This window comes from Dreissena polymorpha, chromosome 2, assembly GCF_020536995.1.
Source record: "Dreissena polymorpha isolate Duluth1 chromosome 2, UMN_Dpol_1.0, whole genome shotgun sequence".
In the NCBI taxonomy this organism is placed as follows: domain Eukaryota; kingdom Metazoa; phylum Mollusca; class Bivalvia; order Myida; family Dreissenidae; genus Dreissena; species Dreissena polymorpha.
Genome location: NC_068356.1, coordinates 111,938,685 through 112,049,104, shown reverse-complemented (window position 1 = coordinate 112,049,104; position 110,420 = coordinate 111,938,685). Strand labels below are relative to the sequence as shown.

General features: G+C 35.6%; 2 protein-coding genes across 3 annotated transcripts; one reads left to right on the top strand and one right to left on the bottom strand.

Annotated features, from left to right (window-relative positions):
• The first annotated feature begins 24,315 nt into the window (after nucleotides 1–24,315).
• Nucleotides 24,316–83,951, top strand: LOC127868521 (ribonuclease Z, mitochondrial-like). Of its 2 annotated transcripts, XM_052410363.1 has the most exons (22): nucleotides 24,316–24,523; nucleotides 36,522–36,679; nucleotides 37,410–37,460; nucleotides 37,958–38,034; nucleotides 38,777–38,847; nucleotides 42,180–42,243; nucleotides 43,350–43,621; nucleotides 43,730–44,674; nucleotides 45,477–45,535; nucleotides 49,822–49,882; nucleotides 51,153–51,207; nucleotides 52,290–52,449; nucleotides 54,628–54,855; nucleotides 57,293–57,468; nucleotides 59,619–59,721; nucleotides 60,387–60,528; nucleotides 68,263–68,408; nucleotides 68,844–68,928; nucleotides 80,349–80,475; nucleotides 81,022–81,100; nucleotides 81,882–82,026; nucleotides 83,402–83,951. In XM_052410363.1, exons 1-22 carry the CDS (start codon nucleotides 24,389–24,391, stop codon nucleotides 83,684–83,686), a joined length of 3,624 nt encoding a protein of 1,207 aa, XP_052266323.1. In that variant the 5' UTR covers nucleotides 24,316–24,388; the 3' UTR covers nucleotides 83,687–83,951. The 2 variants fall into 2 exon arrangements, with proteins under 2 accessions (XP_052266323.1, XP_052266322.1); XM_052410362.1 differs by having other exon boundaries at nucleotides 43,350–44,674.
• Nucleotides 83,952–89,584: 5,633 nt separating this feature from the next.
• LOC127868531 (chymotrypsinogen A-like) lies at nucleotides 89,585–99,355 on the bottom strand. Its single transcript, XM_052410377.1, has 9 exons — nucleotides 99,243–99,355; nucleotides 98,910–98,964; nucleotides 96,704–96,795; nucleotides 95,979–96,070; nucleotides 94,085–94,270; nucleotides 93,222–93,319; nucleotides 92,283–92,422; nucleotides 90,101–90,158; nucleotides 89,585–89,831 (listed from the first exon to the last, which is right to left on the bottom strand). The coding sequence occupies exons 2-9, from the start codon at nucleotides 98,956–98,958 to the stop codon at nucleotides 89,704–89,706; spliced, it is 843 nt and encodes a 280-aa protein (XP_052266337.1). The 5' UTR covers nucleotides 98,959–98,964; nucleotides 99,243–99,355; the 3' UTR covers nucleotides 89,585–89,703.
• Nucleotides 99,356–110,420: the final 11,065 nt, after the last annotated feature.

Genomic DNA, 110,420 nt, shown 5'->3' with positions numbered 1-110,420 from the left:
CAAACTCACAGCATATCATGTCAAACACACAGCATATCATGACAGACACATAGCAGACTATGGCAAACACACAGCATATCATCACAAACACACAACATATCATCACAAACACACAGCATACTCTGGCAAGCACACATCATCTTATTATGAACACATATCATATTATTTAAACCCACATCATTTCAATGAAACCTCCGATATATCAATAGTCAACAGGAAACAGACGAGGGGTTCCATATGTTGTCGTAATTGCATTAGTGTGATAATCACTATAATATTTTGTCATATGTTGTGATTCAAGTAATATTTTACAGATTTATATGATATCATGTTAATGCGTCATTGCTTTTTAATGAACTTAATTCTACATTCCAAACCGTCATCAGCTGATAATAGTTTAACCTTAGAAGACAAGGAACAAAGGAAAAACACACACAATAAAGTTGTCTGTTTTCCGTACATTCGAAATAGACTTTTCGAGTATGCTTATGGTCCTCTTAAATGTTCTACTCATTATATGAGATGTTTTTTCGTAAAGGAAAGCTCTTTCAAATAGATTCAATTTTCCATAGGGTTGATTTTGATTGTTGTGCTATTGTTCACGTATATACAATAACAACTATGTTAAAATTAAAAAATCAAAAACTGTACGCTAAATATATTCTAAACTTGCCACTTTCTAAGCGTTAAACATGCTGGAATGTGTTCACCGATAAACACTATAATTGGCATACTTTCATCGTAAACACATTTACATCCTTAAAACGCATTAATAACCAATATTTCCGCGTTATAAAATTGACATTCTTTCGGATTAAAGTGCACACATTGGTATTCTTTCAGCTTTAAACACATTTTGATATCAATTTATCATTCAAAGCCCTTTATTGCTTACCTTTTAGCGTGTCTATACATTGCCATCAATTCAACGTTTAAAAGCATCGCTATCTTTTAAACGTTTTTCTGTAGCGGATCCGTGTTCTAGTGGTAACACACTGGCTTCACAATCCAGAAATCGCTGGTTCGATCCCCCGCTGCACCTAACCTACTAACTCGTCTTTCGCATGAGACGTTAGACCGAGGTGCAGTGTACTAGGTGCTATACACCGGGCACTAAAAAGACCCTGGGTCACCTCTGGAACGGGGTGTCTCCTGTATCTTGCACTATTTCCCGTAACCAACTAACACGTCTTTCTGGGGGCGATGGCCATATGGGAGACAATCCCGGTGCACTCGATAAAAAAAAAACAACAAACGTTTTTTTAATTGTCAGCCTTCAAGCGATCAATGTATTATTATCATTCAAGCGTAAAAAACATCGACATCCTTTCAGAGTTTACCACATTGCCAGCTCTTCAGCGTAAAGTAGATTGCAATTATTTCATCATAACAAACTTTGCAATCCTTTCTTTTAGTGTGAATGCGTTTGCATCCTTCCAGAATAAAACGCAGGTGTCGGATAGCGTTTTAAAATAACCATAATGATGTGTGCATTGTGTCCACGTACAATTTTGATAGAATTTAAAACATGTGCCTTCATGTAAAAAAATATATTTTATTTCACGATATAGAACAGTTTGTTGAAAATGCAAAAATAGTGTTTGATTTGAAAGCGTGGAAATCTGAATATAATGTTTTATCCTAATATCAATTATATAGCTTTTCAATGATCAATTTCCCCAATAAGTAACCTATACTATTTTGCATAACAGTTATGATAGATCTCTTTATTTTATGCTTTCCGGTGGCTTATAGATAAACATCTGTGAAATAAAACTGGTATTTCACTGTTTTAAACAGTGAAAAATAACAGTGAAAAATATCAATATTGTTCACTGTTTTACTGTGAAATGACGTCACTTTTTCGACGAAATGACGTAATAAATCCAGCGAAATTATCCAGTTAAACTCTTTTACAATGTAAATAAACGGTGAAAAAAGCATAAAATAAAAATAAAATTTGTTGGTTTCGATGGAATATCGATTTTAATTCACTCGTGATCATAAAAAATACATATTTTATATGATCACTCTTGGAATAAAATCGATATTCCATCGAATCCAACAAATATTCTCTTTGTATTAGGTGTGTATTATTAGTGTTTTACTCGTCGTTATTGATAGTTGTGTTTAGTGTTTAAATTAAACTTTCCACAAAATAAATAAATTCGACGATTCAATACTGCAGGTACTGTGGTGTTCAACGGATGTTATAATAACTAGAAATGTGGAAAAAAAATTGCGCTGACTTTACCGTCACCATAACCAACGAAATGTTCGTGCATAATAAAATCTCTATCATTTCGATCGCATGCTATACCATTATAAACATGAGGTTTCTTTATTTTTGTTCTACATATTTTACACGTAGTTTTTTCATGATTGTTTTCATCTGATTATCCATAAAGTCGTACGTTCAGTTAGGTTAAAGTCGCTTTTATTTTCTTGTCGATAAAACATTTCTATATAATTAACCGAATAATCTTTAATTATTTACTTATTTCCGGAACATTTGGTAGTTCGTAAAGTTGAAGCCAGCAGAAACGATTTTATTTCAATCAATCCATTTCTTAGGAAACAGTTTGTATGCTTAAAACTATGTCAATTTCACAGAGGTTAACAGTAGCAGTTATTTGCAAGTCTTGTGAAACGTTCGTTTTGAGCAAAAAAAGCACACACTAAATATCCCTTTCGATTTTCGTAAGCATTTATTTTATGGTGCACGATTCTTACCATCCACAAGCATCTTCTTAAATGCCTTTTGATGGTATAAAATTTGTATAAGACCATGTCTTTCGTTCAAATTCTTTTTCAAGCATTACTTGCTGTAAATTTTGCAAAATAGTCAACGTATGACAATATGTGTTTGTTTGAAGTAAATACAAGAGCCCTATGGATGTGCGTGCTAAATGAAGTAAAACTGGAAAAATCGCGCGTGAATTCTGGTGGGATGTATCAAACAAGAAGTTTCACAGCAGACACGGAGCTGCTTTAAATATCCAGGAATGATTTTTGTAATCACGTCTGATATCTCGTTGTTCGGAGTTTTAACGCTCACTAATAATGTAGAGGCAATTTTGCAAGTCAGTCTGCGTTAAGTACGGTAAGAACCGTAACCACTGCCTGTATGGATAACTGCAGTAAAATTAAGCAGACCACGAATGCAAGGAGCGTCTGCTCCAACCACCGCATCTGCCTGTTTATAGTTCCCACTGGTACACTACATAGTGTGTATGTATTCAAAAGTATTTAACAGCTTGTAAGACAACGTTGGCCAGTCTAGTGTTTATCATTGAAATCTGTACATATTGGCTGCTTTCAGGGAAAATGGGGCTTAATGCATGTCAAATAAGATTAGCATGTGCGCACTGATTAGCTGTATAAATGATTAAAAAAAACAACAACAAATCTCGACCTGTGCTTTAAGACTCACTCTTTTTAAATTTGAATGGGTTGTGGTCATTTCAAACTTGCGAGATATATAAAGCTATAACATAATTTTGAAAACTGTGTTGCGTCTAAGATTATACAACAGCGAACAAATTCAGTGCCTTCAGCGCTTTGATTTCGCATTGCAGCTATGGCCGAGAACATTGTGTGCATGTACTACGCTGCTTGCAATTTCATGAGAGTACTCGTTTCACGTGTGGCCGTTGCCATGACAGCAACATGACCACAACGGTTAATATCGTAAGTTGGCACACATTATCGTCTTGATCTGTTGGACTCTTAAATAGAACATGAAGTGCAAACTGCTCCAAAATTCTGCAATTGCTGATGTTTTTCTGTAGAAACAGTTATCATACAACATGCGTCGTTCATTTTTTGTACAACAGAAACACATAAAAAATAAAAGAAGACAAAATACAACGGAAATTCTTGTAAGCTTCATTTGTATTTTATTTATCTATATTTAAGGAATATAATCTAAATTTTGAACATTGGCCTCATCTGAAAAACGATAATTTTATAACTGCCTAAATTTGATTTTAAATTTTAAATTTGAAACTTATCACTTCATTTCAACGTTAACACTGGCTTCAACAATATTTGGTCAAAATTACCCAAATCACATTTGATTATTTTATACTATTTGTTAATACTTTACTAAGTTCGAAGATGCCAAATAACCATCCTTAAAGGCAAATATTGCAATGGTTAGGTTCATTTATCATCATACCGTGATAACTTATACAATGCAATCAAAGAAAAACATAAGACGTTCAAAACGTTTATATTTGATAACATGCTTGTTCATCTGACTACCTAACAGTTAACGTAAGGTTTTGTAAGATGAACCAGTATAGTCCTTGTACGGTGTGTCAATACATTCCTTGTAAGGTGTGTCAATATATTCATTGTAAGGTGTGTCAATATAGTCCTTGTAAGGTGTTCCAATACAGTTCTTGTACGGTGTGTCAATACATTCCTTGTACGGTGTGTCAATACATTCCTTGTAAGGTGTGTCAATATATTCATTGTAAGGTGTGTCAATATAGTCCCTGTAAGGTATACCAGTACAGTAATTGTACGGGGAGCCAATATATTCATTGTAAGGTGTGTCAATATAGTCCTTGAAAGGTATACCAATACAGTCATTGTAAGGGGAACCAATATATTCACTGTAAGGGTGTGTCAATATATCCCTTGTAAGGTGCGTCAATACAGTTCTTGTACGGGGAACCAATAAATTAATTGTAATGTGTCAATATATTCATTGTAAGGTGTGTAAACATGGTCCCTGTAAGGTATACCAACACAGTTATTGTACGGGGAACCAATATATTTATTGTAAGGTGTGTCAATATAGTCCTTGTAAGGTGCGCCAATACAGTCCTTGTACGGGGAACCGTGGTTAACTTATAAAATATAATAAATTAGCTTCTGTGGTGAGTCGGTAGTGCAAATAGAAAATCTATTCAATTTAGTAAAACATACTTCAGTTTGTAAGAAACTGTGGCATCTTATTATCTTCAGACAGGATCATGTTTGAAATACAAGTGAGGTCTACAGCATAAATACCAAGTACAAATATGAAAGAACAACGTCTATTCGTGAGCATCGATTATTGCAATAAACAAAAGGTTTAATCAATACCGATATTGCATAGAAAATAAAACAAGATCGCATATTAAGCCGTTTTTTTTCTTCCAATATCCCGACACAATTTTAATTAAAACATTACGGTAATAAATAAAATAATTTCCTTGAACATATAAAATATAGGATATTTGTTGGATCCGGTGGATTATTGATTTTAATTCACGAGTGATCATAGAAAATAATATTTTCACGAGTGGCGCAGCTACGAGTGAAAATATATATTTTCTATGATCACGAGTGAATTAAAATCGATAATCCACCGAATCCAAAAAAAATCTTTTTATTTAATGCATTTTTCACAGTTTATATACATTGTTTAAGAGTTTAACTAACGAATTTTGCTGGGATAATGACGTCATTTCGTCAAAAAAATGACGTCATTTCACAATAAACAATGAAAATTATCGATAATTCTCACTGATAATTTTCATTATTATACCTCACTTTTATTTACAATACTAAACTCCCATAGGCCATCGTGACATAGAAATACTGTCAGACCCAGCGGGAATAAATTTACTGTCCAAAATATACTGTATCCCGCTGCCATAGCAATCACGTGCCACCAGCGGGAAAAAATTTACTGACAAAAAAATACTGTATCCCGCTGCCTTAGCAAACACGTGCGGAATGTTCGAAGATTATACTGTCCCATTCGCGCATGCGCAGTACGCAGTTTTGCGTGTCCGTTGTATTTGGATAATTAATATAGCGATTGCAGCTGAAACTGTGCTGTAGAATAGATTAATGCCATTATTTAAGCTTTGACAGGAGTCAAAAAGGAAATCAATTTAGTATAAACGACACGCTTACCTCAAAGGCAACTTTAATCCAATGCTAATAACAATAAAGTTACAACGATATACACTTTCAGTGTCTGTTCTTAAGGTGTTATGCATGGCAAACACACAATCCGAAATACGTTTTGGATTCGTTCGATGCTTTAAACAAATATTTTACTGTTAAAAAAACCACCACGTCCATATTGTTGTCCCAAAATGTTTCGTCACCGAAATGGCGTCACACAAGTACGTCATAAATTGCGTAATCAAGTGATGAAATAGAGAATAATAGGTTAGTGTTGATTATAGATCAGGTTTATCATGCGAGGCTTAGAAAACAAAAAGCACGAGCCTTGGCGAGTGCTTTTTCGTTTTCGTGCCGAGCATGATAAACCTGATCTATAATCAACACTAACCTATTATTCTATTCATCCCACTTTTTATTCAGTAAACTTTTTTTTATTTAAACAAAATAAGTTTTCATGAGTGTTTGTCGTACTTTGATAATGACTGTAGTGTAACCAAGGTCAGTGTATTACTCCGCGTTCCAAAAATAACCGCTGATCAAATAATCATTTTTTTAAATCAGAATATCGTTCTGTAACAAAGTGTCGAGCGTTATTAATTACAATTTTAATCATATTGAATTGCAAATCTTTAAGTTTTATGATATCAATATGACATTAAGTTGTTATATACAAGGAACTACATTTGTTTACAACGTAGCCTAACACCACACACAATTCACTTTCGATATCAAACAATCGAGTCGATCACGAGGTGCACAATATTTGCTTCTTTGTTTGTGGTTATTTCGTGACGAAATAACAAAGATTACTTGGATTTAAGCTAATTATATACATTAACATTTTGAATGTTGAAAGTGGCACCAAAGAATTGTGAGGCAAAGTTGTTCGAACTAGAGAAAGACATTTGCTGGTGAAGTGACTGGGTGGGGCGAACATCAAGATCAACTTGTTCGACGGTAGACAGTGGTTGTCTAGGCTGCATTTCGGCCATAGTTTCGGTGCATGAAGGTGAACAAGAGGAATCTGTTGGATTGTAACATTTACTGGACTGAGCAAGAATGATCACTTTTGCTGCTGTTCAACAGATATGTTGGAATAATTGGTTATGGACTGGACATTTTTGTGCCCTGTTATGGCCATGGTTTCAGTGGGTGGAATGTTTGCATTTCGAAGTTTTTGGACCAGTAATTTGCGAACTGAGTGGTTCGTTATTCTCTTGTGCTTGAGAAAGCCGGCGTCTTTTGCCATGGCCTTCAGAATCTGACCTAACTTGTTGACACCCAATTGTTGACGCAAGAATCACCGGGATGCAGTGTCATTTGTGCGTATTGCCAGGTAGAAAAGATGCTTTGAAGAAAAACCAGATGGACGCATATCCGAGTACAGCTTGTAAATGAACACAGGATTTCTTGGTCCAGACGATTGTTTTCTTCGGTCAAAGGGCAGTAATTCGAACTGACTTCTTCAAAGGGGAGCAACAACAACAGAACCTATTTGCATAGTGTTAAATTTACCTAATACTAGGTTTTAATGACAATAAATGACAAAAAAACTCGTTTTTGCTACTTTCCTTTGTTTTAAGGTCATTAAGATTGACAAACATTTGAGATTGTTTTTATTATTGATGCACTTGGCAAATACAGGTGACGAGGTGCGTGGGAAAAAATAGTCCCGGTCGGCAGTTGATGACGTCATTTCGTGCCATTGATTATAGCCTTGCCGTTGATTATAGATGAAATTTAATCAACGGGGCTTTAATCAACCGATTTCGCTGTAAAAGTGGGATAAAATAAAATACGGAAAGCTGGTTCTGTAATAGATCTATATTTTTAAAGAAATAATTGACGACTAAGAATATTGATGGGATAAATTTATTACATTTTAAATGTTCAGTATGTTAAGTTAACTCGAAGAAAATTCAATATATTTACTCAATTAAATGCAAAGAAAGAATAAATTGAATTGGTCAGCTTTGATTATTTCAAGAAAACTTTGATTATACCCTTGACAAAGCTTTCTGCAAATATGAAAATATATTGGTCATTGGCGACCTCAATTTTAATATGCTTATAGATGAGAAATGTCAAACATTAAAAAACTCATGTGATATTTTTGACTTAGTAAATATTGTGTCGGAACCAACCTGTTTCTCAAATAAAGCCAACCCAACACTTCTTGATGTAGTATTAACCAATAATAATAATTTTTTGGGTAATATTTGTAATTTTGACTGCGGGTTGAGTGATTGCCACAATTTCATTGGTGTCCAATTTAAACAGGAAACTCAAAAGTCAAAAAATAGATTTAGCTTATACAGAAGTTTTAAAAGTTTTAATGTTGATGATTTTAATTCAGACCTAAATGACAACCTTTTAAACCTAAACACAAGTCATAATGATGTAAATAAAATGTACGAAGATTTTTATGAAATCTTTGTAGAAACTGCAAACAAACATGCCCCTATAAAAAAGAAAAGAATATTACAAAAACCAGTTCCTTTTATGAACAAAACACTTAAAAATGCAATTTATAAGAAAAGAATGCTCTTGAATAAATACAAGAAAAATAAAACGTCTAAAAACTGGGAAAACTTTAGAAAGCAAAGAAATTTGGTAACTAGTATTAGGAGGAAATCAATGGACAAGTATTTTATTGACCGCTGTGTTGGGGGATGCAAATCTGCTGATTTTTGGCCAACAGTGAAACCATTTTTGACAAATAAAGGTAATTCCACCAAAAAGGACACTGTACAATGTGAACATAATAAAATTATTACTGATCAACAGGAAGTATGTAACATATTCAATGATTTTTTTGTTAATGTGGCCCAAAATATTGGAAATAACTCAGTATCAGTAGATGAACACCATCCCAGCATAGTCTCAATTAAATCAACAAACACTATTGAATCTGAATTAAGTTTTCAACCCGTACAGGATTCTTTTGTCAAGAAACAAATTGATAATTTGAATTGTAAAAAAGCCACTGGTGCTGATGGTATATCACCAAAATTACTTAAACTCTCAAAAGATACTATATCAACAAGTATTACATCCCTAATTAATAAATCCTTTGAAAACTCAGTATTTCCAGATAAATTAAAAATAGCTCAAGTAACACCTTTACACAAGAAAAATAGTACACTTGAAAAAGGAAACTATCGCCCGGTCAGCATCCTTCCCACAATATCAAAAATCTGTGAAAGGACTATAAATACTCAACTAACTAAATTTTTTGACCAGCATTTCAATACTTATCTATCTGCATTAAGACCTGGATATGGCTGCCAGACAACTTTACTGAAAATAATCGAAGACTGGAAAAGGGCGTTAGATGAAAACAAATATGTTGCCTCAGTTTTAATGGACCTGTCCAAAGCGTTCGACTGTCTGCCTCATGATCTCCTCTCCCTAAAACTAAAGTATTATGGTGTATCTGAAAAATCTTTACAATTAATCAATAGTTACTTGAGTGAAAGAAAACAATGTATTAAAATAGGTTAATTTAAAAGTGACTTTCAAGAAATTTATAAAGGTGTACCCCAAGGCTCAATATTAGGTCCCGTCCTTTTTAATATATTCATCAATGACATTTTTCATTTTGTTCAAGAGAGTAATCTGTACAATTATGCTGATGATAATACCTTATCTTTTGCACATCATAATCTAGATATAGTTAAATCTACCTTAGAAAATGACAGTTTATCCTTAATAAAATGGTTCTCAGACAATAAAATGCAAGCTAATCCTGATAAATTTCAGGCAATCGCAATAGGGTCTAAAACTCACAAAGCTAATATCTCTTTTGACTTGTCAGGAAACAAAATAAACTGTGAGGATGAGGTTCTCTTACTAGGGGTTACATTAGATTTTAAACTAAATTTTGACAAACACATTTCCAACTTATGTAAAAAGGCATCCAGACAATTAAATGTTCTAAAGCGTATAGGTAGGAATCTTTGTAAACTTGGCAAACTTAATATATATTACTCATTCATTCTCTCAAACTTCAATTTCTGCCCATTAACATGGCATTTCTGTGGAGAAATAAAAACTCAAAAATAGAAAACATACAGAAAAGAGCTCTAAGGTTTATTTATAATGACTATAAGTCTGATTATGAAGGGTTGCTTAGCAAATCAAAACTGCCAAGCTTAAAAATAAGAAGACTAAGACAAATGGCTATTGAAACATACAAGATAATTAATAAACAGACACCAACATATCTTCATGATCTTATTAAAATTAAAAATAACTCTTACTCTTTTAGGTACACTAATACAGCTGAAATCCCACGGGTAAGAAGTACCAGTTATGGTCTTAAGTCTTTCCGTTCCGCAGCCCCCAGGCTCTGGAACTCGTTACCCCAGCACTTCAGGGATGTGACGGGACTTAACCAGTTCCGAAGTCTGATAGGCTCGTGGGACGGAGAGGATTGCAGATGTTCTTGCTGTTGTACCTAGTATGGCTTGTATTATATGTTCTTGTTATTTGCTTTTGCCAGTTTAACCCTCAGTTGCTATTTTCAGCAAGTTATATTATTTTGTGCATGAAATTTTTGTATGCTACATATTAATGGCAGTTGCCCAGTGTACTTTCTTTTCATCAGATTTTCAGTTGCTATTCTCAGCATGTTATATTATTTTGTGCATGAAATTTTTGTTTGTTACATATTAATGGCAGTTGCCCAGTGTACTTTCTTTTCATCAGATTTTGAATATAGCTTTATGTACCATTTGAAATAACTCATTATGCTTGTGTTTTTGTGAAGTAGCTGCTGAACATTTCTTTCAAATCTGATTTGGGGGATAATTGTTTTCTTTTTATCTGTCACACTTTAGTGTCCATATTCATTGTCAGACTTTTACCTTATTTATTTTTTATTTTTTTATTTTTTTTCTTATAGCTGCTCTTAGACCAAGGTCAAGATCAGCAACTACAGCACAATTTTTATTCTTATAAGTTATATTTAATTTATTTTTAATAATGCTATGATCTTAACTGTCTAAATATTATAATTGTATATCACATGCCATAGTTCTTTCGTTTTTAACATGTTAAAATAATCATGTTTATTGTATTCAGGTTAATTTATTTATTTATTTATTATAATTGATCTCAACTCAAGGACGATACTGTTTGTTTATATAATGTAAATTTCATGTAATGCTCAACTGTATATTTGTTAAATGTATGTTGTTATATTATGTCGGTCAATAGCGATACATCGCTAATGTTATACTTGTTATGTACAAACCGACTTGAAATAAAATTTGTATTTGTATTTGTCAGCCAGCCTATGATATAATATGTTGGCTGTTATAATTTATATCTTGTCTTTTTCATTAAAACATGCATGCTTATAAAAACGGTTAGGTACTTCAATTATGTTGATCAGTTTGCAGTTTATGTCGTCGAATAAGTTGTTAACCTACTCTCCATAATGTCTTTATATTTAAAGGTGGCGGATGCCTCAATACGCATGCAGGCAACGAAAAGGAAAGGCGATAGACTTTACAAAAACGGACGTAGTTTTAAATCATTGCTATGGAATAATAACGGGATTACCAAACATGTATTTACCGGCAGTAACACCTGAAGAATTATGTAAGGTTGTGATAGGGAGTCGTTTGGAGTCAGGCGCGAACATATGTCATCCGTTCAGGGACATTAGTGGCTATCGCGCAGTAATAACTATATTTTGATCTCGACGGCATTGTGCTGAATGACGACTTCATCAATGCACACAACTCTAAGGAAGTGGTTCTAACATGTCAACAAGGTTATACATTTAAATGCCCTTTATAAAATTATCTTGGTCGGCAAACCCAGTACGTAATTCTTCTAGTTGGTGTTGATCGTGTCGTGTATAAACATCATAATGCATCGGGAATTACTCAGTATGGAAAGTTTTCTTTTCCATGATTTTAGAAAACGGTCACACTAATTATATCCGCATTGTTCGCTGAATCACTTTAAATACCGCGAATTTAAGTTAATTTTACGTAAATTTAGGTAATTAAGGAAAACGTAAATTCGCGGACGCGTTGCTTACTGCAATCAGCGTTACACATAAACATGTTCTTTTCTGCGTAAATCCTATTACGTTGTGCCTCGGTTTTTAGTATAGGAATATCAATTATAAAATTCCATTCGCATGCAATTTGAAAACGTACATAGCGGCTAAACTCCCACTGAAACTGTATACCAAGTAAACATTTGAAAGAAGAAAGTCTATATATGTGCGTCGATTATTGCAATAAAATAGTTAATTCAGTACCGATATTGCATAGAAAATAAAACAAGATCATATATTTAGCCGTTATTTATTTCTTCCAATATCCCGAAACGATTAAAATGTCCCTTACACATAACGGTTAAAGTAAAAATGATGTCCTTCATCATAAATAAATGTTTCATCTACGGGTAAACGTGTTATATGTCTGCAAACAGTTAGCCTTTTATTGTTGTATGAATCAATATGTAATTACTTAAGCATAACCAATTACTTGGAAGGTGTTATCAAGTTGCTTCAATACAATAAATATTTGAACAAAATGCTACAAAAACTCACACAAAACGCAAGTGTAACACTACGTGACGTCATGCAGTACAACAAATATTAATTTAAATATTAATTTAATAGTAATGATTGTATTATGCATTGAAGACTGAAAATAAAACCGACAGATATTACAACAGTCTGAATATGTTTATATATTACAGGAATCCAATAACGGTGAAACATAAATGGTATGAATATTACAACAGTGTATTTGCTTTTCAAGAAATGGTTATCTGACATTTGACTTTCGGGGAAATTAAGTATCCTTATAATGCTGTCATCACAATTACAAAAAAAATTAAATGTTTCATGTTCGTAACTCGTGTACTGTTCAAGTTATTTATGTCTCGGACGCATATACTATATGAACAAATGAGTGGATGGACAAAACAAATGGTAAATCTACACTTAAATAAGTATGAAAGGTTTCATGATAATGTCTTTAGTACTTTTTTAGCTGTTTTAATATTAAGTTTTTTCTATCTTTAGCTACCCTGAAACAGCATTTTATATCTGGTAAAAAGGGTCGTGTATAACCGTCACATTTGCCTTGGTCAATTAACCGAGTTTTATCCAAGTCAACCTAAAGTCGCCTGTGGTAAAATATCCGTAGGGAGAAAACAAAGCTTAATCTAATTGAATCTTAAGTAATATATTAAATCATTTAAGTTAATCACATGACGCTTTAACAAACGCATACAGACAATGGAAAGGTGTTCCATCAAATAAGATGACATCAATAAACAAAGGTTTTCGTGAAATGTGCCCTTGGAAATAAGAATGTTATTGGGGAACTTTAGGTGGCGGGTCCAAAGGCATATGATGTTTTTGTTTAAAGTTACAGTGCACGAATTCGCAAACACACATGCACGGACCTCGTGACAATCTCGTTAGAAAGTTTTTCTATTTTGAGGCACTTTGTATGGCATCATGACGTCTTTTTTGGTGCAGACAAGGCCACGCAAGGCGGTACATCATGGATGACACTAGCGAACTCAGACTCGCGTTAAAATGCTCGGATAACAAAAACTCAATGGAATTGAATAAATCATGCAGGCGGTTAAAAACCGCATGGGAATTCGGTTTGAGATGCACGCGCTGGTTCTAATCAGACGCGATAATATTTCCATTACATAGGATCTCACAAATAAAGAAATGATTTGGACACGTGACATCTTATTAAAGAGTGTTAATAGTAGCAGACGTTCAAGCGTGCGTGTGTCATATACAGTGTTCTATTCGAAGAAAAATGTAATTCGGGGTGTTTTATATAAAGTTAGAGTCAACCTAAAATAATTAAGACATTACGGTTAAGAGATTAATCTTTATTCTTACACGAAGTATTAGAATTTGTTAAAGGATACCGAACCTTTGAAGAAGTGGTACTCACTTAGTTATGGGAAAGTTTGCGGATTCAATAAGGTATTGATTACGGCTTGCAGAGTTGCGAATATACGCACCGTACGTAATTTCATATTTATTACGTGTATATGAAAATGTATAAAATAAAATAGTGAGCTTTGTGTCTGTGTACAACTTTGTTTCATATAAAAAAAATCTCGCTATGAAAATAGATGTGACTTTTAAACATGACAAATACGCAAAAACAATATAATTTTGAACATAAGGATTAATGAATACCGATTTGAATGTTCTATAGGCTCGCCTTTTGTGACGGCAGCACACATAACAATGACAATACTATGAAAAGTGCAGATTCCTTAACATTTCTGCAATAAAAATAGCGTATTGCACTTTCCAAAAATAAAGAACATCATTTCCTTATCAATTTATTGACAATGGTAGATCTAGAGTATCAGTAATGTTTATGGTTATTATAACTATTTTATAACTGTATTTTATGTTAAGTTCTGACGACACCTATTGAAAACCATTTCCTGGTTTACAAACCAAGCATTGTTTTCTAAATGAAATCTTCCATTACATTCCATACATTGTGGTTAAACTTAACACCAACAGGACACAAAACAGAATCCGAAACAAGACGGGTTGGTGGCGCTCTACAAGGCTTTTACCGTAGCAAACAAGTTAAAAAATATCTGTGAATTAACTACAAATCCTTGTTGCAACGCTTTTAGCAAATGAATAACACTTTAAAGCCACATATCAAATTAATTCAATCGCATAAAAGCTTATGTAACTTTGCGCGGTCACCACAAAAGTTGAACGAGACGCTTTTGGGTTTCCTGCGCTATTTAAGAATATCATCAATTCCATTAGAACATTGGGAACTTTATGGATAGGATTCGTATCAATCGGTAGAGTTTTAAAAAGCAAAATTGCTTAAATTTAGATTTATTCTACAACTATGGAAAAATTTGGACCTTTATTCAAGAGAAAGGCTAACTATTATAACATATATATGCTCTTTAATCTTTATTTGATGCATGCGTTGGCATGTTTAAAAATCAAGAAGATCTGTACATGAATTAAACGCCTGTATTGTCCTTAAGACAAAATAATTGTTATCAGGATATCAGGATCGCGTATTCTGAGTTCAGGTATGTACGGAATACCGTAAGGCCATCGTGGTTACGCATTAAAATCCAGAGGGCGACGATGCGATAGTGCAAAAGTACGATGGCGACAATGCGATAGTACGATGGCGACAATGCGACAACGCGATAGTACGATGGCGACAATGCGATAGTACGGTGGCGACAGTGCGACAATACGAGGGCGACAGTGCGATAGTACGATGTCGACAATGCGATAGTGCGATAATACGGTGAAGACAGTGCGACAATACGATGGCAACAGTGCGATAGTACGATGGCGACAATGCGATAATACGATGGCGACAGTACGACAACGCAATAGTACGATGGCGACAATGCGATAGTACGATGGCGACAATGTGATGATATGATGGCGACATTACGATTGTACTATCGCGTTGTCGCATTGTCGCCTACGTACTATCGCATCGTCGCCATCGTACTATCGCGTTGTCGCATCGTACTTTCGCATTGTCGCCATCGTACTATCGCATTGTCGCCATCGCACTATCGCAATGTCGCCCTCTGGATTTTAATGTCTAACCATGATGGCCCTTACGGTATTCTGTAGGTATGATTACATGTAGAGGCAGTATTATGAATATGTCTGCATGACAATATAAGAATTACACTTCTTTACTATCTGAACGCCATAATTGAAGCCTACACAACCCGCCAACAACATTTAATTCAATCCTAAGCGGGGACATACTGCTATCACAGCTAGCAGTTCCCTGGCTTAGAGCATGTTACTACGGCCACATCGAATTACAATGATTAACACCTTATCACACTTTTATTTGCGACAATGTCTGCAAAAGCAATTATTGGGTTAGATTATGGTTCGTTACCTTTGCGCACTTATAGTCCAGTCGATTTGTGTGAAAATTGTTCACAAATTGATAAAAGCATGAAACTTTGCAGAAATGGAGTTAAGGTTATAACAATTAATTTCTGATATGGACCCATCTTAAAAAATCAAAATGGCGGACTTTGGCAGCCATTTTAAAATGGCGGTAATAATTTGTTCATAAAAAATATTCAACAAATCATTACAATTATATTTTTCATCTATTTCAATAAAATTTGGTATGCAAATCTCAAATAATATCACCAATCAATGAACTTCTTCAATAGGCAAAAATACGACGGCCATCTTAAAAAGCGGCCATTTTGAAAATTACATTTTTCGAAATTGCCAAAAAAATGCATTTTTGAAATTATTTTTTATTTATAGTAAGTAATATTTTTTCATTAAAATTACAAACGCTTACATATTACTTTAAATGTATATCATAACACATTATCTATGTCAATTATTTTTCAACTCCATACATGCACATGTCTATTCAGGATTCCAGACTAAAATGTTCTGCAGTAATCCACGCGACGCGCTTAGCAATTGTTTTCGCAGCCTCTGTCATGCCAGCACATGCTTGTCTATATAACTGGGAGACTTAAACAGAGCAATACTGGTCGATCTTAATGACGTTAGCCACGTCAAGAATTACAACACTACAAGCTTATAGACTTGCAAAAACTATATACCGAGCGACTTGAATAATTGGGCGTATTTGTTAAAGATCGTGTCAATGCAACACGTTTAAAAAATAGGATATTGGCTGCCTTACCAGATTTACAAGCCCTTAAGCAAGGGAGAGATGTTCTTTTAGTCTTTAAAGAAGATGTTGGCGAGGTCCTCAAGCAGGCAACATATTGTAATTACGATGATGAAGGTATAATCTTAGCAAACGCAGCAAAGATAGTGAGAAGAAATATGCTGAATACCAAGTATCGATTTACAGGAACATTCAATGAACGCTGCCAACAAGAATAAGTTGCACAAACTTTACTTTAATTGGTTAGAATTATCATAGGAGAACCCAGCATTGAGACTCATGCTAGTTATGTTGTCGAATCGCAATCGATACTAACCATTTCTCAGCTATAACAGTTCAACTGTGCAATACGTCGTCGAAATGATGCAGATGCAATTTACCATTCTTCAGATAGAGAGCCTCCATTGACAATATACTTAGGAATGGTTATCCACGCAGAAACAGGAACAAATGATCTTGTTGGTAAACTTTTCAGTTTAGGACTCAGCATATCATATGACAGGTTGATGAATATATCGACAGCTATGGGAAATTCTATTTGTGACAGATTTCAAAATGATGATATTGTGTGTCCAGCAAAACTTCGTGGCAATATTTTTACAACCGGAGCAGTTGATAATAATGATCACAATCCAAGCTACAGCTAAAGGATCATTGCATGGAACAGCGATTTCTCTATTCCAACACCCAGACATTGATATTCTAGGTATTGACTGAGAAGGGATCTTTATCAATGAAAACCTGAAAAGAGACAATATAAAACCATTACCAGAAATATACTCAATTGTACCACCTGTTATTCTCCCGAAGGAGCCAGCTGCTGTACCACTTTTGGAAGGACCATTGATGATCAATTCAGACCATTGCAGTGATGCACAATACTTAGAGTATAGGTAGATATTATGAGTAGAGCTTATAATTTATATAAAAGCATGTAGTATAAAAATAACACTAGCGCATATAACTTCACATATTTGCTTAATAGCCATTTCGCACAGAAATAAAAACATCATTTATATTGGGGATGGCAAACCTGAGCAAATCCGTAACCTTTTAACCTGTTTCGATATTCGAGTGTTTAACCGGTTAACCGACTGTCGATGTATCACATAAATGAAAAAAAATCCGAACAACGTAAACGTTTATAAATAATTACATGTATATGCAAATATACTCGTTCTTGTTGATTGTCTTGCAACCTAATTACTTTAACCATTTTATTAATTGAAAACTGTTTATTTCCAAATTGTGTTGGTCCTTTAAATTGGGAATTAACATTCTAAATTGAACAGTATGTATACATTTTGAATCTAATACTTAGTCATTTCCGAAAGTCATTTCAGACATTGTTTACGTGCCTGTCGGTGAACTGTGATATTTCTTTGAAAATGTTCCAGGCATCCGATTATAGAGGCATAATTATAGATTGTCGCTCTTTTAAATACCTGATATCTGAACAAGTTGGACCGACTTTATACTGGATATTCACGTTGAAATAATATTTATTAAAAAAGGACATGTGGCAGTCAAATGTGCTAATTGACAAGTCTCGGTTTATAATTTAAATTTATCAATATGTGAATAATTGAAACATAATAGAATGTAAAGTGCTTAACAAACACACTGCAGAGTAGATGCTAATTGCTCGTGTGCCTGCTCATCAATCCGCTGCACCCCGATGGTTTACAACTCTTAATTGCTTTTGATCCACATGGGGGGCATCACCAGGTGGTAATTGTCGATAATTGCGATAAGATAAGCGGATAAGCCAATACAGTGAAATGAAGTAAAACAAAACTAACGATTTGAGCATTTATTGCGTTCAACCAAAAATTGTGTTTTCTGCAAGAGTAACCGAATATTAATTTTGTAACCGGTTAACCACCTTACGAAACGGATAACCGGTTAGCCGAATAAGCGTTGCCATCCCTAATTTATATCTATGTAGCACTTACCATTGCTTTGTGCAATTCTGGATATAGCATCAAACATAATTTTATTTTTATCTGAACATATTCATGCTTATATGTATGCTTAATTTTTCTTAATTTTGCTAATTTACAAGTGACCGACCATGTACGCCAGGAGATCAAAAAAGTGGTGATAGAGACAAGGATACAATGACATGGTCTGTCTTCCATGCAAATTTATATCAGAGTCATTTGGTTAAGACCATTCCTTTGGACATAAGTTCCGTATTACCTTTGTTTCAGGAAGAGGCAAAGTCTGCTGCAATGATTCGGCAGTCAATGGCCATTATCAAAGAGTGTGTCAATTTTCTTAATCCAGGACAAATACCGATTATGGAATGTGTTCAGCCTCTAAATGCCCTTGCCAAAAACATTCGATGTATTTGGCCTGAGAGATACGGAGAGAATCTTATTGTAGTGATGTTTGGTGGTCTTCACATAGAGATTGCTGCTTTGAGAACGATCGGGGGATTGGCTACAGGATAGTGGCTGGGTGAATGCGTTAAGTCAGTCTAATGTTGCATCTGCCGGTACAGCAGACACATTCCTTAAGTCATCACATGTAACTTGAACCCGACATGCGCACCAGATAACTACTTGCTCATAACATATCTTGATGCATAAAGCCTATACTCAATTCGTAAACAGTGTCGATGATATAGGGGTCAATAGTGTCAGTTTTAAGGAGTGGAAAGAAAGAAGAGAAATGGAAAGCCCACTTTTCAAATTCTGGTCACTTACACTGAAGTTTCAACTGATAATTCTTATCTTTGTTAGGTCTCTACGAGAAAGAAATTATGAGCTGTATAAAGAATCTTTAACCATGTTAATTCCCTGGTTCTTCGCTTTGGACCATCCAAAGTACGCTCGTTGGCTCCATATTCATGAGAGAGATATGATAGCATCGGACAGCGTAGCACCAAGTATAGCGACAGAATTCAATAAGGGACATTTTGTTGTACAAAAAACTCACCACGCATTTTCTGAAATAGCTATCGACCATGCTTATGAGCAACACAAATAATTAGTGAAGGGAGAAGGAGGAGTTATCGGGCTTACAAAGAATGCATCTCAACTTCTACGATGGATGGCATGTGGTCCAGAAATGGCTGGTGTGGTCAATGAGTTTGAGATTTCACAAGAACGTATCAAGCAAGAACAAACTAAAGCGGGCCGGACATAAAACACCATGAGTAAGTAGAAAGTAAACTGAATTCATTTGTTAAACAAGTCCAAGCGATGACAAATACTCTTGAGGAAATGGGTAATCCATTCTTGGATGAATGTGAGGATATTTTAGTCCTAGGCACGCGTGACATTGCTGATCCGAAGGTTGCAAATACAATACGAAACATTGAACAGATTGGGAACAATCAATATCAATATACGGGACAGATTGGACAATCAAACAAAACTACTTTCTTATCCCATATAACAAAACAAATTACATCTATTCAGTCGTCAAGAATCCAAGGTTGTCCCAAAGGATAAACAGCAAATTAGTTCACTGAAACAAAATTGTTCGTTATTTTCTCAGTTGTATGTCCCTTGTCAGGTTTGTGACGGTAATCTTGACGAATTCTTTCGTCATGAGAATAAAGCGTATCCACCTTCTCTTTCACAATTCGGACAGTTGCGGTTCAAGGTCAGATTTGTTAGTGCCTCTAGAGAAGATCATCACATCACAAACTGCATGTCCTGAGATAGAAGCTTTAATCTTAGACGGAGCTGTAATTGTCAATATGTTGAAGCCCATATTCTGCAAGACGTTTGAAGATTATGACAAAAACGTGTTTTACCTTATATTGACAACCAATTGAAGACGTGTAGCAGAGTTGATGTTGTATAGGATGAATATCGCGAAAACAGTTTGAAAGCTTCAACTCGTGGAAAGCGTAGAAAAGGAATAAGAAGACGTGTTCAGGCAGATTCAGCTATTCCAGGAAACTGGGAATCCTTTCTTCGCATTGATGACAATAAGACGAATTTATTTACCAATCTAGCAGAACAGTTATCGACATTTAAAGCAACCGATGACAAGATAGTTGTTTCGACACTCAGAATGGAAGTTGTATGCAATTGCCCAAGCAAGGATACAAGTCAAATATCACCGTGTAACCATGAAGAGGCATACACGCGCATTATGTTACACGTTAAGGATGTAGTACAAACTGGTATGCGTCCAGTAATGATCAGAACCGTAGATACTGATGTTGTTGTCATTGCAAAATATCGATTGTGCATAAACTGAACATACTTACCTTGTGGATAGCATTTGGAGTCGGTACAAATCTAAGATACATACCAGTTCATGAAATCGCTGCCAATTTGGGACCTTCCAAGTCCAGTGCACTTCTTTTATTCCATGCCTTTAGCGGCTGTGACCAAGTGTCATCCTTTCCTAATCGTGGAAAGAAGACTGCATGGGAAATATGGTCTGTCTTGATGAAGTAACCAAAGATTTCGAAACATTGAGTGATAAGCCAGATATTGATACAATCAATGAATGTACTTCAAACATTGAACGTTTTGTTGTGGTGTTGTATGACAGGAGCAGTGAGTGCATAGCCGTAGATGAGGCAAGAAAAGATCTTTTTACTCGAAAAAGGCGTGCAATCGATAATTTCCCACCAAGCTCTGCCGCGTTACATCAACACATCAAGAGAGCGGCTTACCAGGCAGGATTTTGCTGGGGACAGTCACTTAACAAACAACAAGAGCCCCAACCACCTAGCTCCTGGGTTGGAATCGCAACAAAGATGGAATGTGGGAATCTTTCTGGACAACCTTACAGCAAGCTTCCGAGTCTTGTGCTGAACTCATCAGATGTGGATGCAAAAGTGAAAATGGCTGCCGAGGACATTGCAATCGTGTTAAAGCAGCTTTGAGCTGCACAGCCTTGCGTAAATGTGGAGGGCAATGTGATAGGGAATGAATACATTTACTTGTACTTTGGACTCAATGACAAGACAAGTTTATTTAATAACATGTTATCTGTGTTGTTTACGGATAGTGAACTCTTAATTAACATAAATTTGTTTCAAAAACTATTCAAATTAAACCAATCACTTGCTATAGTTATTATGTTTGCAGTGTATGTTTCAAATGGATCGTAAAAATGTTCAAGACAGTTTAATATAATATTTTTCATTGATTTTGACCAATTTTACTAAATTTTCATTTTTCAAGATGGCTGCATTAATTTGATCATATTGATTTTAAATTTGGCTTTTTGATACCATTAATAAGGTCATTTGCATGGTAAATACAAGAGTTCAGGTCAGTTAATACACTTATAAAATTTTGATGAATTTTTTAATGTATTTTTTGAAAATTTGACGGCCGCCATTTGAAAATGGCCGCCATACCCTTTTATGCAAATTTTTGAGAGTGGGTCCATATCTGATATTGTTAAGTATGCTCTTATGTAGTATTCCGCAAATGTTCATGCTTTTATCACAACTTGAACAATTCTGGTGAAAATCTGCACAAATCGACTGGACTATTAAGCAGTATCTCAACGACATGCAAGACACCAAGCCTCACAATGCAAGCCATAAACGCGATACAAACTATAGAGCGATGTAAAAACAAAACAACATAGCGTATAATGTCACATTGCACTGTATTGTATTGTTTTAATAATGAACAGCACGGAATATCAATGCGTGTGCATCTCTATGTGTTTTTTTTTACTAATATAATGAGCATAAGATGGATTGAACAGCATAATTACTGCGCGACATATAGTAAAAAAATGACATGAGTGACTTAAACAAAGGCTGATCTGTTAAGGTTTAAAAACCTAAAAATTATAAAGCGCTGCAATGCGAAACGATTGAATAATTTGGAGAGTTCTGTTGTTGTCGTTAAAATTTGTGAAACTACGAAGATTGCTTATATAACGTAGAAAATACGCGTCTTATGTTTGCTTGGCAGGATAGCTCAGTTGGCTAATGCGTTTTTACTTCAGGTTTCCCGGGGTCACTGGTTCGAGCCCTGCCGTGGCCTACTTTTTTTCCTTTTTTAAATTTTATATTTGATTTTTTACTGGAGCTTTTAAAATTTCATGTTTACATTATCCAATATAAAGTTTAATGGCATTGTCTATTGCATGAGAAGTCCACATCTAATTGCAAACCATACAGAAAGAGCTGCGTATTTATTGTCGTATTTCTTATTGCCCGCCCCACATACCAGCTTGTTTGTGTCGTGACACAGCTCATGTGGCTTCGTTTCCTATATGCGCATGCAAATGGCCTTTATTAAATCTTAAACTAAACCAATTGGTTCGGGACTTACTTTTCTTGTAACAGTGTTGGATCCTGCATACATTAAAAATGTATCATCAAATAATGAATTTTATTCTATCAACAACTTCATTATTATAAAGAAGTGAAACTCCAGCTGCTGGAGCAGTATTGCATTCTCATTATAAACAATTATAGTTGGTCCTTTATTCAAGGCAAGAGACCAATTGCCGGAACAGAAAGAAACAGCACAATACGAAACAACATACACACATATAAGAATCGAGTTGGAGTCAAACCGCCTTGGAACGGTCAATGCAAATCCTTTGGGGTTTAAACCGGTTTTAGAGCGCAAAACCTTACATCTAGACCAGCAATGTTCATGTTACATATAAGTGTAAATAAAATTTAACCGCATAGCATATTGCAACTCAAATTAAACAATAATAAAAGGAAATTAAAACGCATTCAATGTAATTACCATTTAATTACTCAAAGATAGGAAAGAGACCAGAGCAACAGAGTGAAAACATTTTGAGGAACAATGAAATGAAATTACGAAAATTGGCAACTATATCCCTTCGTTTTATAAAAAGATTTAAGAATAAAGCATCAGATAGTAAATATTTCAGATCATCATCGTGCAATACAGAAAGAAGCAGCAATAATTGGTGTAAAAGATCGATAACACATAACTTGGTTGTTTATGTGACTGCAAAAAAAAATCACAAATCAATCAAACATGAAACGTCCATCAGAGAGAAAATATTAATAAAGTTTAACGATGTTAACCCGATGACATATGCATGTCATGAAGAATCTCACTAATAATTTATTTTCGACGTCATTTCATTTCAATTATTGGTTGACATTTTTGCTGCTTGATTTTTCTACACTGAACGATACTTTTCCACCAGACTTCTCCTTTTTGGATATAGGAACTGTTAAAAATATAAACAAAGTTAAACTGCAAGAGAAGGAGAAACCCCTGATAATAGCATGTGTAGTTTAATTTATGACAAAGATTAAATAGTCTTAAAGTGAGACACGCGACACATGCTTACAATAGACACGGTAACAAGCAAACGCACAGGACTGCATTAATATGGTATCATCGCCGTGGCACTGTCATTGCAAAACATTAAAGAGGGGTGAAACCGTTTAAAGGACCCCCGAACCTCACAATTGGATCAGAGTTACTACTACTACTACTACTACTACTACTACTACTACTACTACTACTACTACTACTACTACTACTACTACTACTACTACTACTACTACTACTACTTTTACAATAATACTACAATAATAATACAATAATAATACACTTATATTAATATTACTACTACTAATAATAATAATAATAATGATAAGCAAACAGTCCTCATCACAAAGATTGGGTAAGCATTCAAATCTTCTCGGTCGTTTCAAAAAGACTATGTTGTATCCTTTACATTTAGTAGTAGATAACCCCACAATTGGATGGTTTCTATTATTGTTCTCAGCACTATTAAAATGAAAGGAACACGCATTGCGTTAAATACTTAACATGCGTCAATGTCTTGCTGTCTGTAGTATATTACTCAAATCAACTGTATTGATACCTGGTCGATTTAGAAGCAGATTACCTGAAAATGGCCACCTTAAAAAAGCAGGTGTAAATATAGGAAAGAGATCAGATCGTGTAAGTGCTTTTCGCGGTCACCTTTAGTTTAAAGCTTCACGCAATCACTGACGTAGAGTTTTACAATCTACTCAGTACTCGTACCCATGTCAACTCGTATACATTTGATTCAACTTGTACCATTGTCAACTCGAATCGTTAGGGGTGAGATTTCCTCTCTTTTTTGCTGATTTTCTCTCGATATCAAATTATTTTACAAATAGTTATTAACTATGAACACTACAGAAGCCAAGTTGACCTCATTTTGCTTGACTTCTCAAAGGCGTTCGATATGGTTAATCATGAAAAACTACTTTATAAGCTGCACTACTATGGAATTAGAGGCCATACTCTGAAGTGGATAAAAAGTTTCCTGGACAATAGGTCACAATCTGTAGTTGTCAATAGATATTTAATCCTTGTCAATGGCTACACCTCCAGTACCATCCCTGTCTCCTCCGGTGTACCCCAGGGCTCGGTCCTCGGACCTCTCCTATTCCTTATCTACATAAATGACCTTCCTGAATATGTCCGCTCCTCTAAAGTAAGACTTTGCTGATGATACTGCCATCTATATCTCCCTCACTGTTGCATCTCACTCTAGCCTACTCCAACAAGATCTACAACAACTCGAACAATGAAAACAAAGTGGGATATGCAATGCAATCCATCAAAATGCCAAGTCATCCTAATGACAAAACACAAAACGGTCATACCAACACAATATTATTCTATTACATAACACCATTCTAGAATCTGTCCCTTCTGCTAAATACCTCGGCGTCACTATATCCCATGACCTTTCGTTCAATAACCACATCGACAACATCACAAAAAAAGCACTAGGTTTTCTCAGACGCAACCAAAAAGTACATTCTCCAGAACTCAAATCCACCGCATACAAAACACTGGTCAGACCCCAGCTGGAGTACAGCTCCTCTGTGTGGTCCCTGCATTAGGCGACTCGCATTGAACAACTTGAGTCAGTTCAGCGTTGGGCCAAACAGGACTTCACTGTCCAGTGTCACAGACATGATTTCTTACTTAAATTGGCGACGCCTTGACCTCCGCCATATTGACCAGCGCCTGGTTATGTTTCACAACATCTTGCATAACCAGGTAGCCATTCCTATACCTGACTACCTCAAACCTATCACTAGACCATCAAGAACCTCCCATACAAAAGCATTCCACAATATTCAAACCACAACTGATTATCCCCACGCTTTTTGAAAAAAAGGTGGGGATATTGTGGTGATCTCCGCCGTCCGTCCGTCCGTCTGTCCGTCCGTCCTGGCCACTATCTCCTCCTACACTAAAAGCACTAGAACCTTGAAATTTACACACATGGTAGCTATGAGCATATGTGCGACCCTGCACTATTTGGAATTTTGATCTGACCCCTGGGTCAAAAGTTATAGGGGTTGGGGTGGGGCCGCGTCAGAAATTATCACTCATTTTTTTAGGTTATTTTACATTTACTTCTTTATTTCTACACCGATTCACTTCAAATTGATACTGGACCTCACCTATGACAATACGGTCAATCTCAACCATGCATGGCCCCATTCCCAACCCTGGGGCGCCCCGCCCACATAGGCCACACCCACCAAAAATTTCCATTTACTATAATTTTTTCATTTCTACACGGATTCACTTCAAATTGATACTGAACTTTTGTTATGACATTAGGGTCAATCTCAACTATGCATGGCCCCAATCCCAACCCTGGGGCGCCCGCCCACATAGGCCACACCCACCAAAAAATTCCATTTACTATAATTTTTTCATTTCTACACGGATTCACTTCAAATTGATACTGAACTTCTCTTATGACATTAGGGTCAATCTCAACTATGCATGGCCCCATAACCAACCCTGGGGCCCCGCCCACATAGACCACACCCACCCAAAATTGCCTTTACTATAATTTCTTCATTTCTACACCGATTCACTTCAAATTGATATTGAACTTCTCTTATGACAATACAGTCAATCTCAACTGTGCATGGCCCCATTACCAACCCTGGGGCGCCCCGCCCACATAGACCACACCCACCCAAAATTGCCTTTTACTATAATTTCTTCATTTCTACACCGGTTCACTTCAAATTGATACTGAACCTCTCTTATGACAATACGGTCAATCTCAACTATGCATGGCCCCATTACCAACCCTGGGGCGCCCTGCCCACATATGTCACACCCACCCAAAATTGCCTTTTACTATAACTTCTTCATTTCTACACCAATTCACTTCTAATTGATGATGAACTTCTCTTATGACAATACGGTCAATCTCAGCTATGCATGGCCCCATTACCAACCCTGGGGCACACCTAGGTCAAACATTCGGCGTGGGGATACGCGTCGGCCTCTGCCGCGCCATTTCTAGTTATCATTAGTTTTCCTTCTTTCCCAGAACAATCATCCACTGGAATGCTCTACCTCCTGATATTGTCACCCTCTCTGGACCCCAGTTCAGCCTGGCTGTTAGCCGGGTTGAACATATCTCCCAATAAGAATACCTGATCTGTTTTTAACCTGTTTTAAAAAAATAACACACTTCTTTCTGTCTTTTATATCTTTTTATTTCAGTTTTACTTACATTCTTGTCGGTTGACGCGCGACAGGTCTATGTCCCCAGAAGGCGTTTGACCTTACTGGAAGATAGATAGATAACTTTGCCAGATCTCGGTAACAATGAAGAGTGTAATTTACTCCAATAAATTAGTTCTGGCTACCATAACTTTAAATGTCGCTTTTATGATTTTTGACTGGCACGACTTTTAATTTATAGACCAACCCCATTAGGTAAGTCTACCAGGAATTCAAGAAAAGTTGACAGTTTTAACAAAGACCTGTCCAAAATCGCTTTTAAATGCAGTTATTGGCCCAAATCAACCACTTGATTGGAAAGATTGACATTTTTCACATTAAACTGATATATTCTTTTACAAAATTCTATCTTAAACATTTGAAATTTATCTTTTATGCTCTAAACATATCGAGAAAAACAGCGATGCTACAGACATTCTTGAAATGAGAATCTCCTGAGTGTTCACGGTCATATGACGTTACAGTCAAATTACCATTACCGGATCAGTAGCATAATAAAGTTGTTCTGGTGAAAAGCAATAACTGTTTTGAGACTTCTTTTAAACCAGTTTGATTAAATATTACCTTTGCTTACTGATTCAGCACATAGTCTTATTTTTAAACGCAGGCAAAATGTATTTGTGATACCTTTTTTTTCGCCACAGAATTCATGCATTAACGGATCAGTTGTAGCCATAGCGGATCAGGTGATTGAAACCACTCAGGGGGCATGTAACGAGCTATTTGAACTGTCGAAACATGAACTGTGTTGTTTACAATAACCAAGTTTCATTGCCAGTTATAAATTATATTCATTTTTTTGTTATTAATTCTTTTCTACAATGTGATCTTGTATCTACACTTAACGCATGGTGTTCTTGTGTGAATTATCTGTTGAAATCCTAAAAAGATCGAAAAGATATTGGCATCTTATAAACCATGTAAATTGTTTTCATCATATCTACCGTAATCATCGATATTGAACATGGAAAAATAAATAAAACATTAAGATTGAGGTCATTTATTGTAAGAATCAACAAGATTTGCATCTATTTCAATATAATAGATTGAGGTCATTTATTGTAAGAATCAACAAGATGTGCATCTATTTCAATATAATATATTATTAATTCTCATATTATCACGCTTGATCCGTTATTGCCATCTTCATTTCATTTAAGGTGTCAGGGCTCAGCCTTGAGGGAGAAGTGGGAGATAACTTCTCCCTGGACAAACCAATTTCTCCCTCTAATAACATGAAGGAGAAGTGACTACTCCTCTTTTTATGCCCCCTTCCAAAGAAAAGGGGGCATATAGTGATGATCGGACTGTCCCTCTATACAGGGCTCGAAATTAACACTCACACACTCGCAAAATGCGAGTGAAAAATACTGATTGCGAGTTAAGTTTTAAGCCACTAGTATTTTTTGCGAGTAAAGAAATAGTGAAAAAAGAGTAATATTGCTAAATGCACTTGACACTGTGAACGCTAAACCGTAGGTCAATTTAAAGAACATTTGAATACCCGTATTCTTAAGCGCTTCACCTTGTATGTAGACTGGTATACTTATAGTACAGAAACCCGGCCGGCATTGTTACACAGAAGATGAAACAGTCGATTATTCACACGTGTTCCAGGGAATAATCTAGAATTTACTATCTATGGGTCCCTGAACTCGCAGATTTTAGACCAATGAGTCCCAGGCCAAAATTAATGAGTCCACCTTGAAAAAGAATGGGTTCCAAATTTTGCAAGATACCAAGTAGTGAAGAAAATATGTCTAAATCACACTAGCTCAATAACTATACTTGCATTAAACTTTTAATTATCTCAAAAACTTGTTGAAACCAACAAAACAAATTCAGAGTTATCACTATCTTGTTTGCCTTCACATAGGATTTAACATTATCTGTTACATGAATGTAACCTGTTACACCATTTCAACTTGACTCAAATCGATGATAATATTATTGTTCACATCCGAATTGCGAGATTGATAATATTATTGTTTATGTCCGAATTGCGAGCCGTTGACCTACCGTTATTAAAGTTCCGATTTGTTTGTTATGGATTTAGCTTCAACACCTTATTTCCGAGGCATTTTTCTGTATTATTTATGACTAAGTTACACAAAGTTAAAGCAGGTTTTCATCCGGGGACTCTATAAAATATCATAACACATTCTATTTAAAAGGTCGATTCTAATTGGTTCGTATTATACAGCAGCTGCTTGACTAGAGCCAATCAGAAGACTTGTTCATTGTTGGAGTCTTCAAGCCTCGGTTAAACTCAGCGTTCATTGCTACACTCTTGACTCGTACACAAGATGGTTCGTACTTATCGTGTATCGCGTATGCGTTAACGGATACAGTTCAGCAATGCATCCGAGTGGACGCACATATTTCAAAACGATGCGTCTATTTCGATATTTGTGTGTCATAGACGCGGGACGCACATGTAGATTATTCCTTGGTGTTCATTGAACTTGAACAGACATGGCATCGATGCGAAAAATAAATAGTTTCTTTTTGCCCGCAGACGGAAATAACAGCATAGTTAACCGTTGAGTTAGAAAAAAAACGGAAGTTAAATCCTTCTACGAAAACAGTAAAGTGGGAAAAAGAACTCAATATAAATCTAAAATTTGCGAGAATGTTTTTGATTTTGCGAGTTAGTATTAAAGCTGCTCGCAATATTTTGCAAATAAAAAAAAGTTAAATTCGAGCCCTGCTGTCTGTCCATCTGTCTGTCTGTCCGTCTTTCTGTCACACTTTGCATTTAGGTTTCAAAAAATGCTCATAACTTCTATGTCCCTTGAGATATAACCTTCATATTTGGTACATATGTGTATATGGACAAGGCCTTTCCATACGCACAAAAATGTTTACCCCTGTGACCTTGACCTTGAACTTAGGGTCCACGTTTAGGTTTCAAAGTCTGCGTTTAGGTTTCGAAAAATGCTCATAACTTCTATGTCCCTTGAGATATAACCTTCATATTTGGTATGCATGTGTATATGGACAAGGCCTTTCCATAGGCACACAAATGTTGACCCCTTGACCTTGAAGTTAGGGTCCGTGTTTAGGTTTCGAAATCTGCGTTAAGGTTTTGAAAAATGCTCATAACTTCTATGTCCCTTGAGATATAACCTTAATATTTGGTGTGCATGCGTATATAGACAAGGCCTTTCCATACGCACACAAATTTTGATCACTGTGACCTTGACCTTAAACTTAGGGTCCGCGTTTACGTTTCGAAATCTGCGTTTAGGTTTCAAAAAAAGCTCAGAACTTCTATCAAGCGTTTATAGGGGGCATAAGTTATCCTATGGTGACAGCTCTTGTTGAGATTTACTTGGCGCCAGATATTGACAGATAGTATATTAACACAATATAAACCCTTAAGTGTATTAGTTTGTATTTGTTTATGTTTTCCCACCAAAATACCAATAGTGAGTTGTTCTGATTAATTATGATGGGTATAGTTAAATGAGGGGAACACAATAAGTGAAGAGTTGAACTTTTGATTAAAGGCTGAACAGAAACCACTTCTCTTTTCAGTTGCCTCACTTCTCCCTTATTTCAGCTGAGGAATGTACGGTGAGCCCTGAGGTGTTGCAAAATCTTAAATACGAATCAAGACTGAAATGGACTTATGAAGACAGAAAAACTACTAAATGGACTTTAAATTAATGCGTTAACTTGTTACTTTCCAACATTGTTAAAGCATGTGGCCGGGAAAAATGTTCAACCTCGATTTCGAAATGAGACGGAAGTCAACAAAGTCGTATATACATGTCAGCAAAACATACTGAAAAGTTTGACAAAGAATAGCTCCGATTACGACTCGACCAATTTGTTTTAAAGAACATGCCTTGAAGATGCTGTGTGCAAAATATCATCTAAAAATGTCAACTTTTTATCGGTTACGCAGTCTTTAACATCAAAGTGATCCGCTATGGGTAATGATCCGGTAATGGTAACTTGACTGTATTTCTTTTTTTAGTAACATACCATGTGCTCAAGTGTTTTCAAATCCAGACCGACATTTCCTGGTATTTTAAATTATTCTTGCTTGTTTTGTAAACAAATTGTAGTGTAAATACAAACTCAACGTAAAAAATATTTAAAATTACCTGATTCATTTTGAAATCAGTCTTTTAATCCACCAGACGTAAGTTGTTAATCACAAATAATAGACTTAAGAAAACGAAAGTAATGTTTACAATCTCAGCAAAAATTAAAATTAAAACTCATCACGTGACAAAGCAACAATGGCGTCCAAATTGTGAATTTTAGGCTGGTGAGAGTTATTTTCATCTATTGTAAGATGCATTTGAAACATTTGAACCTTAAAATATGTCTCGATGCAGTAATTTATATTAATTCACCAATATATGTAAGAAATGTATCCAAGAAAATGAACTGTCTTTGATTTATAGCTTTACATAAATATGTTAGGACTTTGGTTGACTTTCGATATGGGGTTCGCTTCAGCGTACAGGTCTGTCAATACTATATAAACTGTTCGCTGAAGTTTCTTTTGCCACCAATAAATAGGAATTTTATGTACATAGACCTTATATCATTTGCAATAGATCCTTCCAACATGAAGTCATTTTGTAGGCTTTAATGGCTGCAAATTAATATTACGTGCTGACAAAATCAGTCAGCAAAATTAATACATCGCCTGATCGCCAATGCGATGAAATCTCGGCTCTGGCGATGGAAAAATTGAATATAGATTGCCTTAGATGTTATGTAGAGTGTAAAGTCTGGCTCGCGTATTTAAAATGTAATACTTTTGGTAAACTGAACTTGGATTCTACGCCGATAAATGAAATAATAGTGCGAGGGTTTTTATAAATTTAGTAAAATGGTTGAATGTCTTTATTACAATCTATAAATATTTTGCAATCTATATATAACGACTGTTGTCGTCCTTTCATGATAATGTCACTGTAAATTAATTATTCTGGCTATGAAAACTTCCCTCTGGTTATTACATTTTCAAAGTTTCATAGCCACATTGGCTATGAAGACAAAAAACTTAGTTTTGCAGACTGGGCAGAATCAGCAATTTTTCTTGTGCAATTAGGAAATGTAGCATGTGCGTCCATGGTATCAGCCCACTTTATGAATGCATCTAATTATTTTAACTGAAAAGTATTTAAAAAAACACATGTTTTAATGTCAATCTATTGTTAAATGTGTATACTTTGACATAACAACAAAAACTTCATTTAAATCTGCATTAAAATCGGCAATGTTTTGCAAATTTTGCCTACACCTATTTACATGTATGTATATTTCTTTGTATTGGGTTCTAGCTGACTTATTAGATAGGAGTTAACCAAAATGGGTGTGTGTTGACCATTGTACAAGTTGACTTGGGTACTAGTTTACTGGCTGACAGTGACGTAAGGTGAGATTGTCACTAGTTTTTTTTCACCATTTTATGAATGGGACAAGGGCCATGTGGATTTGGAAAATCGTTTTTATTTTATTAGCTCTTCTGTTTTTTGAAAAAAATTATGAGCTATTGTCATCACCTGGTTGTCGGCGTTGACATCTATAATTTTCTCATAGAGTATCAAAGCTACTGCATTCAAACTTGGTACACTTACTTACTATTATGAGGGAAATGGGCAGGCAAAGTTAGATAACTCTGACTGGCATTTTGACAAAATTATATGCCCTTTTTAGACTTAGCAAATAAAAAAAAAAATTAAGTCTTGTGTGTAGGTCCACTTTATTCCTAACGTATCAGAGCTATTGCTTACATACTTGCAATACTTTCTAACTATTATAAGGGGACTGTGCAGGCAAAGTTATGTAACTCTGACTGGCATTTTGAAAAAATGATGGCCCCTTTATACTTAGAAAATTGAAAATTTCGTTAACTTTTGCGTTTTGGTCCACTTTACTCCTAAAGTACCGTAGCTATTGCTTTCAGACTTGGAACACTCACTAACTATCATAAGAGGACTGTACAGGACAAGTTGCATAAATCTGGTTGGCATTTTGATGGAATTATGGCTCTTTTTTACTTAGAAACTTTGAATATTTGGTTAAATATTGTGTTTATATACACTTTACATCTAAAGTATCAAGGCTATTGTGTTCAAACTTTAAATACTTTCATACTATCATGAGGGTACTATACCTGGCAAGATGAATTTGACCTTGACCTTTGAATGACCTTGACTCTCAAGGTCAAATTATTAAAATTTGCTAAAATTGCCATTATTCTTTATTTATGATTAGATTTGATTAATATATACTTTGACAAAACAAGTTGTTTTGTCAAAGTTACCTGACAAACCACGATAGACTCCACCCAAACCATTCCCCCACGCCCAACCCCAGATTCCCCCCCCCCCCCCCCCCCCCCCCCCCCCTACATTTGTATGCCCCCCTTCGAAGAAGAGGGGGTATATTGTTTTGCACATGTCGGTCGGTCGGTCCTTCCGTCGGTCCGTCTACCGAATAGTTTCCGGATGATAACTCAAGATCACTTACACCTAGGATCATGAAACTTCATAGGTACATTGATCATGACTCGCAGATGACCCCTATTGATTTTCAGGTCACTAGGTCAAAGGTCAAGGTCACAGTGACTTGAAATAGTAAAATGGTTTCCGGATAATAACTCGAGAATGCTTACGCCTAGGATCATGAAACTTTATAGGTACATTGATCATGACTCGCAGGTGACCCCTATTGATTTTGAGGTCACTAGATCAAAGGTCAAGGTCACGGTGACCCGAAATAGTAAAATGGTCTGGATGATAGCTCAAGAACGCTAATGTCTAGGATCATGAAACTTCATAGGTACATTGATCATGACTCGCAGATGACCCCTATTGATTTTCAGGTCACTAGCTCATAGGTCAAGGTCACAGTGACCCGAAATAGTAAAATGGTTTCCAAATGATAACTCAAGAACGCTTATTCCTAGGATCATGAAACTTCATAGATACATTGATCATGACTCGCAGATGACCCCTATTGATTTTCAGGTCACTAGGTCAAAGGTCAAGGTCACAGTGCCAAAAAACTTATTCACACAATGGCTGCCACTACAACTGGCAGCCCATATGGGGGGCATGCATGTTTTACAAACAGCCCTTGTTTATAGATATTTTACACAAAATTTGATTGAAAATAAACAGTGATCAAGGTTGTTCATTACTCCACACTACCTATATTGTGGAATCTTTAAATACACACATAGGACATAATTCCTGTTTTATTGTGGTAAGCTGTATATTCTGTATCACACAGCCTGAAATCCAGTATTCTCGCGGTTCTAAAGGAATAATCATTCACGCTTAAATACCATGTTTATATATCAGATACATGATTATATAGACAATCATATTTGAATTTGCAAGTAAATCATTTCAAAACTACTGTTTTAAACGAAAAGCATTGTCAAATTTTGTATTGTACAACTGAACACCAAGTGTTTGATGTAACCTATTGAAATCACCCTATGTCCAGGGTCGAGTGGTTGGGATGTTCATGGTTTTAGCTTGTTACCATTCTGGGGGCCTCCTTTTTCATACAATCTCGATGAAACTTGGTTAGCCTGTTTATCTTATATTTAGGCCAAGTTTCAAATTGTGTCACATGCATTCAAAAACTTGATGCACCATGTCAAATTTATAAAAAAAACTGTTGTAACTCTAGAAGCAACATGTGTCATTCAATATTGGTAACAACTTAATCAAAATGTGTATCTTGATGATATCTATGCCTAATAAGAATCTGGCTTATTGGGAAAAGTACCTGCACCATACCAGTTGGAAAAATTTATCGCGCAAAATCGTGAAATTGGGAAAATGTGCGTCATGAAATCTTCAGTTTGGGAAATATAGGTCTTATTAATTGTTAAGTATAAATTGCATAAATCAACTCAAATATTCATTTACATGCATTTTGGCTTCATATATTCTATTTCTGTTCACATATGTTATTTGTTAACGTGCAGATAATGCTATTTTGGGACAAAATTGACGACATTTTCCTCTCTTGGGAATTTTTCAGATGGCAATTGGGAATGAGGTAGTTTTTCCCTAATTAGGAAAGTACTTTTTACGGGTACTTTATAAGGTAGGAAAACAATCACTGACAGATATTCACTTAAAACTTTACATATATCATCCAGGTTATCAAGTCAGGCGACTGACCATGGCATCTAATTGCATAAGTGAGGTCTTTTTGTATTCAGGTTTTCAGGTAATTTTTACATGCATCAACACAATAAATAAGTTTTCTTAGTTATTATGTGCTTCAATGTCTTATCAATGACTGAGGCCAGTAACTTAGATTGATTGAAATTAAAGCCACAAAACAGTCTGATGTGCTATTAAGAAGAATTCTGAATGTAATTGTACTTAAATATTGGGGTTAAGTGTACATTACAGTCATTGAAATTAAGATTTAAATCTACAAGCAAGTCGGGCTAGTACTATGGGAATTTGAACAAGCCTGAGTCAGATTTTACTAGCCCAAACATTTTTGTTAAAAATGCAGATAAACATAACATAAAACATCCAAAGAAGCATTCATTTATTCAATCTTTAGAATACAATACAAATCTCTTATTAATTTTATCCTCATCCAAGTTAGCTTCCTCGTCATCTGAGCCAGCCTCTTTCGGATCCTGAAATAAGACGATATTAATTTCACACACAGATTTCAATCAAATCAAAATTATAAATATATACATAAAGTTTAGGTAATAAATTAGCAGAAATACAATTATCCCATTTATCCATGTGAAAGAGAGAGCAAACCTGAACCACCAGAAAATATAAAAGCAATTAAGTGCCAGGTTATTCTACAAAAAGCTCGTTGACAATTGATTCAATCACAGTTACCTCAGATTCACATTCCTCAACGACGTACTTGAATGACAACTGTTCGGCCATTACTCTCTGTGTTCCGAACGCAACGCAAAACATCCGGGAACCACAAAACCATGCGCTTAATGCGCAGTAATCCAATTATCGGCTGATTGCCCAGCACATGTGCGCAGTGTGTTAAAACATAAGCGGCTGTTGATTTAAGCGGCTCAAAACTTTGTTTACAAATATTGAAAATGAAAGTGGAACTCGTTTTCTGTTTAATGAATTGTACAAGCACGTCAGGCTTGTAATATTGGATTTCCTACAAGCCCGAAAGAAAAAATACTAGTTTTTTGCTGTCGGACTAGTGCGAATTTCGACGACTGACATTATGCTGTACCTACTACAAAAAATATGTTTTTACTTCATATTATATTGCCTTTTGGATCAGTATATTTATGGTCAATGACATTCAATGTATAATATACTAACATAGGAGTGCATGCCTCCGGGGAGCATGCTGTCTTTGAAAAGCTCTTGTTTCATTTAGAAATCCTCTCTTTTAGTGGGTCCTCGAAAGGTATGTTCGCGGCAAAGCAAGACTCAATAAAAACAATCAGGTGATAGGAGAAATAGAACTGGCACGAAATGCGGCCATAGTTGTCCTATCAACTGGTGCCAAGGGTCTTGGCAAAAGCATCATGCTGGAGGTAGACCAAAACAGGTACACATTTTATATGCGTAGGTATATCTAAACATTCATGATTTTGGCCAGTCAAAAATGAAATTCCTGTTACCCTAAGGTTTAATTCTGCTTTTGTATTCAAAATTCTCCCTGACAGTGGGGATATATAATTGCAGCTTTTTTGTCCCTCCAAATTTTGATTTTCATGGAATTAAGTTTGCAGTGATATAGAACAAATTGTCCTTGTAATTGCTGTTTTCATCCCTGTATAATAAATGTCCATCCGTCTCTTCTTATTTCACATGCTTTATTAATTTCATTGAAACTTGGTATGAGTATATATATGGATAAGAGGATGATGCCCGCCAAATGGCATTGTACACCGTCTGTTAATAACATAGTTATGGCCCTTTGTATCTTGAAAAAATGCTTTTTTGTGTCCGGAGCCATACCTTGGAAGTGCTTTGGCGGATTTCATTCAAACTTGGTATGAGTATATATATATGGATAAGAGGATGATGCACGCTAAATGGCATTGTACACCATTGGATAATAAAGGAGTTATTGCCCTTTGTATCTTGAAAAAATGCTTTTTTTGTGTGTCCAGAACCATATCTTGGAAGTGCTTTGACGGGTTATATGGATAAGAGGATGATGCACGTTGGCGTTGTCCGTCCGTCCAGAAAACTTTTGTGTCCTGAAGTATATTGGCGGGGGATATCAATTCAATGAATTTGCTTGTTAATAATGTTTTTAGTCTTGCTTACAGGTACCTGTTTAATGCACCTGATGGTCTTCTCAGAGCTTTGTACGATGCAAAGTAAGTCAACAGGTTATTTTTTGTATTACACTGTAGTCATATCAAGTTTGTTATTCTTAAGACTTTAAAGCAGTAAAACCTTTATGGTACTCAAGGGAAGATGGAACATTTGTATCATGGTTGAGTTATTATTTCTTAGCTATTTTTATTAAGATCAGGATTTTTATAAGAATTTCGGTGAAAAAAGTGAAATTTTTCCTTCTGCAAGTGTCAGATATTCTGATGTGTGAGCACAGTAGGAAAAGGCCTGCTGTTGCTTGGAAATTTAAGACAAATATCAAATTGAGTGATATGCATTGACGAATAACATTGCTAAAGTTCAATAGCATGAACAAATGATAGAGTAGATTTAAGTGGAGGTCATCTGTTTGAGATCATAGTGACTGTTAAGCGCATCATTATTTGTGCAGAAAAATATGGAAAAAAAACAACAATTGAAAGTGTTATTTCTGTTGTTCATATCAAATCCATGCATTTTGTGTATTTCTTTATTTAAGTGACGGAAGACCGATGCCAACAACAGAAAATATTTTCTTCACCTCCAAAACTTTGGATACTGTAGGGGGATTGACAGGTTAGTAAATCCTTGTTCAGCAGACTGCATAGGCTAATCTGGGATGACACTTTATGCACATGAATTAATCTCCCCTCATTCATCTCATCTACAACAAGAGAAATGTTGTTTCATTATGTTCATTCATCTCTTATTTATTATCTATGAGTATTACAGTAAGTATAAATATCTTTACCATGATTCTCACAAGCATCTTAATAACCATCATCTTAATATAATAATAAAGGTTATGATGATGATGATGATGATGATGATGATCATGATCATGATGATGATAATAATGGTGGTGGTGGCGGTGATGATGATGATGATGATAACGATAGTGATGATGATGATAACGATTGTGATGATGATGACGATGATGGTTGTGGTGATATAAGTGGAAGTAGAATGAGAAAAAGAAGAAATGCATATTCTATGTAGATATATTAAAGATTTAAGTCTGGAAAATGTTCATTATCCCCCGCCATAGGCGGAGGGATATTGTTTTGGCGTTGTCCATCCGTCCCTCCGTCCGGCGCTTTTGTGTCCGGAGCTATATCTAAGAAGTGCTTTGGCAGATTTAATTGAAACTTGGTATGAGTATATATATGGATAAGAGGATGATGCACGCCAAATGGCATTGTACACCATCGAATAATAACGGAGTTATGGCCCTTTTTATTTTGAAAAAATGCTTTTTTTGTGTGTCCGGACACAATGGCGGGGGATATCAATTCAACGAATTTGCTTGTTCTTGTAGGATTTATGCTGCACAACACAGTGAAACTTGATATCGACCTGACAATGAAGCTGCATGGGCCTCCATTTGTGGTTAGTAATTATGCCCCCGGTAAGCAGGCATATAGCAATTGATCTGTCCGTCAGTCTGTCTGTCTGTCTGTCTGTCGGTCGGTCAGTTTGGACATTTGTCACAAAGAAATCTTAACTGAGAATGACATTTGATCGTATGAGGCTAAAACAAGGTCAGAAGGATAATTTAAAAAAGGCTTGTTTAAACTCTTAATCTTTTTTTGTTTAGTCATTCTGAAATTCGGTTAAAACATTTTATGTCTTAATATGTGAGCCAAGGTAACAAAAAAGTGCCATGAGATTATATATTCATTTTTAGCTCGACTATTATATATGAAAAATATGTAGTGGAGCTATACTACTCGTGAGTGCGCCTTGGAATGTTAAAGTTTGCGAACCATCCCAAATATTTCCTATGTCCCTTGACAAATTACTTTTATATTTTGCATACTTCTTTACCAACATGACCCCAATCTATAACAAGAGCAGATAACTGTAACTGTATCAAGCATTTTGTAAGAATTATGGACCTTTTTTCACTTAGATTTTCTGTGTTAAAGTTTGCGTACCACCTCAATTATTTTCTATGTCCCTTGACATATTGCTTTCATATTTTGCATGCTTCTTTACCAACATGACTCCAATCTATAAACAGGAGCAGACAACTGTAACAAGCATTTTGTAAGAATTATGGCCCTTTTTACCCCCTGCCATAGGCGAAGGGATATTGTTTTTTGGCGTTGTCCGTCCATCCGTCAATCACTTTTGTGTCTGGAGTCATATCTTGGAAGTGCTTTGGCGAATTTTATTGAAACTAGGTATGAGTATATATATGGATAAGAGGATAATGCACACTAAATGGCATTGTACACCATATGTTAATAAAGGAGTTATGGCCCTTTGTATCTTGAAAAAATGCTTTTTTTGTGTCTGGAGCCATATCTTGGAAGTGTTTTGGAGGATTTCATTGAAACTTAGTATGAGTATACATATGGATAAGAGGATGATGCATTCCAAATGGCATTGTACACCATCTGTTAATAACGGAGTTATGGCCCATTGTATCTCGAAAAAATGCTTTTTTGAGTGTCAAATATAACACTTTTGTGTCCAGAAGCATATTGGCGGGGATATCAATTCAACGAATTTGCTTGTTCCACTTAGAATATGCATATTACTGATAAATTTATGTTTAAGTTTGCGTACTACCTCAAATATTTTCTATGTACCTTGTCATATTGCTTTTATATTTTGCATACTTCTTTACCAACATGATCACAATATATAAACAAACAACTGTACCAAGCATTTTGTAAGAATTATGTTCCCTTTTATACTTAGTTAATTGAAAATTTGGTTAAGTTTTGTGTTTAGGTTGACTTTATTCCTAAAGTATCAAAGCTATTGCTTTGATCGTGAGGGGACTGTACAGGGCAAGTTGCATAACTCTGGTTGGCATTTTAACAGAATTATGGCCCTTTTTATGCCCCCCTTCGAAGAAGAGGAGGTATATTGCTTTGCACATGTCGGTCGGTCTGTCGGTCGGTCCGTCCACCAGGTGGTTTCTGGATAATAACTCAAGAACGCTTTGGCCTAGGATCATGAAACTTCATAGGTACATTGATCATGACTCGCAGATGACCCCTATTGATTTTGAGGTCACTAGGTCAAAGGTCAAGGTCACCCTGACCCGAAATAGTAGAATGGTTTCCGGATGATAACTCAAGAACGCTTATGCCTAGGATCATGAAACTTCATAGGTAGATTGATCATGACTTGCAGATGACCCCTATTGATTTTCAGGTCACTAGGTCAAAGGTCAAGGTAACGGTGACCCGAAATAGTAAAATGGTTTCCGGATGATAACTCAAGAACGCTTATGGCTACGATCATGAAACTTCATAGGTAGATTGATCATGACTCGCAGATGACCCCTATTGATTTGCAGGTCACTAGGTCAAAGGTCTAGGTCACGGTGACCCGAAATAGTAAAATGGTTTTGGGATGATAACTCAAGAACACTTATAGCTAGGATCATGAAACTTCATAGGTACATTGATCATGACTCACAGATGACCCCTATTGATTATCAGGTCACTAGATCAAAGGTCAAGGTCACAGTGACAAAAAACATATTCACACAATGGCTGTCACTACAACGGAGAGCCCATATTTTGTCTTAGTAACTTTGAATATTTTGTTAAATTTTGTGTTTAGATCCACTTTACTTCTTAAGTATTAAGGCTATTGCTTTCAAACTTCTATCATGAGGGTACTGTACCTGGCAAGTTGAAATTTACCTTGACCTTTGAGTGACCTTGACTCTCAAGGTCAAATGATTAAATTTTAATTAAATTGCCATAACTTCTTTATTTATGTTTAGATTTGATTCATACTTTGACATAACAACACTTACCTGACATACCACAATGGACTCCACCCAGACCATCCCCCACGCCCCACCCCAGAAGCCACCTCCCCAAATTTTTTTTATTTATTTTGTTTCCTTTTTTTATTTTTGAAAGATCATCTAATAAATGACCACACCCCCACATTATAATCCCCTTTCCATCCCCCCCCCAAATTTTTGGGGGGTTTTCTTTGAAACATGGTAAAAAATCCACAAATATTTATTTACTTTATCTTTTAAGGATCGTCCAACCATCCCACCCAAGCTTTTGCTATCAAACTTGAAACAAAATTTTATTAGTTTGTTTATGTCTTTACAAATGTTCAAGAGATTGTGGAAAATATACCTGAACTCAGAATCATCTGTAAAGTACAACTTATTTAAAACATAAGCGATCAATATGTTTCAATTATGGTCCTCTTCCACTTAGAATATGACTATATTACCTTGACCTTATTAAATATGAACAATTTCCCCATGAAGGCTTACGTTATGCTGTCAAGTACTCGAATAGTCGAGCACGCTGTCCTCTGACAGCTCTTGTTTATAAAATACTTGTATTATTCTAAACTCCACCTTCTTAGAATAGTTTAGTTGCTTCGGGTCTTAGGTGAGCGTCTTAGGGACCATGGCCATCGTTAAAAATTAAAATGACAATTTTCTGTTACTTTTTTTTTATTTCCTGATTTTATATGAATTTATGTTAAAATGGCAAAAAATACTCTCTGCATTGATAAAATCTATACTTGTTAAACTTTTCTCAAGCACTTATACTGAATCAAATAGAAAGAATCATATGGAAAGTAACTTTCAAATATAACGAGTACCTTAGCCAAATTTCAATCTAAATGTAAATTTAATTTATGTTATAAAGTGGAGACGTCAATACATAATGGAAATAATATTTGTTTTAATTTTATATTTCTTGTTGGTTTCCATTTAGCACTCAATTCTGCACATCATGGACTATTTCTCAGAAAAGAACGAGGGGAGGCTATCAAACATAGGTATGCACCTTGTAGGCTGTTTTCTATATTTTCTTATCTTCCCTTTTTAACTCATCTGTGATCGCCTTTTGTCTGTGGTGTGTCGTCTGTCATGTCTCGTCAACGTTTACTTTGCTAGCCCTATACAGGTAGCATTTCTTGTCTAATCTTCATGAAAATTGGTTAGAAATTGTTTCCTAATGACATGTCAAGTTCTGGGTCAATTGACATCAAAAACTAGGTCACTAGATTGAATAAATGAAAAAGCTTATTAACTCCTCCAGATGTTATATTTATAGACAAATATTGATTTTGAATTGCGGCTCAGGGAAGGGGCAGTTTTCCCCATATGGATTTAAGGTCAACCATGAAACCCTCTTTTAGCCTCATTGATTGTTCAATCTTCATGAAACTTGGTAAGAACATTTGTCCAAACATGATTTCAGCTGAGTTTGAAACTGGGTCACACAAGGTAAAAAATTTGGTCACTTTTTTTTAAATAATTTGTGAACTTTCAAGAAGTCACACTTTTTTTTCCAATTTTACTGAATACAGGTCCGAAAATTTGTTCTAATGACATCTTAGCATAGTGCAGAAATGTTTCTGGTTGTTTGAAAAATTTGGCCGCCAGGAGATGGGGCAGTTTTTTGCGTATGGCTATACTGAAGCCTTGTTAACACTCTAGAAGTCTGAAGGAAAAAACAATGTCATAGATTAAATCTACTGGTTAAGTACACAATTAGAATTGAACGTCTATGGAGTAAATTAAGAACAGTCAGAGTGTAAAAAACACTGATAGTGGCTGTTTTCGCTGACTTCTAAACTGACAATTTTGGTCAAGATGAAATAAAGATCAATATCGATAAGGGTGCTTGAAGGTGTTTTTTTTTCTTTTAAAGAGGGCAATGCTGTGCTTCAAAGCCGCAGCGGCGCAGCTCGGAGCAAAAAACTTTCAGTATAAAAAACACGAACTGGTTAATAACTCCAGTGCAAATTTTACTAATTATCTACTCAGGAAACAGACTCGAGTTTTTTAACACACCATGGGCTTTTGATGCAATCATGTTTGAATAAAGATCTTTAAACTACTGTGCAGCTTTAAAGCAACTTATACTTTATTTCTATAGAATGGCGAGGCATGCCACATGACCATTATGAAGATGACCAGCTGACCGTGGAATACGTTGCTCTCTACGACAGGTCCTCTGACCCTAGTATTGACCAATTGAACGCCAGCTGTATTGGCCAATCGGAAAGCAACGAATTGTACAGTGATAAACAATTGTCAACCCAACAAACGCATGTTTTAAGTGATTTTGACTCAAATGTGAAGAATTCTAATAATGAACAGAAAACACGTACACGCGCAAAGATATTTAAGGGTACAGATTCGGTGTCCCCGTCAGAAAAAACTGAATTAAAGAAGCAACTAACCAAAAACAGACATGAGATTAAAACTAATATTGAAGATATTGATTCATTAGTTAAAAGGACAGATACAGTTGGCTCTAGCAGGTTTAACATTGACGACATTCTCAATATAAATGAAGCAGATTCTTATGATAGAGAAAATATTAACAATAGTCGTGAATCTATTGAGTTTGATTCATTATTTGAACCTGTTCCCTCGAGTTCTACCACAAACAGAAGTGAGTTAAAAACTAAGCTTAAAGATATTGATTCATTAGTTAAAAGGACAGATACAGTTGGCTCTAGCAGGCTTAACATCGATGATATTTTCAGTATAAATGAAACAGATTCTTATGATACAGATTCAAGATCTGACTTGCATAAAGCTTATGCTCCTGTTGAAAATATTAACAATCGTCTTGAATCTATTGAGTTTGATTCATTATTTGAACCTGTTCCCTTGGGTTCTACCAAAAACAGACATGAGATTAAAACTAAGCTTAAAGGTATTGATTCATTAGTTAAAAGGACAGATACAGTTGGCTCTAGCAGGATTAACATCAACGATATTCTCAACATAAATGAAACAGATTCTTATGATGCAGATTTAAGATCTAACTTGCATAAAGCTGTTGCTCCTGTTGGAAATATCAACAATCGTCGTGAATCTACGTTTGATTCATTATTTGAAACTGTCCCCTCAAGTCCTGTCGGTAAAGTGGTAAAACGGATTGATACATCTGGCTCTGGCAGCCTTAACATCGATGATATTCTTAATATAAATGAATTAGATTATGTTCCAGATTTAAGAACTGACTCACATAAACCCAAAGCTCCTGTTGAAAATATAAAAAATCATCAGGAATGGATGAATTTTTATTCATTATTTGAAAGTGACCCTGCAAGTTCTGGCAGTGATAATATTGGTGACAGGTCTGAACATTTATCGGAAAATGACCTCGAGAATGTTGAAAATTACACTGAAGACTATGTACTTCAGCTGCAAAAAGCTAAGAAAATGGCCATGGCTTATATTGTGAAGGTATGCAGTTATTGTTTTTTTTTGTATAGCTCATATAAATTTAACTGCGTTTAAAGGTTAGTGTTGGTACTTTTATTGTGATTAAAGAATAACATTATTAAAATATCTTCCTTATTTTCTAATAGTAAAATAATTACGAATCTAATTTTATGTTAAAGGGGCCTTTTCACAGAATTTGGCATTTTTTAACTTATTCATTAAATGCTTTATATTGATAAATGTAAACATTTGATCGTAAAAGCTCCAGTAAAAAATCAAGAATAAAATTAAAAAAAGGAAAAGAACATTGCCCGGAGCAGGTTTCGAACCAGTGACCCCTGGAGTCCTGCCAGAGTCCTGAAGTAAAAACGCTTTAACCTACTGAGCTATTCCGCCGAGTACAATATTCTGCGTATTTTATACCTTATATAAGCAATCTTCGTAGTTTCACAAAATTTAACGACAAAAACAGAACTCTCCAAATTATTCAATCGTTTCGCGTTGCAACGCTTTATAATTTTTAGGTTTTAAAATCGTCAAAAGATGCATATAATGGCTATATTAGACCATGGTAAATGTTCAGTATTACTGTTTCCTCACAAATATCATAACTAAAACGAAAATTTGCGAATCTGAAACAACTTTTTTCAATTTTGTCAATTTACCAAAGCGTGAAAAGATCCCTTTAAGAATACATTCAAAGGTTGATGTGAAGATCTTGACTTTGTATACAAGTGTCTTTTACCATTTAATAAATGGGATTTTCTTTACGTATATTCGGTAATTATCATATACTGCAGCATGATTTCATTGTTTTTTCCAGCTTAAGCATTCCATAAACAAAGTTGATGCTCAGAAAGTATATAACCTTGGAGAGAAAAGGTAAATCAAAGCAACAATACGTTTTTGTTATTTCCTGTTGTATAAGTACAAATTGCAGGTTGATATTTGGATATTTCTGGCACATGGTGTGATGAACAGTTGTATAAATTACTCCACTGTAACTTCAATATAACGCGGGTGACGGGGTCCAAGACATGCGAAAGCGTTATAAACGGACAGCGTTATAAGTTTTGAACTCATTTATGGCAGGGGGCTATAAAAACAGGTATAGTTAAGCCTATTATATAGGTCCTGTTTATTACCATGCTGTGTTGTCATTTGCCAATACATGCATATAAACCAAATCATATTGATAACAGTATACATACTGCTTTTCTTATGTGCACAATTATCTCGTAATCCAATAAAATTAAAACATCACGTACAAAAAAATAATCTGGAACATTTATTACGATAAATATGTTTAAGAATTTCATAAACACAACCATATGCATACGTCCTGTTTCAAAAGTGTAAAGAGTATAGTGCATTATGGGGCAGAGCTTTCATTGGAATAGCGAATTAAATTTAGATTGAATGAAATAAGATACATGTACAAAGAAATGTTTTATTGCGTCTTACGCAGTCATGTAAAAAACGTGCTTCCCACGAACTTTCTGATACCGGCAAAAATGAAAGTGAATCTCTGTTAATAATTACACTGTGTTAGCATGTAAATAAATTGTATGGATTATTTAATTAATTTCTCGTTCATGTACTGAAAGATGAAATGCATTAATACTAGATGAAATTATATATATATATTTTTTTTTTGATAATGAAATGTCAGAAAAACTTGTTTTATACTTAATGCGCGCAGTATATTTCACAGCCGCTTCTTTAATATAAACAAACTGCAATCATATTAAAGAAAAAATGTTTTAATCGTTTTGAATAACTTTAATTCAATAATTATTCTGCTTGCACTTACCTTATTGAAATTAGCGCACCAAACCGCTCTGATAGGGAATACATGTAATATCTTATGCTTAAAAGATGAACATAATATAATAAGGATTGCTAAGTTTTTGCATAAGTCGCTTGTGAGAAGAAAAGAAATTTTAAACATACATACTTGAATATATTTTTGTAATGCTCTATCCAACATTTTAATCATGTGTATCACTTCAGAAACTTTTTTGCTTAAATGTTCTGAAATGTATGATTATATGATTATGTATCACTCTGCCTGATATATTTTGTAAATGCTGTATTTTGGGCCGGTGGCCTATATTACTTAATAAAACATGTCTATGTCTAAACACAGGGAATACATGAAATAAACACAAACATAAAAGTTTTTAACACCTTTATTGACATTGCACAACAGATTAACAACAATTAGCCAATTTAATAAAGCACTCAAGATGTGATTGCCGCCATCTTTGAAATTTCTGCAAATACATGAAGATACATAACATGGATTTTAAATGGAAGGTTGGAGAAAAAATGGGATCCAAGCATCCCCCACATTATATTGCATACAGCGTTATAAAGGAACATGTTATATTGGAGTTACAGTGTGGTTGCAAAGAAATAAAGTTATAAAAACGTATTAAGCACAATAGCTGAAAACTTCTTTCCTCTTAAATCTCAAAGCCTAGAGATTTAATACTTGGTATGTAAAGTTTTATTGTGGTCTTCACTTAATATTTCAAATGATGCCCCAGGAACTGGGCATTCCTGGATGTCACACAACTTATAAATATTTATTTTTCAAAATATATATATATTTTTTAGCTTGATTTTTCGAAGAAAAATGAGCGATAAACTACTCTCCCCAGCGTCGGCGTTGGTTAAAGTTTTTTTATAAAGTCAAATAACTTTAACACTATCAAAGATAATTAACTCAAACATGGAATACTTCTTTATGGCAACAAGATAATTGTATAGGTCAAGGTGCATAACTCTGTCAGCATTATTTTTAGAGTTATGCCCCTTTTTATACTTAATTAATTGAAAATTTGGTTGAGTATTGTGTCCACTTTATTCCTAAAGTATCAAAGCTATTGCTTTCATACTTGCAACACTTACTAACTATCATAAAGGGACTGTGCATGAGGCAAAGTAATGTAACTCTGACTTGTGACAGAATTATGGCCCCTTTTATACTTAGAAAATTGAAAATTTGGTTAAGTTTTGTGTTTTGGTCCATTTTACTCCTAAAGTATCATAGCTATTGCTTTCAGACTTGGAACACTCGGTGTCGCTAACTATCATAAGAGGACTGTACTGGACAAGTTGCATATCTCTGGTTGGCATTTTGACTTAATTATGGCCCTTTTATGTTTTAGTAATTTATATTTTGTTAAATTTTGTGTTTAGATGCACTTTACTTCTAAAGTATCAAGGCTATTGCTTTCAAACTTTAAGTACTTTCTTACTATCATTAGGGTACTGTACCTGGCAAGTTGAATTTTACCTTGACCTTTGAATGACCTTGAATCTCAAGGTCAAATAATTAAATGTTGCTTTAATTGCCATAACTTCTTTATTTAGGATCAGATTTGATTCATACTTTGACAAAACAACACTTACCTGACATACAGCAATAGACTCCACCCAAACCACCCCCTACCCCAGAATTCCCCCTACCCCCAAAAAAATTTGTTTCCCCTTTTTTATGCCTCCGAAGGAGGGAATATAGGTCTGTCTGTCTGTCTGTCTGTCTGTCTGTCACACTTTCTGTTTAGGTTTTGAAAAATGCTCATAACTTCTATGTCGCTTCAGATGTAACCTTCATATTCAGTGTATATGGACAAGGCCTTTCCATACGCACACAAGTTTTGACCCCTTTGAACTTGACCTTGAACTTAGGGTCAGCGTTTAGGTTTCGAAATCTGTGTTTAGGTTTCGAAAAATGCTCATACCTTTTATCAAAACGTTTATCGGGGGCATATGTCATCCTATGGAGACAGCTCTTGTTTTTTTCTTATTTTTGAAATATCATCTAATAAATGACCCCCTCCCCCACATTATTCCCCCTCTACACCCCTCCACACACAAAAAGAAATTTTTATGCCCCTGGATCGAATGATCAGGGTACATTGTTTTTGGCCTGTCTGTCTGTCTGTCATTGTAGGTGTCTGTCATTGTATGTGTCAAAAAACTTAAACCTTGGTCATAACTTTTGCAATATTGATGATAGCAACTTGATATCTGGCATGCATGTGTATCTCATGGAGCTGCTCATTTTAAGTGGTGAAAGGTCAAAGTCATCCTTCAAGGTCAAAGGTAAAAAAACATGTATCAAAGCGGCGCATAGGGGGCATTGAGTTTCTGACAAACACATAAAAAACATAATTATTTTTATGCCACCGAAGGAGGGCATATAGTGATCGGACCGTCCGTCTGTCCTTCCGTCACACTTTGCGTTTAGGTTTCGTGGTTAGGTTTCGAAAATGCTCATAACTTCTTTGTTGCTTCAGATAGTAACTTGATATTTGGTATGCATTTGTATCTCATGGAGCTGCACATTTTGAGTGGTGAAAGGTTCAGGTCATTCTTCAAGGTCAAAGGTCAAGTATATGGCTTCAAAGCAGCGCAGAAGGGGTCATTGTGTTTCTGACAAACACATCTCTTGATATGATTTTATTTTTGAAAGACCGTCCAACCATCCCACCCAAGCTATTGCTATCAAACTTGAAATATAATCTTATTAGTTTGTTATATGTCTTTACAAATGTTCAATAGATTGTGGAAAATATACCTGAACTCAGAATCGTCTTCAATGTACAACTTCTTTTAAACATAAGCGATCAATATGTTTCAATTATGGTCCTCTTCCAGTTAGAATATAACTATATTACAATGTACCTGGCTTGACCATATTGAATATGAACAATATCCCCATGATAGCTTACGTTATACTGTCAAGCAATCGAAAAGTTGAGCGCGCTGTCTTCTGACAGCTCTTGTTATTGTGATCCACTTTGTTCTGTATACAGAATTTATAATGGTTGTTTTAATTTTTTTTAACTGCCAATGTGGTCAAAATTACCCAAACCCTGGTGGTAACTTTGTTTGAATCAAATAGTTAAATATTTGCATCTATCATCAGGGGATATGCTTCGTCAGTATTGTGACAAACTCTAGTTGCACTTGATTAAAATGATTATAATATGTTAAGAAAACAAGTCCCTTAATCAAACATCTCTTTGTATACTGAATGGAAAAGTTAAAGAAAATAAATATGTTCTGGTGTTTCACAGATTTGCTCACGTTATTAATCATTTTCATGTTTACTCATTATCCCAATGTTAATTAAATGTGTTGATTTGTTGCAGTGGTCCGTGGGTTGGAGATTTAGTGAGAGGAAAATCTGTCACATTGTCTAACGGAAGGGTGGTGAGTTTGTTTCTGTTGCTTATACTGTCTTTATACATATACCACATTATATACTAGTACCTAGTTGTTGTAATGTTGATCTTTATTTGCCTACACACATGATTTGATTGACAATATGTGGTGTGGACAATTTGTGGTGGAATCAATTTTTTGTTAATATTCCTTGTTACAAATTTTGTGCTCTGTACATTACAGGCGGAGGCATATAGCTTCGGCGTTGTCCATCCGTTAGTCTGTCAATTGTCAAACATTTTAGGGCTATTTCTCAAAAACTATATAAGATTTCAACATGAAAGGCCATAGGTGTATAGACATAAATGAGCAGAAAGCTACATGTATCAATTCAACAAATTTGCTTGTTTTGGGAAACTGGCCTTAGCAGTTATGGTTGTAAGATAAATCTAATAAGGAGTCATCAATTACTAAGCAATACTGTATATAAAGAATACTAGGTCGGTGCTGAATAAAGCAAAGTTTATTTTGCGAGGCTTAGAAAGTCTGAACCACGAGCCTTGGCGATTCAATTTATCCCATCAATTTTCTTAGTTGTAAATTATTTCTTTTAAAATAGAATAAGAAAATCGAACTACACGGAAAATCCCAAAGTTATTTTAAGCAAACATTGTTTCATTATTTTAATCGTGCCGAGCCTAATACATTACAAAAAGATCAGTAACTAACCTGTTTTTCTGTTTATCATACCTCTACGTCCCCGATTTTTAAGAAATAATGGAAAAAAAACACACTAAACAACTGCAGCTTTAGCGTGAAATAACATGCATTGTGTCGAATGACGTGTTAATAATGACGTCACGAGTACGCGCACTTAATATTTGTAAATAATGTTTTTTGCTTTTTGAGTTGCATTATGTGTTAAAAATATATTACATCTTGGTATCAAATTGTTTGTTTAGTTAAATCTGATTAGATTTTACTAAAAATGATTACTTTATAGTTGATTCCAAGTAATATGACCATTCTCCGCCGCGCGTGACAGCTATATTTCAGCACTGCCGAAATAGAGAAAATTTATTCCACAGGGGTTTATTTCGACAATGCACGTCTGATGATGGGATAAAAAACAAAAGCTGCTGGAAGTTTTAGTGTAGACCTGTAGTATCAGCTCATCATATCTTTATTCAACTCATTAATTGCATGCTGAACCTTTGAAATTTGTAAAATAAGTTAATGTTGTACATCATGCTGTATGATGTTTGCCATTTATGTTGAAATATGTAAACATGTGTTACATGTTAGCTTTGGTATTTAGGTTACACCACAGGAAGTGTACTCGGACAGCTGCGTTGAAGTGCGGCCAATTGTTGGTATGAATAATCACTTTGTATGGCCAGTATCTTAATGGGATGTATTATTTGAATTCATTCGCGGGTGTATAGATATGCAGGTGGCTTATTGCTTTTCAACTCCTACAGTTTTCATAGAATCTCATCCCAAATTTCTGAAAAATTTCAAAATGAAATGGAGACCAAGTTCGAAAACCATCAGAGACATCAGAGTTATTGTCATTTATTTATGTTTCCTTTCTCTGAGAGGTACAGTTGTCATTAATAAATCACCAAATTTTTTAGAAATCTTTCTAAACATAAAATGCTCGCCAAGTTTATTAACCAGCCAATTTGCACCAGACATTTCGAGTGTTATTGGCCTTATTTTATACAAACAATGCAAAATTCACAGTTTCCTTTTGCTAAGTCATACAGTTTATACAATCTCCTCTAATCTTGCTGTAAATGTTTTTTTTAATTTAATGGATATCAATTTCTATAAGCAGTTAATTTGCTCCAGAAACTTAAGAGTTATTGCCCTTTTTTTTAAAGAGCCTAATTTGCTGTTTATTCACTATCTTTCTTTCACACTTTTTAAGGAGTCCACACCCAACTTTCTGCAAATGCTTGTTGACATATTATAGAAGCTACTTTCAATAAACAGCCCAATCGGAATAGGCCCTTTAGAGTTATTCCCCCGCTGTTTATGCAAGAAAAGCAAAATTCTCAGTTTCATCAATCGTTCCACATTCAATATTCAATGAGTCTTGACCATACATACCAGGTAGGTTTGTTCCCATAAAATGGAAGTCAAGTTTGATAACCAGCCAAAAAGAAAAATACATCCCTTAGAGTCAATTTTTTATGACAGACATATTATGTCCATGTCGTTGCTCATATTGCCTTCAATGTTAAAATCATAATTGTCTGGTTGACTATGCTTGACATATACTTATAGTATTTATCTTATACATCACTGGAGTGCAATCAGGCTCATATCATTAAAATATTCCATAAACCATATGTAGCTCACTTTCTTAGCAAAAGAGAACATATTGGAATAAGAATGGAAACATCTGAAATTGTTTCGATATATAATAGTTTTTAAGTGTTACAAACAGTTTTAGAGGTCCCCTCTGTCGGCCATCTTGAAGACCTGCTGTCATCTTCCAAGCTTGAAGCCCTCCAGAAGTCCCAGGGATCACCGGGGGCAGAGGTTATCGTGCACATGACCCCTAAGGGCGTAATGGAGCACCCTAAATACAAGGAGTTCATGGGCAGGTCTGGGCCGGTATTCCCCAACCAATTCTAAGACCTAAGTCTATAATGAACAATTTTTTGACACTTAATGTTTAACCCTTTACCACTTAGCGATGTTTTTTGAAGCATTTGTAGTACCTTAAAAAATTCTGTTTACTGAAAGATCTTTCTTACTAGATTCAAATTTTAAAGGATTCATTTCCAACCCTTAGATAGTGATGAGCAGCAAACAGCATAAAACCTGAACAGACTGCGAGTAACTCGCAGGCTGTTCTGGTTTAATGCTGGTTGCAAAAGCCATTTTCACTTTGTTTCTTATGGGGGACAGGGTTAAATCTATTCTTTATTTTTATGTCTATGAATTGGTTGGAAAATACGGTCCCTGGTGTCAAGGTTGAAAATGAAACTGTTAAAGCACAGCTTTTGTGATTTTGAAATGGGGAACTATTAAAATGCTTCTTGCATATACTTTTGGGTTAAATTAAAATGTTAACCTATGGAAACACTTGTTGCTTTGATGATTTTATGAGCTAATAAATGACTTAAATAGGTTGTTAGTCATGTACCAGGATATCAACTGTATTTTTTGTTAGATCCCCTTTTGTCGATCATTTTCTGTCCCTCGCCTGTAGTGTGCCCTAAACGATTGCCTTGTAAACAACCTAGAGGCCACATTTGTAGTCTGAAACTTGTTCAGAAGATTTGTGTCCCAATAAAAGCTTTGGCGAGTTCAAAAATGGTTCCGATCGGTTGAAAAGCATGGCCGCCAGGGGGCTGGGTAATTTTCCTTATGTGGTGATTGTAAAACCTTATTAACACTCTAAGTCACATTTTTAGTCCAATCCAATGAAACTTGGTAAGAAGATTTTTCCCAATGATATTTTGGATGAGTTAGAAAATGGTTCCGGTTGGTTGAAAAACATGGCCACCATGAGGACGAGCTTTTTCCTAGTATGGCTATAATAAACCCTTGTTTTCTCTCTAGAAGTCACATTTATGCTGAAAAAGAACATTTGTGCTACATGTATCTGGGCTGATTCCAAAAATTGGTGCCGTCCATTGGAAAACATGGCCGCCAGGATGAGGGGCATTTCCTTATATGGTTGTAGTAAAACCTTGTTAAATATCTACAAGTCACATTTGTGGTCCAATCTACATGTATATAAAACTTGATCATGACATTTAATCTAATCATGGCTTGAGTGAGTTCGAAAAAATGGGTATTGTTAGTTGAAAAATATGACCCACAAGGGGTGGGGCATTTTTCCTTATATGGCTATAGTAAAATCTTGTTAATACTTCAAAAGTCACTTTTTGATTCTATATCTGGGCTAAGTTCAAAAATAGTTCCTGTCTGTTGAAAAACGTTGCCGCCAGGGTGCGGGGCTTTTTTCCTTATATGGTTTTAGTAAACCTTTGTTAATTCTCTAGAAGTCACATTTGTGGTCCTATCTTTATAAAACATAGTCACAACATTTGTTCTAATCATAACTGGGCTGAGTTAGAAAAAACGGGTATTGTTTGTCAAAAAACATGGCCGCCAGGGGGCTAGGCATTTTTCCTTATATGGCTATAGTAAAACCTTGTTAAAACTGAAAGCCACATTTATAGTTCAATAAATGAAACTTGGTCAGAAGATTTGTCCTAATGATATCTTGGATAAGTTGGATAAGCAAGTTGATATTTTGGTATCAGAAAAATGGTATCAGAAATATCTCAAAAGTTGCTGAGAGCAGTTAAGTTCCCATTAGTCTCATGTGAGAAACAGAGGGCCTCTGGTCCTCTTGTTTATATATGTATCGTGCTTGCAAGGTTGACTCAGTACTTTGGCGGATCTAAAGTTTGTAAGATATATTATCTAATTGTCTTGTCAATTGTGCTTACCTTACATAGATATGTTGAATAGACATGGGCCAGTATCATGAGCATTCTCAATTTTTGAGTCTTTTAGAAAATGAGGCTTGAGTTTCAAATGAGCTTAGTATTGAGAATGTCTGTAAGCTCAAAAACCATTTTAAATCGCAGCTATAAGGATATGCAAATATTCCTCCTCAAACTCACGGTTAAGTGAGACTTAAATGTAACAAAAAATTCACAGTTGAGTTAGAAAATTGACTTACGTAAATTCGTGATAATAAGCTTCGAACAGCTATTTTATTTCAAAATTTCATTTAGTATGATTGAATGACTTCCTTTTAGATACTCCTGCAAGCACCTAATTTTGAACGAGGATTCGGGAATGGTAAATCTAAGGGGAGCTCACGCAGCAAGTGCAGTCAACAATGAGGTCCATCCGGAGTTGTTTCCCCTGGCGCGTGGATTCATGGATACGCATCACTCTTTCGTTGGATCTGATGAGTCTGTGGCATATGGAGAGTTTTGTCTGAAGTATGTGCTGCGGCCGGAACATAGGCGTGGCTACGATAGGTAAGTTAGTAGAATCTCCGTTGTTGAAGTTTTCGCACATGTGTAAGCATAAGAAGTCTAAACTCGGGGTTCGCACAGGGCTTGAAAAGTGCTTGAAAACAAGTCCCAGGCTTGAAAAGCCCTTGAACAAAGGTTGGCCTTGAAAAAGTGCTTGAAAAGTGCTTATTTCATGTAAAAAAAGCCTTGAAAATGTATATTTCTGCTCAAAATTAATGTTATCATCGCTTTAATTATAAACTTAAATCATTCTTAAGGGAAATATAACAAAAAAATATCATAAATTCCTTCGCACAAAAAGTTGAGTACGAGATATATAAGTTTCGTACACTATTGAGTACGAAACGTTATGTGTACACGTCACAGATTATGTGTACTACGTCAGAGGTTCTCCATTGTGATCAATTTTCGTGAGTGAAAACGCAGCGATGGGGAAGTGTCGTTTCAAACACGGGTGGTGAACTGAATATTCCTGGGTACAGAAAACATTTGACATTCGAAAAGCACATTGTCGGGTCTGTATGAAGACCATTGATGTCGGGGGGATGGGGGAAAGCGCTTTGAAAAGCCACGAGGAAGGGGAACCCACAAAGAAAACATTAAATTGAGAAGCAAACAGGGTTCCTGCGATGTGTTTTTTGTGAAACAGGAAGGTCCTATTGTTAAAACTGTTAAATCTAAAACAGACATAAACAACAACAGCCCATCTGTGTCGAACCAGGAAGGCACAGCCACAGAGAGTGTGCAGATAGAAGACATTCAAATTCCAGGACCTTCGCAACCATCAGCAGCAGTATCAAACTCGCAGACATCCATAGACAAATTCGTTACAAAAAATGATATGTTGAAAGCGGAAGTATTGTGGGTATGGCAAACCGATTGCACACATCAATCCTTTAATTCCAATAAAAACATTACCAAGTTATTTTAGGTTATGTTCCATGACAGTACCATAGCAAAGAAATTTTCTTGCGGAGACCGCAAGACAGCATATGTGGCCGTTTTTGGGCTAGCTGAACATTTCAAAACTATATTTACTGTGTTAATCTGGCTTGAAAATGCATTTTTTAAAGGAAACTACATACGGTTCTTGGCCTTGAAAATGAAAATTTGGCCTTGAAAAATGCTTGAATTTAGGTTTGAGTTTTCTGTTTGAATCATGAAACTAGTAGTGATTAATGAGAAAACATTTCATAAAAATATGTGAACATATGCTTCGTTTTGCAAACATTATTAGAAATTGATAAACATAAATAACATAAAATTATTTCAGAAATAATATAACAAAATGAGCTCAAATTTATTAATCGTATAAGTTCTTGTTCAGAGTAAGCAGAAAGGAGTGTTATGACATTCTTACAATAGGTTTTACTTAATTAAACATCTGGATGTACTGAATTTATTGTATTGTATTTACTGTATTGAACATAGCAACTTGATATTTGGCATGCATGTGTATCTCATGGAGCTTCACATTTTGAGTGGTGCAAAGTGAAGGTCAAGGTCATCCTTCAAGGTCAAAGGTAAAAAAAGATCAAAGGAGCTCATTAGGGGGGCATTGTGTTTCTGACAAACACATCTCTTGTTTTATGGATCTAATTATAAACAAGAGACATTTCTAACAACTTATTTTACATTTGCTTCCTCTTTCCTGTTTACTGGTATGAATATTTCTTTAATTTTTCACTAAATGATGTTAACATTCAATACTTTTCTTGTGTTTTAAGTTTTGCTGTGTTTTTGTGTTGCAAGCAATTATTTACTCTCCCATACACAAACAAACACACACACTGAAGGCATAAAGGTTTGTGCTTTTCTGGCTCGTCTTTAAATCATTCTTTTAAAAAAATACAGAATTCAGTCCAACTGGTCATGAAATTCTTTCTACAGCCATTCTTCTGTATTCCTCTGACTTAAGTAGGACAGAATCAGTCACTGGAATTAGTATGTGCTTTATTAGTAAGCTAGCTTTTCCAGGAAAAGAGTAATTTGGTTAACTGACTGCTGTAATATGACTATTACACTTTTGAAAAAAACAACTGCAAAATAATACAAGTAAACAAACAAACACAGATTGACCCTATACCACTTAGATATGCATTTTCATGTATTTGTAGTGGCTTAGAAAGTTATATTTAATTAAAGACCTTTCTTACAATATTCAAGTTTTTAAGGCTTCATCCCTAAACCTTAGGTACTGATGAGCAGCAAACAGCAAAAAACCTAAACAGACTGCAAGTAACTCGCAGGCTGTTCTGGTTTTATGCTGTTTGCACATAGCCATTTTTCCTTTGCTTCTGAGTGGGAAAGGGTTAAGGGTACTGCAATGCTAGTGATCATAGGGGTATGCTAGTCTGTGGCTCTGTGACTCATCTTGTTCATATAACCCTTCACATAACACACAAATTGCTTGTTATCAGGCAATGGCTTATAATTTTAGGAGTTTCGTGCCACAACTGGACCCTCAGAATTGCATTAGATCAGAACTGAAGACAGCTGGCTATCTTGTACACCTAATGGAAGAAAAGTTTCAAACAAGATACACATTCCCAAAGAAAAGCTTTGCACAGGAGCTTAAAAAGTTCCATGACTTATTAACAAGCGGAAAATTAGACAGTAGGTATTTGTTGAATACTATCATATTTTCATACATAGATATTGTCTTAATTATCCCCTGCCGTCGGTGGAGGGATATTGTTTTGGCATTGTCCGTCCGTCTTTCCATCTGTCTTTCCGTCCGTCCGGAGCCATATCTTGGAAGTGCTTTGGCAAATTTCATTGAAACTTAGTATGAGTATATATATGGATAAGAGGATGATGCATGCCAAATGACATTGTACACCATCTGTTAATAACAGAGTTAAGGCCCTTTGTATCTTGAACAAATGCTTTTTTGAGTGTCAAATGTAACATTTTGTGTCCAGAAGCATATTGGCAGGGGATATCAATTCAATGAATTTGCTTGTTACCAGTGGTTTTTAGCTCTACTGGCCGAAGGCCTGAAGAGCTTATGTTATGGTGTGGTTTCCGTCGTCCGTCCGTGCGTGCGTTAGACTTTTTGTTGTTTACGCGATAAAGTCCACAGTTTTCATCCGATTCTTTTCAAACTTGTTCAGTGTCTTTATATTTATGAGGACTCGAACCCTATTGAAAATGGGTTACATCAGAGTAAATAGTCCAGAATTATCTCCCCTTGAATTTGAGAAAAAAATGAAAATTCAGTTTTTTGTATGTGATAAAGTCCATAATTTTCATCCAATTCTTGGCAAACTTGCACAGTGTCTTTGTATCAATGAGGACTCAAACCCTTTTTATGCCCCCTTCGAAGATGAGGGGGTATATTGTTTTGCACATGTCGGTCCGTCAGTCGGTCGGTCGGACCTTTGGTCCGTCCACCAGATGGTTTCCGGATGACAACTCAAGAACGCTTAGGCCTTGGATCATGAAACTTCATAGGTAGATTGATCATAACTGGCAGATGACCCCTATTTATTTTCAGGTCACTAGGTCAAAGGTCAAGGTCAAAGTGACTCGAAATAGTAAAATGGTTTCCGGATGATAACTCAAGAATGCTTAGGCCTAAGATCATGAAACTTCATAGGTACATTGATTATGACTGGCAGATGACCCCTATTGATTTTCAGGTCACTAGATCAAAGGTCAAGGTCACAGTGACTCGTAATAGTAAAATGGTTTCCGGATGATAACTCAAAAATGCTTAGGCCTAGGATCATGAAACTTCATAGGTACATTGATCATGACTGGCAGATGACCCCTATTGGTTTTCAGGTCACTAGGTCAAAGGTCAAGGTCACAGTGACTCAAAATAGTAAAATGGTTTCCGGATGATAACTCAAGAACGCTTGCGCCTAGGATCATGAAACTTCATAGGTACATTGATCATGACTGGCAGATGACCCTATAAATTTTCAGGTCACTAGGTCAAAGGTCAAGGTCACAGTGACTCGAAACAGTAAAATGGTTTCCTGATGATAAATCAAGAATAATTAGGCCTAGGATAATGAAATTTCATGGGTACATTGATCAAGACTGGACCCCTATTGATTTTCAGGTCACTAGGTAAAAGAACAAGGTCACCGTGACAGAAAACGGATTCACACAATGGCTGCCACTGCAACTGACAGCCCATATGGGCATGCATGTTTTACAAACAGCCCTTGTTTGCAAACTTCTTTACCAACATGACCCCAATCTATAAACAAGAGCAGACAACTGTATCAAGCATTTTGTAAGAATTATGGCTCTTTTTATCTCTACTATTATATATGAAATATATATAGTGGAGCTATCTTACAACCTCTTTAAAACATAAGCGATCGATATGTTTCAATTATGGTCCTCTCCCACTAAGAATATGACTATATTACCTTGACCTTATTAAATATTAACCTTAGATGGCATACGTTATACTGTCAAGCACTTGAATAGTCGAGTGCACTGTCTTCTGACAGTTCTTGTTTACTTTTCAGTAATTCAAGCCAATTTGTCCTCTTGCAAAACACAACTTAAAAAAATATTGAAATAATTATATTGACCAATTACACACCATTTAACAAAAACCATGGTAAAACCAATCAAATCATTGTATTGTTATACAATTGCAAACTAGAAAAATACATCTTTCTATCTCTAAAATATCAAAAGAGAGTACAAGTTTTTTTAATTTGGGCACTTTTGTGGTAAACATTGATGTTATGCTGGTACCTCTAATAAAAACCATTCAAAGTTTAAATTTGATGTTGCAGCTCCTATATTCACAGCAGAGTATCCAAAAATAACGTTCCTTGGTACTGGAACAGCCAAACCTAATTTGAGAAGGAATAATTCGGGTATTATGCTTGAAATCAGGTATGTGTATGTTGATTAACAATTATTTTTAGCTTAAGCAATTTACCTTAATTAACAAATGAAAAACTTTAATAAGTTTAAACCTATTTAAACCAGTACTTGGTGTCTATGGGGGAGATCTAAAGAAGGCTCCCACAGTGAGGATGGAACAAATTGCCTCCCAGTCACTAGGTGGACACCAATTCAATTGTTGCACCTTTTAGTCATTAAAGTGAGTAACAAAAGTCAGGCTAGCTATGTAATTATGTATAAGTCTGAATAAACTGTCTGTCTGCAGAGGTCTTTTCAACATATCCAAGTATGGTTGGTTTGACTCCCTGCTAGAAAACAAAACGATAGTTGTTCATGAGTCGCCTGTGATTGAAGTGGGGAAGTTTTCAGTTTCTTGAATAGGTTCATGAATTAACCCTTTCCCACTCAGAAGCAAAGTGAAAATGGCTATGTTCAAACAGCATAAAACCAGAACAGCCTGCAAGTAACTGGCAGTCTGTTCAGGTTTTATGCTGTTTGCTGCTCATCAGTATAGAAATGTAGCCTTTAAAATTTGAATATAGTAAGAAAAGTCTATAATTAAATTTTTGAAGGTACTAAACACAGTCAAACTACATATCTGAGTGGTTAAGGGTTAAGTCCTTATAAACCAGCTAACCCAGCAAAATTTTCAGGAAAAATGAGTATATGATACTGGACCCCGGTGAGGGGACATACAGACAGATGCTGATGATGTTTGGTCACAAGGAGACATTGAGAATACTTGCCCATCTCAAAGCTGTTTTTGTCTCGCACCTTCATTTCGACCACCATGGCGTAAGTGCAACAACTTTATTTTTATTTGATCGCTAAAGATGTGTCAATAAATGTCAAATAGTATAGCTTTATTAATGTAAAAAAGAAAACAAGATCACAACGCAGTAATTTTAATGTAATAAATACTGACCTGCTATCTATTAGCTTACTCCTTTCCAAGGGAAATTAACTCGTCCGGAAAATTTACTGGGAACCGGCCACCTCCATACTGCAATATAGACTAGGTTAAACATAATGCAATGCAGTCCAGGCAAAAACAAGTAACCAGCCCTCAATATTCTTTCCGGATTGACCAGGTGTAGACGTGCCTTTTACGGCTCTGAATTGAAAATTGTTTTTCAATATGTTTCACTTGGTTAAATGGGGTTTTGATAAGATAAATTGTGTTATTATGCCCCCCTTCGAAGAAGAGGGGGTATATTGTTTTGCACATGTCGGTTGGTCGGTTCGTCCGTCGGTCCGACCACCATTCTAATTCATTGACAGAATCATTTGCCATTGTGTGCAATAATGATTTTACATTCCATATGACAATCTAATTGATGGTCATTTTATTTTTCATCTGTTTTGAATTAAACTTTGTTTAATTTATGATCTACGGCAGTGGTATTATACGTACAATTGACTTTCTCTTTGACAATAATAACTGAGAGAATGTTAATTATTTTCATTATGGGCAAATAATGATTTTATGTGCCGTATGATAATCTGGTCTGTGACCAGTTTATTGTTGAATATGTTTTGCTCTTGTTTTTTATACAATTGACTACATGATGGTTGCAAGAGTTGATAAATACCCAGTGACTTCGCAGATCATGGATGACAAGTTGCAGCATCAGTCACCGGGTACCGGGCAAGATGGCGACCGTACTGCGCTGATTAAGTTAAACAGTTGGTCAACATCAGATCATATGGCGACCCCATACGCCGGTTTTTGCCCGAGGGCATTGGTCACGGACATCGACCAATGTCTGACCATATGGCAGCCGCCATACTTAGGTCATCATCCGGTGACAACACTGGTCATTATATGACTGGTACGTCACGGAGGACATTGACCACGGAGCTTGGCTCTGCATCGATCAACGTCTTATCACTGGTAACCGGTAAGATAAGTAGTCGTTCATCATCATCGGATTATTTTAACTCCTCTTCTTCGTTATCATCATCGGACTATTCTTCCTCCTCTTCTTCGTCATTAAATGACTCTTCCTCGTCTGCTTTAATTATGTTTCATTGCCATCGGATTGGACTTTTGGCACGCTCTTCTTTGCCGAACAGATCTCGTCATTGATGTCAGACCATATGGATTCCACCATATTTCGGTCTTTAACCGGTAACGTCATTGGTCATATTATGGACTGATTCATTCGTTCACTTGACTATGGTCAGCGGTCATTGACCGGTCCGGTCACCAGTTACCAATCACCGGTATTACCCTGTGTTTTCATCGGTCATATTTGGAAGCCCACGGGTATCTTCTACATTACCTAGTTGTATACCCCTGGCTATGATTCTATTGCTTCCAATATTTGATTGATTCAACAATCTCCATGACATTTTGTGCTTTTCAATACTGATGTTTTACTGGCGACCGTTGGTTTCCAAATCATTTCCACTGACTTGGACTATGGTTGATTTTCCTTCCCAACTAATCCATTTTGGTGCTGGATATGAACCACTAATATTAGAAGATTATGAAATACATCTATCTGTTATTTCTACTTCTATCTTAGCCGGCTACATGCAGACTTTTGGTCTTGCAGATGGTTCGGCTGAAGCGGGCTCGGAATTTAACATTGAGGTCGAACATTACTATTTGTCCTCTATTAATCAGAGTTATATTTTATGTTCAATACCCTAAGGATGAATTTTTAAACCGCTTTACCTGTAGGCTACAGACTTTGCAGTCACTGTCACGGAACAGTTGGGACACAACGTGACTCTAGCAGGATTAGCAAGACGACATTTCATGTCGACTTCTGCTTTTCTATTGCTCCTACGACAGTGCATGTTTTCAAGTTACTGGAATCAACAATATTTCTGCTCCATCGTCATTGAAAGTCCTTTAGGACATGACTTAGCCTAAACCGCTTGATGGCGGTAAAAGCTACTAGTCCTCTATACCTGATCAGACTAACAATTTGGATTTGTTTCCAAACTGCCGGGTCAGATTTCTGACATTATGATATTTTCGCTTCCTATGCCAGTTGTTTCTACTACTATCTCAGTTATTTACTCTATGTTGGACAATTGACAACAGAGAGAGGGCTGATACATAGGATTGCCTACCAGATTGACCGCAGGGCGGAAACAGTCTTGTAGATGACATGGGAGCTATTGAACTCAGATCTTACATGCTAAGGATCTGGAGGGACCTCATCTTCTCTTTTCATATTCAATATTCCCTTGTTGGAGACAAGTTTATTAGAAAGAACAACTTTTCCCTCTTAAAGTTCTTCTTCTTTAACACTTCTGGCCCCAAGGCAGATTTGAAGACTTCCAAGCCTTCTACCGGCAAAGGTGGAACACACTAAGGGTTTTCACCTTTTCTGCCACCACATCTCCAGAGGTACTACTTTCATTCATATTTCCGTATTTTGCTATCGATGACTTCAGGACCTTTATTCTCCAGGATTTTAAAGGTGCCTTTTATTGGTTCAAGAAAGAGACTACTGTAGATAGGCCATAGACTTTAAAAGTGTTCAAAACTTTCCTGTTCTACCAAATTTCAAGTCTCTTGGGAGTGGGAAAGTTCGGCTTGCTGTGATTTCTTCCCCCATCCATCATTGACTAATGGTTGCGGCCACTGGTCGGTATTTACCGGTCCAGTCATCGGTCTTTCTGCTGAGACGTCTTTTCTTATGTCTGTTTCAGTTTTATTTTTAAGTCTATTGGAATTCATCTCATGATTATTCAATGACACAGATTTCCATCTTTTTGTCATTACTTTCCACTTATCAGTGGTGTTTAGACTAGAAGATTATCTTGGCAGGAGTATGGTTTCTTCTACCACAACCTTCCTTACATCTTATACAGATGTGAGCAGAGAAGGTTGGGAACAATCACTTGGAACCACTTATCCCAATATTCTCAAATATGTAGTATTCTAATGAATATCACCTGCACATTAACACGCATCGGTCATGGTTTGCATCCAGACACAGAGGTGAATATATTATCACTCCTGGTATCTGGAAACCAGTAACTTATTTGTTACTTGCAAGAACATTAATTTTTCTCCAACGTCCTACACATAGCAGGTCGTATAAACGGCCTGTTGGATATTTTGTCTTGCTGTTCTTTCTGTCGATTAATCTTCCGTTTGGTTTATATAAATGTGATTTTTTTTCATGCGCAGCAGTGTTTTGCACAATGGCAGAATAAGCAGTGTAAATGCTGAGCAACGTTTCACAGAAATCGATTCAGCAACGTGTGCGATTGTTATACATTCTTTCGATTGACATCAACTGGATACTTACGTTTATATTTCATCCATTATATTCATTTGGAATATCTTGGTGAGCTTTTGCCACATGTTCATGGTCTCTACTTGGTGAACCATGGGATTATGGTTTTACGACCTTTTCGGTCTCCTGACAAATTTGTCAGGAAACTTCTTCACAGGTCAAATATCATATGTCAGAGAGGCATATTTTATACTGATCAAAACATGTGCCACTACATGTCTGGGCATTATTTAGTAATCTCTACAGAAGAACGTTTTTTCTGTTAGAGCTTCAATCCTTGTTACTTGTGCAAGGATAATTCCATCAGAACTGTCTATGAGGTTCTCTGCAAATTCTTTTTTGACTGGGTATTCCAGAGCATATTTATTACCTTTATCACTCTGCTAGATGCATAGAGGTTTTTCTCATCTTTTTCTTTGATGATAAGAAATTTGTTCTTATCTCCATCAAAGGATACAGATTATGCTTTCGTATAACTTGATTTTTGTAAGTTATCACAACTCTGTGCTATCTTACCTATTTTGGAACTGATCCAAGTTATGAAACTTCAACACTATGTTTTTCGAACCCTTACCTTCTTAAGAGGATTTGGCTTGTGTTATTGGGTTGATTAATAAGCTTCCTATGAACCTTTTCATTATGTTTATTAACAGTTCCAATATAATTGTAATACGGTTTTCCTTCTTATTATAGCTTTTACCATACAGATAAGTGAAACTCATGCTTTTTTCTGTTGACTACAACAAATTTCAGTTGGGTCTAATGTTGTCTTCACTTTGTTGTGTCAGCCAGGATTCCTGGCTTAATATCAACTCCTCTATATGGCCTCTAAAAATCTTCAAGTTTCCAAGTTTTTCTTCAACTGGTAGACATGAAGATGAGGATAAACTTATATGGCCAATCGAGGCTTGAAGTTCTATATAAGCAGTGTTAGTCCATTTGAGGTTCTCAATAGACACTCTTCATTTCCCTTGAAGGGGGGAGATGTGTCTGCGGCTTCTATTTCTCGTGGTTAGACCTCGACACAGGAAGGTTTACTCTTATCTCTAATCTAAGGATTCATTCCTTTTTAGGATCTGACTGCATGAATTAAGAGCTCTGTCTGTTTTGTGGGCGTATATTGATCACACCTCATTTTTTGACGTGCTCCAAGCTGTTTTCTGGAGGAATCCGACCACCTTTTTCATCTTTTTATCTGCGTTCTCTGAAGTGCCAACAATACAATTTGTATATGTTTGGTCTCGTTGTGATTTCACTAACGGTAGTGTCTTTTACGACATTGACATACTTACTCTGTCCAAGAAGTCACAATTAATACCGTTCTAACGAAGATTAGCTGATAACCCTTGTTTGGGTTTTGTTATCATTAGCTGATAACCCGGTATATGGGTTCTACTGTGATGGCAAAATATATAAGAACCTTCCCTCCGCAGCTACAAAATCAGATAATAGATAGCAGGTCAGTATTTATGACATTAAAACACATTTTTATGCCCCCGAAGGAGGGCATATAGTGATCGGACCGTCTCCGTCACACTTTGCGTTTAGGTTTTGCGTTTAGGTTTCGAAAAATGCTCATAACTTCTATGTCCCTTCAAATAGCAACTTGAATTTTGGCATGCATGTGTATCTCATGGAGCTGCACATTTTGAGTGGTGAAAGGTCAAGGTCATCTTTCAAGGTCAAAGGTAAAAAACATGTATCAAAGCGGCGCAGTAGTGGGCATTGTGTTTCTGACAAACACATCTCTTGTTTTAAGTAAAATTCATTTTAATTATTAAATACTTACCTGCTATCGGTAAGTCCCACCTCCTACCCCGCTATTCGATGAATATTTTCGTATATATATTGAAAGAATATTGAGGGCTGGTTACTAGTTTTTGCCTGAGTTGGATTGCACTATGTTTAATCTAGTTTGGTATTGCAGTATGAGGTGGCCGGTTCCCAGTTAATTTTCCAGATGAGTTAATTCCCCTTGGAAAGGAATATAGATAGATAGCAGGTAAGTTTTTATGCCCCCGGATCGATTGATCGGGGCTACATTGTTTTTGTCCTTCTCTGTCTGTCATTCTTTCCAAAACTTTAACCTTGGTTAAAGTTTGGTAACTTTTGCAATATTGAACATACCAACTTGATATTTACCATGCATGTGTATCTCATGGAGCTGCTCATTTTGAGTGGTAAAAAGTCAAGGTCAAGATCATCCTTCAAGGTCAAAGGTCAAATATCAATGTATTTTTCTTTCCTAAAACTTTAACCTTCGTTAAAGTTTTATCAAAACTTTTAATGCCCCAGGATCGAAAGATCGGGGGTATATTGTTTTTGGCCTGTCTGTCTGTCTGTCATTGTGTCAGTCAGTCATTGTATTGTGTGTCCCAAAACTTAATCTTGGTTAAAGTTTTATAACTTTTACAATATTGAAGATAGCAACTTCACATTTGGCATGCATGTGTATCACATAGAGCTGCACATTTTGAGTGGTGAAAAGTCAAGGTCATCCTTCAAGGTCAAAGGTCAAATATTATTGTATTTTTCGTTTCTAAAACTGGAACCTTCGTTAAAGTTTGGTCATAACTTTTTGAATATTGAACATAGCAACTTGATATTTGAAATGCATGTGTATCTCATGGAGCTGCACATTTTGAGCGGCTTAAGGTCAAGGTCATCGTTCAAGGTCAAATTTATTGCTTCAAAGCGGCGCAATAGGGGTAATTGTGTTTCTGACAAACACATCTCATGTTTAATATTGAACACAGCAACTCTATATTTGGCATGCATGTGTATCTCATGGAGCTGCACATTTTGAGTAGTGAAAGGTCAAGGTCATCCTTCAATGTCAAATATTAAAAAAACAAAAATTCATTCATCCAATCAATCTCTTACTTACCTCTCGTGGAGTTGCACATTTTGAGTGGTGAAAGGTCAAGGTCAACCTTCAAGGTCAAAATATAAAAAACGTAAATTTTCATAACTTTTTTAATATTGAACACAGCAACGTCATATTTGGCATGCATGTATATCTGGTGGAGCTGCACATTTTGAGTGGAGAAAGGTCAAGGTCAATCTTCAATGTCAAAGGTAAAAAAAGCGGCGCATTAAGGGGCATTGTGTTTCTGACAAGCACATCTTGTTAATAATTAAAATGAATTTTACTTTAAAAATTTGTATACATTCAGCATCATAGATTTGAAATGCGTGTGGGTATTCAACTTTAGTTGTTATTTCAATACGTGCTAAATAATGAACATATAAGCTTATTAATGTACACAAAGATTGATTTTGATCATCTAACCTTGCTAAAAGCAAGTTAGGCACACCATTGAAATAATCAATTATTTTCAAACCAAGGCAGTGTTTGAAATATGAATAGAAATAATTTGTATAAAAAAGTTGAATATTTATTTTTAATGTGGAAACCATTTTTGCACTGTTAAACATTTTAGAACGTCATTAGTATATAGTTTTGTTTGTGCGTGAGTTAATGTACTGTGAACATACAAAATAAAAAACAAGGGTATTATGTAAAATGTGTTTATACAGAGTATAAATGTTAATTCTATTTTTACATATGGTTTGCCACTGTTGGATAAGTTCACCAGAAGAACTTTTGTAATGTATTATTAAAAGTCACTGAATAATTAACGACTTGTATGTCTGTGTGTCATTCATTAAAACAGTTAAACTAATAAGTGTTGTGGGTAAACTACTGTGTGTGACTTAAGAAATTCTAAGCACCAACAATAATACCTCGCGTAACCATCAAGGAGTATTTGATTTGGTAGTAAAACACGCTACATTTTAGTACACTTAAGAGTACCCAGGGTACATTAAAGTTGTACTCGAGCCGCTACTGTTTGGGACTAAGAAATTCTAAACACCTACATGTACAATAAAACCTCGCTCAACCATCACTAAATATTTGATTTGGTAGTAAAACACACTACATTTAAGTATACTTAAGATAACCCTTGGTTCCTTTTTTAGTAGTACCCGAGCCGACAATGACCAATCGAGTGTTAGACACTATTTCAAACTTTCAAGCAGTCTGTTTGTTTATTTTAATTTTTGCTATTTTCAACTGGTCATGTCACGATGCTCATTTGCAGATAATGCGCTATTGGAATGAAATAGATGTAACTTTTCATCCTTTTGGAAATTTTCAGATCGCACTTTTTTGTTGATTGTGAAAGTGTCTTTTATGGGTACTTCATAAGCAAGAAACAAATTTTCAAATACATGTGTCAGTGTTTTCACATTTGTTTAGGGCATATTCACGCTTATGAAGTGCCGCCGAGAGGCAGTCCAGAAGTCCGGAGGTGTGGATAAGGTGTTTTTCCTCGTGCCTCACAAGCTGCAGAAGTGGCTCAAAGTATTCGCTAGTCAGATTATTGACATCTCCTCCGACATCATGTGAGTTTAAATTACGCAACAGTTATCAGTAATTGTTATGCATGCTTAAGTTGCCAATTTTGTGTCATACGTTTTAGTTAAAAGACATGACAAAAACAACTCCCCCGACATCATGTGAGTCGAATTACGCTACACTTATCAATAATTGTTACACATGCTTCCTTGCCAATTTGGTATCTTACGTTTAAGCCTCAAGACATGACAAAAGGGGCCTGACCATTGTTATTTCATAGATCTACAATGTTTACTATACTTGTTAGTCTTTTCAACGGATGACATTCCCGAACTCTTGTAAAAATCGCGAATGACCTGATATTCGTCCAGTGCAGAAAGAATAAGTGGTCCCTTAGCCTGAATTTGTTAAACATTTCACAATAGCCTTTCGAATGGTTACTGTTTATTCAGTATGAATACTTTACAACAATACCACTTCAGTTATGTGCCACATCTGGTTCACAATACAAACTGGCGGCTGCATACTAACCTCGACAAAGTGCAGAAGGCACTCAATTTGAATAAGGTAAGTGACACTTACTTGGACAAAAGTAATTGGTAAACATTAGCATTGTTTGTCAATTAGACGCTGAAAACATAACAGTTGCCCTATTCAGTGAATTTGTGAGAGGTCATTAAATTGGAAAAATTTGTTTCGAGATAATATGCTGGAAGAAAAGTGTCCTATGTTAGTGCCATTGTGTATTTGAACTGATCTGAGTTGTTGAAGAAATGTTTACATATCCAGGCATGTCGAGCCGTATAAGCCTTTCTGAGACGAGTCGGGTAAATTCAAGTTCACAATGACACTTACATAGTACTCTAGTTATCCTACACTATAAATAAATATCTTTGTTGAAAAATCAAAATAATGGCGTTAAATTGGTAAAAGCAATAGCCAAAACATATTAAACTTACCTAATCGAATCTTGCGTAGTAATAATAAAATAATGTGTGACTTTTTCCGGTCATGAAACATAGTCATTTTGATAAACAAATAAATGACAAATAAAAAGACAAAAAATCGTGATTTGCCCGGATTCAAATTTAATAATCATTCCAAATGTAACAAGATCAAGTTGAACACAGAATGATTTATTCACACTTAAGTTCTTGTTTCACTTAAACAAAGGACCAAAAACAAAGATGGCTGCCGTTTTAAACTTACAAAATGTGTACCATTATGTTAAGGTTAAGAATGCTGCGGTATTTATCCCCGTAGATATGGTTTACTCTAGGATATAAACAACCCTTCTTTGGACACACATTACTTACTGGTATATAAAAGTCGAACCTCTATTATCTAATGCTCTTCTTACCAGATTTTTGTGTATGGATAAAAATCACCATGTTATTTTTCGTCTAGGTTTGCTTCTATGATGCGTTGAAAATCTGCACGCAACACACACACACAACATTGGTTCATCGCTATCTTCCTTTTCGATTTAAAAACCGTTGAAGTAAGCAGGCAATTATGTGTTGATATACATTCTTTGATCAAGTCACAAAGGAACAATCTATTAATAAAAGAAATTGCGCTTTAAATTCGGTTTACGGAGGTTTCGTCACACTGCAGTTTCGTCACACTGAATTTACTGTAGAAAACGGGTAGAGGGTTCGTCACAATGGTAATATATAGGTGTGAACAATACCGGGAAACTTTAGCACCTTTGATTGACACCTTTCTTCTGTTATCAATAAACATGTTTTTAGCTCACCTGAGCGATAGCTCGGGGTGAGCTATTGTGATCACTCAGCGTCCGGCGTCCGTCCGTCTGTCTGTCTGTAAACAATTTGTAAACATCTTCTTCTACTAAACCATTGAGCCAATTTCAACTAAATTTCATGTGGAGCATCCCTAGGTCATGGGACAAAAGAATTGTTAAAAAAAATTTGATCACATAACCAAGATGGCCGCCATGACCATATATGGTAAAAACCTTAAAAAATCTTCTCGTCAGAAACCGCTCATCAGATTTTCAAAAAATTTCACAGGGATGACCTTTGAAGGCTCCCCTGAAAAAGTTGTTCAAAGAAATTTGATTCGCCGCAGGAGCTTGTTGAACTTTGCATGTTTATTCGTTTTTGCCTATTTTGTGAAAACTTTCAAAAATCTTCCACATTTTGGTCCGATCCTTTCCAAATTTGCACAGTGTCTTTATATCAATGAGGACACGAACCCTACAAAAAATGAGCATTATTGGTCCATGAAGTACAGAATTACCTCCCCTTGAATTGAGAAAATGGTGTTTATGCAATCAAGTCCAAATTTTTCATCCAATTCTTTCCAAACTTGTTTATATATCAGATTAAAGAGAATAAAATTTTCTTTATTATGGTTTTTCTTTCATGAAGATCCATAAAGGATAAGTGTTATTAATCGTTGCTTAATTAATGAACAATGCGAATTACCGGTATTGATTTTTTTCCTGACATGCCGTCCCAGATATTAACCGCTTTCAGCTGTAGACTGTGCGTCAATACATCGCCGTGTTATTGACCTGAAAAATTCATACGCAGTCAGCATTAACACCGGTCATCGAGACAAATTACTGATGTGAAAACAAATCGTAAACAAATCGTACATCGTAGAGGATTAAATAAACAATTACATTTGATTAAAGATTAAATATTGCTGCCGATTTAAATCAATTTGAGTACTTTTTGCGTATTTGATGCCGAATGGGAAGCTGTGTTTAGACCTAAGTTGAAAAAAATGGCAACGAGATACTTGCCTGTTGGTAGCTAAAGAAACTTCAGCGTACAGTTTATAATGGGTGGCCATTCCCCGCTGTAGTCTACGGGCGGGTAGTGAACTGGTTGAGAAAAGTGGAAGCTTTGTGGAAAAGCGGTTTGAGAAGTTTGTAAGAAAACCCTGAATTATCAGTCTTAAGGGAAGAAGGCATTGCGTCTCTACGCAGAGGTCCCTTATCACATAAAGAATATAAGAACCATCAAGACCAACCAGGTAGGGTTTTTATTTTTTTAAACTAACACCCCGACTTTGGTCGTATTTTCTGTTGCTAAAGTTTACTGTTTAGGTTGTTTTGCATCAAAAATCGGCAAGATAGATCTAGCAAATTTGCCAATTTTTTTTTATTAATAACGTATGATTCATTGATTGTGAGCTTTTAAAACATTTTGACCTTTGAATAAAGCATAAATCAGGAAAAGACTTAACAGTAATTGAAAATACGATCAAATACGTCATTTTTGCTGACTGGGACAGGTCTTTTTTAGTTTAATAAAATGTTTTATTGTCCCCAACATATGAGCCCAGCAGCAAGAAATGTTTTTTTTTTACTTTTTGTAAAACAAATATGGGCAACCTACCGTAATCCAATTTCGCCGACACCTTAATTCGACGATGTTCTATTTTTATCGATTAAATGGATGATTATTGTCTTGGAATCATTTCAAAGTAATACAGCCGAGTTTAAAATTATTATTTTGTGCTATTAACATTCATTATTTCTTCAATTATTTGCTAAATATTGCTTCATGTAACCGTTTCATCGTCAAATTTGGGTCACACCAGGATACAATTATTTAGCATTCAAACAACTATTGGGATAAAAACTAGGGGAACCCATGCTGAAATTTTCAATTTTAACTGTTTAGCAGAAGCCACCATACCCAATTTTCTTAGGTGTATGTGGAGGCTTCTGGCAGCATGATTCTGTGAATATAAATGGTGACATTTGATTCTGCATTAATTAAACATGTATTATTGACTTTTTTAAAGTATGTGTGAAAAATATAATTTGTAACCACTGTTACAGGTTTTATCTGGTTCTTCAAAAGCAACACCTGCAGTCGAGTCCATGCCAGACAGAGGGTGCATGTGAATGAATTGCCTTTTGACTAACTTTGTGTTCTTTATCAAATACATGAAGATTTTTAAATATATGTGTATGTTGTTTTTTTAAGAAAATAGAATCACCAGAACAGGTACAGGCACCCTTTAAATGTGTCGAATCAAGGAGCTTCTGGGGGCCTCTGGCCCCCTTGTCCCCTGGACCCACCGAGGGCCCTGCGGCCCCCTGGCCCCCAGCTTTAAGTTCAGGATTTTCTAAATATCCAACTTTGACCCCTGCAAATGCTTTGCTAAAACTTTGGCTACAGTTTCTAAAATTTGGCTACACAAAATTCCATTTGGCTAAAATGTTGGCCACATAAATTTTTGGGCAAGAGGAGCCCTGTTTGGATTGTATTTGGGTCATCTGGGGTCAGCAACTAGGCACTAGGTCAAATAATAGAAAAACCTTGTGTAGACTATAGAGGTCACAGTTTTCATCAGATTTTATTGAAATATAGTCAGAATGTTTGTCTTGTTAAAATCTGGATTGGGATTGACTTTGGGTCATCTAGGGTCAAAAACTAGGTCAGATTTAAAAAAACTACTTTTGTAGACAGTAGAGGTCACAGTTTTCATTAAATCTTTATGAAATTTGGCCAGAATATTAATCTTGATGAAATCTGGGTTGGGATTGTATTAGGGTCATCTGGGGTCAAAAACTAGGTCAAATCATAGAAAAACTTTGTGAAGACAATAGAGGTCATAGTTTTCATATGATCTTAATGAAATATGGTCAGAATGTTTATCTTGATAATATCTTATTTTGGATCGTATATGGGTCATCTGGGGTCAAAAATTAGGTCACCGGGCAAATTCTAGTAAAACCTTGTGTAGATGAAAGAGGTCACAGTTTTCATAACGTCTTAATGAAATTTTGTCAGAATGTATTAATTAATGAAATTTGGCTTGGGATTGTATATGGGTCTAATAAAATTTAAGTTCATGAAGCAAGGTTAGTCAGGTGAGCGATTCAGGGCCATCATGGCCCTCTTGTTTTTCTTTTCTGTTAAATTCGATAAATTGAAGTGTTTAGTTAGTATACACATGCAATTAAATAACATGTTACAATGTTGATAATGATTCACAAAAAACATTTATTCAAATACAACACCATATTACACAATACATTAACATAAAAATCTACTTTATAAACGGTATAAATAATATACTTACCTTTACACAACACATACATTTATTTGCAAGCAATATTACACCAAAAAAATGTTTGCATATAGAACATTAAGATACAATCAAATACAAATCTACCCAATAAACGGTATAATATATATACTTACCTTTACACAACACACATTTATTTGCAAGCAATATTACACCAAAAATAAATATTTGCATATAAAACATAATCAAATACAAATATACTCAATAAACGGTACAATAATATACTTACCTTTACGCACCACATACATTTATTTCCAAACAATATTACACCAAGCATAAATATTTGCATATAAAACATAAAGATTTAATCAAAAAAGCATGTAGAATCCAGAAGTCAGCACGCCCGGCTCGCGTATTGATTCTTCGATGCCAGCCTGAAATAATGAGCAAAGTTTATGAACAATATTGTTAATTATGTTAAGCGAAATAAAAATGCTATAAACAATGTTGTTTATTACGTTACGTATAAGAATAACATCAATTGTTCTTTGAATAAAAGCATACCTTCAACATCGTTGTTAGTCCAAACTGTTTGTCTATAGACGCTCCAGTTCTCCGGCTTCCACATGGATCCCCGGATCCACGTGCGCTTAACGTAATTGACGACATTAAGAAGAGGACCGCCAACCTGGAATAAGCAAAATTTATGACATATGCGTACAGTACATTTAAATTATTGTATTTTTTATAATAGATAATGTTATTAACAATAGAAGACCAATGAATTAATGCGTATACCATAAATAATTATGAGGTAACTAATAATTATTATTAGTACCTCTTCAGCCTGTAGCATCATCTGTTCGAAGGCAGGAATGATGTGTTCGCTCGGTAGATACGGCAAGGACATGAGTTTCCTCAAGAAGAGGAACTTGTCGTCATTTGCCGCATAAGCTGTTGCGAGACCCTCATTTACCACCTTCCTGTACACACGTTGGTTCCAGTGGAACACGCAGCCCTAAACGGTCGCTCTTGGGTACAATTGCCGTATCGCCTGCCACGCGGCTGAAACAAAAAAAAACTCCTCTGCCATGTCGGCTGTTTCCATTTTTACCTCCGGTACGACTTCTGCTGGTCGGCTGCATTCGCGACATTTCCATTCTACTAAAGCACCCTTTCATCATTTTGCGATACTGTCTTAGACTGATACCAGTGTCACAAGACAGGTGTTGCCTTTTTTCGCATTGACTACACGATATTGCGCGATCATCGTCATTCACGTTCCGTTCGCAGAGTATGCATGTATATTCTGAAGCCATGATTGGATTTTGTTGTTGCAATGAAACAACTCCCCTACTATATACTCTTGTTTAACAGACGCTATTTACTCTATATGTATAAATACACACAGTTTGTATAATCCACGCTGCCAATTTAAGCCAACTTCTTTAATTGCCAATTAAAGGCGTGTGTCGCTAATTGATTGTTTGCGATGCACTAATTAATATGTTTGCACTATCAAGTAATCAATAATTGAAATATCTTATAATCGTAGATTGGTAGTCGATAGGGTGTGGACGTGTTTTCATGTGCTCCAAAAATATGTGTTTTATTCATATATTACGCGCACAGAAAAAGTTGATATTATGGTAGAAAAAAGGATAATATGCAAAGTGTAATGCGAGTGTTTAATTTTTCTGATAAAATCAATAGTAAGAGACAAAAAAAGTTACTTTTTAAAGCATATTTATTAAAATCATAATACATTAACTATTGCCTGTTACATGTGAATATATTTCTATTTAAATATAAAATAACACTGACAAAATTTTACAGTTTTAGCTGGTAGTACAATTACTAAAATAAATACGCTTCATTATAACAAACAGTACGCTGTTTAACCTAAGTCAAACATAAATCATTTAAATAATATATACAATTAAAACCATCATTTGTTACAAAACTCAACTCAATAACGCTAAAAAATAACATAAAGAAGCATATATCCCAATATATTTATTAACAACATCATATTCAATTGCAATATTATTTTATTCTATACAATATATCAGTGTGACGAAACCTCCACTGCCCTCCTTCATAATATCAGTGTGACGAAACTGCATTGTGACGAAACCTCCATCACCCAATTCTACGTCTATTTCTGTTGAAAAGTAAAAGAACCATACACCACAATTATAAGATTAAACGTTCTTAAAAAACATCGCGTTATTCGAGTGCATTTTACATTATTAAGAAACCTACAATGCAATTTCATCGGTTTCATTCGAGTCATATACTCCAATACTTGTATTCACATTTTAATGTAATAATGCATCATAAACACGCAAATATATACTATTTTAATACATCTTTGTTTCAAAGTGCCCAGACACTCGCGTCCTTGAACTTATTGAATGATGCAATCCATTGATGAAATGTCAGCATGCAAGTGTGTGCAGTTTTGCGATTTGATTTGCATTCTGTTAAAAACGCAATAGAAATGTTTTATTTGATTAATAACTTACGTCTATTCTTCGTATGTGGTACATTGGTGTGTGTATTCATAAAATGCATTATATGTAACTTAATAAACAAATAAATGAGGATGTTTATATATTAAAACGAGTTGAATCTTATACAAGTATAAACTGAATTTGACCTTTAATCGAAAGTGAAAGGCTTAAAAGGTAGTCCGCTATGTAGATGCAGTAGCAGTGTAAAGGCTTTTAGGAATGTTAAGCACAAGTTTACATGACACCGCGGGTATCATTATGTAATATAATTTAGCTGTAGGATAAACTTTAATGCTTGTGGTCCCCAGTGAACACTACACGACACTATCCTTTGTTTGTCATGAAACACTATTTTACACATCCAGGCACACCTGATGCATCCTTTTCCACGTATTTTGTTCATATTCTATTACATTCCTCCTGCTATAATAACACACGCTTGTTTGTTGATTGTCCGTAAAATGCTGTGTCATTGTTGCCTTCATGCATATCCTTTGTAAGTTTTATAACACATCTCTCATTACACTTCCCTGGATACTATTTGAGCATGTGTCGCGCCCACTCACTCTTACGCAGTCCATTACACATATTACATCGACTGGTACTATTTTAGCTTATGTTGTTAATATTCTGTCGAATTTGGTCGGTGTTCGGTCTGTTAATACATATATGTTGTATCTTGTTCATATTAAATCACAAATGCACAACGCTAAATACTGTACGCCACATTATGTCGACGTGACACAACCTCTGTTACTATTTTTATTATATGCCCGTTTAAAAAAAAACGGGACGTATTATAGTTTCACCTTGGCGGCGGGCGGGCGGCGTCCACAGCAGTTTCCGCTCTCTAATTCAAATAGTTTTTATCCGATCTTCACCAAACTTGATTAGAAGTTGTATCTAGACAATATCTAGGTCAAGTTTGAATATGGGTCATGCCGGGTCAAAAACTAGGTCACAGGGTCACTTAGTGCATTTCAAGCATTTAGCATGGTGTCCGCTCTCTAATTGAAGTAGTTTACATCCGATCTTCACCAAACTTAGTCAGAAGTTGTATCTAGACAATATATAGGTCAAGTTCGAATATGGGTCATGCCGAGTAAAAAACTAGGTCACAGGGTCACTTAAACCATTTCAAGTATTTAGCATGGTGTCCGCTCTCTAATTAAAGTAGTTTTCATTTGATCTTCACCAAATTTGGTCAGAAGTTGTGTCTAGACAATATCTACATGTAGGTCAAGTTCAAATATGGGTCATGCCAGGTTAAAAACTAGGTCACGAGGTCACTTAGTGCATTTCAAGCATTTAGCATGGTGTCCTCTCTCTAATTGAAGTAGTTTTTATCAGATCTTCACCAACTTTGGTCAGAAGCTGTGTCTAGATGATATGTAGGTCAAGTTCAAATATGGGTCATGGTAAAGTTATCAAGTTGTCCAAAGCCTTAAAACGGGCGTATCTTGTGACAGTTTGGCACTCTTGTTCTAAATCTTAATGAATTTATAAAAGAAAACTCTGGCTGTCGTGTAAACTTTTGGTTTACATGCCTAACAGTCTACTTCAAGGACCACTACTAAATGGAGTAAAGCATTAAGGACTATTTAACTCTTAAAATGTATCATCATTCCCTTTCATTTGTTCTTTAATTTCAATGTATGCATACACTGAATGATTACGTTCCAATAAATGTACCGCATGAGAATAATAATCATAAGTGATTAATACAGCGTAATTAGCTCACCTGAGCTTTTGTGATTGCCTTTTTTCTGTTGAGGGTCGCCTGTCGTCAACATTTACTTTGTATAGAGGCAATATTTATTGTCCAATCTTCATGAAACTATCAGATCATATGTCCCAATTATATCTCGGATGAGTTCGGAAATGTTTTCCGGTTTGTTGAAAAAAATGGCTGCCAAAGGGTGTGGCCTTTTTTCTTATATGGCTTGAGTTGAACCTTGATAAACACTAGCAGTCACATTTATTTGCCAATCTTTATGAAACTTTGTGAGAACATAAGTTCTTATGATCTCTGTATGGGTTCAAAGATGGTTCTGGTTTGCTAAAACATGACAGCTAAGGGTGGGGCAGTATTCCTTATATAGCTTTTATAGTTAAACCTTTGTATCTCTCTAGCAAAGGGTGGGGCAGTATTCCTTATATAGCTATTATAGTAAAACCTTTGTATCTCTCTAGAAGTCTTATGTATAGTCAACATGACAGCAAAGGGTGGGGCAGTATTCCTTATATAGCTATTATAGTTAAACCTTTGTATCTCTCTAGAAGTCTTATGTATAGTCAAATTTTCATGAACGTTAGTTCTAATGATATATTGACTGAATAAGAAAATGATTCTGGTCTATTAATAAACCTGCCAGGGAGCGGGGCAGTTTTCCTTATGTGACTCAAGTAAAACCAAGTTAACATTTTAAAAGTCTCTTTTTATGCCCCTGAAGGAGGGCATATAGTGATCACACTGTCCGTCTGTCAGTCTGTCTGTCCGTCACACTTTGCCTTTAGGTTTCGAAAAATGCTCATAACTTCTATGTCGCTTTAGATGTAACATTCATATTTGGTATGCATGTGTATATGGACAAGGCCTTTCCATACGCACACAAATTTTGACACCTTAGAAATTGACCTTGAACTTAGGGTCCGCGTTTAGGTTTCGAAAAATGCTCATAATTTCTATCAAAGCGTTTATTTTGGGAATATGTCATAGTTCGAAAAGGGTTTAGGTCTGTTGAAAAACATGGCCGCCAAGAGGCGGGACATTTGTTCATTAGATGGCTATTGTAAAATCTTGTTAACACTCTAGAAGGCACATTGTTAGTTCAATCTTCATAAAAACTTTGTCAAAATTTTGTGATATCTAGGCGGAGTTCGAAAATAGTTCTGGTCCGTTGAAAAGTATGGCCGCCTGGGGACGAGGCATTTTTTCTTATATTGCTTTAGTAAAACCTTGTTAACACTCTAGTTTAAAATATAGCTTTGTCGCAATAGGTAACGTATATTTCAAACAACAAATACACACAATAACACACAACTACTTATGATGAATATAATTATGTATCTGCCAAAACAGCAAACTATTTCTTTTCACAAACAACGTTAACAACTCTTACTAAACATTTATACTACTCAGGTGATCGAGCAGGGCCTCCATGGCCCTCTTGTATTCCATTTTTTTAACTGAATGGCGAACAAATCGCCAAACTTCACACAGTTGCCTGCTGATATTACGTCACTGGATTGCATAATCATTCTGTCCAATGACTCAAGTATCTGGGCATTCTGAAACGCATTTACTTTTAAACATGACGTGTTTGTTTGTAAGGTTGGATTCTGGTAAAAAAAAAAGTGATTAAAATTTGTGTAATGCATGGCTTGAATGAAGACAGTAAGATTTGCATTAAACATTTTTTTAACAGCGTAGAATGACTCGAAAATGCAAAATAATTTTAATTTAGTGTTTTTAAAACAATTTACGGATTCAGAACAATGCCAGTGACTCAAAAAGTGTTAAATCTTATAAGTGTGGCCCATTGCTGTTTTACTTATCGATGGAAAATTATGTAGGATTCAAAGGGTAATTTCTTGGATAATTAGGTTGTTCCTTGATTAGTTGAGCAAAGAATTACTATCTACAAAGCGTTGCCTGCTTACATTAATTGTTTTTAAAATGACAAACCAGGATGGCGATGAATAAATGTATACCAGTAGTGAATGTCGCTTCCAGATTTTCAACTGGTCATGGAAGCAAACAAAACTAAAAAGGCTTGCTCAGCTTGTATTAACCTTTCTTCAACTCTTCGTATAATTTTTTGTACACTGACACTAACATAGTATTCTCTATCAATGCATGTTTGTTGAATTCCATCACACTAAGATTTCTAGCTGCCTCGTAATACTTTGTCAATATGGCATACATTAATACGCCCTTGTTAGTATTTCAGTACATATCCGGAGCAGTCTTTAACGCTAACAACTCCAGCGGCCTTGTCATGAAACATTTCCATAGCTCTACGTAATTAATTCCTGCTACTTGTTCAATGGATTTTCCGTAGAAGTCAGTAACTCTAAAAACTAAGTGGCCTAGTAATTAAGCATACCGACTTCTCTACATGTCTCCCACCTCTTTTTATTTTTAACTGCATGTCTGTAGAAGTCTCTCACACTTAAAACTCAAGACGCCTCGTAATCACGCATATCAATCTCTCTACAAAACTCCATCGCTATTACAATTTCAGCGCAACAATGCATTTGCGTAGCAGTCTATCACACTTAAAACTGTTGCAGACTCGTAATAGCGCATGTTGACAGATCTATATAGCTCCACCTCTGTTACTATATCAGTATATGTTTGTAGCAGTCCATCACACTAAAAACTTGAGCGGTCTCCTGATTGAGCATGTTGGCGTAATTTACGTGACTCCACCCCTGTTACTATTTCAGTACATAACCGTAGAAGTCAATCACACTAACTACTCTAGCGGCCTCATCTTAGTGCATAATGATGGGTGGAAACTGGTCTATTCAGGAGATACGACTCCGCTTTATCATGGTGGCTTCAATAAATATGGTTAGTGTCATTTTGTAGTAGAAATTTTGATTTTGTCATGAAGTTAATTACTAATAACAAGCATATTTGTTTTAAATGTATGTTTACGTTTTGGAATATGTGCTGTGCAACTGTTTGTTTTTTAAACAGACAAAATGAATTATCCTTTGGATACAATTATCGTCAGTATTTCGTGAGCATTTATTGTGATATAAAATGAAAAAGCATGAGACGGCCTACACCGAAATTGAAATCAGACAACCAATATTTGATAATAAAAGTTGGAAGTATGAGTATTTGAGTTACAACTTCTATTAATCTATAGTAATTCGGAAGGCATTTAGTGACTACTATGTCCGTCCATCCGCCTATCCATCATCCGCATGGATATTTAAATAAAACTAATCGTAAAAACGTAGCGGAGGTAATATAAAATCATGAATATTGTCATGGATGTCTTACTTCCTTATTTAAACTGTTGTCTGATTCCATAATTTCATTGCAGGGAACCATGTATGCTTATTATTAAATTTCATTTATGCAACCACGTCTGGTGGAATATTGCAGGGAAAGACTGTGATATATTGATACACGAAGCCACAAACCTTCCGGCCGAGCAGGAATTAGCGAGACACAACTGTCATAGGTAATGCAGTATTCCCACATGATGTCTGGTGACTCTTATGAATCATACGGCTCCACCGGCGTTAGACTTCCTGCTTTTATTAAAAGATAAAATATAGTTTTGAATTTAAGGTCTACATTAAATGGAATAAATGATTTGTCCTCTCAAAGAATGCAATGCCTGCCGTAGTGATATTATATAGATTGCAAAAGCTTTTAGCATGTTTAACATTGAGTGGATTGTGTCTGGTCGCCGTTAACATCATTAACCCTTATATGACGCATTTCAGCGGACAAGCTTTTTAAGCAGTCTACAATAGTCTTATTTGAACTAATAATCACAAGGGCATAACTTATTTACCACATTTTTTGCGAACTACGCATAGAAAAAATTGTATCGTATGATGAGCATAGTTATTTTGGTTGATCTTGATTTTGTGTCACCCTTTCCTGCCTTACCCATTCAAACCTTAATAACAATTCTTTAGACAATAGGGTATCTTTAACTTTATAATATGAGCTGCATGAGGGAAAAATGGGTTTAAAAGGTGTGTGTAAAGTATTGCCGAAGATTAGCCTGTTCAGTACGCACAGGCTAAACATATGGAAAAATTTCCGCCTTAACTGAAATTTCACTAAGAAGAGACGTCCTTTAAATGATGAATTCCATAATGGCAGAAAGTGTCGTTGCTGAATAGCCTATGCAGACTGCAGAGGCTAATCTCGGACGACGCTTAACGCATATCTATAAAGCAAATGTTTCACAAAACAAGGCTCATAAATAAGATATTCCACATATTCAGCACTGTGACCGAGGCCATTCAAGTCGGTAAAGCGATGAATGCCAAATACACGCTGCTGACCCACTTTAGTGGCAAGATGACAAACATGCCTCTACTGAACGAAAGTTTCACCAGGGATGTCGGTTATGCTTTCGACATGATGCAGGTAGCGATTTTGTGCACTGTTGGTTCCATTAGAAGGATACGATTTTGTTTTTATAACATCGTCTTTCTAATAGCGGTTAAAACTCTGAACTAGAGCTGTATTAGTTTGTTTTCTGGAATTTTTTACTGTTTGGTTGTATGTGTTGGTGTTCATTTTATATGCAAGGGGACTTTCACTTGTATAAGCATTAGTCCGTTTGTTTCTCCGCCGATTATAGAGTAATTTTTATTCTCAAGTTTGCGACATTTTAAGAACTATAATACACGTTTGGTAAATAAATCACTGTTTAGATTTTACCCGTTACATTTTGCAATTAACTTTACATATATTTAAAATTAACTCCATTGAATTTCACTCACTCTTGAAACATTGAATTAACTGTTTTGTGTATGCAATATCATGTCCAATTCAGTTCCAACGATTAGATACAACTACGGATTATATTTCAGAAAAAGATTTGTGAAAACGCACGTTGCTTCTATGCAGAAGTCATCATTTTATTCCCCCCTTCGAAGAAGAGGGGGTATATTGGTTTGCTCATGTCGGTCTGTCGGTCGGTCCGTCCATCCACCAGATGGTTTCCCGATGATAACTCAAGAACGCTTAGGCCTAGGATCGTGAAACTTCATAGGTACATTGATTATGACTGGCAGATGACCCCTATTGATTTTCAGGTCACTAGGTCAAAGGTCAAGGTCACAGTGGTTCGAAATAGTAAAATGGTTTCCAGATGATAACTCAAGAATGCTTAGGCCTAGGATCATGAAACTTCACAGGTAGATTGATCATGACTGGCAGATGACCCCTATTGATTTTCAGGTCATAAGGTGGACTGTCAAGGTCACAGTGACTCCAAACAGTAAAATGTTTTCCGGATAATAACTCAAGAATGCTTACGCCTAAGATCATACAACTTCATAGGTACATTGATCATGACTGGCAGATGACCCCTATTGATTTTCAGGTCACTAGGTCAAAGGTCAAGGTCACAGTGACTCGAAACAGTAAAATGGTTTCCGAATGATAACTCAAGAATGCTTACGCCTAGGATCATAAAACTTCATAGGTACATTGATCATGACTGGCAGATGACCCCTATTAATTTTCAGGTCACTATGTCAAAGGTCAAGGTCACAGTGACTCAAAACAGTAAAATGGTTTCCTGATGATAACTCAAGAATAATTAAGCCTAGGATCATAAAACTTCATAGGTACATTGATCACCACTGGCAGATGACCCCTATTGATTTTCAGGTCACTAGGTCAAAGGTCAAGGTCACAGTGACAAAACCGTATTCACACTATGGCTGCCACTACAACTGACAGCCCATATGGGGGGGCATGCACGTTTTACAAACAGCCCTTGTTATTCCAGGTTCGGCCCAATCAACTTCATCTCCTGTACCACATGAAACCAGTGTTTGAAAGTATATATGGCATCAGCGTGTCATTGGCCAATTTTCAAACGATAGAGACAATTAGGCGCGTGAGGAAAGTGGCCGTATTTAGTCAAGGCATGGAAGAGACAATTGGCGACCATGACGACTTCCGGTTCTTGGAATACCTCAAGACGTCGTCGAGGGATTCGGATAATTGGAAGAAGAGCAATCTTAAACAGCGGCTAGAAAACTTGGAAGATAAACAAAAAAACGGCGGTTAAATTACTTCGCTTATGCGTTTGTAAAGAATTTGTATTTTTTTTATCGAGGCTTGATGCTATAAATGGCAGCTGATTTGCATCAGTATCTGTGGTTGAAAGAATTCCTCAAAGTACTGAATCGATCGAAAAGAAAACATTTAACTTTGTCCATCATTTATTTTCAATTTATTTTTGCAATCAACCACACCTTCAGAATTTTTGTTGTGTGTGCTGCGGTTGACCTGCAACGAATTTAAATGAAAAAAATAAATGACCGGAATACGCATTCAATTTTCAGTCTGATGCATATTTGTTTATTTTCGTTTAAATTTACATAATACAGGGTATGATGCTGGTCAACGCTATCTGTACGCTAATTTTGAAAGAATAGCATTAGCTAGGCGTGTTTACCTATTAAACAAAAAGATTTTCAGAGATAGTATTTACAAGATCTTTTTAAATTAATTGTTTCAAAATTATTTTTGGACGGGATGTTTCAATTTGAGAGAAACAAATGTAATGCCATTTTTCTTTGGGTACCAAATAGAAAACAACAACAACAAAAACAAATAAGACACAGGTTGACAGATGCGGGAAATTATGACTCCAGTAAATGCGGACAATGAATTTTGACCAACGTAATTGTCTGTACGTGATGGTTGCTGCTACTTTAGTAAGTATGGAATATGTAGAAAAAATCACATCACACCATGATAATTAAGATGAAACAAATATCAAGCAATAGGTTTTAAACACATTGCAAAGAATATACAGATAATAACTTGACTGGGTTTCGATTCACAGCCCTAATTTTATGTTTACACACTTCTTGGCTGATTGATCGACGTTAATCACCTTTTAGTAAAACACTTCGACGTTCCCTCGTTACTTAAACCTAAACGGTAAGATTGATAAATAGGATCAAAATTGATCCTTGTGAATTCTCTTAGATATACCAACAGAGCCGATCGTTTATAACAAACGATGATGTATACATGGGGAAATTTATTTAAACATGTTCACAGAATCATGTAAATGTGTTTGCACACTAGCTGTTTTACCGGATAAACAATATTCCGCCAAAGATAGTAGTCTATAATGGATTGCTAATGGCGTTCGGTCTGGCGGTAGACAATCTTGGTTTGCGAATCTTTCAATCCAGTAGTTTTTAGCTCCACTGGCCAAAGGCCAGCGGGGCTTATGTCATGGTCCTGTGTCCGTCGTGTGTGCGTCCGTGCGTGCGTGCGTGCGTAAACTTTTTCTTTAAACATCTTCTCCTAAACTACTGGTCCAAATCTGATGAAATTTCTTAGGAATGTTCCTGTGGTGAACCTCTTTCAAATTTGTTCAAATTATGCCCCTGGGGTCAAATTTGACCCTGCCCCGGGGATTCAAAAAATTTGCTTATATAAGGCCTATTTTGTGCAAACTTTAAAAATCTTCTTGTCCATAACCATTAGGCCTAGGGCTACCAAATTAGGTATGTATTGACATCTTATAGTCCTCTACCAAGTTTGTTCAAATTATGCCCCTGGGGTCAAATTTGACCCTGCCCCGGGGGGGGTCAAAAAATTGAAAATTTGCTTATATAAGGCCTATTTTGTGCAAACTTTAAAAATCTTCTTGTCCATAACCATTGGGCCAAGGGCTACCAAATTTGGTATGTAGTGACATCTTATAGTCCTCTACCAAGTTTGTTCAAATTATGCCCCTGGGGTCAAATTTGACCCTGTCCCGGAGGGTCAAAAAATTGAAAATTTGCTTATATAAGGCCTATTTTGTGCAAACTTTAAAAATCTTCTTGTCCGTAACCATTGGGCCTAGGGCTACCAAATTTGCTATGTAGTGACATCTTATAGTCCTCTACCAAGTTTGTTCAAATTATGCCCCTGGGGTTAAATTTGACCCTGCCCCGGGGGACAAAACATTTAAAATTTGCTTATATAAGGCCTATTTTGTGCAAACTTTAAAAATCTTCTTGTCCATAACCGTATGGCATAGGGCTACCAAATTTGGTATGTAGTGACATCTCATTGTCCTCTACCAAGTTTGTTCAAATTATGCCCCTGGGGTCAAATTTGACCCTGCCCCGGGGGGTTAAAAAATTGAAAATTTGCTTATGTAAGGCCTATTTTCTGCAAACTTTAACAATCTTCTTGTCCATAACCATTGGGTCTAGGGCTACCAAATTTGCCATGTAGTGACATCTTATAGTCCACTACCAAGTTTGTTCAAATTATGCCCCTGGGGTTAAATTTGACCCTGCCCCGGGGGGTTAAAAAATTGAAAATTTGCTTATATAAGGCCTATTTTGTGCAAACTTTAAAAATCTTCTTGTCAATAACCAATTGGCCTAGGGCTACCAAATTTGCTATATAGTGACATCTTATAGTCCTCTACCAAGTTTGTTCATATTATGTCCCTGGGGTCAAATTTGACCCTGCCCCGGGGGGTTAAAAAATTGAAAATTTGCTTATATAAGGCCTATTTTGTGCAAACTTTAAAAATCTTCTTGTCCATAACCATTGGGCCTAGGGCTACCAAATTTTGTATGTAGTGACATCTTATAGTCCTATATCAAGTTTGTTCAAATTATGCCCCTGGGGTCAAATTTGACCCTGCCCCGGGGGGTCAAAAAATTGAACATTTGCTTATATAAGGCCTATTTTGTGAAAACTTTAAAAATCTTCTTGTCCATGACCATTGGGCCAAGGGCTACCAAATTTGGTATGTAGTGACATCTTATAGTCCTCTACCAAGTTTGTTCAAATTATGCCCCTGGGGTCAAATTTGACCCTGCCCCGGGGGGTAAAAAAATTGAAAATTTGCTTATATAAGGCCTATTTTGTGAAAACTTTAAAAATCTTCTCGTCCATTACCATTGGGCCTAGGGCTACCAAATTTGGTATGAAGTGGCATCTAATAGTCCTCTACAAAGTTTGTTCAAATTATGTCCCTGGGGTCAAATTTGACCCTGCCCTGGGGGGTCAAAAAATTGAAAATTTGCTTATATAAGGCCTATTTTGTGCAAACTTTAAAAATCTTCTTGTCCATAACCGTATGGCATAGGGCTACCAAATTTGGTATGTACTGACATCTTATAGTCCTCTACCAAGTTTGTTCAAATTAAGCCCCTGGGATCAAATTTGACCGTTCCCCAGGGGTCACAAAATTGAACATATGCTTATATCGGGCCCATTTTGTGCAAACTATAAAAATCTTCTTGTCCATAACCATTGGGCCTATTTCTACCAAATTCGGTAGGTAGTGACATCTAATAGTTCTCTACTTAGTTTGTTCAAATTATGCCCCTAGGAACAAATTTGACCTTGTCCCAGGGGTCACAAAAATGAACATATGCTTAAATAAGGCCTTTTTTGTGCAAACTTTAAAAATCTTCTTGTTCTTAATTATAGAGCTTAGGGCTACTAAATTTGGTATGTTGTGATATCTTATAGTCCTCTACCAAATTTGTTCAAATTATTCCCCTGGGCTCAAATTTGACCCGGCCCCGGGGGGTCACAAAACTGAACATATGACGTTTACCAGTGGAGATTACTGCGGCTGTTTGGCTGTGACCAACAACAACATCAACATCTTGTAAACATGAGATAAAACCCTGTCATTTAGTGCCATTTTAGGTCAGATGGTGACTGCTTACAAAGGCATTGAAGTAAGAACATGTGTTATGAATGTTTTTCTTATAAACTGAAAAAAGTCGGGTTTTATTTAAATATGTCGAAACTGACCATATATCCGGATGAAAATATTTTGGATGACATGTTAATTTCATGTCTTTTTTATAGTGTTAAAACCAGTTTAATAATATATTATTGATTTTAAAAACACAGCTTCCATGAACATAATTATTTCAAGGAAAGTCAATATATGATATTGCACGGTAAATTCAAACTTTGTATCGAAGAGAAGGTGTTGAAATTAATGAAGTGCAATGTCTTAACTATCGTATATGCTGCTTTTTAATAACTAATGATTCATTGTTCCATTTGTGAATCTTGACTGATCATGAATTGTTGAAATGATTGTCAATTGCTCAACAATCCATATATATTTCTGACCATTTTATAATTTTCTTAATATTAGTTATGAATTGATCTTAGAAGTCAAATGTATTACTTAATTAAATACATTTATAAATATAAAGAAATAATCTTTAGATTATCATAATATTCTCAGGCTTGCTGGTCTTAGGGATGTGTGGGTTGATGAGCAATTTCTCATTTTATCACAATTATTTCTACCCTACCTGATCATTTCCTTAATATTCCATTTTAATTCAATTGACGTCTGCAACCTCTTTCAAATTGGGAAAGTCCAAAATGTGTTGTTTGGTAAAGGGTTAAGGAATTTTGATTCCTATGGGTCTTGTGAATCTGTTTCAAATCAAATGCGTAGATTTGATCTTCAGCATCTACAAATATGTGAAATAGAAAGAACGACAATATATTTTGGAGAGATAAATGTACCTACGTTATAAGCAAAGGACCTGTGCAACAATTCCCAGGCTTTTTTGTCTGTTTAGTTAACACGGTAGTAACATTTCCATATATAAAAATGCTTATCCTTCCAACTTAAAGCGCCCAGTGGGACGAGGGATAGAAAGAGAAAGTCACAATTTGCTTGAGTACATTTCAACCCATGCGCATTACACGTTTTTTTCGCAAAGTAAAAACAGTGGAGCGATGCAGGGCCATCATGGCCCTCTTGTTATGTAGGGTGGCATATAGCAGTTGAACTGTCTGTCCGTCCGAAATCTTTAACATTGCCCATAACTTTTGCATTATTGAAGATCGCAACTTGATATTTGGCATGCATGTGTATCTCATGGAGCTGCACATTTTGTGTGGTGAAAGGACAATGTCATCCTTCAAGGTCAAAGGTCAAATATATGGCTTCAAAGCGGCACAGTAAGGCATTGTGTTTCTAACAAACACATCTCTTTTTTAACTTCGAGTAGCATCCAAAACGCGGAAGAAACTGCAGATGTTTGGTCATACATGTGCTTACAACTGGCAATATCGCCATTAACATTCTTTTTTCCTAAACATTTAGATAGAATCTTCACCAAATAGTATGTTTGCTGGCTTTGTCTTCAATTTTTGTCAATATAATTAAGTATGTCACCGACAGCGTTATGCACATTGCTTAAAAGGGAAGATAAAACAACGTTTGGATAGTAAACTTTGTCGAATTTTCACCGTAATGCACAAGTCGATTTGAAGGACACTAAAATATTTATTGCAGTAATTGTTACGTTTGATTTCTTGCAGTCACAACAATCCTATTTGCAGCAAACGTTATCTACATATGTCGGTAAAAAAAACTGATGTCAGACAAATTTCAATTTAAAACCGTCTCAATGCAAACGCTTGAAAACCAAGAAGTGCAATTCAATTTACGAATATTACAAGACAATCGACAAATTATAAAATGGCAACAGAAACGAATCTATCGAATAATGCGATCGGATAAATACAAAAAAAAATTAAAAAGCGGTACAATTTTGAATATCATAGACTTGTACAATTGCAAAAGATCATAATCGAAAACCGTTCGATGATTCAAAACAATCTCTGAAACAGTTGTAAAAAAATAATTTTAAAAACTTGCAGAATCTTTTTGCACTGTTTATGGTGAATGTGAACATGCAGAGAACCTTGTTCAATTCGAGTTAAATTGAATTATGACAAAATGTCAGAACACGTTTAAAGCAATTTGGAAAAAAACTCAAAATGTCAATGATACCAAGATATTGGTTTGGAAATTCCAATCGAACGTGACGAACAGAAAATTATACAATTACAATTTAAATGTTCATTTGAATTCTAAAAATAGTGGTCATTGGTAATTTAAAAGAAAAAAATATATATCGGACGTGGTTTTCATGAAACTATAAAGTTGCAATTAAATGGATTTATTGGGGGAAAAGTGAAAATAAAACATGTATGGCACTTGGAAGCCAGACAATCCGGTCAAGTTAGGGTGTGAGAGGAGAGGTGGGTTTGAGGCATGGCCCTCTAGTACTGGTAGGGGTAGCCAGACTCCTCCATTGTCTTGAGGATCCAGTCCTGGTACTGGGTCACGTCCTCGAACACACCCGGAGAATCCGTCGTCTTTGTGCAGTCACCGCCGGATGAGGCGATACCTTTGAATCAAAATTAGTTTGCTGTTGTGGTTAAGGCATCATTCAAGTGGTTAGTAGAGGAAGAGAATAATAATATAAATATCATATGTGCACTATATATCTAAGTCGAGTAAGTGAAGAATCATTAAGCTTAATAGCCTGTTGGCATTTAATATCTTAATCGTATAACAAAATGGATGGCATTGATCTAGTTAGAAATTAGACATTATCATGATATTGACGGCCCATATGACCAGTCAATTTAAATGTAGTCATTAAACTAAACCTACCTTCCACATACCAGGCCCCATTGGACTTCTTGCAGACAAGAGGACCACCAATGTCATCCTGCAGTGGAGACAAACGAGTAAATATTTTAAGTAAAAGCCTTTAGCAACGATACGGGTATACGTAGTTTGCTTATTTGTGGGACCGTGGTATGATTACCACATTTTCCTAACCATTGGGACATTCAGTATAGTGTGAAGGTTTTGTTATTTGTAGGCATTTTCATCGGATAATGTTTGCTTTTTCCTCCGTTTGGTTTATGCTTCTGTGGTGAACTTTACTGACGTTCGGTGAATGTGCCACGGTTCTTTGTATTACTTATATAATTTTACGTACTACCGCCGAGTTTCTTTCAACCAGCTAACCTTAGACATCGTACTGCCTTTAGGGGTTATGTTTGCGTCTGATCATGACCAGTGCATGGTTGGTTGGTGACTAGTATTCGATAATCACATATCAATCGTGTTTACAATAATGAACTAAGTAAAACTTATCTGCGCCACAAAGAGACAACTTTTTACTCTTACGTCTGCACGGGTTCTGTCTTATATGGCAAGTGACCTTTTTCCTATTTTCAAATATGTATAAATATTTTTGATTTATATTTGAAATGTTTGTTCGGAGCATTTTTGAGTTTGCTTTGACCTAAAAAATGGTACGAAGTGTACTATGATTATGATGAACAGTTTAGTTGATTTGAATAATTGTAGTTATTAGACTGCGTGCATTTCGATATCACCTGTTAGTAAATAGAAGTTGTATGTTGTACGTGCGGTTTTACGCTATGCAATTTTCCAACATATTGAACAAACAAAAAAAAAACTGGAAAAACCGACGTAGATCGAAAAGGCAGGGTTTGCACTAGGCTTTATCGATCCGTTCCGTGCTACTCGTGATTATGATAAATAAATAAGATGAAAAATGCAATACAGATAAGAAAAAACATTACCGTAATTACTCTATGTTTTCGGACACTTAAAAATAATAATTTTTTTTTCGTGTCCGAAAACATAGATACGAAAAATATTCACAAAATGCAGGTGTCCGAAAACTTAGAGTCGAAAATTGAAGTGTCCGAAAATAGCGTCAATTGTATCAACGACTACCGGTAATAACATGCGCTTGTAAAATACCAGGCCGTATAGTATAAATTACAATTATATATATTTGCACTGCATTTTAAATAATTTTAAATGCTTAATTTATTTGACAGAAAGTTACTACAAGGTTGTTCTTTGACCAACGAGTTCAAAGATGAGAATGTTACGTACCGATACTCGCTAGTATGAACCTGTAATTAACGCAAAAAAGCAAACTATGAATTCTTTGTTTGTTCATTTCAGATACCGGTAGTTGTTTTCTAACACCTTCCATTGTTCGTAAAACTTGCTATAGGGTGCATCACACTTTGAAGCGTTTAGTATTTGTCACAGTTATTTTACTTAGAAGGGGTAGGACCATTGCGGTAGATAATTGAACTGTTTATCGGTACTGCCCCTGGTAAGTGTCATAACGCTTATGCTATCGGGCGAAACCATTGTTTAATACCGGTTTACAAGATTATTTACCCAATAACGCAATGTAATGGTCCGTTGCCCTCAGGCATGCACCTTCCATGTTTTATGATGTTAATCTGGTTGTAAAACCCCGTGATCTAAGTGTCATTAGATATCGAAAACAGGACCGAAATTTGGTAAAATAGCGCTGTAAAATATTATGTCCGAAAACTTTGAGACATAAATAATGGACGAAAAATCGTGTGTCCGAAAATTAAGAGTCATGAAAAATAATTATTTTTGCTAAAAAAGGGGGTGTCCGAAAACTTAGAGTGTCCGAAAACATAGAGTTATTACGGTAGTTTGACAGGGCGCTTTTCAACTTTTCACAAATATTTTTCAGATGTTCATAATTTTCATGCTTCACTAAGAAATTAACATTATTAAACCACTTAAGCAGATTATTATTGCAAAGAAATAATATGCCCTTAGAATTTAATTACACGGGCAATTATGAAAATAATTTCAAGCTTATTTTTACTCTAAGGTGAATATTGAAATAAATTCTGCTTAGAAGCAAGGTTTCCCAGTGTCCAGACCATGGTACTTAGTTTTAAACCTCGTTATCTTTACTGATTAGAGGCTTTATCGTGAATTCGTGCACACATTTCTTTCCTTTAACACATACAGCGCAGAAGTCCTTTTGCTGATTTTCGTAGCCCGCGCACATCTCCGTAGCCGGAAGGAAGTCGTTCCAGTGGTTGGCGCAGATGCTGTCGTCCAGGATAGGCATCATCAGCTGGTTCAGCGTCTCCTCGTTACCAGTGTCTGTGGGGGACATATGCGTCTCGTTTTGGGAAAACTTGGCTTAATGCATGTGCGTGTAGTGTAGACACTAAACGCTTTTATGGTATTTTTCCGAAGTCTAATTTTAGCAAAAATCCATTTAAGGCGAAAAAAGGCGGCCCTGATTACCATATGGGGAATGCACATACTTATCTGGAAGGACACTACGCATACGCATTAGGCCCCGTTTTCCCAGAACGAGGCTTGTATAAGGGGACAATAATAACAACATTGTGGGGGACAATAAGATAGGTAGGTTACAGAGTTAATGATATGCGAACTAGTGAGTGAAATATTAGACGAACGTGATATATAACGGGAAACCGTCTGTGATCAAGTAAGTGAATTTGTATATCCTGGTGAACGTGAAAGATCATTTGATACACGAGGCGAACTTTACTATTAAGTGAAATAGTCTATTGGTACAAACTGTGCAATTGTTGATGAACGTGAAATAGCAAGAGAAAAGGCAAAGAAAAATAAGGCGACAAATAGTAGACACAAGTGAGATAACAATTAAATGAGGTAAAAACTAGTGAAATATGGGATTAAAGTGAGAAAAGAAGTGTAACTGCTATAGTGAGGACACGAAACATAGAAAGAACGTGAAACATACATATATCCAAGACATCACACAATGCGAGCACTGAAGAAAGTACATGAAAATTTAGTGCGTTATGCCTTGCGTATACAATAATAAAATCTTGAATATTAAAGAAACATTTTTTCTTAATCAAAGTTAGACTGTTTCTCAAATGAAACTGGGGGGGGGGGATCTTACTTTGTGTGCTTCCCCATCCTGGAAGGTAGCAGTTGTCTCCGACCTGGAAACCGTGCTGGGCGTCCGGAAGGCACACCGGACGTGTAGCGTCGTTCCACCTGTATACAGTCAACAAATAAACTGAGCCGCACTCCGGGAAAATGGGTCTTAATTCATGTGCATGAAGTGTCGTCCCAGATTAGCCTGTGCAGTGCGCCCTAAACTGGCACGTTGTGCCCCAAACTGGATTTTCGCGAAGAAGAGACTTGCGAGCTCTAAATAAAAAATCATAAAACGCGGAATGTGTTGTTCCTGATTAGTCCGCACAGGCTAATCTAAGAGACACACACATGCAGTGTGCCCCCTTATCCGAGAACGAGGCTTAATTATAGTAGTAATTGAAGAGATGTATAGAAACTTATGGTATCTACCGGTATGTCAATTCTAAATACAAGCATGCACACGCACTTTTGGATAAACAAAAGCATATTGACACTGTTGTTTAGTTATTAAGAGAATCGTGCTGATCATTTGGGCTTGTACAATAAGGTAACCAATGCCATGCTGGTGGTTCTTCTGTTTTCATGAATTTCAGTGAAATACGGACATCAATATTCAATACGAGGTGTTACAGTTTTTCCTGTAGGGACAGCATAACATGCATTCCCGGTATGTTGTCTTTAAAATGTTGTCCATGTACTTCAACAGGACCAATACAAACAAGTATTATGTGCATTGAATTGATATATTAACTTTACTCTCTGTAAGACAATTGAAACGATCAGATTTGTGAAGGTGGCGAGATTAATGAATTTCAGACTGTCGGAGACAAATGGGTCCATGAGAAACAGTACTTGGGAGAAGTAAGGTTTACAGACACCTACTGCATGGGTTCAACGGTGATGATCAGAGCGATATCGTTCTCGAGGCTTGTGACGTTGTATCCCGGATGTAGCACCACGCGCCGGATGTGGTAGGTCTTCTCGTAAGGGTCCGTGGTGCTGATGTTATGGGAGCCGGCGTAGATCCGCCACTGGTGGAGGTTCAGATCAAACACGCTGTAGCCAGTGCTGAAACCAAGTTAAATGATAAAAAAGGAAGAACTAAAACTTTATAAACGTATCAGGACAGAAATTGTGTTACCGTCCAAAAGTCTTTTATTTAAGACAAGTTACCTTTTGATTATTATCTGTACATTTATCCACATGACTTTTAGAAATTAGAATCAACTTTACTGTTTTTTTCAAACATTTCTTGGGTATTTTTTTCAGAATATATTTTTTTAAGAAATTGGTTAATTGGCCGGCAATTTTGTATAAAACCACATCCATTACTAGTGTTAATAGCATAGTCCATATTTGATTTAATAATTGTTAATATTTGACTACCAATAAAAGGGGTTGCATTTGCACGCCTCGTGGTGTGTTTTATTTTCCCCAGTATGCCCATAATTAGAAAGTTGAGGTGATATACAGTTGCATTGATTCTAATGAATTGTCAACTAAAATGCGTTTTTGGAATTCCAAATCAAACGTATATGTATTATGTTTGAATATGATTTTTAGCGCGCGATAGTCTGTTGTGCAGAGCTGGCTGAAGAAATAGTGTAGAAACCTGTCTTTTTTAAAATAAAATAAAAACATATTTTTGTACGGATCTCGTGTGTGTTAAGGGGCCCTTTTCATGTTTTGGTAAATTAACAAAATTGAAAAACATGTTTCAGATTCGCAAATTTTCGTTTTAGTTATGATATTTGTGAGGAAACAGTCATACTGAACATTTAACATGCTCTTAAATATCCATTATATGCATCTTTTGACGATTTAAAACACTGCAAATTATAAAGCTTTGCAACGCGAAACGATCGAATAATTTGGAGTTCTGTTTTTGTCGTTTTATTTTGTTCAACTACGAGTATTGCTTATATAAAAGATAAAATACATCACTCATGGTATGAGCACGGATGGCTGAGTGGTCTAAGCGATTGACTTTTACACCAAGAGTACAACGTTCAGCATTACATTTTCCTCACAAATATCATAACTACAACGAAAATTTGCGAATCGGAAACATATTTTTTATATTTTGTTAATGTACCAAAACATGAAAAGGCCCCTTTAATTAATGTGTCGAGCATTTGCAGTACATGTGAACTTTATCGGTCCTCTTATAATCAAACTTAACTGCATATTAAATGATCAAACTAACTGAATCAAATTGAGATAATCTAATCTTTAATTGGTTTCAGTATGCCCTCTTGCACTTTGATTATTGCGTTAGCAGAGCATAAAAAGATCGGAGAAAAAAGGTGCACTAAGAAACAACTAGTCTACTTTTGTGGGATTGGCATTTGTTTGGTAAATCTAAATTTTGATAAATGAATTTTCTGTCAAAGTGCAAGACGAGGATTAATGCTGACGAACGTGAAAATTTCTTCCGTGTACTATTCGAGAGAAGTGATTTATTTCCTTCCATTCTTTCACAAGCTTCACAGAGAGAAGAGAATGATGTAAAACGTTTAATCCCAACGTTTTTATGTTCGCTGTTATTGATTTAAAACTTTATTATACGCGCCTAGAACAAACACACTATTACATTGTGAAATTTTAAATACAAGTATTTATATAATAATATCAGATACAATCATAGTCAGAAAACCAATAACAATAAATAACCCACAATCGCAGAGATTGATAGCCTTCGAAGCTGCTTTATAATTATAATGTTAATTGAATGGAGGTGGGATGTAGTAACGCTGCTGCAAACAAGGTGGCTTACCCTTCGAAATGCTGCGCCGAAGTCAGTATGACATGCTGGTCAATAATTGAACCGGATCCAGAAATGTACCCAAGGCTATCCACCACTAAGACCTACAAAGGTACTGGTAAGTAATTCTGCTAGATTGAAAACAATTACAGATTTCTCTCAGTGCGTAAACAGTTTAGACATACACAGAAGACACACAACTGTTTTTAAGCTAGAACAGTTTATGGTGATAACGATGGTGACTACAAAAGACAATTTCGACGATGACACCAATGAAGGCGAATATGATATGGTAAAAGTGGGGATGGTAATAATGACGATAAACAAACTTAGTACTGGTGATTATAATTGTCATGTAGACGCTATTGACAACAGACGAAGCTGATGATGGATTGGAAGTCGACGCAGACCATGAGGAAAGTATGGTAAGGATGATGATCTTGATAACCTTTGAAGACGATAGTGACTATGACGATAGGGACAACTTTGATGACGACTAAGATAAGGATACTACGAACTTATTTATTTATAAAGACGATGACAATGATGATGATTATGATTATGATGATGGCGATGATGATGATGGTTTTGGTGGTGATGATGATGATTATGATGATGATGTTGTTGTCAATGATGATGGTGATGGTATTATGATGATGATGGTGGTGGTTGTGATGATGATGATGATGACGATGATGATGATGACGACGACAACGACAGTCGTTTTGGGTAGTTACCATCCAGGGCCAGGAGCCGGGGACCGCCACCTGTCCGCCGACGATTCTTTTGGTGATAGGTTGGACCACAGAGACGCCGCACGGCACTCCGTCTGGAAAACGTTCAATTACAACATATGAGCCGCGCTCTTTGTAAACGGGGCTGTATGCATGTTGTATGCATGTGATAAAAGTTCTGTCCTAGTTCAGCTCAGCCTGTGCAGTCCTCACAGGCTCGTTAGGTACGACTGCGTGCATGAAGGAAGTGTATTCTTAAAGGAGGCCTTTCCACGTTTTGGTAAATTGACAAAATTAAAACAAGTGGTTTCATATTCGCAAATTTTCGTTTTAGTTATGATATATGTGAGGAAACAGTAATACTGAACCTTTACCGTGCTCTAAAATATCCATTATATGCATTTTTTGACGATTTGAAAACTTGAAAATTATAAACCGTTGCAGCGCGACACGATTGAATTATTTGGAAAGTTTTGTTGCTGTCGTTATATTTTTTGAAACTACGAGGATTGCTTATATAAACTAAAAAATACATTTCCTCAAAGCATAAGCATGGATGGCCGAGTGGTATAAGCGGAAGACTTTTACATTCAGGACTCCAGGGGTTAGTGGTTCGAGCCCAGTTAAAGGTTACTTTTTTTTAAATCGTTTTTTTTATAATTGTATTCTTTTATTTACACTGGAGATTTTTTGGATCCAATTTTTAAAATCAATTTAAAGCATTTAATCACAAACTTCAATACATGTCAAAATCTGTGAAAAGTCCCCTTTAAGGAAGATGCAGTGTGGGCGGAAAGTACCGTCATGCATCTTATACAATACACATGCATTAAGCTCTGTTTTACCAGAGCGGGGCTCAAATAAACGAGTCGTGTTCTGAGAAAACTGGGCATAATGCATGTGCGTAAAGGGCCGTCCCAGATTAGCATGTGCAGCCCGCACAGGCTTATCTGGGACGACACCTTTCCGTCTTAATTGGATTTTTGCTAAGAAGATACTTCATTTAAACGAAAATTGTCATTAAAGCGGAAAGTGTCGTCCCTGATTAGCCTATGCGGACTGCACAGGCTAATATGGGACGACACTTTACGTACATGCATTATGCCCAGTTTTCTCAGAACACGACTCATACTATGTCACGCTAAAATTGGCTCTGCTTAGAAATCTCATTTCGGATACCATTTATAACTAATTTTCTTAAAAGCTATTTCGTCCTTTAATTTTTATACGACTGTAGATCTATGTTCTATCAATTTGTTATTTCCTAACAATTCTGAAAATGTAAGTTATTTATATGTGTGGTTATCTTCGCAATATAGTGTTTAATAAAAGGAAGCACATACTTATTTATTCATATGTATCCTTTCCGTATAAAGATATTTATTTCTAAAGAGATTTATTAGCAATTTTCACTTCAAGTGAAGTTGTATTTTATATCGCGATGAGGAACGTTCTAAATGCGAGCGCATCATGGGAGAAATTCTATGCTTTCACAAAAAAGAATATTTAAAAAAAGAAAGTTAGATAATAATGCTTTAAGAACAATTGAAACTTTTAATATGAGTACGGGCTAATAGATCTTGTTAATCACTTATTGTTATGTTTCATTCTGAATTAGGTCGGAAATCGGTCCTGTATACCTTTGCGTTAAGATAGACACGGTAAACTTAGTTATTAAAGTTTATGTAAACACGCTCATTTAAAATGTCGACTGTTTGCTATGTTTATGTACAAGGTATATGTTTATATGCCACACTTGGAGATTGTATCACGGAAACTAAACTTTTGTTTTCCCCGTTGTGCTTTATGAGCATATCAATTGTTGTCTACTTTTGCTTACACACGTTACAAAGCAATTATATGCCATGTCGTCACATCACATTTAATTAACAGGTACACATGAAACGACACGGTATTCTCGGTGTTTTCGACGCAAATTGGAATAATTGCAAGTGACCAACATCTTTTCAAATTGTATTTTTACTTAAATGTTACACGGCTTTTTGTTTTGTTTTTCCTTTAAAGTCTATAATCTGCTTTCAATTAACATGAATGTCATCTTTTGAATGCGCGCTCATCCAATACCTTCTGCGATGTGAAATCGCTCATTTGAGTGTGCAAATTTAATATTACTTGTATATTTTCGTAATTGAATTGTTTTTAAAGGAACATGAATGTCCAAAGAAACATTATTCAGAACAAAACTTACTCTGCGATGCTGCAAATGTCAGGCATAAACACAATACAAGAAGCTTCATGGTGAGCTGAAAGTAAAAGTTTACTATAAACGTTTATTGCCAACTCATGATTATAAAACATAACTACATAAACGTACAATTATACGTAACATAAATAGTTTAACAAGTGTAATAGATAGAGCGTACAAACCTATTCTTTTTAAAATATATATATATATATTAAAACAAGGTCTAAATGAAAACATTGATTGCTTAATAGTTATACAGTAAGAAATTCCAAAAATATTTAATCAAAATGAATGTTTAAAATCATAGCTGAAAAAGGCATTCTTTTAAAAACTTACCAGTTTAGGAGGCGGTGATATTTACTTGTCGCAGGTTGTAAATGAAGACATTTGCGTCTCGAAGACAAGGGGGAAATAGATAAGATATTGTTCCATCGCACGGGCTATATTTGGAATACATAGGTCAGTCACGAGCACAATGCTGGTTCCTTGAAACGAGCTCCAACACAGACCTTTAAATTACGGTGGCATACGTCTTCGTATTTTCAAGCGGCGCAATAGAAAGACATTTTTAACTGTTTGAGCAAATATTTGGCAATACGCAAAGTTTTAACAAAGTATTTGTGTCATATTTACAAAAGGTCATCATTTAAAATTGGAAACTCCCTATGTGCTGATAGAACTTAATAATTATTTTATTATTGGCGTCGCATTGAAGTGCGGCGACTAGTATGTAATACGTTTCGTTTTCGCTTATTGGAGGAGAAATTATTTTACGGATCAATGTATATATTTTTGTTGTCAAAATATCTTGCATAGTGGTGATTTTTGTGTGTAAATTAGTGTAAATAAGTATTGCATTTGTGCCTATTACATTTACTACAACATGTATTGCCAATAATGCAAAGCTTATTCTTTTAATTAATAACTGATCACAGGGACTGGGCAATAATAAAGATCACAGGGACTGGGCAAATACGCGCACCGGTGAAACTTTCTGGTTTTGTATAAAAACAAAACTTCTTTGTTCCACTATCCTAGCAACCACCTAGTTACTAATAAAGGCGCTACAGAGCGCGAAGCGCGACACATATTATTAATTGTATTGAGTCTTGATAAAGGAAGCGCAGCCGCTCATCAATGAGAAACACCATCAGAGCACCCTAGTCTCATTATTAGTCCTCGTACAGGTTGTTTTTTTAAGAACCACATATAGAAGGCCGCAGGCCTGACCCGTATCTTGCCAGTGGTATGGACCCTTTGGTATGGACCTTTAACCCCGCTCACTATCCAGCGTTTAAACTTGCGGGTTTACATTTAAACCGACTATTAATAGCTTATTAATATTTAAGTTAGAAGGTGATTTTTCAAGCGGTTCCGTAGTGTAGTGGTTACACGCTCGCTTCACATGTGAGAGGCCCAAAGTTCGAGCCCAAGTAGAATCAAATTATTTTATTTGTGTTCTATGTTAACTTTTTGTTTTGATGAAGACATTTTAGTTTAAATAAATATGCTGTTTTATTGTTTTTATTATCCCCATGAAATATATGTGTGAGAGGGTGGGGGTTGGGGGGGGGGTTCGTAAACACATTAAAACTTTAACAGTGTTTTCATATCGATGATTACTCAACCCATATTGTAAATGCGCAACGTAAGAATCAGTTCAGAATCATCTCCCCTTGAAGTTGAGAAAAATATGAAATTACGCTTACAAGATGAAGCAGATTTTTTAAAACCTACACAGTTCTGTTCCATTAATGAAAACTGCACACGGATGCCAGTAAAAAAAAGAAACCAATGTAAATAAAATGAACTATGAAATATTTGGGGGTTACAACACAAAATCATAGATAATGGTTATTTGAGGGTTATAACACAACATCATAGATAATGGTTATTTTGGGGTTATTACACAAAATCATAGATAATGGTTATACCAGTATCTTTTTCTATTTTGTTTAAAATAATAAGGCCAATATATTAATATTTACAGTAGAAAAAAAAATCGTTCCATGTAACTTCATTGAGTGCCTTTTACACTGAAATTCCCGACGCCGTTTGATGCTTTGCATCAATACTTATCTTGTGATACATTTATGATATATTATAAGATGTGGCATGTAATCTTGGTAAAAGTATTTTCCATTATTATCGTCTATGTTAATAATATTCCCAAGCCGAGTTAAAATAGATCGATGACGTCCAGGCCATGATATAATTTTATTTATTTTGTTGCATAATTTATTTACTATGATGTGAGATAATAGAGTTGTGCGTTCGCAGGGTGATAAGGAACACGCTAAACAATATACGTTCGTAATCCAAAAAATATGCTGACTACTTTTAAGGCTAAATCATTTGAATGCAAATCTAGTTAATACTCTCAAAAAGTAAGTGTCAAATTAAAAATAATAACGCGAAAATTCGGGTCGCGTCCGGTCCGGTATGATATTTTAGTTAATTAAAATATATAACTAAACTAATTTTCATAACATGTCTGGGCGCACTTAATGTTAAACTGTGTGCAAGTCAAATTGTATAAATAATATTTAGTTGGATTAATTTGATTATTAAAAACCTGAAATAAATTAACTTAGTAGGTATAAACACTATTGTTCAAAGTTATCATCAAATGTAAGCATTACACGTCAAGAATGGCCTAATTTAAACATCATTTCCTTGGAATAGTGTTGAAAGAATAGACAAAATAGCTCGTCAAGCACAAATTAAGCTTTTTTTAATTTGAGAGAAGTCCTTTTTTTTTTTATTAGCTCCATTTAAACTTTAGAATCAATCTTTTTAATATACCAGTTTCGTTTTAAGACGTCACTATTTTGAATTTGAAAAACAAATACGACGTTCATGCAATTGATGCGCCACTTCTTTAAATGTATTAATACTTCAACTCAAGTGTCATCCAAGTCGATGTAAGGTTATCTCGTGCGCTTTATATCTGTGAATGTCATCGCCACTTAGACGCAAGCATTGTGTACACATCTGGGCATAGTGACCTCCTTAATTTAACGCACGAATTATTTATAGGTTCGAGTCCAATACCGGTCGTAACCAGCACATGTGCCAATATTATTTACTGACTCAGATTAATCATAAACCGTTGCGATGCGCCATGCAGTTTAGTATACAGGTGCCCATATCGTCTTGGTAGTACGGTGTGTAGATAAATTGCAACCCAATACAATCAAATAGACTTAACATAACAGGACAGGATTTGTTTAAGATCACTCACGCCGTTTTTTATTATGCATCGCGCAGTAATTATGGTGTTCAATCCATCTTACGTTCAATATATCAGAAAATGCCATTGTAGATGTACTTGCAAGCATTGGTATCCCAAGCTGGTCATTATTTAAACAATACAAAACAATGTGAAAGTATACGCGATGCTGTTGTATTGTTTTTACATCGCTCTATAGTTTGTATCGCATTTATGGGCTGCATAGTCAGGGTTGTTGTTTTGCATTTCGTTGAGATACCTAATAGTGCGCAAAGGACACGAACCGTTATCTAAACCAATAATTGCCTTTGCAGACATCGTCGCAAATTCAAGTGTGATAAGTTGTTTATCATTGTAATGCGGTGTGGCTGTCATAACAAGCTCCAAGACAGGGAAATGCTAGCTGTGATAGCAATATGTCCCCCACCCAGGATTGTTTTGAATTTAAAGTCGTTTCCGGGTTGTGTAGGCTTCATTTAAGCATTTGTGTTAATAAAACATATTTATTATAACGTTTTAGTAAATAACAGGGAAAACGGCATTCAGACAGTAAATAAGTGTACATGTACTTCTTACACTGTCATGCAGATATACTCATAATACTGCATCTAGATGTGATTAAACCTGATATTAGAACACGTGATCCTGCGACGCTTGTTTTTGTGTTAAGGAAAATAAGGACAATACAGTCGTTTAATTTATGTACAGCTTTTCTTTATTTAAAAACATGCCAACGCATGCATCAAATGAAGATGCTAGAGCATATATATGTTGCAATATTTAGCTTTTCTCTAAAATAAAGGTCCACCGTTTTACAAAGTTGTCGAATAAGACTTAAGTTAAGCAATTTATTATTTTTTTTAACTCTACCGATTGATACGAATCCTATCCATGAAGTTCCCCATCTTCTAATGAAATATATTTTATTCTTAAATATCTCAGAAAACCCAAAAGCGTCTCGTTAAATAACTATCGTCAGCGCGCAACGTTAAATAAGCTTTTATGCACTTGAATTCATTTGGTATGTGGCTTTGAAGTTTTATTAATTTGTTAAAATCGTTGCAGCAGACGTTTGTAGTTAATTCACAGATATTGAACTTTTGTTCTTAGGTAAAAGCCTTTTAAAGCGCCACCAATACGTCTTGTGGTCGGATTGTTATGTTTCCTGTTAGTGTTAAGTTTAACCAAGATGTATGGATAATTCCGGAAGATTCATGGTAGTAAACAATTCTTGGTTTATTAACCAGGAAATATTTTTCAATAGAACTTAATATCAAATATACTTCATACAAATATAAAAGAGTAATGATAACCATAAATATTATTGATACTCTAGATCTACCACGGTCTGATACTTGATAAGGAAAAATATGTTCTTTATATTTGGAAATTGCATACGCTATTTTTATTACAGAAATGTTATGGTATCTGCACTAATCACAGTTTTGTCATTGTTATGTGTGCTGCCGTCACAACAATTCGAGACTATAGAAAAATAAGATCGGTAATTACGTATTATGTCTAAAATTATATTGTTCTCGCGTATTTGTCATGTTAATATGTCACATCTATTTTCATGGAGAGAGCTTTTATTTGAAACAAAATTGTGCACAGACACAAAGCTCATTACTTTATTTTGGGCATTTTTATATACACGTAAAAAATATGGAATTACGTATATTCGCAACTCTGCAAGCCGTAATCAATACCTTATTAAATTCGCGAACTTTCCCATAACATTTGTGTACCAACTTTTCAAAGTTCCCGTATTCACCAACCAATTCTTATACTTCGTCTAAGAATAAAGATTAATCGTTTAACCGTAATGTTTTAAATATATTTTAAGTTGACTAACTAGATATTAAATACCCCGAGTACCATCATTCTTCGTATAGAACAGTGTCCATATGACACACGCACAATTGATAGTCTGCATCTATTAACAATCTGAAATTAGATGTCATGAGTACAAGTCAATGCTTTAATTGTAAATCTAAGAAAAAGCTTGTAAATACAGGTCCAGGTTTATCAATTGTGAGATCAAGACAATGTTTTCATCTGGGTGCGTATGAAATGGAAATATTATCGAGTCTGATTATAACAAGCTCGTCCAGCTAAGGCCGAATTCCCATGCGGTTTTTTACCGCTTCCAAGATTAGTTTAATTTCATTGAGTTTTTGTTATCAAAGCATTTTAATGCGCGTCTTAGTTCGTTAGTGTCACCCATGATGCACCGCCTTGCGTGGCCTTATCTGCACCAAGAAAGACGTCATAATGCCATACAAAGTGCCTCAAAATAGAAAGATTCATGGACGACATTGTCACGAGGTCCGTGCATGTTTGTTTGCGAATTCGTGTCTGGTAAGTTAAAACAAAAACAGAAAACGTCTTTGGATCCGCCACCTAAAGTTCCCCAATAACATTCTTATTTCCAAGGGCACATTTAAGCGCAAAAGTTTTTTTATTGATGTTATCTAATTTGATAAAACACCTTCCCATTGTCTGTATGCGTGGATTTTCCCCTGCTGATATTTTACAACAGGAGACTTTATGTTGACTTGGATAAAACTCGGTTAATTGACAAAGGCCAATGTGACAATTTTACACGACCCTTTTTTCAAATGTTGTTTCAGTGTAGCATAAGATAGAAAAAAATCATCTTGAAACAGCTAAAAAAGTACTGAAGACATTATCATGAAACCTTTGATACTTGTTTCATGTTCGTAACTGGTGTACTGTTCTAGTTATAAATATCGATTTACCATGTTTTTCGTCCATCTACTCCTTTGTTATATAATTTTTTTATGCGTCCGGAAGAGACTGAAATAACTTGAACAGTACACGAGTTACGAACATGAAACATTTCATTTTTTGTAATTGTGATGACAGATTATAAGGATACTTAATTTACCCGAAAGTCAAAATTCAGATGACCATTTCTTAAAAAACAAATACACTGTTGTAATATTCAGAACATTTATGTTTCACCGTTATTTGATTCCTGAAATATATAAATATTTTCAGACTGCATCTGTCGGTTTTATATTTAGTCTTCAATGCATAATAAAATCATAACTATTAAATTAATATAATGTTGTACAGCATGACGTCACGTTGTTACACTTGCGTTTTGTGTTAGTTTTTGTAGCATTTTGTTCAATTTTTTTTAATCAAAACTTGATAACACCTACCAAGTAATTGGTTATGCTTAAGTTATGACATATTGATTCATACAACAATAACAGGCTAACTGTTTGCATATATATCGCACGTTTACCCGTAGATGAAACATTAATTTATGTTGAAGGAAATTATTTTTACTATTACCGTTATGTTTATGGGATATTTTAATCGTTTCGGGATAATTGATGGAATAGATAACGGCTAAATATATGATCTTGTTTCATTTTCTATGCAATATTTTTCAAGGTTTAATCTTATGTCGCAAGTGTAGACGGTGTTGATGGTTTATCTGTGTTGATGATGGTGAACGTTTCTTCTTTCAATTTTGTACTTGGTATTTATGCTGTAGACCTCACTTGTATTTCAAAAATTATCCTGTCTGAATATAATAAGATGCCCCAGTTTCTTACAAACTGAAGTATGTTTTACTACATTGAATATATGCATTACCGACTCACCACAGACGCTAATATATTATATTTTATTAGTAAACAATGAGTGAGGAGTATCCACGGTATATCCTCTAACTATAGACACGTTTACAAAAAAAGCACAGTCCCTCTTTTCTCGCATATGCTTATTTACTTTCGAATAACAGTTATTAGTAGTGTTGTTAACAAATGCAGAGTGTACAGTACTATGTGGTGATAATGAAGTGAAAATAGTTGTAGCAATTTGGTATTATCGCTATAAAATAGTGGTGCAAAGTACACTGGCTTCGTAATCTAAGCTGTACTGCTTTTGAGAATGCTGAACCTCAATCTCCAAAAAAAAATCGAAAAAAACATGTGCATGTTATTAAAAAACAGCAACATATATCATCACGATTCAAATCGAACAATTCTAACTCAATTTTATCATGTCTAAATCTCAAACTCGGCACAGATATTAATTTTACATTTAGTGCAACAAATAACCTCATATCATCACAAGTAATATCGACGAGTTACGCTAATAAATGAAGCTATTAAATGCGTTTAAATTGTATAACCACATAAGAACTCTATGTGGGACTAATAGCAAGGACTATATCAAAGAATATATTCGCACACATTACAGGCAATTTATTGGCTAATCTTACATTGGCTTTATTAGTTCCCCTTACAAGGACTTCATTGGCACAAATCAAAAGAATATATATTGGCACGCCTTCTACGGACTTTATTGGCACACCATATATGGCACGCCTTACCAGGGCCTACGCAGGAATATATGACTGGGGGCCCAACCGGGTAGGGTGCGGGAGGGGTCTCCCTTCACTTATGTATTTTTTTGCACTTTAATGCTTAAAAAAAACTTATTTTGTAATATAAATTTATGGAATATAACAAGTAAATCAGCACCTTTCTGAAGTTACAGCTTTTAATATTGGTGTGAAATTCACACCAATGTTTATAGCATTAGATTTCAAAAATGTATGATGTTTGATGAAGAAGAAAAGCAAGCTTTGAAAATTGAAAACCTTTATTAAGCAACTCTTGCAGATATTGAGCCGATTATTATTCCCTCGGTAGGGTGGTATATAGCAGTCCGTCAGTCCGACCGACCGGCATTTCATTGTTCGGCCTTTAAAAAAAACTAGATATTGACCTGAAATTTGGTGTGAGAGTCTACCTACATGACTTACAAATGAAGTATGACTTTCATTCCGGTCCATTGCAAAAGATATTGCCGGTTCAAATTAATGAAAATTATCCATATCACATCGCTAATTGCTTCCAACATTATTTGTTTTTCGCAAATTATTAACGTCAGCAATTTTCAGACCTGCGACCTCCTGTATCAGTTGCTTCCATTCGCTGCTACTCTTTCCTTGGCCAACTATCGATATTATGAAGAATTCAGGATCACAATATCAGGGACAATAAAACAGTCAACTTACACATTTGCTCTTTTGTATTGAGGGGAAGTGTACTGCGGGCTCTTGTATTATAGAACAACTGCTGTAGGCCCATTATTAAAAAAATCCGAACTAAACGGCCAGCTAGGGGGCCCGAGCCCCAGGACCTAGGACCTGCGTACGGGCCTGCCTTACCATGACTATATGGGCACGCCTTACAAGAAATATATCGTCACACATTACAATGAATATATGTACATACCTTACAATTAATATATTGGTTCCCCGTACAAGGGCTGTATTGGAACACCTTACAAGGACTATATTGACACACCTTACAATGAATATATTGGCTCCCCGTACAATTACTGTACTGGTATACCTTACAGGGACTATATTGACACACCTTACAATAAATATATAGACACACCTTACAAGGAATGTATTGACACACCGTACAAGGACTTTACTGGTTCATCTTACAAAACCTTACGTTAACTGTAAGGTAGTCAGATGTACAAGCATGTTATCAAATATAAACGTTTTTGAACGCCTTATGTGTGTTCTTTGATTGCATTGTATTAGTTATCAGGGCATGATGATCAATAAACCTAACCATTGAAATATTTGCCTTTAAGGATGGTTATTTGGCATGTTCGAACATAGTTAAGTAAACTATTAACAAATAGTATAAAATAATAAAATGTGATTTGGGTAATATTGACCAAATATTGTTGAAGCCAGTGTTAACGTTGAAATGAAGTTATAAGTTTCAAATTTAAAAGGCAGTGTCATAGTTAGGCAGTTATAAAATTATAGTTTTTCAGATATTGCCGATTTTCAAACTTACAAGAGCACCGCATAACGGGTGCCACGCTCGGCTGCGAAAGCTTGTCAGAAAATGTTTTTATTTTTTAAAGGTCACAGTGACCTTGACCTTTGACCTAGTGACCCAAAAATGGGTGTGGCATGTAGAAGTCATTAAGGTGCATGTATATATGAAGTTTCAAATTTGTAGGTGGAAGCAATATGATGTTAGGGGCAAAGTTAAAGTTTTACATTAGAGGTCACAGTGACCTTGACCTTTAACCTAGTGACCCAAAAATGGGTGTGGCGTGTAGAAGTCATCAAGGTGCATGTACATATGAAGTTTCAAAAGTTGTAGGTGGAAGAACTATGATGTTAGAGGCAAAGTTAAAGTTATATATAAGAGGTCATAGTGACCTTGGCCTAGTGACCCAAAAATGGGTGTATAGTGTAAAGTCATCAAGGTGCATGTACATATGAAGTTTCATAGTTGTAGGTGGAAGCACTATGATGTTAGAGGCAAAGTTAAAGTTTTATATTAGAGATCACAGCGACCTTGACCTTTGACCTAGTGACCCAAAAATGGGTGTGGCGTGTAGAACTCATCAAGGTGCATGTACATATGAAGTTTCAAAGTTGTAGGTGGAAGCACTTTAATTTTAGAGCCAATGTAAATGGTTTTAGCACGACGCCCGGACGGCGGACGACGAGGTGTCCATGGCAATACCGCCGAAAACAGCCGAGCTAAAAATTATATTCCTTAAAATATATAAGTACAAATGAAGCTTACAAGAATTTCAGTTGTATTTTGTGTTCTATTATTTTTAATGTGTCTCTGTTGTACAAAAAATAACCGACGCGTGTTGTATGATAACTGTTTCTACAGAAAAACATCTGCAATTTCACAATTGTGGAGCAGTTTGCACTTCTATGTTCTATTTAAGAGTCCAACAGATCTAAATGATTCACGATAATGCGTGCCAACTTACAATATTAACCATTGTGGTCATGCTGCTGTCATGACAACGGCCACACATAAAAGGGTTACTCTCATGAAATTGCAAGTAGCGTTGTACATGCACACAATGTTCTCATAAAATGGCCATAGCTGCAATTCCAAAAAACTCCGAAAAACGAGATATCAGCCGTGATTAAGACAATCATTCCTGAATGTTTAAAACAGCTCCGTGCCTGATGTGAAAGTACTAGTTTAATACATCCAACCAGAATTCACGCGCGATTTTTCAAGTTTTACTTCATTTAGCACGCACATCCATAGGGCTTGTCACTTGCCTTAAATAAAGGACCAACTAATTGTTTTTAATGAAAATTCAATACTGCTCCAGCAGCTGGAGTTTCACTTCTTTATATTGTGTATTTACTTCAAACAAACACATATTGTTAGACGTTGACTATTTTGCAAAATTTACAGCATGTAATGCTCGAAAAAGGATTTGAACGAAAGACATGGTCTTATACAAATATTATACCATCACAATGAATTTAGAAAGAGTTTTGTGGATGGTATGCACCATAAAACAAATGCTTCCGAAAATCAAAATGGATATTTTGTGTGTGCTTTCTTGCTCATAACAAACGTTTCACAAGACTTGAAAAATAACTGCTACTGTTAACCTCTGTGAAATTGACATAGTTTAAACATAAAAACTGTTTCCTAAGAAATGGATTGATTCAAATAAAATCGTTTCTGCTGGCGTCAACTTTACGAACAACCAAATGTTCCGGACATCAGTAAATAATTAAAGATTATTCGGTTAATTACATAGAAATGTTTTATCGACAGGAAAATAAAAGCGACTTAACCTAACTGAACGTACGACTTAATGGATAATCAGATGGGAAAAAAAAATCATGAAAAAACTACGTGTAAAATCTAAGAGTTACTATTAATATGTAGAACCTCATGTTTATAATGGTATAGCGATCGAAATGATAGAGATTTTGCTATGCACGAACATTTGGTTGGTTATGTTGACGGTAAAGTCGGCGCAAATTTCTTTCACATTTCTAGTGATTATAACATCCGTTGAACACCACAGGAATGTACCTGCAGTATTGAATTGTCGAATTTATTTATTTTATGGCAAGTTTAATTTAAACACTAAACAAAACTATCAATAACGACGAGTTAACAATCCTAATACACACCTTATACAGAGCTCTATCATAACTGTTATGCAATTTACCATCAGTTACTTATTGGGGATATTGATCAGTGTAAAGCAATATAATTGATATTAGGATACTACATGATATTCAGATTTCCACGATTTCAAATCAAACACGATTTTTGCATTTGCATTTTTTACATGAAGGCATATGCTTTACATTCTATCAAAACTGTACGTGGACACACATGAGGGAACATAACCCATGGCTCGGCATTCAAGTGAGGTACATATAGCGCTTAAAACATTCTTAAGTAAATGTG

Bases quoted from the DNA above. Each gene is read 5' to 3' on its own strand.
- LOC127868521 (XM_052410362.1), top strand. From the start codon at position 24,389: ATGCGTCAATGTCTTGCTGTCTGTAGTATATTACTCAAATCAACTGTA. The intron at 38,848-42,179 runs GTTAGTAATTAT...GTTTCCATTTAG, and splicing joins TGCATGGGCCTCCATTTGTG to CACTCAATTCTGCACATCAT. The intron at 82,027-83,401 runs GTAGCGATTTTG...TTGTTATTCCAG, and splicing joins ATGCTTTCGACATGATGCAG to GTTCGGCCCAATCAACTTCA.
- LOC127868531 (XM_052410377.1), bottom strand. From the start codon at position 98,958: ATGAAGCTTCTTGTATTGTGTTTATGCCTGACATTTGCAGCATCGCAG. The intron at 93,320-94,084 runs GTAGGTGTCTGT...GACTGTATACAG, and splicing joins ATCACCGTTGAACCCATGCA to GTGGAACGACGCTACACGTC. The intron at 92,423-93,221 runs GTAAGATCCCCC...TGTCCCCCACAG, and splicing joins AGGATGGGGAAGCACACAAA to ACACTGGTAACGAGGAGACG.